This window comes from Vicugna pacos, chromosome 7 (assembly GCF_048564905.1).
Source record: "Vicugna pacos chromosome 7, VicPac4, whole genome shotgun sequence".
Lineage (NCBI taxonomy): Eukaryota > Metazoa > Chordata > Mammalia > Artiodactyla > Camelidae > Vicugna > Vicugna pacos.
Genome location: NC_132993.1, coordinates 36,961,047 through 37,105,225, shown reverse-complemented (window position 1 = coordinate 37,105,225; position 144,179 = coordinate 36,961,047). Strand labels below are relative to the sequence as shown.

Below are 144,179 nucleotides of genomic sequence, written 5' to 3'. Positions count from 1 at the left end.
TCCTAACCCAGAGGAGGCGGCAGGAAGATGGAAGGATTCCTTCTTTCAGCAGCTCTTTTTGGGCGCCTACTCTGTGCACACAGCGCTAAGGGCCAGGGTAATGGTGAGCGAAAGCGGCAGCGTTCCTGCCCGTCTGGAACTCTCTCCTGGAGGGGCATTTTCACAGAATCAGGTTGCATCTGTCTGTCAGTGACCACCTGACGACTGCCTCCACGAATGGGCGCTGCAGGTGGATACCAGGCATGCACAGGGAGGGGTGGGGCGGTAGGGCAGGCATTCTGAAGGGGCCGTTGTGTGCCCTGAGACCTAGAGGCAGAGTTAACCGTTGGGTGAGGAGGTGAAAGAGCTTAAGGGTAATCTTCTGGGCAAAAGAAATGCAGGAGGAAAGGCGCAGGGACAGGACAGAGGACTGAGCATGTGGAGGAAGAAAAAGACAAAAAGAGGCCACCATAGCTGGGGCTGCTCCAGGGGAGGGCAGAGGAGAGTGTGGCTACACGTGGCTGGAAAGGTAGGAACAGATCGAACCGTGTGCATCTAACTCAGATGGGAATAAATCAAACCAAACAGAAACAAACGGTTAGATACAGAGAACAGAGCTGTGTTACCAGAGGGAAGGAGCAGGGGAGGGTGACATGAGTGAAGGGGATCATTCAAATGTGAGAGATGGAAACTAAACTTTTGCTGGTGAGCACGTTGTAGTTTATACAGAAGTAGAAAAATAATGTACACATGAAGCTTGTATATTATAAACCAATGTTACCTCAATGAAAAATACATTTTAAAAAAACCCTCAAATGAATAAATAAAGGGGAAGATTCTGAGGATGGAGAAACATGGCCCGGTTGGCACTGAAACAGATGGCTCTGGCTGCAGTGAGAATATTGGATTACAAGGGATGCTTTGGCAGTAGCTGCATCCTAATTACTTCCCCCTTTCTCACTTTCCTTTCCGGTGGCAGTGGAGATTTAAATAAATGCATGCCTGATCCTCAGTTAAAAGCACCCCAACAATAAAGGACTGTGTGGCCTGGAGAAGAGCACACTGCCTTCAGTCAGGCAAGTGCAGGTTAGATTTTCCCTTCACCTCCAGTCAGCTGGTGGCACTGGACAAGTCACTCACCCTCTCTAAAACCCACTCTCCACCTAGTCTATAAAATGGGACAACAATGCCTACTTCACTGAGTTGGAGGAGAATTTAAAAAAACAAGTGTGCAAATTACCTGGCATTGGGCAGAACTCAGGACATACCAGCAGTTACTGGAAGGAATTGCAAGATGGTCAAGCTATTTGGAGGAAGATTTATAACCAAAAGTTATACTAGCAAAAGCACCAGGAATAGAGTACAATCTCTCCTATCAAAAAATATATAAATAGTACACCAGAAATTGACACAACATTGTAAACTGACTATAACTCAATAAAAAAATTTTTTTAAATATATATGCAATATTATACACAACATAAATACTACACTTTTATTAGATAGCTCCCTCATGAAGTCTTCCTAATACTAGTGTTGGAAAACAAGTCTATATTTCTTATGCAATTAAGTTATATACATATATACTAAAGTTCAAAAGTTTTCTCAATAAATTATATTGTACATGAATTGCATTTTCTCTGACCTTTTCCTATATGCATTTGCTTTCTGGAGAAACTGAATTCATTTGTCTATTCCCCAGACTAAACAACATTAGCTTCTCAAGAATAACTTTATTTGTCTGTTTCTCCAGAGCCTACTAGAAGCCTGACACTCAGTAATAGGTGCTCAGTAAATTGTCACAGGAGGGAAAAATAAAGAATTAATCAATTCAGTCTATGAGTCCGGCAACTATATTTCATGAAACAAAATCAGACACATTACCTGGTCTACACAATATGAGTGTCTTAGAACTTAGCATGGAATATTTGAAATCCAGACTGTCCTGGGAATTTCAGGATATATAATCAGCATATACCTCAAGTAGTTGCATCAGTTTTAAGGGAGCTTGAACAAGTCACTATAACAAGCTCCACTGTGAGCTTGTGTTCTACTTACGTGTCAGCATAAAAATTGTTCCAAGTCCTTTGTTCATAGTAGAAGGAATGATCTAGAAGATTTTAAAGGATGTCTGTTTAACCATTGACACAAGGACTCGGGATCTGCTTTTCTCTGATCCTGCTCACTATAATTAATTAGTTGCCCTGATTAGACCTCTTCTGTCACAAAAAAAAAAGCAAGTGGAACAACCATACATTTTGTTTGTAGAGCACAGCTGAGGCTAGCTCAACAGAGTGTCAATTCAAAAGAGGGAAATAAAATATGCAGCGAAGCGGAGAGTCAGGGAACAAAGAATCCAGTATGACAATTAACAGGAGAGCTAAACAAGCATTCAGAACACCATCAGGAAGGTAACAAGCCTCAAGTGTCTAGAAAAGAGAGAAACTGAAAGGAAAAGGAGCTGGAAGGACCAATTTAAATCCATGGAGAAATTTAGGACTTTGTTTTAAAGGAATATTTGTTAAAGTCAGGATTACTGAGGTATAATTTATAAACAGTAAAATTCACCCTCATAGTATATAGTTATGTGACTTTTAAACATCATATAGAGTTGTGTAGTTCCCATCACAATCAAGATAGAGAACAGTTTCATCATCTCAAAATTCCTTCTTGCCCCTTTATAATCAACCCTTCCCTCACACTGAGCTTCTAGAAACCACTGTTATGTGTTCTATCCCCCTAATTTTGCCTGCTTTAAAGGAATTTAATCACAGAATTTAAAATAGGAGAAAAAAAGGAAGTGAGATTTTTTCCCCTCCACCCACTCCATAGCATCATTCACTGAACTCATTTTTATTAAGGATCTATTATTTGCCGAAGATTTTACATACATCATCTTTCACTTTTACAATTTGTCCATGAAGGAAATTCTCCCCATTTCCCAGAGGGGAGGGGAGAGTCAAAGAGGTGCCAAACTGGTAAGGGGCAGAACAAATACTCAAAATCAAAGTTAACCAGAAGTGTCACCTTGGCTAAGCTCTGGGTTTAGGTTATAGCTGATTGGTACTTTTCTTCTTTGTACAGTTTTTATATTATCAAAGTTTTCAACAATTAGCTTATATTATTTTATAACCAGAAAAAAATACTTTTACAAATAAATATATGAATGCATCATACATATATGCATACCTACATACAAGGTCTGAGTCTCTTTGCTGAGCAAAGTGGGGAGAAGTAGGAAAAACAATTTAGAAGGGGACAAAGAAAAGGCTTGTCTTAGCAACAGGCACCCATGAGAAGCGAGAAACCAGAATCAAATTTACCTAAAGAACCAAAGCACAGCTTTGCTCAGTCTTTAGATTGCATCAGAGTCTGTAAACTTAAAAAGTTCTGTAGCACAAATGCCCTTCCAAAGTGCTGAAGATGAGCTCTGGAGGTCTGTAAAAACCCACTGAGACCACTCCATACCCAAAAGACAATCCTCCTAAGCAACTTCCTGCCTCATCTCCGCACGACCCGGTAGGAACAAGCTAAATATCATGGGTGGATGAGTGATAGTGGCCTTTCACCACTCCTGCAGAGACAGCAGAGTGAATAACAAGGCCAAGGCTAAAGGGAACATGGAGCACCTTTTATTGGGAGGGAGGGGAATTATATTTTAATATGACGATGTTGGGAGAATATTAACTATCACAGCACTGCAAAGGGACTCGAGAGCATCCTCTGGCCTTTAGGCAGAATCCAACTATTGCTTGTTCCAAAAATGTTTGAGGGGCCTTACAAAAATGTATAAAATGTAAGATTAAAAAAAAAACAGATTGGGTACTAGACTTAAGTACCCAAATGGAAAGACAATGAACTTTGACCCTTGCTTCACATAATACACAAATAATTAATTCAAGATGGATGACAGACCTAAAAGTGAAAGTGAAAACTCTAAAACTTCTTGAAAAAAAAGTGGGAGAATATCTTCACAACTTGAGATGAGCAAAGGTTTCTTAGACAGGATACAAAAAGAGATAACTGTTTTAAAATTGTAAAACTTTTGCTCATAAAAAGATAGTGTTAATGAAATACAAAAGAAATATATCAGCGACTATTATAAAATATTTGCAAAACATATATCTGACAAAGATAGTATCTAGAATACGTAAAGAACTCCTATACTTCAAAAATTTTAAAAAACAAACAATTAAATTTGGATTGACTTGAACAGACACTTCACCAAGGAAGATACAGTGCCTATAAACAGCTTAAAAAATACTAATGTCATTAATTATCAGGGGAATAAAATTAAAGTCACAGTGAGATACTACTATTTGCATGAATGGCTAAAATAAATACTAATACTTTTAAAGAGACTGAGAACACTAAATATTAGAACATAGAACAACCTGAACTCTCATACAGTGTTGATGATACAATCACTCTGGGAAAAGGACTGACAGTTTCTTATGAAACTAAACATGCACCTACCCTATGACCAAGCAATTCCACTCCTAGGCATGTAGCCAAAGAGTTACAAGAGCATTTTCACAAAGAGATTTGTACAAAAACATTCATAACAACCGTAATTGCTAAGCAAACTGAGGTATAGTCACACAATGGAATACTAATCAGCAGGGTAAAGAAACAAATTCTGATACATGTAATAGTGTGGATGAATCTTTAAAACATTATGCTGAGTGAAACAAGACTTATGTAAGCGTACATGCAGTGTGATGCCATTTGTATGATGTTCTAAAACAGGCAAAACTAGTTTATGGGGTGAATCAGGGCAGTAGTTGCCTCTGAGGTTGTGGAGGTGAAAGAAGAGACGTGGGGGGACTTGCTGGACTGACGGGGATGTTCTGTCTCTTGATGAGGATTTGTGTTACACAGATGTATGCATTTGTCAAAAATCATCAAATGGTATACTTGAGGTGTATGCACTGTGTTGTATGTAAATTTTACCCCACTAAAAACCAAAAAGAACTATAACCAAATATTGAACTTCAATGATATGCCTACTAAAATGTATAGAGGTAAAGTGTATAGACTCTTGCAATTTACTTTGAAATGTATCTAAAAATTAATTGAAAAGAGGGATGGATACCTGGACAGACATGTGATAAAGCAAGTACAGTAAAAGGTTAATTGTGGAATCTAGGTGGTGGGTATACAGGTGTTAACTACAAAATTTTTTCATCTTTTCTAGACATTAAAAACAATTATAATGAAATGTTGTAAAAAATAGGATCTAGGAGAAAAGAAAAATGAAGGCTAGGCAAAAAGGATGAAACTGAAGTTAGAACCTCATAAAGAAGTATAGATCTGTGTTCATTTCCTGAGAGCCAAAGCAAAAAGTAGGGAGGCGGGTGTGCAAGAGAGGAAGAGGAAGACGGGTAAGGGAAGGGGGAAAAGAAAGAGAGAGATCTTAGTTACATGTTTAGCAATGTCCATATGATTAAAAAGAAGTGTTCTAAGAAAGAAAGCACCACTTTTCCTGATACGGACAAGTTTTCATGAAGAGGGCACTGTGCAATGTGGTTATATTAGTTAGAATAAGGACTTGGAACAGAGACAACTTCTTAAACAAGCAAAAAATTCATTCCTTTCTCATAGGATAGTCTAAGGTAGTGCTCTGGAACTAGTATGGTGGCTTTGTCCAAGGGAAAGTAGATGACTGGAGCTCCAAAATTCTACAATGTAGAAAAATTCTGCAGGGGAAAAAATTGTATCCAAAGATAGAGAGATCCTTGAAAATCTCTAGGAAATGTCTTATCATTTACCTCATTGATCTACTCCAATGTACCTATCTTGCTAAAGCCATTCCTCTTGAATCATACGCTACGAACCACAAGGGAATGACAATACCAGCTTTCTTATACCATATTTCAGCAATTCTAAGATGCATAGTTTTTCCCACATTTTGACATCTTTGAAATTGGCATAGGTCTTACAATCAATGACATGTCATAAATGGAGGAATTTTTTCTTTCTTAATGGGGCACAAAATAATGGTGTTTCTTAAAATCAACTGCATGTTAGAGTTAATGAAACACAATTATCTAGTGCTTCATGGTTCATAGTATTTTCATCTTGTTTGAGCTTCACAACATCATATTTTGGTGAGATGGGCAGTTATTCCTATTCCATATATAGAAGTTGGGATTCAGGAAGTTTAAATGGCCTCTCTAAGGTCCTCAGCTAGACTATGATGAAGCCATAACACTAATCTAAGCTCTCTAAATGTGAAATGTCCTGTTTTCTCTCAGTATCACACAAAACAGTTAGAGAATGCAATCTCCATGGAAACAGGGATTTTGCTTAATTCACTACTGTAGCACCAGAGAATGGAACATTGCTTGGCACACAGCAGGTATTTAGTAAATATTTATTGAATGAATTAATATTACAGAAGGGAATGAGAGGTCAGAAGGGAAAAAGCCCTTGCATGGGCAGAAGTGGTCTGAGAAGTTTATACAGAGGGTGACAGTCCTGCCATTTTTCCTCTGCTTTGATGAACTCCTCATTAATCACCCAAATAGCACCTACTCCGTGATGCCTTCCACAGGTTAAGCTAGATATATTCACTCCCTAATGACTTGATGAGCAACCTAGTGTAGTGCAAAATGTATTGATTTTTGCATAAGAAGACCTGGGTTTAAATGCCTTCTGATCTAACCTATTAGCACAAAACTTTGGGAGAAATTACATGACTTTCCTGAGCTTCAGTTTTCTTACCTATAAAATTGGGAATAATAAAACCTACCACACTGCATCTCTGTGAAGCCTAAATGGGACCAGATACATGAATGCACCAGGCACATAGTAGGGGCTCCATAACATTAATTTCTTTCTCTTTCCTACACCATGCTCCACATGAACTTGGTAAACACTTCCACTTTTGCACTTCACATTTTTCTCCACGTGATTCTGGGTGTCTAAAAGAACCCCATTTGGTTGATATCCACCTCTCCAGAACTCAGAAAAGTGCTAGACACATGCTAAATGCCCTTAAGTATTCATTTAGAGTTCATTCATTCACTTACTTAATCCAGAAATATTTACTGTGTGCCTGTTACATGCCAGGCTCTTTTCTAGTTGTGGAGGATCCAAGAATGAATAAAACTAAAAAAATTCCCTGCCCCCATGGAGGTAGATGGACAACATGTGAATAAATTACGTATGGTGACAAGTGCTATGGAGAAAAATAAAGCAGAGGATGGGGATAGAAAGGGTGGGGGGCGGCCAGGGATGACTTGTAACATTAATATGAGTGTTCAAGAGAAGCCTTCCTCATGTGGTGACATTTGAGCAGAGACTTCACAGAAACGAGGGGAAGGCTATGCAGATATCTGGGTTAAATTTAAAGAGCAACATAAATGTTTATAGGAAACATAAATAGAAAAAAAGTAGACAGAACATTCCAGAATGTGGAACCATTTGACCAAAAACCTGATAGACTTAAGTAGAAGGCTTGCTTGAGCAATGTTAAGTGAACCAGTCCAACTGGAGTATCAGGACTTTGAATACTAGGAGAAGAATTTGTATTTTATCTCCTGGACAATGGTGAACCACTGGAGGCTTTGAAGCCAGAGGGTGTGACAGGATCCAAATAGCACTACAGGAAGCTTAATCTGGTAGAACAACCCAGGCAGGAAATATTAAAGGGAAAGGATAGCAGTTCCATCATCGTCTTCAATTTGACATCACAGTGAGTTTTCACAAAGGAACATGCTCAGCAAACAGCTGGAAACATAGGCCTGGAGGTGAGAGAGAGGTGAGGGCTTGAGATCTGAGGGCTGTAGCCCATCTGATCCCAACAGCTGATTGTAATCATCTTCCAAAAGTCGCAGACTCTGTGAGCAACAAACAGATCTTGTTAGAATTTTACTTCTGGCCTGAAAACGGGAAGAACATTCCTCTTTGGAATTTTCCAAACTTAGGCCAAGACTAGAGAATCAAAGTCAGCAGTAATGAGAAGGATATGCAGGACCTGACAGGGAGACACGCCAGAAAATTAAGTAGGAAAAAACCCCGAAAGGTGGGGCACAACATGCCTTGGGAAGCTCAGACTCTTGAGAAATCTGGAAGAACATATATCATGCCAGATGCTTCGGCCTCACGGGAGGGCTTTTGTTTAAAAGCGTGCTGTGAGAAATGATTTAGACACCCTTCAGAAAGCAACATGCCAGTGATTCATCCTGTCTGAAAAAACATACAGCCCCTCACATTTGACTTTTCAATCTCACACTGATTGGAAATAACAAAGGTGATCTCTTTGCCGTTTGGAATGATTTCTCATTTACCCCTCAACAAGCAGGAAGGTGGGGGCTGGGGGCTGTGAAACCCGAGGAGGACGGTTTGTAAACTTTGGGGAGAAAAGTTGCAGGAGGCAGCTGCAGCTTTATGTAAGATTCTTGAGTCTTACTGATGTGTTTGTGGCTGTGTGACAGGAGAATCTGCCACTGAGAAAAAAGAAAAGAAAACGTTACTGAAATAAACTTGGTTCTCATCCACATAAGCAAAGGGCTGCCATTTTGTCTGGAATCCTAATCAGGTGTCTTGTGTGCCTATAATTAGTCACTGGCTCCTGGGAAGGAAAGAGACTAAAGGGATGCAAAAGAGAGGGCCTCCTTTCCTTGAAATGTATTTTCTTAGACTGGGAATCTTTAAATATGTTGCTTACATAACCCTAAAAGAATTTTTTTTAACAATGTAGCTCATCACATATTTTAAGTTGTTGTCTAAAATTTTTCATCAGAGGTTAAGATGATAGATTGTAATTAGGATAAATATTTCATACCACTATTTGATAAAATAGGTTTTAAGTTCTCAAAGAATAAAACACCTCAAATCTTATAGAGCACATGTAAAAATTTATTAAACCAGTCTTCTCCGATGTTTCTCAAAAAAATCTGCTTGTCTTCCAAGATATTCTAGTTTAAGAGAATCAGCATCCCTGACTTATACTGTTCAGCTGTTCCAAATCCAGAGCTTCCCCACAAAGGCCAATTATTCTACTTCTAATGCCAAACTTCACTCATAACAGAAATATGAATAAGACAGGCAAAAAAGGAAGCCCCATGCACGTAAGGAAACTTGGCTAATAATAAACAAAGGTGTGTTCACCAAACCAATATTTCTTTCTTGGTTTTTACTTCTTTGTGCATCTACAAAAATAAGAACATTTTCCTACACAACCGAAATAGCACTGTCGCACCTAACAAAAATAGCTGGTCCATTTAAAAATTTCTTGCTTGTCCCTCAAACACCCTTTATGGGCTGGTTTAGTCAATTCAGGATACAACCCTGCGCCATTTATTGCATATGATTGTTGTTTTCCTGAAGTCTCTTTTAATCTAGAACGTGCATTCCACACAGGGGCGATGTCTCAAGAGAGTGAAAATTGGTTCTTGGGGGATGAAAAAATTTTACTCTTTTTTTTTTAAACAAAGCACAGCCATTCGTGTAGTGCATAACCACGTACACAACTTGCCTATAGTACTGGATTCTCATGGTGGGGGGACAATTAGGGAAAAAATGTCTAAAAAGGCTCTGGTGGGGCTGGAGGATGAGCACTCATGGAAAAAATATCGAGAAATGCTGGTCTAGAACTGTCTCTCTTTCATGATACCAGTGGATTGGTGAGGCCCCCAAATCACTGTTTCAGTGTATTCCCTTGTTTGATTCACAAATGAGGTTTTCAAAGCCCAGGGCAGTGCTCTGTTGTAAGATCTGGGATGAGTAAGGTGGCAGACATAGAAATGTGCTGCTCAGATATGGCCCCAAGAAGAGCCTTGCTGCCCATCTGGGAGGAATGTGGCTGGCTGAGATTCCTTCACTGCCCAGCGAAGGACACAGTCTCTCCTCTCTCAGGATGGCCTCAGCCAATGAGTTAGCAAGGCTGTTGAACAAGGGCCTGGCTATTTCCACCCAGCAGGAGAACGTCTAAGGGCCAGTCTGGGCTCTGGAGCCCCTCTCCCCCACTGATCTGGCAGGAATGTTGGGGGATCCGTATTACAGTCCAGTCCTGCTTTCTCCTTTTTCCTTTCATGGATGTTACTCCCCAGTAAAACATCTGCATTCCTAACTCTCAGCATCTTCTTCCTGGAGAACGAAACTGGCTGTTTCTTAGTAGGTCACATTTAGGAAAGAGGAAGGAAGCTGAAGATCTGGAAAATGACTCCCTTGAAACTGTAGCCTCAAATTCTTCACCTACTCCAGGGTAAGGAAGTAGTCAGGATCTGATATTATACAACTGAGGGAGCTGGTTACACGGCTTATGTGAGCTTTCTGCTTCTATGTCTGGTGCTGAAGCCTGAAATCTCTGAGAAAGCATTTGGGAAAGAAAGATGGCCATCAAGTGAGGGAGGCGAAGGCCTCCAAGCCACCAATTTTAATGAGGCAGTAGTCTGTAGGTGAAACTGGGGTCCTTCATCAGGGAGCTAAATGCATATCTGGTCCAGGAGTCAGAGAGGCCGGAGAAGTTGCCGCCGGGCTGCTCTTCCATCCTAACACAAGCCCTCGGGTCGGCGACAACGTGAATGAGCCACAGTAGCACCCGTGCCTGCACCAACCTTCCAAGTGCAAAACGGACCAGGCTGCTGGCCCACTCCTTCACTGTTGACTTCCCAGTTCACACAAAATGTCTCTCCAAGTTCACACCAATCTGGGGCTACCCAGGCAAGAGGATGCTGGGTGCCCTGGTTTCAGTTTAGCTGCATTTATATGCAAATCCAGTCAGTAGGGGTTTTCACACCCAGTTTAAGGACCAATTTAAGCAGCACCAAAGGGCCAGAGAGCCTTCCTGAAAGTTGTGCTCAGGAGTTTAGGATTATATTTCTAGCCTTGTTGTGTATCCTAAAAGTGAATGTGTTAAACCTAAAACTCTGTCAGCAAGGGAGGCTGTTAGTCCTTTCCCCCAGGACTTAGGCAGCAGAGTATGTGGAGGGGTGGGGGAAGCTTTCCGTCTCACAAGCCTGGGTTTGTAGGGTTGTTGGCTGTTAACCTCTCTGAATTTCAGTTTCTTCATCCATAAAAGGGGTTGATAATCCCTCCTCTGCAGGATTCTGCAGGATTATATTACAATAGCATACACGGAGCCCAAGTGCACAGTGCCCACATACAGTAAGTGCTTAATAAATGGCAGCTGTTACTTCAAGCGTGTCTTATAGCTTCCAGATTAATAAAAGCATGTTGAAATCTTAGATCTGCTTAATCTTTGGAGGATCACACAAGCCAAAGATGTCTTAAGCCAGGGTTAGAACTCACAGAACCATCAGTTTATGCCTCACAAAAACAGAGTTCTCCGTGTCCTTGAGTTTCAAGAGTAGGGGGAGAAAAACCAGATGGTCCCTATTGGTTAGCTTGCTATTGATGAATGCCATCAACTGCCGCAGGCGAAGGCAGCAGTCAGGAGGAATCTGTGCTCCATGTTGCTACTGCAGTTCAGTATTTCCTGGAGGCAGGGGCCTCCTTCACGCCTCAGAGAGCTGGAGTTGATGGGAGAATCGTGCAGGCAAATCAAGTTGTGAAGGATGGGAAAAGGTCATGCCTGCCCTCTCATAATTTGATTCTCTCCACCCCCTCTTCTCTTACACCAACATGTATCTTAAGGGCCACAAACATACTTCCTGGTCAGAATGCACTTGCTCCTGAATTTGTCAAGAATCTGGTTGCAAGAAACAGAAACCCAAGTCAAATGAGTTATAAAAAAACAAATAAACAAGTTAGTAAACAAAGATGAAAGAAAGAAAGAAGGAGGATGGAAGGAAGGAGTAAGATTATTGGTTCATGGTTTATTTGGTTCATGCAATAGGAAGACCAGGAGGAGCTGGACCTCCGAGAATTACAGGGACTTAGCAATGTAGTCAGATCTCTGTCCCTGTTTCTCTCTCTGTCTCTGTCTCTGTCTCTCTCCTCTTACTTCACGTTTACATTCTCTCCTACTACAGTTGGCCTTGTTCTACCGTGCTGTGGAGAAGTTGAGCATGGTTCAGTTACTGGTTATGTCTAGCGATACCAGCTTCCTTCTCCCAAAGTCTGTAATAAAGTCCCAGGGAAAGACCCTAACTGGCTTAGCTTGCTGTACAAATACATTTCTAGCCAATCACTGTGGCTCCGTAGATGGAAATTACGGTTGGCCACGTCTTGATCTCATGCTCACCCCTGTAGACTGAAGACTGGCTTGGCACCCCATTAAAACTACAAGAAGGGGTAGATCTTTTCTCCCAAATGAAACAATACTTTGTATCAGAAGAAGATCGGTGAGGAGATACAGAACAGATATAAATAACAGGTGTCATTACAGATCCTTTGTGTCTCAAGGTTTGGTTTAGTTTTCCACTAAATGTCTCTGAAAAGAGAGAAGACTTATACAATATGCAAAAGAAAAACTCTTTGTTGACAGAAAGAGGAGAAAATGTGCAGGAAAGAGCCGGGCAAATCAGGCTGTCATTAAAACTCTTCTGTCTTTTATCATCTCTTTGTGACTTCAGGTATTTAATCTCTGAGCGTATGCCTCTCATATTTTCTTCAGCCTCTAATCCCAGTATCTAAACCTCAGGGGATAAGAGTAACACCTACCTTACAGGACTTCTATGAGAATTATATGAGTCAATGCAAGTAAAATAAGTGGTATAATACCTGACACACAGAAAGCTATCTTTATAAATAAAAAATATAACTTGTGTATGTTTATGTAGCACCCATATCCCCATGACATACTAAGGGCCCTTGGTTGCAAATTCCTGCAACTGTCTTTTAAGATTCTGGCCTAGAGACACTCATTTGGAAGGTTACCCCCACCCTCTCATCAACTCAAGTCTCAACTGATAGGAGTTAGTGGATAAATACTATCTATTTCCTCAGCCCCCACCATGAGTTCCCCACCATGACTGCGCTCCAACTGATTCATCTGAGAACATGCCCCTTTTTTTGGCTTCTTTTCCTTCCTTGTCTTATTACTCCCACTCCTCTAACAGTGTTTTCTGGAATTGCCTCCTAAATAAATTACTTGCACTTGAATCCTTGCATCAGGATCTATTTAGGGGAATCTAAACTAGGATAATAAATTTACAAAGAAAGTTGGTGAAAGAAAATGCATCAGAATGTTCACCATTGTTCTATGACTGGCAAGACTGTAAATGATTTTCTTTTTTGTTATCTCTATCTAAAACATTTTTCACAAATACGAGAATGGACAGCAACGAATTGATTACTGAAACAGTCTAAAATTTTAAGCCTAGTTTTTAGTTTCTACAGAATCTGACCCCTTTTCCTTCTACTTACTTCTAATTCTACATAACTAATAAACGAGTCTTCTAACTTTTGTCCCCACTAAGTCCATTCCTCGTGCCATACCTTCACTTATACTTCACCCAACGCTTTAATTAATGAATACTTCCTATTAATCCTACCTCTTCCACAAGGCCTCCCTGATTCCCTCCAGCTCGCGATGCCATTTTGTGCCCATGTCTTCTGTGTATTATTTAATTAACATTACTAGTTCTTCCCATACCTTTCACCATTTTAAAGCGATGCATGTAAAATACTACTTTGCTAGGGGTCTCTCAACCCTCTAGAATATTTGGATCAGCAGTAGAACTATTTTCAGCACAAAAATGGTGTTACGCCAATTCAAGATAAAATACTCCCCCCCCCAATTATTTACGATAATATCTGAGTGCATCTGCTGTTTCAGCCTCTAACAAAGGGGCTGTTTTACAGGACAGCAGCAATGGGGGAAGAAAAGGAAAGAACAGAAGCTGGCTCTGATGCGCTCATTCTACCATCCATAAATGATCTTTTCATGAGGACACAGCCGATAAGGAGAGAAGGAAAGACAAAAAGCATTCTTGACTTAGGAATCGAATAGCAGCTCCCCCTCTGTGTCTGATTCCGTTGCTCAGAATGGCTTTCTTATGGCTGTGTCTCTTGTGAATTATGAGTCTCTTTCTCTTTCTCTTCCCCCCAGGCTTCATATTAAAGACAAGACGCAGCTGCCAGGGCCTCCAGAGATTTCCCAGCAGTCTACTATGGTGAAATAAAATACCATGTTATGCTGGAAAACTAGCCAGTCCTTTTTTCACATGGGCTGTGCTATCTCATGGCCTGGATAAAGGATCCCAGGCCCGGACACTTACTGCTTTTCTTGAGATTTGTGGCATGATCTTCTAGACAGTACTCAATCTTTTGCTGAAGTATTCTAGATTCCCAGCGTGCTATTTGTAAGTTATCTCCTAAAGAGACTATACATGTGTGTATTACATGTACACGCCACCTTCTTGAAATACTGTCCTTAAAGAGGGCATTTGGTTACCATTAGAGCAACTATTTTATTTCCAAAGAGAGAGAGGTTCTGTGGCCCTGATGCCACAGATGATTTGGGACTTTGACAGTCAGGCTTATGATCTTCCTTATTTGTATCTTTTGTGTCATTACTACCAGAAGGATTGCATTATATAAGTGGGCTGAGGTTTATACATAATGATTGGTTGAACTGCTTCTGATGTTGCAATCTCAGCTTTATCTGCCCAGAGAAAATAGATCCAGCAGAGAGAGAGGTCTGTAACTTCACATGGAGATTTGAAGTATGCTAGTGAAATGTTGGAGTCTACTAGTGAAATCAAATTGGAGATTATCTTTAGTTAAACAGTTAAAACCCTGTTAGAGACTGAGGCTGAAAGTCAACATGATGCCCCAGCTTTATTTCTCATATCCTAATTTCAATCTTTAAATAAGAGGGTAGGCTTCAAATCCTAGCAAAGGCTTGGGTAAGCCTATAGCAGAGGAGAAAGAAGAATGTGAGAAATGACTGAGTTCTTACTGATGACAGTAGCTCTCCAAGTGTTGACAGACAGCCCTCCATCCACATTCCTTTCTCCCTCTCCTGTTTCATCCTACTTACTAGTTTTCAAATAGGAAAAATGAAGAACCCCCTTCCTGTTGTTTTCAGAAGCCTTTAATAGACTAAAATCATCAGATGCTAAGTATTGAATTTCTTTCTGACCTCTTTGTAGTTGTACATGGGAGAATAAGATAAGGGTCCAATTTGTGATACGAATGTTAATTTTTATATGCACTTAGACAAACAGGTCCCTTTGGGAGTACACAAGTAAAACTTGAAAGTAGTTCCATTTACCAAGTGAGGGGAAAACGTGGAGTCTTAATTATTTTTCACTTTTTTTGTGTGATAGATATTCAATAAATGTAGTTGGGTTGAATTATTAAGTTGAAAACTTCCACGTCCATTTTTAAGAACATAATCTGCAACTAAATGCAATGAATATATAAACTATATGTTGAACTACTTCTTGGCTTTTCAGTTGTGAGGTTAAAATGCTTTCCAGGTATGACTTGTTAATTTTTTCAAGTTGTAGCAGTCCCTGCAGGAAGAGAGGTAACCATCACTATGGTTCCATTTTACAGATGTGAGAACTGAAGTATAAGGTGCGCAGCCCAGCATGAGTCAGTGAGTCACAGTCAGGATAGAATGATGTGAAACAGGGACAGAGGGGGCAGAAATGCAGCCCAGAATCTACTCTGGGGCTCCCTTTCTATCTCTCTCCCCCCGCCCCGACTATGTAACAACTAGGGAAGCCCTGGCATTGCATTCAGTGCAAAAGGACGAACTTCCTCCTGCCCATCAGAGGGGAAGAGCAAGGAGGCTCAGTTAGGGTGGGACCTCTTTTTAGTTCCCCACTGCACACCCATCTCCACCCCATACACCCCAGGGCCTACCTAACTCAGCCCTTGGCTTGGCCCTAGTGAACTCCAATCAGAAGGAGGAATGAATGAATGGATGCCTTGTGACTCCCCTTTAGGCATTTTAACCATAGAATCAATATTTCTTAAAATAAAAGTTGTACAATCAACTTCTTTAGAAGAGAAAAAAAAAAGCCCCCTAGCATCACTTATCTGCAATTGTCCCTGACAAAACAGAAATAAGAACTCTCCAGATTGACATGGGACCATATGCATTTGGCTCAAGTGATGCCCTTTCCTGATAAAACAAATACCTCAGTAAACAAATAAACATAAATACCATATATGAGGAAGGGCCTCAATGTGTTATGAAGTGAGAAAGTTATAAAACAGTCCATTCATAGGCTTTTAAATGCATTATCTCATTTGATCCTCACAAAAACCTTCTGAGGGGGGTTCTTTTTTGCTCTTTGTTATAGATAAGGAAAAATGAAACAGAGAAGTTAAGTAACTTGCTCAGAATCACATACCTTGAAAATGACGATTTAAAACCAAGTCTATTTGAATCCAGAGCCTGGCATCTTACCACCTCTCTCTGGTTCTTACTTGCACTCTGGCTTCTTGAATCCTCTCTTCCTTCTCTTCTTTCTCTTTTTTTCCCCAGTTTCTGTGTCTCTCTTTCTATCCTCTCTACATTTTTTTTTTCCTCTCTCTCTCTCCTACCACATATGTTTATCTATGCATAGCTTTCTTCACATTCTCCAAGGGGTCCACGATTTAGAAAAGTTTCATTGGCAGAGACCCTTGCCAGGACCAGATGCAAAGGCTGAGCAGGGTGTCTGCGACACCAGCCACCAGGCCATGGCCACAGGTCACCGCCCAGCTGCTGAGCACATCCCCGACTCACAGACTCTGCCTGAGCTGGGGCTGTCCATGCAGTTTGTCACTTGGATTTAAAAACAGCAATTATTAACTTTAGAAGCAGTGTTTAGAAATAGCTGCCAAATAGATTTTGTTGACTAGTTTGTATAAACGTGTGCTATCAATATAAGTAATTTGCATCAGAGATTTGCCTGGGTTTGTCTGTAGGAACACTCTCCATGTTCCAGAAACTGTGAAGATCAAAATATTATCCAAGCAGCAGTGGCATGTCTTCCTTTGATTCAACACATATATACGTATTTCTGTTAGCTAACATTTTCAGTAGTGACTCTGTACAAAACACATGCTAAGTGGTTAACATACATTATCTTATTTAAGCAAGGATTGCAGGGGTTAAACAACAGCCCAATTGTCTCTTAACTAGTGTCTTCATTGGCAGAGCCAGCTCTCCAGTACCAGTGTGCTTCATGTCAGGGCCTCATGTTTCACCCGTTTTACTCTCAGTGACAAGTGCTGCGCCATCCTTGCAGGAGACAGAGAAACAGCCCAGCTAGGAAATTGGAATTCAGTAGCAAAGATTTTTTAAATGTTCACAGATACAACAATAAAGGGCAGAATGCAACCTAATATTACCCTCTCAGTCCAACAGATAAGGAACAGCAATGATTTCTTTAAAAGAGAAACTCTTTCATTCGTGTGATACTTTTTTGGGAAAAAAAAAAAGTTTAGAGAAAGAGGAAACCACAGAGCATACTCTGAGACGGGCAGCCTTCCAAACATCACAATTAGTTCTGTGGAAAAAAAGAGCTAAGACTGAGGGGATAAAAGTCCAGAATGTCAATGACCAGGGTACGTTTAAAACTTGCTCTGTGCATCTGGAGATAAAAGAGTCAAAAGGGCCAAGGAAAGATTAGAGTTAACAACTCACAGGGCAGTCAACCCTTGATGCTGGAGGGGCAGCTACTGCTGCCGGAAGAGCATGATGCTGAGAATTCAGGAATTAACCACTAACACTGGAGGGCCCTTGAAGGCCGAGACCTTTCCTTGGTTTATTTTGTTTTGCTATAAATCATTTACTTACTACACTGTAGTTCATGTAGTTCACAGGATAGTACATGCTGTATTAATTTATTACCATTATCGGGTTGAGAGAGAAAGCAGAAAGTTTGTATACAGAAAAAAATATCGGCCAAATTGTCTTCTTTAGATACATGACTGCACGTAGGAAATCAATGCCAAGACTCATTTTTGAAGGGTTGCCTAAACTCCAACAGTTTTTTAAATGATTCTAAACACCCATCAAGTTGGCAATGGAGTGGTCTCCCCCACCAAAATTCTACTTTTCATAAACTATTCATTTTGACTTTAAAACATATTCAAAAGTTTTGAAAGAATGCAGAATTAGGGAGTTCAGTAGCTTGGTGACTCATAAGAACTTGACCCTCTTCAATACATGTTTATAAAAAAGTCTGTTTTTTCAATATGAGAACATTTATTCTGCTAATTCGTTTTCTGCTTGCAATCATCTCTTAGTTGGGATGCTTCATGGAATGGTAAAAAAATTTAAAAACTGTAATGCAACTATTTCTTAGAAAAAGAAGTTTGTGCTACATTTGCCCTTTAAGGGTTATCTGATTGCAATTATCTTTCTCCCAAAAATCTTGCTAGAGCTTGCAAGGATGTAACAGAAATTGGTATCGGGCAGTCAGGCAATGGCAAGTACCAGAGGGAAAAACAACAAGTCCTGACTTTGAAAAGTATTTACATACATTCCAGGGCATTCCAAACACATACAGAATCAACTTAGCAGGGAAAGGCATTCCATGCCCAAAACTGAATCTTTGAAACTGGGATCTGAGTGAAAGAAACACTTCATGTTACTGCTACACATAGAGAAACAGAGCAGAAACTGGGCCCAAATGAAGTGTTTCTGGAAGACTCGTGAGAGAAAAGGGCAAACATACACCAAGTAGATACTTCTCATAAGGACGTGCTTTGCAATTTGAGCATTTTTGAGCTTGCAATGGAATTTTAAAGTCATCCAGAAACAACAGATGTTTGAACCCAAATGATCCAACATCTTGATGCCAAAATTAGGGCTCCAAAGAGGAACGTTAGGGTTGTAACCTATGAAGAACTACTTCAGGAACTCTTCTCCATGGGAACAACTGAAAGAGATTTGTTCTGTGGCTTGCTGACCCGTCCTTTTATCTGTGCCCATTTATACTCAAAGTGATAAAAATTTGTGTCAAATGGAAATATTAATAACTAACATGGAAGTCTCTTTTCTATGTCTAACCTCAGTCTCCTTTCTCTCCCCGTTGAGCACTCTATCTCTAAATTGAATTATGAAACCAGGAGGAAGGCCCTTCTGAACATTATTTATCCCCAAATTTTCATATGAAAACCAATAACAGGTTATGGTTGAACCCACACAGCACAGAATTGTCTAGCTAATTTAGGAGTTGTAAGCAACAAGTCAAATATGTCAGGCAAGCTGACAAGAACTAACCAACTCCCACCAACAATAAATAATGAAACTCCACATTGCAAGGTAGTATTTTTTTCCAGATTAAATAGGTAACAGATAAATGCCAAATCTCTGCTTTTTCTTGGTGGAAAGGCTATGTCGAGGTTGTTGTGTAATTCTAAAACAGGGTAGTTATTTTTTCATTAGCTTGTCAGATCAGCTTTTCCCCTACCTCTGTCTCTTTGTTAAACAAACGAATGCAACTTAGATAGACATCAAATCACTGTATTCAATTTTCAAAGAAACTTTTTGTACATCTTATTTACCAAGTAAACTTCCCATCAAAATAGCAAGGTTTATTGGTTTCCAGAAGGATGTTAGCATAAAGATGTCTCTTATTTCAGCTGCGCAAATACTATAACAGTGCCTGTGAGGAGAAAGTGGCAGTATGGTCATGGCTCTAAATGGGAGCCAGGAGCTCAAACTGTAACTGCATTTTAAAAATAGCACAGCAGCTATGATTATAATTTAGCTCCACAGCATGTAAGCGTGGTATGAACAGGAAATGGGAGTACATCTTCTGAGCCTGATAAGATTCTCTAATGTAAAACATATGCTCTATTTCTTAGCTGGAGAGTTAGACCCAGCCAGAAAGAAGAAAAGCATATATGTTTGTCTTTAACCCAAAGATTAAACCTATCAACCTTGGACGATTTCTTTGAATTGCTGTTGAATTCTGTGATGCTGTAGAGAAACGTGCAGCATAGATTCAAATGTGAAAAAAATACCTTTATTAGAAAAATTAAAATCTAAAGTAACTTCCAGAGGAAAATTAATTAAGTGAGCTATGCATCTCAAGCCTGTGTTATCTCAGGGCAGCCTCCGCAGGACCCAGCCACTCCTTAGAGAAATCCGTGCAAATCAAGGGGACACTCCTGACAAAAGAATCTCCATTGTCTGTGAAAGGCCAAAGGTGAATTCACTATTGATCACGTATTTTAAGGACATTCTACAGTGTCAATAATTATTCATGATTCTACTTATAACAAATAGAAATGTGACAAAATGCCCTTGAGATTACTTTTATATTCTAGGAGGGGACTGATGGTTTAAACATATGTTTCCAGATTAGCATTGTAGAGAAAGTATAAGGCAGAGCAATGAGGCTCAGCAGTAAAGACATGACAGCACATTAAAGTACAGATGGACTTATCACATCACCCAATTTTATAGTCCACACTAGGGACACTGAAAAGGAGAGCTGATACCAGTGCCTGTCATCAAAATACAGATTTGATTTATTACCCTTTGATGCAAATTATAGTAAAGAAAACCTATAGCAGCCGAAAAAGAAACCAAAAAAAAAAAAAAAAAAAGAAAAGAAAAGAAAAGAAAGTAGTTTAGTTTCTAGGCTCTATTCCCTTATGATGAGAGGGCTAGGGAGACTTTTCTGATGATTCAGGATAAGAATAAATTTGCTCATTCAACGAAAACTTAACAGATGCATTCAGTGCAGGAGGCACCGTTGTAATTGCAGAGATTCAGCAGTGGGAAAGACAAACAAGCAGCTTACCTTCCAGCCGGAGAAGCCAGTCAATAAATACATAAACAAGAGACCTTCAAGGGTAATATGTGCTGTTAAGGGAATGAAGGGGTAATGTGGAGAGGAAAACAGAATAGGAGGGGACCATTTTAAATAGGATCGTCAAGCAAAGCCTTGCTTGAGCTGAGACCTGAATAATGAGAAGCCAGATGAGTGAATATACAGGAGAATATTCTAAGGCAGAGGCAAGAGCTAGTGCTGAAGGTCCTGAGGTCAGAACAAACTTGACTTCTTCAAGGAATAGAAACAAATTCAGTGAGATCGGCACATGGTGATTGATGGGAAGAGACAGTCTATCTTACATAAAAATTCCCATTGCTGAATGTGGAAGAAATGAGGAAAATAGAAATCAGAACACAGAGCACCACAGTAATATTTGGTGCAGGCAGGACTCATCAATGGATGCTAAAACCGGTGGACTAGAAACAGGATACTTTCATAATCTCAAAGTGTCTCCCCCATACATTTATTAATATTTTATAAATACAGAAGTAGTAACTTTACAGTGGAGAAACCTGGCAAATAGCACCTTAACCAAGTCATGGGAGTTAGCATCATTAGTAATAAGATACCAACATTGTGAACTGGATTATGATGCCCTGAGAAGAGCACATCACTTCTGTGAATTCTGGTCACAAATGCACAAACTCAGTTTAGTCATGAGAAAATAGAAAATTCCATAAAAGCCTACTAATATTCTTCAAAAGCGTCCAAGTCATGAAAGACAAGGAGAAACTGAGGGATGGTCGACATTGTTGGAGTCAAACAGAGCTGACAATTAAATGCAATGTGAGGTCCTGGATGGGATCGTGGAAAAGGACAACAGGAAAAACAAGGCAACCCAGATAAACTCTGTGGGTTACTTACTGTTACTCGTCATTATTAGATATTATGCCAGGCTTAATCTGCCCCACATTTCCTGATTCCTCACACTATTTTACAGGGGAGGAAATAGAGGCACAATGAGGCAATTAACTCAACATCACAGAACTAATGGTGACTGAACCAGGATGCATCCTTAGGCAGTTTGATGCAGATACGTGTTCTTCTCCTCTGTTCTTTCCTCCCTTCTGTACCCAAGACTGCTATCACCTGTATCCGTACTTACTGGATTCTTTAAAATTGATCCAGTTTATTTTTAAACTTTAAAACAATTAAACAAAATAATAAGTAATGTTATAAGGTCCTCAGGAGAGGGATTTTTGTTTTATCCACTGATGTACCACAAGTTCATTGAATAGTTCATTCAATAGTACATTGAAGGTACTCAATAAACATTTATTGAATGAATGAATTTAAAACTTTATATCATAGCTGTAAATGGAAAGTCAGCCTCATTTTCCAGAAATAAAAAGTAATCTTCAAAATGAACACAATGAAAATAATACAGTATTTTTAAATTCTGTTGCTCCCTGAATGCTCTGAACCTGGGGCCTAATATGTCTATATTTAAAAAGTAGGGGGCAGGGTATAGCTTAGTGGTAGAGTGCATGCCTAATATGCACAAGGTCCTGGGTTCAATCCCCAGGACTCCCAATAATAAATAAATAAATAAATAAATAAATAAATAAATAAATAAATAAATAAATAAATATCTCTCCCTCAAAAAAAAAAAAAAAGCTAAAAATTTAAAAATTAAAAAGTAATGCAAGAAAAAAAGGAACAAATAAAATCATGCAAACGTTAGAAGATATGAAAAAGGGTTACAGACTTTCTTCTTGATTTAATCAGGTTTCAATGAGAATGGCAAAGAGAATAGTTTTCTGAGTAAATTGATTTTAAAGTCACATCAGTTTGCCATCTAAAATCAGCACACGAATGACCTAAGTAAGGTGCCATTCCTTAGGGAAGATGACTCTGTTGTACAGGGACTAATCAAGTCAGGGCTCACGTAAGATTAGACGGCTTAGTCTCTTTTGATCCTCCTCATGCCTTAAATGTCATCTCTTCTCTTCTGTAATCTTCTACCTCCTCTTGCTCACCTCTCATCCTATCACTAATCCCTGACAGGAGTGTTTGTAGTTTCTGTAACACTCCTTAGTGCACACCTCTTTAATAGCACTTACAACATGAATTTGTCATTATTTTTTCCAAGTCTCCCTCACATAAGTTATAATTATATGGGGCACTAGGGAGTATGTCATAGCATATTTATGTCTAACAAGATGGTAGGCCCATAATAAACTGTTGAATTAAGAAAATTATAGAAGTTAGAGGGAGAGAAAAGAACTGTATGATTTTCTTCCATCCTTGAAAACGTGATTTTGTCCTCACCTGTGTTTGAAAAGCTTATTCTTGGTTCATTCATAAAATCTTCCCAAACACACATGAATGTCTTCCATGAAGATGAGAAGTAAATCCCAATCCTTTCCTTCAAAAAAAAAATCTCAGAATTAATTTGCCTCCTAGAGCAATTATAATATATCCCTCTTCCTTTGTAGAATGAATGCTAAAACCTGGATAGATGTCTCCGTTGGAAATGTTACTACCATATTTTTGTGGCTTACTGATAATGTGAGTAGTGCTAAGGTGACAAAGGAAACACACTACAGAACAATATTCTTACTAGAAGCCAGAAATGTAACCTTCCTCGGGCATCTCTTGAGATGGGTAATAGCAGTTTCTTTTGAGTATGTAGTAGAAACCAGCTCATTAACAACGATTGCATTTGAGAACAGAATTCAATATGTGAGTGCAAGACCTGACTAAGGGATGCATGGCAAGCATCCCTGAGATACTGAGCTGAAATAACCTCTACCTTATGAAATTATTATGTGGAAATCAATAGCTTTTATGTACATTAAAAAACACTTAAGAAATATAATGGAAGAAAATAATCTATTATAATAAGCAATAATATATATAAAATACATCATCCCCATTTATAATAAATGTTACTGAAACTTTAAAACCACACACAGATACCAGTTTTCTCCTATCAGACAGGCAAAAATCCAAACATTTTACAACACACGCTGTTGGCATTGCTGTCAGAAAACAGCCTCTCTTATATATGTGGTATAAACTGACAGAGTCCCTATGGAAGGCAATCTGGCAATAGTGTCAAAATTACAAATGTATTTATCCTTTAACCTGCCAGTGCCACTCCTGAGAGTTAATCGTTTATACCAGCAACATGTGACATGGCTGATGTGCACTGTTACCCACTGCAGCATTGTTTGTAATAGCAAATGATTGGAGGGGGGGAAGCAATCATGAAAAGACCTTTTGTACAAGATACATTTGTACAAAAATAAATTATATGAATCTCAACTGAGAGACATTTTATAAGATACTTCACTGTTGAGTTCAACAACGACCAAGGAAAGTCTAAGAAACTGTCATGGCCAAGAGGAGCCTAAGGAGGCACGATGAGTGAATGTAACATGAGCTCCTGGAACAGAAAACAGTAAAACTAAGGAAATCTGAAAATATAGGCTTACGTTAATCATGATGTATCAATACTAGTTCAATAATTGTAGCAAATATACTATGCTAAAGTAAAATGTTAACAATAGGGGAAAACAGGTATATGGGAATTCTTTGTACTATCTTCACAATTTTTGGTAAATATAAAACTATTCTTAAGGAATGAAACTTACTAACAAAAATAAATTATAGGATAGCCAAATGATGAGATAATTCTATGCAAATTTGAGAAAGGATGCTCCTTCTGAACTGATAAGGAAAGATCTGCAAGGTTGTAAAGTGAAAAGAGCAGCTGTATAAGCGCTTGTATTTGCCTACAGAGACCAAGCATCACACACAATCCAGTGGTTGTCTGTCAGGGGAGGAGTGGGAAGAACAGGGTGGGTGGAGGACAGGAGGGAAGAAGAAAAAACAAAATACACACACACACACATATTAACTATGTGAGTGAAATATCTATTTAACTAATTTTGTTAACTCCTGCCTATAGGACCCTCTATGAATAAGCAATGAGTTGGACCCCTGGGTAAAATGTGATTTTTGCTGAGAAATAATCGTCTTCCCCAAATGATGAATATTTCTACCCTCTGCATTTCTACAGATTAATTTTAAAAATAAGTACAAAATGGAAATCGAACTGATTTGAGCCTTTTAAGCTCACGTGAACCAAAACACCAAAATCGCTCTGATGAAAAGATTCTGCTACCCTGCCCTAGTCTCCTCAGTTTCTTTTTCTGTAAAGTGAGGGTAGGTCTAACTAAAATTTTGTTTTGAAAAATTCTTATTATTGATTGGAAGAGAGATAATTTATGGGTAGGACAAAAAGGAAGAGTGAAGAAAGAATGGCAGAACCATAAAAAACCATTTGAAATGAAGAGCAAGCTAACAAAAGCTTGTTATTTTCAAAAAAGATTAACAAAGTCAAGTTCTGTCCTACCTCTAGTGAGATATTCCTTCACTGAATATTTCACATGAGATATATTAGAGGGATGGAATAATTTGAAATTCAAAGCTTCTCATTTAGAAAAAAAAAAACTTAGTGATTTGAAAAGTAAGATTCATTTTACCTTTATTTCAAAGAGCTGTTAGAAACACAATTCAAGTGGAAAGGCAGTTAATTATATGAGCTTCACAATGACATTATCTTCAAATCAGAGCTGCTTCCTAACACTTGAGGAGGTGCAGGTCAAAAGTACATATGGAGTCAACATCCCATATAGCTAAATATTTTAAAGTTATAAGTCAAGCTAGTAAATTGTTAAGCAGAAAGTTAAATCCTCCTACTCTGACATCTTCATAATGACCTTAAAGATTAGGCTTGAATTTAGATTTCTCAGACAGCATTCCATACCAAAAAACAGCAGGAAGGAGGAGGAGAGCCTCCAGCCCATGGCCTCCCCGTCCTCGTGAGGACAGAGGTGGGGACGAAGCCAAGGAAGTCACTTGGACCCTGTGAGCTTGAGATTCCTTGGTCCAGGTTACTCCAAATATGGTCTTGTAGAGGACACACAGGTTCTGAGTAGATGTGTGACCTTGGCAACACAGACACCTCACTTTATGGGCAGGGATATGGCCAAAGGAGGGGATCCTGAGAAGCTTGGGACCCAGGGTCAGGGATCTTTCTCAGCCTGGTCTAAGGGTGACCCTGCTTCAGATACTTCTTAGTAACCAATCATTAGATGAGGGAATAGAGAGTAAAGCTTTCATTCTTCTGGGTCCTTTGGAATATCACTTTGAAAAGGAGGGTTTTATTATGATAATAGTTGACAAATAGAGAAAAAAATTAAAAGATGTAATGATATGTCATTGGGCATCAAGCAATGTTGGGATTTTTTGAAATTCAAGGTCATATAAAATAGAGCAGAACTGGTTGATTTTTAATGTTTAGTGCAGTTTGTACATGGTGTGCGATTCAAAAGGTAATCTCTAGAGAGGAGGAATGAGGGTAGGGAGAATGGAAACTTTTACCCTTCAGTTGGTACCGTTCTTAACTGTTGGATTTTTAATTTTTATAGTGTAGATACATTGCATTTACGTTAAAACAACAACAGCAAAAATAAAGATCTTTTCATTGTCCCTTAAGCAAATATAGAAGTTTGAATGTTGGATTTAATTATCAACTATACTTCTTTTGGTTCCCAGATGAAGCATTGCCAACACAACATATTAGGTAATGTGATAAATACAGAAACTCTATTTTTTCTTAATGGCAACATTCACATGTTAAGCAAGCTGTCAGTAGCAAACAGCTTTGCTTGAGTAGCCTGGTTTAGCAGATGTCTTTGTTAGGACTGTGACAATTATCACCATTATTTATTTCACTGAATATCAAGTGGTTCAGAGGGAAGCCAAGTCCTCATCAATAGTGCACGTGGTTAATTGCATCATGCGATCTCCTCACATGCCTTATTCTTTGCCACTTGCTTTTGAAATTATCGTAAAAAGACTATCTGACTGACTTAAAATTGAATGCAGTTCAAAATTAATATCAGCTGTTACAGAGAACTATGTAGACTATATGGGAAAAAGGCAATTATTTTTCCAACCACTTAACTTGCTGTTTAATAGTATTAAGTAACAGTTAACCGAGCACTGGTCTATACCAGATAATAAGTAAGCACTTCACATATATTATCTCTTTTCATTGTATCAGAAACTCCCTTGATAGTTGCATATATTCTTTCACCTGCATTGTGTCGTCCTTTTAACACGTTATTATTTGTTACACTAGACAATGACTTATTTTGATATGATGAATATTATAAATATCATGAAATTTTATCCATTGAATAATTCCAACTGTAGAGGTTCTATTATGAATGGAAAATTTATATTACAAAAAAGACCAAATTATTGAGGAAAACAACATGAAAATCTTGCTCCCTAAAATAAACTAAATTTTATTCTGAATTCTATAAATTAAGTCAAGGCAACTCTTGCTATAGAATTCAACAATTCAGTAAACAATAAAGCACCAATTCTGGGAGCACTTTATATTCATTAGGTTAGATACAGAAATAAATTAGTCTGTCTCCCTCTTGTAAGTGTATGGTCTAATGGAGAAAAACCGATGGATGACAAGACTGGTTGTGGTAAATTCTGTGTTCCAGATATCAACCAAGTACTTAACAATGTAAGGAGACTCTTGTTCTGACTCTGGTAATGGAGAGAGAGCATTTTGGAGGAGAATGATTTGAATTGGGCTTTGAAGACCAGGAAGACTTGCAAAAGCAGATACGGAAGGAAGGGCAAGTGACAGAGGCAGTAGTTTTAAAAAGGCAGCTGAGCACAGGGCCTATTTGGAAGGACTTGCCACAGGCCAGGATGCAAGAGTTGAGGGAGAGGTGATGGATTTGGACCAAGTCATGGAGGGCTTTGATCAAAAAAGGCAATGAGTAGGAAAGGAAAGTAATTAAGCACGAAGTAACATGCCAAGATCGGAACCTTTGGAAGAGGACTTCAGTGGTAGGATTCAGAAAAGCCAACATTTAAGATGTTAGTGAGGAAAGACAATTAGATGAGCCAAACAATGGAAAAGAGTGTGTTTTTAATGCAAAAGCACTTAACATGTGAATAGCAAAGTTGACTTGCTATTACTCCACTAAAAGGAGGAAAACCAGACTTAAGTAAGGAGACCACTGAGGAGGCTATGCAATGGTCCAGGCAAGAATTAATGAGTTTCTGAAGAAGGGTAGTGAACAGAGGAGACTGATTTAAAAGATAATGGTGGAAAGAGACCCTATTGGATTGATTAGCCAGGATCAAAAACTGCAGGAGTTTAATTTAGATCAGAGTTTAAGCTGTCTGTAATTCATCAGTGCAAGATGCTCAGCATAAAGTTAACAGAGTCTTCTTAGGGGAAGACAGATAAGGGCTAAAGGTACAGACCTTCACATTCTTATGAAGGGGATATCTGGATAGATCAAGCTATAAACTAGGATGAGATTACCAAGGGACTGTCAAGACTTAAAATAGAGACTGAACACTGAATCTTCAGAAAGTTTATATTTAAAAAGCTTGTTTTAAGGGGTGGGGAAGCATGGGGAGGGTTAGGAATCCCGGGAGAAAACTAAACAGAAGCAGTCCATGAGGCAGGAGAACCGAAAGAATGTAATGAGAGCTCCAGGGGACAGGAGAGTTCCAGTGAGAAGAGGGTGGTCAATGTTGTCAAATTCTACTAAAATGGAATTTGAGCAGAAGGTCTATGAGAAGGTTTCAGCTACAGGACTTTCCATAGGCTGATGGTGCTGCAGATCAAGAGAGAGAAGAAATCAATGTGGATGAAGAAGAAGAGAGACAGAAACATCATGAACATAAATTAGAATCAAAGGGAGGGTATTAAGGAGAGAAAGTTTCATAGGTATCAAGGGAGAGAAGCACAGAAAATGGAAGGGGAGAAAATGGAAGGGGATCAAAGTCAAGAAAGACCCAGAGAAGGAGGAGAGAAAAGGAGAGATGGAAACATGAGCCTTAGAAGGAAATCAGGAAAAGCCTTTAGAGACTGGAAGGAGACAAAGGGAATGGGTGATAATTTGGACAGAATGAAATGTATATAGTATTCACATCAGATGATCTCCAGCTTCCCGTAAAGTAGGTGACAAAATAGGGTGGAAGTAGGCACAGAAGTTTAAAAGGAGTGCAGAAGATTGGAATAGCTATGTGTATTTTAAGGGTGAATTGATGACAAGTAAGAAAATCCCCAGTGTTGTTGAGTTCCCAGACAAATTGGAAAAAAATACATTTTAGAGCACACAATCAAACTGGTTTGATCTACTTTCTCTAGAAATGGCTAGCCACCTAAAAGAGGGACAAGCATAAGCAGATGGTTGGCTTAACCAGGCTGGAGATCGGCAGGATGGACGGTTGTGACACAAGACAAGTGAGTTAAGTTATTAGGAGGCAGGTGCAAGCACAGTGGGCAGAGCTGTCCCTGAGGTTCCTAAGGCAGGTGACTTGTGACGTCCTGAGAGTCCAGGAAGGCTGGCCAATGGAAACAGAGAAAATGTGAAGAGTGGATCAGAAAAAGTGAGGTAACAGGAGAGACAGACAGATAGGGAGAGGTAACGGTCAGAGGAAACGTTTCAAGGTTGAGAATCAGTTGTGGAGACATTATGGATGGAGCTAAGGTGTGGCTACATTAAGGAAGATCTGAGGCAGAATGAGATGGAGTCACAGAATTCAAGGTAAAGGAATTAATAGGCCGTAGATTTAGAAATATTATGAACACAGATTTTGAATCCCAAAGACGAATACACTGGTTATAGGTGAGATTTTTTTATATGACTAAAAACACATTAATGTGGTATTAAAACACATGAGCAGTTAGAAAAATACTTAGAAGGAAGATATTTAACCTTGTTCACTCCACAAATACATCTTGAGCCATGTGCTTAACATGAAACTCTATTCAGTAAGCATGATATGGTAGATTCGTCTCAAGCAATGGTTTCATTAATATTAATATTTTACTAATCACTGTCAAAGAGTACAACTTAGCACCTGATGATGACTTTGCACTAAAAATAGATAATACAACAATGGAATACTACTCAGCCATAAAAAAGAATGAAATAATGCCATTTGCAACAACATGGATGGACCTGGAGATTGTCATTCTAAGTGAAGGAAGCCAGAAAGAGAAAGGAAAATACCATATGATATCACTTACATATTGAATTTTAAAAAATGACACAAATGACCTTATTTACAAAACAGAAACAGACTCACAGACATAAAAAACAAACTTGCTACCAGGGGAAGGGAGGGGCTGGAAGGATAAATTGAGAGTTCAGGATTTGCAGATACTAACTACTATATATAAAATAGATAGACAACAAAGTCCTACTGTGTAGCACAGGGAACTATATTCAATACCTTATAATAGCCTATAATAAAAAAGAATATGAAAAGGAATATATATATATGTATAACTGAGTCACTATGCTATATACCAGAAATTAACATAACATTGTAAACCAACTATACTTCAATTAAAAAAAAAAACCCAAAACAGAAAATACAAAGTGATTACTTAGAAGAAAGAAAAAAAAGTAAAAAGCTAAACCTTGTAACATCACCATACTTAAGTAAATAAACTGAACTTAAATAAAATATTTAAATGGTTGGACCAAGTAAACAATAGTGATTCCCAAGAAACTGCTCATATACAACATAAAATTGCTAATGACTCCCTAATGTTTTGCCTTAGAGTATAAATTTTTACATTCAGAGACTCTACAGTCAGTGAACCCAGACCTGCAGCCTCTCTTGCCTAGTCTCCCTCTGAATTGTCATAAAACTAGCTTGGTGGTGGCACGTCGGTAGCCATCAAACGCAGGAACCATAGTAAACTGGGCTCACTGGTCCTTTGTAGTCCAGATGGGGACACAGCCACAATTTTCTAAAGTTCTAAAAATAAATAAGTTGTTTTTTTAGAGACAAGTACAGTGACTCTATTATATACACTCATCAGGAGATGGTGCAGTTTGGGATGTTGTAATCATCCCACTCAAAGAGGAATTGTTAGCCAGATGCTGAAAAATATATGTAAATGGGCTCTGGGAATACACGTTATCGCTAACTCTTCCCAAAGAATGTTGACCTAGTCCTAAAGCATTTATTTACACGTTCTTCTCCAACAATCTTTAAAGTAAACTCAGGAGCCCTATTTTGCATCACGTAGGTTGGTCCAAGTAAAAACAAAATGTTAATACTTATTAAAGCTGTGTGACGGATAAGAAGATTTATTATACTCTTCTCTCTACTTTATATGTGTTTGAAATTTTCCATAATGAAAAATTTTATAAAAGGAAAAAAGGGAGATAAGTCCTTTTATTGTGCTTGTATAGCAATGAGACCTTTTTGTCCCTTTTCTCCTTCCTGCTGACCTAGACTGCAACCTGTGAGAAATGGCTTACTCAGTTCCCTTTTCTCCAGAACAAATTAGAATGTATTAACCTAAGATCTGGATGGTATAACATCATTATTATTTCACATATTCCTTCATGCTTCATAAAACTCTTCCATGTGCTGTCATTTTGTTTACTTCCATGGAACTTCTGTACTCACAGGCATTCTCCCAAATAGTCACCCTCCCCAAATCCATCCCGAAAGAAAACAGGCTTTAATCATTCATAAACCAATCTTGACTGGACATCCTGTCTTTGCCATTATTTTAACAGTATTTTACAGTCCCATGGCTAAATATCTTTGTAAGGAAAAAAATAACACCCAACAGAAAACTTTCATTTGCTCCATAAACATTTATTAAGCACCTACTGTCTGCAAAGTAGATGCTCCAGTCTTGGTTACACATCGTGTGGGAGCTTCTGCATGGAAGGAAGAATGAGTAAAGATTAGTGAGATGGCTCTTGCAGTGAGGGAAGAGGAGCTTTTTTAAAAATGCGTATCCCTAGGCTCTGCACACAGAGAGGTTTAGGTCCAGGAAGGGCTGAGAACCACTGGTCTAAATCACCAAGTCTGAGGGGGACCAGAGCAGACTCTAGGCTGACTGAAGCTGGCACTGCCATCCATGGAGTATAATTGGTGGGTGTAAGGCAGACAGGGTACATGTTTGAAGCTTCATCCTGATGCTGGAAAGGATAAGAAAATGGTGCGAGCCCAGAGAAAGAACTCAGCAGGATTTGGGCAATCAGTTAGTACTCAGAGCTGACTGGGCTTAAGTTCAAGGCTGGGCTTTGGTCCTGGTGGCATTCACATAAGGGACTCAGAAAGGATTGATTGTATATTAGGTCCTTTTTGTGTAGCAGGCACTGTACAAAGCTCTTTACTTACATAATGTCATTTCATCCTGATGACAGTCCAGTGAAACAGGTTGATTTGCCCAAGGTCAGATGGCCAGTAGGTGGATGAGTTGTATTTGAACCTCAGTCTATTCTGAATGCAAAGCCTGTACTCTTTGTCTCTCCACGGTATCTCCAGGGACCCAGACAAAGGCTTGTCAGGCTCACCCGTGGTGATAGCTAGGAAGGCCTTTGACTATAAAGGGCTTTGCTCACACGGGGGCATCAGGCAGCTGTTTCCACACTCCCCTCACTAGTGGGTAAAATGAACTCCCAGTGACTCCTGACTGACGAGGTTCTCATTTTTCCCAGATTATGTCCTAGGCAACATAGTGAATTTGGCAAATTTGTCTTCATGCTCCCAGCTTCCCCAATTTTTCTTTGGTCTTCACCTCCATTCACACTGAGTAATACACGTCTGATGACCGATGAAAAGATTGTGCTTTGGGGACCTCCTGCTTTTGAACAAAGAACCGGCCACTTAGAGGAATGACGCTGGCATCAGAGGCAGGAGCTAGGAATGACTTGGAAGATACGCTAAATTACCTGAAATCACCCTTGTAAGTAGGTGGTAGCACATTCAAATTGATCCCATTGCTATCTGAAGAGAAAGGAGAAAATTTCAGGGGGTGGGATGATTAAGAGTCCTGCTGCTCCAGAGATTCTCTTGAAGTACTTTTCATACCACTGTACCAGCCTATCTGTACAAAGTCCTCATTTTCACAGGGAACAATACATATGTGTGTGTTTCTCACAGAGACGGTAATCAGTGGGCATAACCCGTCAAAGCCTCTTTCTCTTGATAACTGTAGTTATAGACCCAGACGCTGCTTTATTAGTATTCCAAATACCAGTACTGCCCTCCCCTACAATAAACAGAGTAAACAAGAGCGGCTCTCCTGGTACTCCCCCCCCACCCCTCCCCAGTCATCATTAATCAGAGCCCAAGATCATAGAATTTTCCTCTGCTTCTCAAAATCACTTGTAAGTTCAAAAACATTCTGGCGAATATTTTTGATTAGTGCCTAAGAAATATGGATGAATGGATGGATGGATGGATGGATGGATGGATAGATAGATAGATAGATAAACAGCTAAATAGATACAGATTTAAAGGTGGTAGTTCATTTGCTGAAAGAATATATTTCTAGTTATGACCTGTAAATGTGATAAGGTAACATTAAGCTGGATGACAATTTTCTATATCCTGTACATACAACAGAAGAAAGTAGTGTCATAAGGCAACATGGTAAAGTAGACCAAAGACTTGACTTTGTTGCTTATTAACTGTGCAATTTTGTAAATTACTTGACTTTGCTGAGTCTTGCTTTCTCCTATGATAAAATCAAAGTGGTAAAACTTGCCTCGAGAAGTTTTTTGTGAGGATCAGCTGTTATATATATATATAATACCCAACAATGCCTGGGACATGGGGGCTTAAAAATACTTGTTGAATGAAGAGGTAGTAGATGCTCAATCTAGGTAGTTTTTATTGTGTGCTACAGTATTTGTCAGACTTTGTAGGCTTTTAACCTGTCTACCCCATGTTCTTCAGGAAATAACTTAAAAATTAATAGTTTCATATTTAGTTACAAAAGCAATCTGTTGCAAAAATTCAAATTATATAAGTGTACAAATAAAAAGTAAAAGGCCCTACTCCAAAGCCCATACCGTAGAGGTAACTACTGTTAAGAGTTTGATGTATATCCTTTCAGACCTTTTCTAGGCCTACACAAATGTATGATTTCTAAACATGACAGTGTTCTGTTACTTGAGTTTTTGATGTAACATCTTGGACACCTTTCCAGACCTAGTTTTCCATTTGCATGGTTAGACTGCAATTTATGATACAAATCTCCTATAAATGGACAACTAGGTTATTTACTATTTTTGCTATTTCAATCAGTGTTGCCATAAGCATCCTTATTTAAAATGTTTTGGTGTACATGCTATTATTATTATTATTTTCCTAGGATATATTACTTTCTAGAAGAGGAATAGCTAAGTCCTATTAACTAGATTCTGCCAACTTGCAGGAAGAGTTATGGGCTAAATTGTGTCCCTTCAAAATTCATTTTGAAACCCTAACCCCCAGTACCTCAGAATTTAAAGGGGGTGATTAGGTTAAAAGGAGGCTGTTAAGGTGGGCCCTAATCCAGTCTGACTGGTATCCTTATCAGAAGAAGAAATTTGGACAAAGTGACACCAGGGATGTGCCTGCACAGAGGAAAGACCATGTGAGGACACAGAAAGAAGGCCATCATCTACAAGGCCTCCGGAGAAACCAAACCCACGGACACCTTGACCTTGGACTTCCAGCCTCAGAACCTGTTTCTCAGAACATGAGAAAATCAATTTCTGCTGCTTAAACTGCCCAGACTGTGTTCTTGTGTCATGACAGCCTGAGCACACTAATACATAGGGGTTATTCTCAAGGCTTTGGTGGTCCTTCTGCTTCGAGCTGAGGTCCATATGTGCGAGCAGGCTCTTCAAGCTTCTTGTTCCCTACTTTCTTAATCCCATGCTCTCTCCATCCTTTCCTTTATTGTCCTCACCCTCTTTGCTCATTGCAGTTTATTTAATAAGGGGTGTTTATTATGCCTGTTGGGGAATTTCACAGATCTATGGATGCTTATAAACACTTTGTTTTTTGATGTCCCTCATTCTGGCATGGCATCAAGATGACAGGAAGAAGTTATTAAGATCTTTTCCCATTGAATTATCCTCCATTTTCATTATGTGAACTATGAAACACAGAAGAAAATCTTCTCCACATAATTTCTTCCACTGATTGATGGGGATAAATAGTTCACCTCTGTAGCTTATTTTAAGTTCATTAGACAACTCTTTAGTTGAAGATAATTAAATCATGACTATATCAAACTCGTGGCGAGGTAGCTTTCACACACCCCTTGAAACTGCATTTTAAGATACTCCCTCTCCCTGACCATCCCTTCCGCCTCAGCCTTCATTAGATCTGATTTGTGTGCTTCTGTGAGAAAGAGAGAGGGGGGGAACTTGAAATTACTCAGGATCTGCCTTCTGCTCTGCAGCCATCCTCAGTAACTTTGGCATATTTGACATTCTTTCAATTTCCTGAAGAAGAGTGACTCACCCAGAATTATACAGCCACAGTTGCTGGGATAATTGGTCTCAAGGTCTCCTAACATTTCTTTCTTCCTTCAGCAGTTCCTTTCACTTGTAACGTGAAAGATCGCTTTGCTGGAGACTGCTGCGTGTTGGAGACAAAAGGAAAGGAAGAGGGAGAGTACCTGCCAGTGATGGAGAGAAGAGTTTTACCTATGTGATCTCTTCCCTCTCTTCTGCTTCCTTTTCAGAGTCCACATTGGTTGCTTATGCACCACAGATCTGGGGAGCTTGTGCTCACTTTTCCCCAACAGGCTAGTATAGCTTCAGAAGCTAAGAGTCAGGCCTGCCTCTTGTCTAGAGCTGATCAGGAGGGAGAAAGAAGGGAGAGAGGCAGCAGGGCTGAAAGAAGAAAAGCAAAGGTGGACCTTTTTCTTTTCACCCAATCTTGCCGACAGCCAGGTCAGCTGGGCCTTTTCATTTGAATGTCAAGATGATGAGATGATGCCAAGAACAGACAAACACAGAATTCTCATGGTGATGCTGAAAAAAAAACCCCAGATAAATCTCTGTCATATGGAATCTGGCTGGGGTGGGGGCAGAATTATGTAGGAAGGTGTTTTTTGTTTTTGTTTTTATTTTTTTGCTTGTTTTTTTTCTCTGTGTGTTTGTATGTGTGTATAATGGAAGTTGAGGATAAAGTAAAGAGCAAATATGAAGATAATGTAACAATCTCTTCCTATTTGCAATACTCAAGTTGCATTTTTGGGGGGTTCTTTTCCGGTGTTGCTTTTTTTTACCCTATTTAGTTTCCTAAGACACATATGAACTCTAAAAGTATATGCAATTATTTCCAAAACATTTGGGGTGTTTACTATGTGCAAGGCTATTATGGTAGGTTTGCACAAGATGAAAAGATAGCTAAGCTTTAGTCTATTCTCAGGGTCTGCAGTCTCATAGAAAAAGTAATTCATGGTCATATAGTTGCTCACAGATTTGCAAAAACAGCTAAATTTTAGAGAAAACATTTTAATTGTCTAGTGCTCATTGACAGTGTCTAAATGTCACTGACATTCAGCTCAAATCAAAACATATTTTGAAATAATAAGCAATTAAATGAACACTTTTATCAGAAACAAGGACTTTAGAAGAGTTTGCTCACTGTGTGTCATAAAATGCAAAAGGAAAAGAGTTACACCCATGCTGTATGTGAACTATAGGGCTATAGAGCAATATAATATCATCTGCAGTACATCTGCTTCATTTAAATTCAAATTCTAACATTTATAGTTTCAGTAGTTGGTATCGTGGCCTTATTCATGACATGAAAAAAATACTTGAGCCAGTTCTTGAATTTGTTGGTAGCTGATATAGCTATAAGGTCTCTTCCAACTCCTAAGGTATTGGCCTTGGTTAAGACACAAATGTAGACTTTTGGAATAAGAACTCCAGGAGGAAATACCTATAGTTCAACACTAGTGTTTAATGTCGTGTTGCTACCATTTCAGATGCTAAAGATGGTCATCATTTTTGTTTCCGTTTATCTGTTTATAGTGATTGACTGGCCAAGTGTTATTATTTACTGCCAAATTTTTCAAAGCAAATCAAGGGGAAAAGAGTATCAACTAAAAGCTGTAAATAAATCTCAATCACAATTCCTTCTATGAAAAGGATCAGATCATAGGGAACAATCACAAACATGATCATTTGATCTTTTATTTTGTTATCAGATGCATAAGTATCACCCTAAAATAGGATCCGATCAGTTTTAAATGATTAAAGGTGAAGTACAAGAGTCTGTAAGTTATTGGGAGCCAGATAAAGGGAGTAATTTAGTTATTACTAAGCATGTGTCCTCTGCCAGCAAGTCCCCATTGTAATCCAGTGCTGTTGCTTCACATAAAGCAAGCACATTCGTCTGGCACAGGCATCTGCTTCCTCTCTGAATTTCCTGTTTTCCTGGATATGAACTCTCTGAGGTGCACCTTCAGGAACTAGTCACTCACTCAGAGGTCTGCTAGGAAAAGTGATATTGAGAGGATACGTTCCAACTGCTTAAAATGACAGCCTTGTTCCAGCATAACACATTCCAGCCACATCAACTTACATAAGTTCAATTCAATTCACTTGTACTAATGTCTTATATAGCAGGAGTCATTCAATCATTGCCAAAGTCAATATATTAAGTCTGGTTGTTGAAGGCAGCTAGTTTCCCATAAAACCATGTGTCCCTATTTCCTATTTCAGTCAGTTTATGATTCAGTGGTAGGAAATGCCAAAGGGAGTTGGCAACAACGGCATTTTCCACTTATAATAGATTTTTTTAAATGTACTTTTGGATTTTTCTCCAATATTGTGCTTAGTTATATTTCTACTGTGTAATCAGATTGTATAGCTCACAACAAGGTGATGATTGGCAAGAGAACCTCGAGGTAAATGGTTTCTTCCCTTCTCTCAGTCCCAGAGGCAGCTGTGCTGTCAATCTATTAAAAGGGACGTGGAGTCCTCAGAGGAAACTGGGACTCTCATCTGCATTAGAACTAAGTTTCCAGGAGAGCCCTGGAATTTGAAAATTCCTTGAGGCTCCAGTGATAACTTGAGATAAATCAGGCCTCCCAGGGCAGTCTGGATTCAGACATCCTACTTCAGTGCTGCTTTCTACCCTCCTCCCTCCTCCCTCCTCGGCTGGTGGGAAAAAGAAAAACTCCTCCTTCTAAGGTAAAGAATTTAAGAATGAGAGCTATTTGCTGTTTGTTTAAATTTTTGGTCTTCAAGTTGCATGGTTCTCTCCTTTTATTTTATTTTCTTGTTATTACTGCTATGTCTTTTGGCTTCTCTTCCTCTGTGGGGCAAAGTTTGATCTTTACAAAGGAAGAGGAAGTATGAGGCCTTATTTTTTCTAATTTCTGTTCATTAGTTGTATAACCTTGCATGTGTCACTTGACTTCCTGTGTCATGTAGATTCTTAATCTGTAAAAGGGCATGTCAATATCCATTCCCTTTAATTTATAAAATATTAACACTTATTTTAGATTATTTGATCTCAACAGAACTTTCCTCTAATGACTACGCAATTTAGTCATGAATTTAACACTAGAATGCACTCTTTATTTTCAAATATTTTAAATTTAAATGCAAAAACACTTAAACCATACTTACGTCGGTTCCCTGTGTCTCATTATACTTAAAAGAGATTTGGTGGGTAGTAGAATATTTCTCTTGAGGAATATCTTGAATTATGAGATTTCATATCCTAAATCTGACTTGAACATAATATACGCCCATATTCACTAATAAGATGACACTAAATTAGTTTCAGCTTTTGTGAATAAGTGATGTCTTTAATTTTCACAAGAAGAAAAGTTTTAGTTAATGGCTCTTTATTTTACACATCATTTCTCAATCCTCTTCCACTGTCCTTCAGAGGAGGAATAAAAAGCACTCAAGGGCTTTTTTAGATATTTGAACATTACTGTTAACAAAGAAATCTTTCAGATTGCCTAACCCATTTCATAAAATACAAATCTGAAATTTCAAGCACCACCCCTTCCATTCCAACCTGACTGTGTCCGCTAAGTTTTGGCAGTGTAGAAATCAGGACAGACTTGTTCTATAGGAAGTGCCATCTCACTTATACTGTCACTTTCTGAGTTGGACCTCAAGGAAAACCTTCATATAGTCTCATACCATTCACATATTCACATGTCCTTCTTCTTGCATTAAAGGTAGAAATACCTGAGAATTATAGTAACAAACAAACAAACAAAAAGAACAAACCCAAAACCAACCAACCAAACAAAAAATAACAAAAAAGTAAAACCCAGAACTTACCAGACCAAATGCCTAGCAATTGAGAATAGGATTTATGACAACAGAGGAACAGATTTCTTCATCTGAGATATTGTGTATTGGAAGAGCATGAGGTCTTTGAATCTTATCTCAGGCTCTCACATATTCTGAGGCCTTGGGTAAATCACTTCACTGAACATTGGTTTCCTCGTTTAAAAAATAAGGGTAATATCTGTTTCACAAAACTGTTACATGGATTAAATTTTAGTGATATGAAATGCTGGCTATAAAAATTCTTATCTTCAAGTCAACTATCAGATTATTATAGGTAGTCCTGGTTCTATTACCAAAGATAGAATGTTAGTCCATATTTATCATAGACAATTACCAAAACAACTGTATTTGTATAACATCCCATAGTTTACAAAGCATATTCACATAAGGAATACTTTCACTTAGGCAAATTCGGATAATAAGCCTGGGTATTTTTTTGCCTATTCAGATATTAATTCTGGGCATTTGGGAAGAAGCTTTAAGAATCATTAAGCAGTAGTGTGGCAGGCTTTTAACAAACTGACATTCATTAATTATTTAATATTTCCACAATGAATACACATAATATGGGCTAGTGCAGCAGTTCTCAAATTTTGGGGCTCAGGATCCCTTTAAAACATTTGTACAAATTATTGAGGATCCCAAAGAGTTTTGTTTATGTGGAATATATTTATTGATACTTACTGGATTAGAAATTAAAACTGAGAATGTTTTAAAAATATTATTTACTTATTCATTAAAAAATTTTAATCCACTACACATTAACATAAATAACATATTTTTATGAAAAATAACCATATGTTCCAAAACAACAACAAAAAATAGTTTGAAGAGTGCCATGCCATTGTTTTACTTTTTTGCAGATCCCTTTAATGTCTGGCTTAATATTAGACAGCTGGATTATTTATGTGTTTTTTGCATTCATTCTGATGTAATTATCATACTTCCTGTAGTCTCTGGTAAACTCCATTATATGCTTGTGAGAGACTGAGAATGAAAAAGTTAAAAACAAGAAAAAAAAAGGTCTTAGTGTTAGAATTAAAATAATTTTGACCTCTTGGATTCCCTCATATCTCAGAGGCTTCCCTCAAGGGTTCCTCATTCCACACTATGCTAGTGTCTAGGACCCAGTTGTGACTCAAGAAATATTTGCTGAATGAAATAATGAATACCATACCTTGTGCTAGGCATTGGAGGGTATACTAGTGAACAATACAAGAGTCCCTGGCCTTAAGGAGCTTAGATTCCAATGGAAGAGACAAATACTTACAAAATTGTGCTATTAGTACCACCATAGGAGTAAATATAAGATACTATGGTGGGTAAGTGGGTACCTTGCCCAATGTTGGGACAGCAAAGAAGGCTTTTAGAGAAAATGATGAGACTTAAAGGAGAAAGTCAGGTATGGAATGCAAGTATAAGAAGGAGAATGAAGTGTCTCAGACATAGGGAGAAGCAAGGCTTGCTAGAGTTTAAAAAGAGAGCAAGGCATTGTAGATTGACTAGAAATAAGAAAATGTATCATGTAAGTTTCCTGAGGGAAAATTAGAAGACTTTTAACAAGGGACTGACATGGTTAAAGTTTAGAAAGATCACTCAAGGTACAATGTGAGGAATGAAGTAGAATGGTGTAACAGGCAGAAAGACTACTGTAGAAAGTAAGTAGAGGCAGGAGATAATACTGGTTTAGCTGGAATAGTAGTGGTGGAGATGAGCGAAGTGGAGAGATTAGAGATGTATGAGAAGGGAAAACTGTCAGGACTTTCTGATAGCTGTAGGAGGTGAGAGAGAGGGAGGGGCTGAGTAAAATACCCACATTTCTGGCTTAGGCAGTTGGGTTGATGATGATACCATGTATAGATTGGGATCATAGAAGCACATGTGAAAATATAATGAAAGTGAAGAATTTAATTTGGTATATACTGTTTTGAGACATCTTGGAACATCAGGACATGTATTATGAAAGCAGCCAGGTATGTAGATTTGTAGTAAGAAGAAAGAACTGGACTAGAAATTTATATTTAGGAGTCATCAGCATAAATATGGTTACTGAAGCCATGAAGTCAACGAGATCACCAAAGGAGAGTATAAAAAGTGAGATAGGGGTAAACTAAGACACAACTCCGAGGTACAGGGACATTTAAATGACAGGCAGAAAATGGAAGGCCTAGAATGTAAAATAAGCCAGAGATCTAGGAGGAAAACGAGGAAAGTGTGGTTTCACAAATCAAGGGATGTAAATGCAGCAGGCTGTGGTCGCTAGTATGTTCATGAAAAAAAAATTTTAAACAGTTCACTGGGTTGAATGAAAAGGTTGTTAGTGACCTTTTGAGAATTTCAGTGGAGTGATAGGAACAGAACCCAGAAGCTTATTGAATGGATAATCCATTGCGTGAAGTTCTTGGGAAGGCAGGAGGAGACAGAATCCAAAGTGTAGGCCAAAGAGATGGAATACAGGGAACATGTGAAAATATGAGCCTCAGAGGGGGGACATCTGATCCATTATGATGTCTGAAAGGATGGGTGTAGATGCAGACAGGCTTATGAATGCGGAGGCAGGAAGTTGTTGAAGTTGCTCTATGACGGGTTCTATTTTTTTTGCTAAGAATAAGTGAGGGAGATGGTTTGAAAACAATGGAGAAAATCTTAAGTGTCTGTTGTGGAAAAGAGAGCTAACTAGGGAAATAAGCACTGCTTGGCAAAGTTTAAGACCCACTTGAGGCTGTACACTGTAAATATGTTGTAGAAACAATCCACATAGTCTATCCAGATTTCAGATCAGTTTTTTGGTTTTAAAAAACTGTTTCTTGAATCAGAAGGTTAAGGTCCAGACTGTATTTTATTTACAAATACAACACTGCAAGACAGTGCAGTAGATATAATGAAATAAATATAATAATTCTCTCTCACTAACTCCTTACGGAAGAAATTCCATAGGATGTCATCATCTCACTGCCAATAACCATCCATTTAATTTTCAGTGGAAAGTAGTGAAGCTATTACTGTGTGGTATGGAATCTTAGGACAGCATGAACAAACCTCAGGCAAAGAAGTTAATAATATTATTTATATTAAGAATTTATCCATTTTCTGCGAGCAAAATAACAAAATTCACCTCTTTCATATCCATTAAAAAAATCCCTCAAAGAAACATATCAATAGAGATGGGAGGCAGAGATTTTCTTCTTTAAAAACTATTAGATTTTATTAAATAATAGTATTCAGCATAATTTTATATTTTACAACAATCTGTATGTAGGTAACATTTATTAAGAATTTACTATGGACGGAGCACATTTAATTCTAACAAAAAGTCCATTAGATAAATATTATTCTCATTTATAGATGAGGAAACTGGATCACAGAAAGGTTAAGCAACTTGTTCTTGGGCATATGGCTGGTAAATGGGAGAGCTGGGGTTTGAACCCAGGCAGTTTGACTCCAGAGGCTACACGTTTAAATTTCCTGCTGTACTGCCTTCTTCAAAAAAGAAATTTAACAAAATTTCCCAAAGTAAAAACACTCATGTGAAGTTTCAGAAATTTAATACAATGTTTGGTTGAGCAGACAAGGTATAACACTTTATGAGCAATTCAGTACAAATAGAACTTAAACAGTACTAAGACACAAAAGCTATTTCTTTAGATAAAATTTCCTTCATTAAAAAAAATTACTTGGAAACATTTCAAGTATACAGAAGAGTATAGAAAATAATTACAATTTAACACCCATGTATCCCCCACCTTTAAAATTTTGCTACATTTCCTGCAAACTACTTTTGGTAGAAAATAAAACATAGATACAAGTGAACCCGGTTACATGCCCTTCTCTTCCTCTCTGGAAGTAACCCTAGTTTTTCTGAATTTGGTATCTATCATTTCCTTATATGATTTTCATAGTTTGATCTCACAGTTTCTTAATTTTAAACTTTTATTTATTTATGGTATACCATATACATCTTTCTGTGAGTTGCTTTTTTTTGGCTCAATATTTTGTAAATGAACTCTAAATTAATACTAGTAGCTTTAGTTCATTGATACCCATTTTTAGCATTCTGTGCAATAATGTAACTTATTTATCCATTCTCCTGTATGTGGACATTTAAATTGTTACACTAATATAAGCAATGCTACCATGAATATTCTTGTGCAGGCTCATGATAATTACGTATTTATACAATTCCATAATATGCAGCTTAACAGAAAAAATAGTATGTGTGCATGAACTATACAGAGAAGACGGCGATTAGTTTTCAAGAAAGGTACAAAAGACCGCGGGGTTGTTCTGAGCAGTGAGGCTACTTTCACTAGAAAGTATTTGGAGAACACTCCACTCACCGAGCAACATTCATGCCTAATTAATAGTACGAGACCACACATTTTAACCCTTCATTACTCTTTAACTGATACCTAACAGTTTTATGTATGTACATTCATTTCCCCAGTTAAGAGTGTGAGCGCCCCACGACCGAACCAGGCGCCCACAAGCTGAGCCAATACGAGTGTGACCGTGGAAAATCCGCAGTGGAAGCTGCAGTAGCCGATCTCTTGGCTGTGCCAGGCCACCAGTGACAGCGCGAGGGCAATGTCGGGGCAACCAGAGCCTAATCTCCCTTTCCACTCCGAAAGCCAAGGAAGCTGAGAAAACGGGGATGGATTGGGCATAGGCACCTGCCTCGAAGTGTCTCTTCACTTGCACTCACAATAACGCCAAGGCAGTAGCTAGGATCCCAGGCGGGTACGCGGCCCCCGCCCTGATCGTTACCTCCCGGTCTGGCCTCTTCCAGCGGCGCCTCTTGGCCTTACGCCAATTTCCAAGGAAGCGCTAAGGCCAACCGGGCGGCTCCCCCAGCTCCAAAATCTGACGTGAAATTGCGCGGGGCTGCACTGACGGCGGCCATCTTTCATTCGGGCAAAACCACACCCTCGCACCCCACCGGCCACTCCCTCTCAGCGTCCCCAGGCTTTTCACCCACAAACGTAAGGCGTTAACCTTAGAGGCAGTGTGGAAGAAACACGCACAGAGCGCTGACTATCCATGACCCCGTAAGTGCCAAATCCCGCCAATTTTAACAATGGCGGCTAAACCCGAACAGCAAAAGAGCGTTGACGCCAATGAAGTCATGCTCGAAAAACGAGCAAGTCCGCGGGGCAGCGAGGAAGTAATCTCGCGAGATCGAAGCAAGCCTCCGCTCGGCCCGGAAGCCTCGTCTGAGGGGGCGGGGGACGGAGGAGGGAGCAGGAGTCGGGCGAGAGCCAGTGGAGGAGTCCGCCTGCTGTCGCCTGCGTAAGCTGGGCAGCGACGCCGGGCGGCTACGCCGCGGAATCGGCGTAGGCGGCTTTGGAGAATTCGCGGGCTGCGCTGCGCCCAGGCTGGTCGCGGAGGGGGGAGGGGATGTCGGTCAGTGCGAGATCCGCTGCTGCTGAGGAGAGGAGCGTCAACAGCAGCACCATGGGTGAGTCTCAGCTTTGGGCCGTCGCCGCTCGGGTCGGCGGTTCGGGACGCAGCTGGGCTCTGCGGCCCCCTCACTGGGCGGGGGGAACGCCCTGAGACGAGGCGGGGGGCTACAGCAAAATGAGGTGCGGTGGCGGCGACGGCGGGCCCGGGGCGCGGCGACGGCGGGCCCGGGGGGAGGGGAGGCGGCGGCGGTGACAGTTTGAATTGAATGTGAGGGGAGCCGAGGCGGCGGCATTTCCTGTGCGGCGGCGAGCGGGCCTGGGGACCCGGGAGACGTGAGCCGCGGCCTCCGTCGCCGCGGCAGGAGCAGCTTGAGCGGGGTCGTATTTGCTTGGCCCGCCCGCTCGCTCCACGGCCCTGCTCCCTCCTGTTGGCGGCCGCAGCACCCGCGGCGGAGCTCCCCTCGTGGGGGAGTGGGCCTGGCCAGGAGGGTGGGGATGTGTGTGCGGGCCCGGGTGAGAGCGCTGTGTGGGCCGGCCCGGGAGGGCGGCAGCAGAGAGGGAGGAAGAAGGATGCACCAGGCTGAAGCTGCGGCGGCGGCGGCGGCGGCTGCAGCGGCTCCAGCAACCGCGTCGCCTCCTCGCTCCCCTTCTCCGCCTCTCGGGGCTTTCTTTCCCCAGGCGCGGCCCTGAAGGCAGGCGGATGGCGGGTGAAGCTTGAGTACGCAGAATAAGGAGCCTGATTTGGGCTTAATTTGTAGGAAAAAGGGAAAAGAGAACATTTCGGAAGGGCGCCCTCCCGAGGAGCGGAATGGGTGGGAAGGGTCGCTGGAAAAGGGAGGGAGTTGCAGACACAGACTGCTGATGTTTAAGGAAATTAATATTTGAAAATATTTCAGTATTTTCGTTTATTCTCTTAAGAAGCCCTTTCATTTCCTTTCCTCCTCCACGTATTGGAAAAAGAAAATGGCCATTTCATTCACATTTTCCACTCTTGAGTTCAATTTCATACTTTGTAGTAGGAAATAAGCAACTGAGATTTTTTTAAAAACACATTTCCATTTGCTGACTTACATTTGGAGAGTACACTGTTTCTAATCTGGGTTTTGTGGTGTAGGGTAAGAATTTGTTACGTCCAGGTGTTTGCTTAGATACTGAAACAGTTTATTCTTGCGACTTTATTGTTATAGTTCATCTTTAAGATTTCTTTTGGATTTGTTATTTTGATGAAATGGAAGAATATCTTCGTTAGTGCCCTTAATAATCTGAATGAACAAATAATCTAGATTTAAAAGCATTTTACTTGTTTTATGTATTTATGTACAAGTAGGTTATGAGTATAGTCAACAGCCCCCCTCCCCCCCTCCCCCGTTTATGAACAAGTTGAGGAGGAAACTTTTTAGGCATTAAGTGTATAGGTACGGATGCATTTTATGGAATCCTGGTAGACTAAAGGATGGTGCCTTAGCAGGATAGAAACAGTTACTAAGCTAGTTAATGTTGCTTGGACCCCTTATTCCTCCAAATAGCAAGGGAAGGATCAAGGCGGGGAGGGCCGGAAACAGCCTTTCATCCTACCCAGCTGTTCAGTGGGTGGGGCTAGAGGAGATTGGGTTGAGTGAAGCTATGAAATAAATGTGGAAGCTACATAGATGGTTTGTATGGTAGCATTGTGTCCTTCTGTGATGCGACAACATGATGGAGCCAGGTCTTCTCCATAACGTTATTAAAAATACCACATGCACTCTTAGGCTCCAGGAATTGAAGTTCATAGCTGAGAAATTTATTTTGTGTTTATGTGAAGATTGTAACAGAAAGACAATTATAATTGTGTAAGTTGAGAGTTTTTGGTTTCTGGTTTTGATTTGGAGATAAGGTTTATGGATTATGTTTCAAACGTTTGTTATAAAATCGATTCTTTGGATTTGTATGTTTTTCCATAGAAATAATCTTAAATAAGTACATGTCAGGACTTCTGAGCTGGTCTGAGACAAGGTAGGACTCCTAACAGATCTTAGAGCAATTGTAGAGGGTTAAAAACAACACACACACACACACACACACACACACACGCACGCACGCACGCAGGAAGAAGAGTTAGATTTCCAAGGTCTCAATAGTGGGGGGTAGTCAGATGACTAGATCAGTTGGAGTGAAGATAGTGGTACAGCAAGTTGGTTTCAGACTTTTTGTAATTTGATGGTGTACATACTCACTGTAGACTCTATTCTGGGATTTGCCAAAAGAGTATTGTTGGCTAATTAAATTACCAGCTGAGTACTTATTTCACATTTTGAGCTAATAAGCTATCTTCAACTTTTGATTAGAGGTTGAAATTTTTATTTTAACTTTCACATTTATGCATTTGACTAAATTTTGAGACAAAACTGATTTTTTGTATTTTTTTTTTCCTATACAAATTTTGGACTGTCAATGACATAAGATTTATTGTACAGTGTAAGTGATGTAAAAAAATGTGTTTTTGAGGAGTAGAATTTTAAGGTAGCATGATTATGGATTAGGCTTGCTAGATGAGAACATACTGTTAAATGTAGACTGTTGGTCTCTACAGTAGTGTTTTGCAGACTGCAGGTTGAGACCTATTAGTGGGCCTTGAAATCAGTTTTGTAGATTTCTACCAATGCTTTTTTTAGAAATAGGAAAGAAATGGAAAATATCAGTACATTGCACTTAATGTAACTTTTCTGGGGGTGAAGTTTATAAGTATTGTGTATTAGATTGGGATATAACTTTTTTTTTAATTAAGAATTGTCAGAAAGTTTGTAAAAAATACTTAAGGGATGTGCAGTATGGAGGGTCAAGTTGAAGGTCATTAAACTTTACGGTAGAGTTTGGAGGTCTTAGTGTGAGGAGAGAAGACTTTCAATGCTATTAACCATCTATGGCTTTTTCTTATTTTGAATTTATTTGTTCTGTACTCTATGTAGCTAATGTGTTAGAGAGATCTGGGGCCTATTCCTGCTTGACAGGAGGTCATCTCCCAAAGTTATATAGAAAAGAGGATGTGCCCCAAAAGAAGGTAGTATCATATTCAATGTCTCTGTACTCAGTCTTCAGGAGAAAAGAAAAATTATCTTGTCCTTTTACATCATCGGAGATCAAGAGAGCCAAATTCTGAGCATCAGCCTGGGGGAAAGGGGCCAAGGAGGCAGCTTGGTTTGCATTTAGCATGGAACGTCTTAGGCAGGACACACAAGTCCTTGTGATTTGTACCTGGTGCAGTCCAACTTTGCAGAGGTAGGGATTACATATAGGGATTTGAGTTCAAAGTATTAATGGTTAGAAATATAATGATTAAGAACAGGGGCTTTGGTGTCAGATGAGTTCATATCCTGACTTTGCCACTTACTAGATGTATCAGTCAGAATAGGTTAGGTTAGTGATTCGCAAACGGATTAAGGGCTTTTTTCTTTCTTTTTCTTTTCTTTTTTTAAATTTCCAATCCACTGTTGTCTGACACAACTGTAAAATAAAAATTACTGCAAAATTTTTAGTAATGAAGATGAAATTTAAAAGGCAAAATACAAGCCCCAATTTATTAAGATCCGATAGACATAAAATTATTCTGGTATAAAAATTTCCATTTCTGTGCTCTCCATTTCTGCACTTCTCTGCTGTAATCCAGTAAACGATCAGATTGGCTCACTAGTCCACAGACCACACTTTGAATACCACTGGTTTAGGCCATGCTTTAGTAACAAATAGCCCTAAAAATTTTAGTGGGGGTAGCTTAAAGATGAGATCTTACCTGTCATGTTAAAGTTTATGTGCTTTATTTTAGGCAAATGTTTTTTAACTTCAAAAAGTACTTTGAAAGCTGAGGAGAGTATATAAAGTATCTCCTGAGGTTGGGGAGTAAAGCCTGATCCTGCTTACATTATTTTGAAGTTTATCTTAAGTATTCATGTGACATATATTTTAAATATTCATGTGATACTTACATTTTATCTATATATTTGATTTATATACAATATAAAGATGACCCCCCTTCTTCCCCACCAATCCGGAAGTAAAAATTGACTCTCCTGGAGATGTAACATGTTAATTCTGTTTTGTTTACATTTGGGCTGCAACTGAATACTTTTTGGTAGCTTCATTTGAGAGCTGAGGCTCAAGTCAGAGATTCTCAGACTGGGCACTAGTGCATTTTGACTTTTTAGAATTCTTTGTTTGGGGGACTTTCTTGTGCATTGTACAATGTTTACCAGGATCTTTGGCCTCTACCCACTGGATGCCAGTAGCACTCCCCCTCCCCAGTGGTGACAGTGAAAAAAAAAATGCAGACTTTGCCAAATGTCATGTGGAGGGTGGGCAGAATCACCCTAGATTGAGACACAGCACTAGGTGATGGAGAACCATTGAAGTATTGCAGCAGATGGAAAAGAAAAAAGTCCTTCTAAACCAATCTAGTCCATAATTCTTCCTACTAGAACTCCTGCCACTTAATACTTAGTGTTTCTCAAACTTGGGATTCAGAATCACCTAGGTAGCTTTTGTGTGCTTGTGTAAGTTTATCATTTAAATCGTTACTTTTGGCAAAACATAATCAGTAATTACTGGACATGCAATGTTATGCTACGTCAGTATTTTCCAAAATATAACTGGTGAACCTCACGCGTGAGGGTCAACCAGAACCTCTTTTTAGAAATGCAGATTAACCAGTTCTCAATGACAGACCCAGTGATTCACAGTCACTAAAAGAGCCCCAGGAGCCTGCATTTCTAAGTGCTTTCCAAATTATTAAGTAACTTTATTGAGGTATAGCTTTCATACAATAAAATGCACAGATTTAAGTGTTTAGTTCAGTGAGTTTTGACAAATATGTACAACTTGTAACTTTTATTCCAAACAAGATACAAAACATTTCCGTCACCCCAGAGTTCCTTTTGTACAATCATCCCCCTAATGCTCCAGGTAACTACTGATCTGATTTCCAATATCTATAGATTAGTTTTTTAAAAACAGCTTTATTGAGATATAATTCATATACAGTTGACTCAGTTAAAATGGCTTTTCTGTGTAGCTTTTTAAAGTTTTTCCCCCCTTCATTGTGAAAGATTTGAAATGTGAGAAAATATGAAATTATAGTAAAGTAATCACCTTGGTAGTTTTAAAAGAATGTAAGTTCTAGTAGACTTTCAGAGTTTGATAAACTGTAGGCTTGGGATAGGCCCTGATTGTTTTTTGAAAAATCAAAACCATTTTTTTTCCAATTTTTACCTTTTTGGTAAAATATATTGTCCGCGGTGGCAATTTGAGATTTTTGTTTAACAAATAATTTGACTGCCAACAAGTATTAGACAGTAGAAATAAAGAAAGTGGTGGCCCATGGCCTTATGTTACATAATGTTTTCATTTCTGAAAATGCCTTTATTTAATTTATTTTTTGAAGTTTATATATTTGTTCAATAGGTAATATACTCACTTGGTTCAAAATTCTAAAGGTTAAAGGTATGTTATAAAATCTTTCTACTCCAATACCCAAGTCACCCAGTTTCCTACTCCTCAGGCAACCTGACAGTTTCTTATAAGTGATTTTTGCATATACAAACAAAAACCATATATCCCTCCTGCCCTCACCTATAGTAGCATCAGATTCACATTCTTCCTCACCTTATAATTTTTCCTACTTAGTATATCTTAGATTATTTCATACCAATACGTGAAGAGCATTCTTATTATTTTACATAGCTGCATAATTCCATAATATGGATAGGCTGTAATTTATTTAACATGTCCCCTTCTGATAGACATTTATTTCCATGACATGATAAATAACGTGGGACATTGGCCATTTCATATGTGTTAGCATCTCAGAACTTTTGAACTCTGACACAGATGTTATCAGGTAAAGTGCTAGTATTGATGTTAAGTCATTACCTTAGAACTTCAGCACTCAAATTCATTTATTTAATAGATACATGTCTTGTGCCTGCTATAGGCAGCACACTGGGGAAACTGAGTTGAATGCTGTGACAGTAGAATAGTCACAGTAATTAAGAGCTTAGGTTCTGGACTCAGACCTTGATTGACATCTCTAAAGCTTAACTGAACCTTAGTCAAATAACAGCTTTTCTCTTTCCTTCTCTGTAAAGTGGGGACATAAAGTTATTGAAGAATTAAGTAAGATAACATAGGGCAAGTCTTTAGCCTGGCATATAACCAACACTCAGATGTTAGCTTAAAAGAAAGTTATCAGATTATATGGCAATTTACTGTTTACTTTTCTGCCTCCATTGTAAATTTCTTAAATTCAAGGACTGTGTTTTGTTCACTTTTGTATTCCCAACCTGACATTTACTCAGTAATCCATTTGTGGTATGATTTAGGTATGTAGAATGTACAGTGGAAATACAGAGCGGGATATCTTTTCTAAGCTAGAAAAAGCAACTCTTCAAAGATGGGTAGGAGTGATTAGGCAGAGGAGGAGTAAGCATACTTACTCTAGGCTGAGAAATTATGGTAGTGTAAGATACGAGGCTAGAGAGATAGGTAGAGATCTGGTGTTGCTGTGCTGAGGATTTTAAAAAATCTTTATTGAAGGATTTTAAAAGAAGAAGAGTAGTAACTATGAGCATTGTGATAATTCCAGTAGGAATAGATAAAGCATCAAATGGGGCTATCAAATTTCAGGAGGCTAATTTAGCAGTCCTAGGACTAAAAGATAAAGGACAGAACTAGGGCAGTGGCAAAGGGCATGAAATGTAGGGGATGGTTGTGAGGGAAGTAGTATGTGAGGGGATGTAGGTAGTGAGTAATGAATCCATAATACCTGAGCTTTCTGGCTTGAGTGAGTGAGTAGGTGATGAGTAAATATCATTTCTTGAAATAGGTAATTTAAAACATGAAATTCAGAGGCCTGGAGGACAGATAAGTGGGCATGTCTGGTGGAATCTCAATACTAGGAGAGACATCTAGGATGGAAAATAAACATTTTAAGGTTTTTGTAAAGTTACTCATTTGTGCTTTGAATTTTTATGTTTAGTAATTGAATCTGCTATATTGAATGAAAGCTATACTTTACTTTGGTCAGTAAATTTGTTGGTATTATTTTTTTAAGACTTGGTGTTTTGGGTTTGGTGAGCATAGTTGAAAGAAATTAGAGTAAAGTGATTCATGTGACTTATGTGGCCTTCACAGTTAGACTGAGGTGACCAGTTTCTTGAGTAGTGCTGAAGTACTTAGTTATTAAAATTTTTTGCTGATCGATTTCACATCAGTAGCTATTTCAGACTAAGGGTCATGCTAGTGTTTCTTTACATGAATGATATTTTGTGTCCTTATATATTCATGTTGTTCGTTCAGATTGTAATCAGAGTTTTTTCTTTTTGAGGAAGATTTTGTTGTATATTGTCAATCAGTTTTAGAGAATACTGGAAATATTTGAAGTGACAGCATTATTTGTGTAAGAAGAGGCACAATCTTAATCTTAATTTTCTTTTAGTGCTTTCTGTTTATACTAATTATTAAAATAACGAGGGTACCACCTCATTTGTTACATGTAGCATTCTGGAGTCTATTCAAGGAAAATTTTTTCAGTAACCAAGATACCTTCAGACATCAACATTTTAAATCATTTTTAATTTTAAAAATTTTAGTAAGTATTCTTAGTTCCTTTTTAACCAGGAGGAAAAAAGCCATTAAATTATTTCAGTCACTGAAGTTCAGTTTGTTTTCTTGATTACATGTTTGTTTGTTTGTTTGTTTTAAGGTTGTAATTAGTGGTATATTAGTGGTTAGTGGTTCTTAACTTTGGTTAAGTATTGGAAACACTTCTAACGTTTAACACACTTGGAGGCTCATTAATTCATTTGGTGTGAAGTGGGGCTCAGAAATTTGTATTTTAAGTATTTTAGGTAATTCTGATGGACATTCAGGGTTGATAACCTCTGGTGTGAATTATGTGTTATGAGGTAATATATGCAAAAGTAGTCTGTACACTCATAAATTTTATACACAATCAAGGTATTACTTAATATTTAATAGTACTTTTTGGTGTATTAATTTATATACAGGTTATTTTAAGTATGTATATGGTGTTCTAATGTTGATATCCTAATTTGTCTGGCCATTTTATCATTTTTGAAACATTTTATGGTTTCAGTATTTCAGAATTATAAATAGTATTTTAAAGAGTGTCTTTAAACCTCTTCTGCTTTCCCCAGTTATTTTCTAGGGTATTTGTTAGTTTAGTACCTTAAACCTGTTGTTTTAATTTACATTTCCTATATTACTGGAGTGATAGTTGTTATGTATAAACTGATTAGCTTCCCTACTTTCAGTAGAGTGTACTGAACTTATTGAAATTACTATCAGGAATATTTGGTTTTGTGCTGTGACTGGAATGACTTATCTGACAAGTAGACCCACCAGAAATACTTGTTTGTGTTTGATCATTGTGCTGTGCTGTTAAAAAAAAATTACATAGATGTAGTTCCTCTTTTTTTTTTTCTTTTTTTGAAATTTTGGAATAATTTTAGACTTGAAAAGTTGCAACCCCTATCTTTTTGAAAGTTGAACATTTGATGAACCTGGAGCAAATGCAGAAATAATATCAAAACCATGCATATACAACATGGTATATGAGATAAATGCACCATCAACATTAATACCAGCCAGGAGTGAGGGAATAAGGGAAATGTTTTATGCTTGATGGAAACATTTTTATTTGAAACTGTATTGAAGGCTTTTGGGTAGGGATGGGAGAGTCCATTGCTTTTTAATTAAAGGATAGGTATTCTTGTTACTAGTGGATTCCATTTAACAAATTAAATCTAACCAGGGTGAACAAAAGACGTTCCTATTTGAGGAGTTTCTTCGTTGGTCTTACTGCCTTTTCTCACTGCATTTAATAAATCTTTATAAGATTATTGTACTAAAACACTATTTTCATAAAATAATTGGCCTATTGTAGACTTTTAAATATCTTTTTATTATTTATAGTATAGGTTTGTAAGGTTTTTGTTTAAAAGACTTATTTCCTGGGCCCTATCAGCAAGATTCTAATTCCCTACTTCCAGGCTAGGGCCCAGGTATGTGTATATCAAGCTCCCTAGATGCTTCTGATTACACCCAGGTTTGGAAGCCATTTAACAACAAGATAAAAGCCCAGAGGCCTTAATTATAGCTGTTGTCTATTGCACACCCACTATAACAACTGTCATTTATTTTACTTATTGTATGTGAAGTGCTCAATATTTCGACTATTTCATATATACCTTATAATAACCTCAAATATTTTATCCCAGTCTAAGGCTTTGACAGTTGATGTAGCTTACCCAACCAGCAGTTTGAGGTGCAGCAGCAAAACTACCACACATTTCTTTTTCCTTCACAATTTCACAGATAGAAGATTCCTTCTTACCATAAATCTTAGCAACCTCAGCATATGATTTTTTTTCCCTTATTAAATCGAAAACTTTCACCTTTTCATTTAAAGGAAGTACTTAGGGCTTCTCTTTGGCATTATCTTAATTGCCAGTATCACAACTTTTGTGCTTTGGGGCCATTATTAAGTAAAATTATGAAATAACGGTCACTTGAACACAGGCATTGCAGTACTGTCACAGGTGACCTGATCACTGAGAAGGCTAAGTGACTAAAGGGCAGGGTACACTGGACAGAGGGATGAATCACGTCCAGGGCTGGATGGAGCAGGACAACGCAGGAAGTTGCGAGATTTCATCATGCTACTCAGAACTGCATGCAATTTAAAACTTGTCAGTTACTTATTTTTGGAATTTTCCATTTAATATTTTCGTACCTCAGTTGATAAGTGGGTAACTGAAAGTTTGGAAAGCAAAATTTCAGATAAGAGGGAACTACTGTCCTGCCCTATGATTCTCTTTTATGCTCTTTCATTAAAAACTTAGGCAGTCATTTTAGCACCTCCTTGGTTGGCTCTTCCCTTCTGTTGAGATCAGATCATGTTCTGTGTTCTTGCCTCTGCTTTTACTGTTCTTACCTACCTTGAAGTTGTATCCATCTATTAAGGAAGGTCCCGCTCAAAACTTATTCTGGCAAACTTTTCCCAACTGAGACTGATCATCCTCCTCTTACCTTGAACTCCTTTGAGACTATTCTTTTCATAGGTAACAGCACTATCAGTTTTTTTTTTTATGTATTATGAGTTAATTATTATTCATGCTTAATACTACAAATGTTTGTAGTTGGGTAGTGTTGCAGTATTGCGATGGGTGACATGCCTTTTTGAGCCTTCCATTGATCTCTATACCTTTATTATATATAGTACTGATCTTGAGTAGAATATTGTTTTTATAATGAAATGTAAGTTGAAGACCTTGGGTATGGATAAATTAGAGTTTGCCATTTTGAGGTATCAAGTTACTTTGGTTGCTTCACTATCTCAACAAGGCAGGCTTTTCATATCTTTTGTTGTAGAGTAAACTTATAAACATATAGAAGCATTTATCAAAATTTATTAATAATTTAAATAGTAACATAGTTTAGTTTGCAATAGTTTTAAAAAGTATTTTCTGGTATTTGCTAGGGCTGCCATAACAATACTGTAGGTAAGGTGGCTTAAACAACAGACATTCTGTTTTCTCACAGTTCTGGAGACTGGAAGTCCAAGATCAAGGTGCCAGCAGGTTTGGGTTCTCGTAAGATGCCTTCCTGGCTTGCACGTGGCTGCCTTCTTACTGTGTCCTCACAGTGCCTTTCCTCTGTGCCCTCATGGAGGGAGAAAGATATCTTTAGGGTCTCTTCCTTTTCTTGTAATAATACCAGTTCCATGTGATGGGCCCCACTCTTACAACCTTAAAGGCCCTTTCTCCAAGTATAGTTACATTAGGGTGAAGGCTTCCTCATAAAAATTGGGGTGTATATAATTTGGTCCATAGCAAGAGTTGAATTTCTATTTTCCTATGTGGTGGTGTAATGTAGGCAAGCTATAGAAAAAAAAAATTTAAAAACAGGTAACAACAAATACTTCATTTCTACTTACACTTCTTTTTATTAAGCAAGTAATGCTAAGATGAATATCTTTTATGAGTTGTGGAATTCAGTATTGTGATAAGAAGTGGCTTTGATGTCTTCAAGAAGCTAGTTTGAGAGATATGTAGTGGAAATAATTTGAATTCTTTGACAGAACTGCTGTGTTGTGTACAGAGTGCATATATGTCATGAGTGTACAAGGCACAGTAGTAGCTGATTAAAATGGACTAAATCCTTTAAAAATTGTATGTTCTTGATACTGCTTTTCTTATTCTTCTATTTTCACAAGATCTCAGGATTGGAAGATGTATTAAGTTATTTAATCTAATTATGCAAATAGTATTCTAATTTTCCTTGCAGCATACCTGTCAAATGACTGTCTAGTACTGTAGCCATGAGCATATATGGCTATTGAGCACTTGAAGTGTTGCTAGTCTGAACTGAGATTTGGTGTAAGGATAAAATACACAGAGGATTTTGCAAATACTGTGAAAAAAATAATATAAAATCTCTAACTCATTTTTATGTTAATTGCATGCTGAAACAATGTCTTGAGTATATTGAATTAAAATATATTATTACAATTAATTTTACTTGTCTCTTTTTGCTTTTTTAAATGTGGCATCTAGAAAATTTGAAATTACATGAGTGGCTTGTGTTATATTTCTAAAGAACAGAGCTGATCTAGCCTGTTAGAAGCTCACTGCCTTCTGAGGTAGCATATTTTGTCTTTGAATATCTGTCACTGTTAATTTTTTTCTTCCTATTTTTATATGTATCTGTCTTTGATATTTGTATTCATAAGTTCTCATTTACTTCTTAGGACCAAAAAGATAAGTCTGATTTCTCTTTTTAATATTATTATTCAATAGTTTGAATACAGCTCTCTCCCTGAATCTTTTGTAGAGCCTTTAGGTTTTCCATTTCCTTTAAACATTTATATGACAAGGGGTTATATCCCTCCAACCATTGTTACTCCCCTCTGGACTTTCTTCATTTGGTATATATCCAATACCAGGAACTGAAATGAGTATCTTGTGATCTTAAAATTACAGATCAGAATAAATCTATCTTTTGTGTCCCTCTGCATACTATATAAGTCTGTTGATGAGGCCTAAAGTTAAATTGCCTGTTAGGGTTACTTTATTTTCTTACTGACTTATGGAGCATAGTGTCAACTAAGATGGCTCCACCTCTTCCCCTTGTTCTAACTATTGTTTTATCTTGCTTCTTCAACACTTTTTTTTTAAGTAGAGGAACTTGTTGATTAAGTGCGTGAAATGTGTCCTTACCACCTCCTCCTTATTTTTGCAGTCCCATTTTGTAGTTCTGCTCTTACCTGAAACTATCTTTCAGATTCTGATTTGGGGGTGAGGAAAAAGGACGTGGTTTGGATCCACATATTTCCATAGTAAATTTAATTTGGATTCTGAATGTATTGTACAAAGTATTTGTTACCTTTTTCAACTTTTATCATGTCACATTTAAAGTGTATCTTTAAATGATGTTGGAAATCTTATGTGCTTATTTGCCATCTGTATGTCTTCGGTGGTCAGTTGAAATCTTTGGTCCCTTTTTAAGTTGGGTTTTTTGTCTAATTGAGTTGTGTATTTTAGATACTAGTTCTTTGTTGAACTATGCAAGTAACTTATGTCTCATCATACTTTTATCTACTTTCTGTCAATAATTTGTCTGTCACAATTATTATTATGCTGTTGCCTTAATAGTGATTTTCTGTTTCCATTATGCTACATTTTTTTAATGGGAATTCTTTTGTAAGGAAGAGCTGTTCTATCTCATGTATTCATTCATTCAATTATTAATTTTAGACACATGAATATTAATTTTATCATTGTTTATTGCTCAAATTGTCATGAATTTGACCATTAGGAGCTCTTTGAAGTTAGCTCCTATTCTTATTTCAACATGCCCCATCATTTTTTGGGAACACTTCCTTACTTTCTGGTTCATCTTTTATTTTTCTTCCCTAAGCCCTGGCCCTAGAATTGATCATTTCTCCAAGGAGTCCAGGTTCCTTTTATTTCAGAATAGTACTTAGAAACCAAGATCTCGGCACTAGAAGTGCTCATTGCTCTTGGAGTGTCTTTGCTTCTAGGTGTTTTGAACGGATAGCTTTAAGAAATATTTTTGTGTACATACACACATCTGAATTTCTTTATGTATCTGCATGTGTTATGAGTATGTATATACATGTATATTAAAAAACCATGAATTCATACTGATACATCAGTTCCAATCCACTAACACAAGGTTTAGTCTAACCTTTCTCTTTTCCTTATTTGTAATTTCTTTCTCCAACAGTGTAAAACCTGGCCCTCATCTACAGTTTATTTACTTATTTGTTCAATTCTGGTATACATGTAAGTGTAGTTTCAGAATTGCTATTGTAAATACACTTTACTAGAGTGTAGTATTGTGTATACTTTCTTTTGTCTTTACTTTTATACTATACAGTCAGCATACTGTTTTCCACAGCTATGTATGTTTTCTTTTTACCCACCTTGTTCATTGGCTTTATGTTACTCATTTGAAATAGTTAATTTTGTTACTGTTTCTAGTCTATTTTGAGGTTTTCTCACATCCTGGATGATTTCAGTTATTTTTTTCATTGAGGTATGTGAAACAGTACTGTGGTGTTTGTAGTCAACTCTGTAAAGCAGTATGTCCAGAAATGTACCCCCTACCTCTTGTCTCTTTTACTTGGTTCTCATTTTCCTCTTCTACCATATGACCACCCATCCATGTGAGTAACCAGTCTTAATAGTTTCTGGTTAGTTTTTAGTTTCTTCCTATCTTTCTGCACAAGTGAGAAGATACATGTAGGAAAGGAGATATAAAAATTACATATGAAAGGTATTATAGGGCACTACATATTCGGTAACAGCTTTATCAAGATATAATTCACATACCTTAAAATTTGCACCTTTAAAGTGAACAATTCTGTCATTTTTAGTATATTCACACAGTTGTGCAACCATCATCACTATCTAATTTGAGAACATTTGCATCAGCCCCAAAAGAAACCCTGTACTTAATTAGCAATTACTCCATTCCCTTCTCTTCCCAGATCTTGGCAACCAAATCTACTTTTCATGTCTATAGATTTTCCTATTCTGGGCATTTCAAGTAAATGAAATCATACAATATTTATTTTTTTGCAACTAGCTTCTTATGCTTAGCATGATGTTTTCAACGTTCATCTGTATGGTAGCATGCGCCAATACTCATACCTTTTTATTACTGAGTGATATTTCATTGTATAGGTAATACCACATTTTGTTTATCCATTCATCAGCTGATAGACATTTGGGTTATCTGCTTTCTGGCTATTCTGAATAATGCTGCCAAGAACATTTAAGTACAAATTTTTATGTTGGACTTATGCTTCCAGTGCTCTTGGATATATACTTCGGAATAGAATTGCTGGATTATAGGGTAACTATATATTTAACTTTTCGAAGAACTACCAGATGGTTTGCCAAAGCAACTTTAGCATTTTCAATTCCCATCAGCAACATCTGAGGGTTTCAGTTTCTCTACATCTATGTCCATACTTGTTATTGTCTGTCTGTTTTTAACAATTCTAGTAGGAGTGAGGTGGTATCATTGTGGTTTTGATTTGCATTTCTCTAATGGCTAATGACGTTAAGTTTCTTTCTGTGTACTTATTGGCGACTTGTATATCTGTTTTTGGGGAAATGTCTATTAAAGTGCTTTGCCCAATTTTTAATTAGGTTATTTGTCTTTTTATTTATTGCCCTGGGGATTGCTCAGTTAATATCTTAACTTATAACATTGTAATTTGGGTTATTACCAACTTAGTTTTGATAGAATATAGTAATTTTTTGCTCCTGTTTACTTTCATTTTCTTTTACTTCCTTTGTGCTCTTAGTGTCATACAAACTACTTCATTCTACCTTATAAACCCAACAACACAACGTGATAATTATAGCTTCATGAAGTTCTCCTTTAAGTCAGGTAGAAGAAAAGAGTGGCAAATAAAAATTATATTTGTATTATCTTTTTAATTTACTTATGTAGTATTTCTTGTAGGGCATATCTGATTGTGAGGAATTCTCTCAGTTTTTGCTTATCAGAGAATGTCTTAAATTTGCCTTCATTTTTTGAAAGATGCCTTTGGTAGGTATTGAAGCCTTGGTTGACAATCTTTTTGATTTATATGTTGAATATATCATCCATCTGCTTCTGGCCTCTGTGGTTTCTGATGGAATGTCAGTCATTATTCTTACTAAGAGTCCTCTGTATATTATGGTCATTTGAGTCTCTCTTGCTGCTTTCCTGATTCCTGGTCTCTGGTTTTTGTTTTTGTTTTTGTTTTTTTTTTGACAGTTTGTGATGTGTCTGGATATGGATCTCTTTGCTTTTTTCCTGTTTGTTGTTGCTGAGCTTTTGATTTATAAACTAATGTTTTTCTTCAGACTTGGGATGTTTCCTGCCATTGTTTCTTCAAACTTACTTTTGCCTCTTCCTCCCTTTCTCTCCCTGTCTCTTTCCCTCTCTTCCTCCCACCCTCCCTCCTTCCTTTCTTCCTTTCTTCCACTGCTTCAGGGACTCCTATCATGTATGTGTTTGTATGCTTGGTTTTGTTCCACAGTATCTGGCTTTGTTCATTTTTTTCTTTATTCCTTTTTGTTTCTGTTCCTTAGACTGGTAAATGTTATTTGATCTATCTTCAAATTTGCTGATTCTTTCTTCTGCTAGCTCAGATTTGTTTTTGAGCCTCTCTGGTGAAGTTTCATTTCAGTTATCATACTTTTCAACTTGAGAGTTTTTATTTGGTTCTTTTTGATAATTTCTACCTCTTTTGTGACCTTTTATATTTGGTGAATGTAGTTCTTATACTTTAGTTTTTTAGACATGATTTCCTTTAGTCCTTTGAACATGTTTAAAATAGTAGATTTAAAGTCTTTGCTTAATGTCTGAGTTTTTTCAGAGTTAGTTTCTATTGACTGCTTTTTTTTCCCCTGAATATGGGTTATACTTTCTTGTTTTGGGGGTTTGTTTTTGTTTGTTTGTTTGTTTTTTGGCATGTCTCATAAGTTTTTTTTGAAAACTGGACATTTTAAACAGTACAACATGGCATCTCTGGTCAGATTCTCTCCTGTGCCCCCCGGAGGTTTATTATTGCTGTTTGTTGTTTGTTTGCTTAGTGACTTTTTGGGAACTAATTCTGTAAAGTCTGTTTTCTTTATCATGTGTTATTACTGAAGTCTGGTTATTTTAGTGCTTATTTGTAGGATCTTCCAGGGAACCATCAAATGATGTTCTTTGTGAATGGGGCTTTGAAGGAGTCCACTCTGCCTCTTCCAGTTGTTGACATGGTGTTGGTTTTTGCCATGATTGCATGCTGTTGATTGTCAAAGTTACTGTAGAGCTGGCGAGGGGAAGATAGGATAGGTAAGTTAAAATGCAACAAGAGCTGCTGTTTTTATTAGATTCAGCCCTTTTTCTCGAATAAGCACTCTTTGGATTGCTGCAAATCTTGTTAATTTGTGGAGTTTGGAAGTAGTTGATTTTAACAAATTTTCCAGTTTTCTCATTACTTTTAATAAAGGAGAGAATTTTCTGAGGTCTTTACTTAGCTAATTTCTTTAATGTCACTGAAGTCTATTTCTTTTTAATTGTTTTCCAATGTATACATAAGAGAATGTTTAAAGGTGAATACTACTGTACTGTCTAATCATAGTTTTCCATTCAGTGTATTGTCATCTGTTATGTCTATTCTAAAACTTCACTTCTGATGGCTGCATATTTTAATGTATGGGAGTGCCATAATAAATTATTTGTTTCACCTGTTTTTGAAACTTTGGTTCTTATAATTTTTCACTATCATTAACAGTGCTTTGTTGAGTGTTCTTTTCTATATCTTATATTGTCCCGAGATTATAAATTCATGGAGGTGGAATTTGCTGGGTCTGAGAGCATGAAAACTTGAGCTTTTGGTCTACAAAGCCAAATTGATATTCAGGGAAGTGGTTTTAGTTTATGTTCCACAAGTCATGTACAAGAGTGCCTATTTTCTCACATCCTAACCCACTACTAAGTGCTACTATTTATTTAATTTTGTGTTCTCCAGTAGATCTTTTGGCAGTGATGAAAATGTCCTGTATCTATGAAATGTTCTATTTCTATATCTAGTATGGTAGCCACTAACCACATGTGGCTCCAGAGCACTTAAAATGTCGCTAGTCCTAAGTAAGGTATGCTGCATTTCAAAGATTATTGCAGAGGAAAAGAATGTAGAATAATGAATAATGTAAAATGAGTCATAATAATTTTTATATTGATTGCATGTTAAAATGATAATATTGTATATGCATTGGGTTAAATAAGACATTAAAGTTAATTTCACCTTTTTACTGTTACTTCCTTAATGTGTCTACTGGGATATTTATAGTTACTTATGTCATTCACCCTACATCTCTATCAGACAGTGCTTGTCTAGACTCTAGACCATCCTACCTTTAAAAAAGCCCTGCTTTTTAAAGCTTATGCTATTTAATAATAGTATTTTCTCACTGTTCTTAGATTTGTCAGTTACTGCATTCCTGGTTTCTCCTTATTTGTTGAAGATGGCACCAAACACTTAGTTTTTCTTTCTGCTCCAAGCTCTGTTATCATTCTGGGTCATTTTTAGTGCCCATGTGTAAAACTTGTTTAGTAATTTAGCTTCACAGTGTCTGGACTGTGGTTGAACCATCATTTTAATGGCCCCATATGGTCATCATCTGGAACTTCTGTTCCACCTCTAAAGTCTTAATTGTATGGTTCATTCTATCCACAACTTCACATTCTTTTAGCTGTTTCACCTCCTTACTTCCTACCTTTGATCCTTGACCCTCTCTGCATTTTTGTTCGCTGAATCACTTCAACCATACTTGTCAGCTCCTTTGACCACTAATTTTATGCACCTTTTCTGTGAAATAACAGCTTCAGATGAATCCTACAGCCTATTGGCCTACATTCAAGTTATGAGTTGCTACTGGAGTAAAAGATCCTATGGCTTCAGAGATACAGTCACACAGATTTGAGGTTTTGAGCCTAAACTAGTAAACAGAATTGCTTGGCTGCATGCTGTGTATTCCTTTCTAGCCTCTCTCTTTGTTCTTGTGGTTGCTGATTCAGATCCTTACCTCTAAAATTTCTCTAGTCCATCCCACCTCAGTTGGGATTAGCAGGTGATTTTCTCCCTGGTGTTTAGAGAAAATCCTGTCCTCCACTCCACAGAATGTTATCTGTATTCTAGTTTACCTTCCTTTCATCAGCCATTTGTCCAGGTAATCTTTTCTGTTAGTATGTATGTATGTGTGTATGTATTTATTTATTTTTTATTTTCATAAATAATTTATTAATTTTATTTCACTTACAACTGTTTATATATCTCAGTTATCCATTAACCAAATTACAAAACAATGAAATTTCAAAATGCTTCTGATTTAAGGAATTTCAACTCAGCATTGTTTCCATAGCCAAGTGGACTTTATGGTCCTATATAAGAGAAAGGATGTCATAAATATTGACAACCTTCTTGAATATATAAATTCTGCAGGCACAATTTATTCAGCTTAAAGTGATGCCAAAATAGGGGCTTCTTTGGCTAGAGAATTGTAAGATCAAAATTCTCTTCTCCCCCTAGGTTTTTTTCCGTCTTGTATAACTCTTGGCCCATTCCCTCCATTGCGGCTTAACTGATGAATTAGTAATAATTACGACTATAGTGAGCATTTGTACCACAGATAACAGCTAATAACAGATTCCAAGATAAGGACATCAGGCCAAAAAGGCTGAAAGATTAACAGGAATCAGGCAAATAATGGGCATGATGGAGGGCTAAATCCAGATAAGGATTCAAATGATGAAACTGAACATCTGAAATCAGGTAAGCAGTACTGAGGGAGGGTATATCAGTACCAGGCAGATAAGCATGTCTTTGAAACTTGGAATGACGGACAAAGGCTCATCAGACCAAAGAGGATGCCCAGAGGCCTCAACACAAAGAACAAAATTAGCAATATGGAATCCAAGAACTGTCTAGAAACCTGGAAAACACCCCTCACACATGCTGTTGGTTCTATAGAACATATTCAGAATCTGGCCACTATTTACCACATTCACCCTGATCCCATCTTTAATCATTTCTTGCATGGATTTTTAACCTTATTCCCTACAGTGTAATCTCAGCATACAAGCTAGAATGCAAGTCAGCTCGAGTCACTCCTCTGCTCAAAACTCTGCATTGGCATCCGATCTCACTTAGAATAAAATCCAAAGTCCTCGTGGCAGCAATAAGGCCCTATGTGATTGTTCCCCTTCAACATTGGCTCTCTGAACTATCTACTGCTTCATGGTCCTCTGATTACTTCATTCCAGTTTGTATCTAGCATGCTCCCATACTATGCTTTTCTTTAGCTGTTCCTTCTGCTTGCAGTACTTTTTTTTACATCAGATAAATTTTAACTCTCTCATCTCTTTAGTGTTTGCTTAAAATTTACCTTCTTAACAAGGCCTATTTAACACTGAAAACTTCTCTTCTCCGAAACAGGCTCCTAATGATACCTTTTCTAATTTCAGTTATGTCCATAGCACTTACCTTGTAATACTCATTACAGCTGGCTAATTAATCTTGTTTACTGTTAATTTTCTCTCTCTCTTCACCAGAATGCAAGTACAATAATGGCAGGAATCTTTGTTCTTATTAACTGATACATTCCAAGCACCTAGAATATGGTCTAGCACAGAAAAGCTCAGTAATTATTTGTTCAGTAAATAAAGGAAACTGCAAGCATAAAATGATTTTTTGCATAAAATTGTCATTTATTAGCTCAAACTTTTAACAAGGTTTTGTAATTATTCATCATGAAAAACTCTTTCCTCTAATCTATTATGGTGGTAGTATCCTAGATCAAGAGAGTCCCTCTAGCTTCTGAATCTACTCCTCCTTGAGCTTGTTTTACTGTGTCATACTCTTTCTTTAATTGGAAGTCCTTATTATAAACATTTGTAATGGTGACAGCTAACATTTGTCTAGCAATTTATAGCTTTTAATACATTTTTATGCACAAGAATTCATTTGATTCAATAAACAGAAATTCTATTGCCAAAAGATTTGAGTTAACAAAAATAATAATAATAACAAACAAAATATATTTGAATTACGTCTTTAGAGAGTATAAATGTAAACGGTTGTTCATTAATTCATGGTTATTTAGAGAATGTGATGTGGTTCCAGTTGCCCACACTTAACATATGCTTCTATTTATATTTTTTGTGAAATATTTGTAGGATTAAGTGACCAGGGCAAATAATAGCATAATGTAAGTAGTTTAATATTCTTTGCTCAACTGAAAATAAGTAATGCTCAGTCTTAGCAGTAAAATTACTAATCCTAAATGCTACCTTTTTACCTTTGATTAAATATCAGGTGCATGTGATTGTACATATTCCTAAGTCACTGAAATATTTCATTACAAATGCATATCTAATTAAATTTCCATCTTAGAAAGGATACACTGAATAAGAGCTATCACTGATACGGTATATAGATCATAAAGGAAATAGGAATTACTAAATGAACCTTTGATAAAAAGTAAATTCCTCCCCTCCGGGGAAATATAAACTGTTAGCATTTAAACTTGCAACTCTCCTTTTTTTTTAATTCTTCAAACCCTCCCTTAACCCCTTGTTGTCCTCTGGCTTCTACCTTATTGCTCTTCTATTCACAGATAAGCATTCAGAAAGAATTGTTTACACATCTTTATATTAACCACGCCAGAGTATTTGGTACAGTTGATCACTTCTTGAAAGAGACCACTATAATTGACCTTCTTGAACTGCTTCTAAGAACTACTTTCCTCAGTCTTCCTAGGTTTGTGTAGATGATGGTGGTGAGATGTTGGCGTTGGTGCTGATCAGCTTCCTACTTTGTATACTATATTTGGACTCAAACTCATGGCTGCTGTACCATTTAAATGTTGATGACATAAAATGTTAATATCTGCCTAACCTAGACATTCTAGAACTTCTAACTTAACGGTTATGTTATATATGTAGCTGTCTACTAGACATTTATCTCCCTAAAGCCCATTTAAGCAGCTTAAACTCAGATGATTTTTGCTTCTAGTGATTGATACCACCATTAATCCAGTTGCTCAGCCTAAATTCAGAAATGTGAGTCTTACTACTCTCCCCACAAGTTACAGAGACTCATTAACATCTAACCCAGCACTGTCTGTTAGAAATGAATGCAAGCCATGTATGTAATTTAAGCTTTTCTAGTAGCCCCATTTAAAAAGTAAAATGGGTGAAATTAATTTAGGTATCATATTTTGTATAACCTAATATCTATATACATAAAATTTTATTTCAACGTGTAATCAATATAAAGATTAAGACATTTTTTCATTTTTTTTCCATACTAAGTCTTCAAAATCTGGTTTGTATTTTACACTTAGAGTACATCTCAGTTCAGACTAGCTAAATTTCAGATGTTCAGTAGTCAGATGTAGCTAGTGGCTACCTTAATGGATAGTAAAATTCTAACTTAGATTTCTCTTCATTCCCACTACTTCTATTTTGATTCGGGTCCTAATTTCTTCCCTGGGCTACTGCAACAGATATTGGGGTTGCTACCATTATCTCCTCCAGTTCATCCTCAATATTCTTGTTAGTGGCACTTTTCTAAAATATGACTGTGAGTCGGCATGTGAATTGATGTAACTGTGCATTCTTCTGCTTCAGATCCTTTAATGCTCTCCATAACTTTTTAAGATGAAGTCTAATCTAAGTTCTTTAGTGTGGCCTACAAAGTCCTTTATGATCTGCCTTTTGCTTAACTTTCCTGCTTGTAGCTCCTGGACCCTGATAATGAGTTGTATTGAACTATTTGTAGTTACCATAAAGAGCCACGGTCTCCTCTTGCTTTTGTGTCTTTGCAGTTATCGATTAGCCTGCCCGAGACCCATATTCTCCAGCACATACCAACATTTTCTCATCAGACTAAGGCCTGCAAGTCCTTCAAGATCTAAAGGATCTGATCTCAGGATAGGACAAAGCATCCTTACTTTTTCTCATAGCTGTCTTTCTGTGCTTGCCTCCATTATATTATTTATCACTGTGTTACTATAATTATCTTCTAACTTACTTGACCTCAGATTCTTAGTTTCATAAGCAGGGACTTTTTTTTTTATCTTTTATATCTAATCACTAATACATAAATTGTAAGGTTCCAGTAACTACGTTAAATGGATGAGAGTGATCAGCAGTTCTGTAAGTAGAGCTCTGAATTTCAAGTTGAGAGTAAAGAAAAAAAATTAAAGTTTAAGTTGTCTCATTCTTACATGTTTTCATAGAATTAAATATTAAAATCTTTAAAACAGATTAACCAAGAATCCAGAATAACATTAAGAAAGTAAAAGTTGGTTCCATTCGTACACAACTGTTCATCTCAGTAAAAAGGGAGGAGCTGGGGGCATGCAAACTAAGATATGACCTTTAGAGGAAATTGAGGAAGGGGCAGCAAAGCCAACATTTAGAACAAGCCTATGTGATCTTGTAGCATCTTAGTGTCCTTGTTATATTAAATCTAAAATCTAGGTGTTTATATGCCACTTATGTTTAAAATGTTTGAATAGTGAGATCCTTTAACTTTCCCCTTGAATTATGTAAGAGATGGTAGCTTTTGACTATAAACAGGCACTAGACAGTTATGTCTATGTGTATGATGTAAGGCTTTTAGAAATAATAAGTAGACAAATTTATGTTAATATTTTTTCCTTTTGTAGTGAGTAGTCTTTTGTATTTAGAGTTTAATAAACTTTATGAGAAAGAAATTTAATTATTTTTGTTAGTGTGTAAACAGTATACAATTCATCTATGTTTTAAAATCCAAAGAGGTTCAGTTGAACTTGAAGTTATTTAGGAAAGACCAGATGTTACCTTTGAAATTTTAAGTTACTGATGTAAACCTTGGATCTTTGTAGCCTAATTTTTATTTTTATTTTTGATTGCAGTTATTAAGGAGAAAAATAGAATTCTGGTCATATTTAGGTAATTTGAGGCTGAACATCTCATTTTGTAAAGGTGGGGAGAGTTGACAGTTTACAGTAGATCCTACCAACAGTATGTTTTAATTTTCCTCTGATTCTGACTTTTGTCAATCTATTGCAACTTGGTGTTGTTGTTGTTACTGAAAAGTATGTTTAGCAGTTTTCAAAATAAGTTGCTGCTTTTTTCTTTTGGAAAATTTGTTAAAGCAAATATTAATATTCCAAACATTTAAAATAATTGGATTCAAATGGCAAGAAAATATAAACAAATATCAAGGATTCCAATAATCTATCAGTTGAAACCCCTTTGAAGCATCTTGTTCTTTGAATATAACTGATTTCTAGAAGTAAGTTTAGGGAAGTTAGACACTGAAATTACTGCATATTGTATTTAAGTCGATTTTTTCTGCAGGTAGTGAAACAGCAAGCAATGGAATTGTTGTAGCTTGATCTTTTTAAATATAAATTTTGACATAGAGATTTGGCATATCTTTTAGATAGTAACTAAAAGATTTTGTAAATATATGCTTTTAGAAAAAATGATTCGATAACTGTTTCTTGTGTTCTTATGTTTGAAATCAAGTAATACTCTTAAAAGACTACTAAAATTATTTTCTTAGAAGCTGGGTGAATATACTTTTATCTACATTCACATGCTTTTAAGTGTCACAGTTTTAATACTCATCTATAAATAATTTTCTTTATCCAGAGATTATGTTTCATGCTGGCACTGTGAACATTTTATTTGTGCAGAAAAAGAATCAGTGGGTGGTTAAGTCTTCTGAATTACAGACTGTGGTTGATTTTAGAATTTTGGGTAAGGAAAGATTCTTATGAAATGTGGAAAGTTTGTATGGTTTAGTCAACAATGTTACGTTATTAGTGTGTTCCCTAATTCTGTCTTTTGTGTTTAGACAGTTTCTTCCTCAGAAGAAATTTTGATGCTACATTTATCAATTTTTAATAACTCCTGTATATCAGCACTTTGTTAGAAATGTAGAGATGAATATGACATGATTCTCTCCCCCTGGGAAATCAGTCATATGGGGAAACTGGCAAGTAACATACTTTAATTTAAAATAATTTAAAATGTGAAATTATTTAAAATGTTACAATAGTTATGTACAAAGAATTATTTACTCTCAGCCTCACTCTTCTTCCTCACTATGTTACTAAGACTGATTTTGTCTAAAGTTACCAGTAACCTTATTTACAAATTATGTGTTCACATCTCTGGTATTTCATTTGGCTTTTCAGTATTTTCGGTATCATTTAACGCAGTTGAGTGACCTTGAGTCAGTCCTCGTTTTCCTTCCTCCTCACTGTCTGATGTTTCTCACTTTTTCTCTGCCTAACATCTCTGTGTTGGAGTGCTGCAGGATGCTGTCTAAACCTCCTTTTATCTATAAGCTCTTTTTGGGAATCCAGTCCTCTCCCAATAACTGTCTATATGCTTATGTTTCCTGAGTCTGTATTTTCAGCACCAACCAACCCTGGCATTTCTGAATTCATATATTTAACTGCCTACTGGTCATTTCTTCTTGAATATGTAATAGATACCCCAACTTAACATGTTCAAAGCTGTTTTTGATTTTGGTGATTTTGGCTCTCACTGCCCAATTTCTTCCTCCCCTTTTTTGTCTATTTCCCTAGAGTTGTTCAAACCAAGTACTTAGAAGTTATCTTTGGTCTCTTTTTCTTTACCAGTCACATCTAATCTACCAGCAATGTCCTGGCAATCCTTCCTTCAAAGTGTATCCTGAATCCTTCTCTCTCCTTGCATCCATACCACCCAAATTTAGTATATCCTTTCTTTCTTGGACTATTGCAGTTAAGCTCCTTACTAGTTTTCTTATTTCCACTTCTCTTAGCCGTGAGAGCTATCTTTAAAACACAAATCAGGTCAGGTCACTTGCCTAGGTAAAACCCTCCAGTGGCTTCCCATCATGCCTAAAATAACATCCACATTTCTTGTGATGGCTGGATCCCACATGATCTGGCCCCTGCCTGCCTCCCTGACCTCGTTTTCTATCACTTATCCCCTGGTCACCTACCTCACTTTATTGTAGTTGATGTACCTTCTTTTTCCTCAAAGTGCCAAGTTCACCCCCACTTTAGGGCCCACTGCTTGCCCTGGAATGCTTTCCCCCCTATTCTTTATTCAATCCCCTAATTGTACTGTGTGCCTAAGACTGTCCTAGGAGTTGAGGATAAAGCAATGAATAAGACATGGGTAGATTCAGACATTTTTTTAAACCTTTTGCCTTGTGGGTTCCTTGAATTTGTAACCTAAAATATTTTCTCTGAAACTTCTTCACCTCTCCCAGATGCCTTCCTCTTTTTGATGCCACAATTTATATAATTCATTTAATCTATAGCTTGATGGAGTTTACATTCTTCTAGGAGGCAGAGTCAGGTGGATATTGCAATAAACAAAATTTGTAAAATGTATGTTGAAGTGCAAAAGACAAAAACATAAAACAGCAAAGTGCTGAGATTAGGAGTGGGGTTGTAATTTTAGATAAGGTGGTCAGGGCAGTCCTCTCTGTGAAGGTGACACTTGAATAATCATCATCATGTATTCTAGGTTGTAATATAATTCATGTGAACAAAACTCACAGATTTGTTTAGTATAGAATAAAGATGTACCCTTTTCACAGACATTTTTGTCCAGGGATAGTCTGTTTTCTTCTCTATGCTCTGTTAGTTACCTTTCAGTTTTCACAGCTCACATTTACTTTCATCTTTCCATTTGTTACTGCCTGCCGTCTTTAGCTTTCTTCCCTTTCCTTTATCCACAAGTCTGCATTTCTTCCAGTTCTGAACTTTAATTACTTGAAATACAGCACTGTATAAAGATTTTAGCTAAAACATTTGTATTTATTTGATCTGGGCTGTCTTAATCTATGACTGACAAAGCAAAATTGTATAAAATTTACATTTTTTCTTCTTAGAATTTAAATTTGATCCCTTATACCTTCTTGAAGCTTCATACTTTACAGCTTTCCACCATTTCTTATAAGACTTCAGGTGCAGAGTATAGTAATTGTCCTTTATAAAAAGATAGATCTTTGGTTCTGTATTTCATCAGGCGAGCTGATGAAATGGATTAGAAATACCTGACATGAGTAGAAAAATGTTTGCCTTCAATTTATTTGTAATTTACCTCTAATTTGTTGAGTTACATGTAAGTAACTTTAATTTTTTTCCCCTCTATTTTTTGCTGTGTTCCAATGGATTTTCCTCTCCTGTTCGGGCTGAATGTGCCATGTATGATTCTTGGAATTCCTTGTTTACTGTTCTTCTGTGGATCTGTTCTGTTGGAATCTGGAACACTGGAATGATGGAAATGTGTTCTTTACAAAGTAGCTGTGAGTATACTACATAATTTATACAGAGACTTTTTTCAGTCTAAGTTAACTTAAATTTCAGTTACAGTTGGATGAAGTATGAAACAAGGAAGCTTTAAATATAATACATAAAATTTTATCTCTACACATAGGCTTTCAAGTATTTGATTTTAAAACCTTATATTCTGATCAGTATTCTAATTAGTATGTTTAAAATTAGCTTTTTAGTTTAATTGGCTTACTTATCTTCTCAACATTTTGTTTTAAAAATTAGTTTATATGGATTTTTAAAAAGGATAAAAGGTATGGATGAAATACTTCGTTACATATGTAGAACTAGTGAGGAATGCAGATTGTTGTTCTTTGTTAAATCCAAATGTATTGAATTAATACTTTAATCTTGTATGAGTTTTTTTGGATGAGAATTAAATGTGGCAAAAACCTTTAAGAGAAACGTGCATCTCTTAGGAACATTTTGCTGTTATATTTTAATGATGAATAAGACCTACCTCTAAGTAAAATTAATCAGTAAGACTCTACTCATTCAGATGGTCTGAACTATGGACAGTTTTTCTCACCAATGGGTAAGTTGAAAATCAGACTTACTACACCCATTTTAGAAGTAGGTTTCTTTGAATTACTCATGAAACTATGTTGAAGTCATCAAGAATTAAAAGCCATACAGAAAACTGAATTAAAACTTACTTTCAAACCTGTCCCTGATTATGGAGGCAGCAGGATCATGTGAAAACTTTGAAGTGACATAATTAGAACTGGTATAATAGCTTGAAAGATATTGTTTACTGATTGACATTGATCATGAGAGCTTTTAAGAGTTTATGAAAAATTTTGAATTTAACATTTTGATTTTATTTCATGAATTAGAAGACAAATTTCAAGAAACTCATGCTTGTAGTAATTAGTATGAGCCAAGGGGATATTTAAAAAGAGTTCTTAATATAATTTTAAGGGATTTGAATTTTTTATTGTGAAAAATCTTTTTTTCTTTTTTTTTTTTTGGTTGATTGGTGAGAATGTTATTATTACTAACTCACTATAGATTAAAATCTTTGCTCTGAGGCAGGTTTCTTTAATTTTTATTTTACTCCCTTGGGTTTTTATTCTTGACTATTATACTGTTGGTCAATCATGCTAAATTCATTTTGTCCATTGCTGCAAGTAACTAATGCTTTCATTAGTAACACTATAAAATCAGTTTGATTTGCCATGTGAATAACAGTTTGAGTTTTCTAAAATAAATTAATGAAGGGAATTTGAAAGTGTGACAGAAGCATTTTGTGGAAACATAAATAACTGGACCCTTTTTTGCTTTTCTCAGCAACAGAAGAACCTTGAAGGCTATGTGGGATTTGCAAATCTCCCAAATCAAGTATACAGAAAATCAGTGAAGAGAGGGTTTGAATTCACACTTATGGTTGTGGGTAAGATATGATTTCTCACTAAAACTGGGTTTTGACTTTAAGTTTTAAACTATTAATGAGCTGCTCAGAATGATTTGCGAACAGTAGCCCAAGTAACTGCAGAGATCATGTGTTATATGTTTTCTTTTGTTGTGCAAATACATTTAAAAATTTAACTTGGTGGCATGATGGGATTTAAGTACTTTCTTGTCTCTCTTTTTTTTTTTTTTTTTTTTGTAGATGGCACAGTTTTGGAAACTAAGTAAAAGTTAAGAAGTAGTTGGGGGGTGGTGGTGAAAGAGCGTACAAGAACTTCTCTTCAGTTGATAATGCTATGAAAGGAGAGAGCATCTGGTGGTTACTTATTACTCCAGGATAATTTTATTCTCTGGCTCATATAGTGCAGTAGAGTCATACCACATGAGTGTTGAACTTAAACATATATTCTCCGAATTTGAAAAAGAGGGATGATGTAGAGGATCATAATCATGCAAATGACTACCCTGGGAATTCATTCATTGAGTATAAGCCCTGGAATGAATAAAATATGACTCTCCTTGTTCTTTAATTCAGTCTCATTTTTCTCATGGGTGTGTTGTATCCTATGAACACCTTCCCCTGCCTATAGTCCATTTTAAGAGATTGTCAAGGGGTATTTTGACTGTAGGTTGATAACATCATCATTATATGTGAAAAAATACTATACCATATATAAAATTAGTAATCTTAAATGGCAGTTTTGGTCTTAATTGGCTTTATAGTATTTTCACCTCACTGAAACTCCTAAGTTTGATGCAATTTTGTTGTATTTCTTTATTTGTCTTAGGAAGGTGAAAGGCAGAATAGGATTGACTATTCTTGACAAAGAAAATTGAGTTGATGCTGACTGGGCCTTTATGTAGTGCACATTAAATTTTACTAATTACATTCAACTCCTGGTATGTTTATTTTGGTGTTGAATTAGATTAATTGAATTAGGTATGAAATACTCCATTGAAGGGAAGAATATTTTATCAACCGAGGAGAATATTTTACCTGAGGGTCAGTTTGTGGCTGTTTGGAAACATCTGCGTTATAATAATTTGCATAGTTAAAACTTGGAGGTTCAAAGTCTGCAAACTTGATACTTGGTAGAGTTGGCTAACTTGTTTTTCTCTGGTCGAGTAAGAAGCATAGTACACCTAGCTTACAAATTGCTGCTGTAGAGCAAAGATGGGTCTAGACAGATGGATAAAATGTGCATAGCATACATACCTCTTCTTCCATAGGTTTGTAATCATGATCATTATATATGAAGAAATACATCTTACCTTTATGTATGTAATGTTAGTGTTCTTAAATAACAAACTGTAGACAAATATGAGATTATTTTTTAATTTGTAAGAAAACTTCCTAGGTCCATTAGAACCATAGCAATTTCTCCCCCAAATTTGACATTAAAATTTACTTTAAAGAATAATTTTAAAATGTATCCTAATGGAATAAAATATCTGTGAATCAAGGCCAGATATTTGGTTTAAAATTTCTGTGACAGTTTTCCAGGTGAAAAATATTTAATAATTAGCTGATTTTGATTTTTAGAGAATGTATGCAGTTTCTGAATGTATCTCATTTATTAGTTTTTCTGGCCAGAGCTTTTGTCAACTACAGCTTTTGTTTTTTCTCTTCCTTGATAAGACTTCAACTGAGGATGAAGGAGAATGGGTGTTAATATTGTTACTCTGTTTTCCCCATTATACCTTGAACATTACTGTTTAATTAGCTATCTTTGTATAGACTTGTTGAGTACAGGGTCTAAATCTTTTCACCTACATAGTTGCAATGTATAACACATAGTTACCTTTTAGTAAGTGTCTAATACATTGTGTGTTTTCTAGACTTAAGGCCAAATCTGACAGCGTTGTTTATAAATTATAGAAAGCTAAAACTAACCTTGGCTTTAATATTCTTAACTTAGAGACTACAAGCTATTCCTTATGAGGTAAGTTGTTATTTTTGGGATTTATGCTTAGAACAGTTTTGGCTCTTATGATAGATCTTGGTTTGAGATTTATACATTGATACAAACTGAGTATCTGTATTTAACAGTTTGATTTCTTTATCTCTTTGTCCTTTGTTGGAAAACCTTTATCCAGTAACCTTGCCTCATAAGCAATATTTATTGAGTATTTACTTGAGTGGCTTTTTATATAAAAGAGTTATGATGCGTATTCCAATATTTTCTCCCTTACAGGAGCTTATAATTTATATGACAACATAAAGTATACATAAAAAGATAAGTAACATTTTCAGGAAGTAAATATGTGTTAGTAGAGTCCATACAGAAATTGAGCCATAGACATTTAAAGGTATGGGAGATCTTGTCCCTGGTTGGAGATTATTAGTGCCATATTTGAGGAGGAGGTATTGGGGCAGTTTTTTTGTTTTGTTTTGTTTTTAGTTGAAGTATAGTCAATTTACAATGTGTTAATTTCTGGTGTCCAGCATAGTGATCCATTTATACATACATATATATATATATATATATATATATATATATATATATATATATTCCTTTTCATTATATGCCATTATAAGGTATTGAGTATAGTTCACTGTGCTATACCCTATGACCTTGCTGTTTTATCTATTTTATGTATAATAATTAGTATCTACAAATCCCAAGCCCCCAGTTTATCCCTCCTCACCTCCTTTCCCCTATTGGTAGCCATAAGTTTGTTTTCTATGTCTGTGAGTCTGTCTCTGTTTTGTAAATAAGTTCATTTGTGTCTTTTTTTTTTAATATTCCACACACAAATGATATCATATGGTATTTTTCTTTCTCTTTCTGTCTCACTTCACTTAGTATGTTAATATCTAGGTCCATCCATATTGCTGCAAATAGCATTATTTTATTCTTTTTTATGGCTGAGTAGTATTCGTGTGTATGTCTGTGCGTGCATATATATATATATACATATATATACCACAAAAATGCTCAGTATTGCTGACTATCAGAGAAATGCAAATCAAAGCTACAATGAGGTATCACCTCATATAGGTCAGAATGGCCATCGTTGATAAGTCCACAAACCATAAATGCTGGAGAGGGTTTGAAGAAAAGGGAATCTTCCTACAGTGTTGGTGGGAATGTAGTTTGTTGCAACCATTATGGAAAACAGTATGGAGATTCCTTAAAAAAACTGAAAATAGACTTACCCTGTGATCCAGAAATCTTGGGTATATATCTGGAGGAAACTAATTCGAAAAGATACACGCACCCCTGTGTTCATAGCAGCAATATTTACAATAGCCAAGACATGGAAGCAACCTAAGTGTCCATCGACAGATGACTGGATAAAGAAGCTGTGGTAGGGCAGATTTTTGAAGACTATAATTGGGAAAGACATTAAGTGGGCAGTCCAGTGGGAAAACAATAGCCAGGACCTACATAACTTATTATGTGCCAGGCAGTATTTCAGGTACATAAAGTACTCATACTTTATGTATGTAACTCATACAGTCCTTAACAACAACCCTATGATGTACGTATTATTATTATCTCCATTTTAGAGTTGAAGAAACTGAGGCATGCAGACTGTTTCACAGTCTGGTGTGTTCTTAAGCACTATGCAGAAGCCCATTTGGGAGTACTGGATGTAGTGCAGGGTTCAGTAGAGTGCATCCATTATGCCTTGAACTTGTATGATTTCAACTAGATAGTCTGTTTTCCCTAAAAAATTAAACAGACAGAGGAACAGACAGAGACAGAGAGAAAGAGGAAATGAATGAGAATTAGAGATCTTAAATTGTGCAGGCAATTTTATCCTGTCATTCCACTGGAATGAGTGACTGGCTTAGGGTGAGCATGAAGTGAGAGAGGTTAATTTTCTATTCCTCCAGTCATTTTCAGCTTCCACGTACTTTCATATGTGAGCATCTTACCTTGCTGAGTTAGTCTAGGTACGCTAATATGAACTAGTTACTTCTTATGTGCTCAAAGAAACAGGTATCTGTTTTAGTGCAGGAAGAAAAACAGGTTGTCAGTTTATATGTAATTGTGTTTATAGATGATTCAGAGAGCAGTTTCAAGATTAATTTGCACTGCACATTGACTTTACTATCTGACCCCTAAGATGTAACTTTATAATAGTGCAAGCTTAGATTATGAAGATCTTGATTGCCCTCAGATGAAGAGTTGGAATTCTTGATTTTGAATCTTTGTTTAAAAATTTAGTTTAAAACCCAATGTCAGGCATATCAAATAATGAAGACACTTAGGTCTCTAATTCAGCAAAGTGTCAAACTCATTTGAGCTTGAAACTTTATTGTCCTTTGTATGCTTCTTAATTACACTTGCCTGTGCTCTGAGAATAAAATGTTAATTGTAAGATCCTGATTTTACTCAAATCTTTCAAGGAGGTAGAACTCAGGAATATATAGATTGCTTTATCTAACCAGAAAATATTTTGAAGAGCAAATGATATTAAATCTGTCATTTTGAATTATTTGAAAATAAAATTCATAGTTTGATTATTTTTATAATCTTAAGCTTTGCAAAAATTTTGTAGCAGAGGTTTTCTTTGTTGTCGTAGTGTATTTGACCTATATCATTGACATTTCTTTCTTTCTTTTCTTTTTTTTTTTTGATGGTGAAAAGAAGCTTAGAACATGCTAGTTTAGCCATTTTAGGGATTCAACGTTTGTCATAATGTGTTTTTTGTATATGACTTACTAGTAAAAGTTCAGGAGGTTTTTAGTCAGTGACACATTGACCGTAGTAGATAGCTTCCCCCCACCTTCTTGTTGGTGTTTGAATTGATGTAATAACATCCAGAGTTATTTTAAAAAATTGAAAAGTAATACTGGCACATTTTGTATCGAGGCTGTTCAGGCGCATTTTGTATCAAGGGCATTTAGTAGTGTTATGCTTAATTCTGAAGTTAAGATATGTTGGACACTTGAAATGCTTTGAGTGATATTTTAAAATTCTTCCTTGAGCTCTGTATTTTTACTTTACTTTCAGTAATAAAAGTAATTTAGCCAATGATTTGCCCAACATTGTGAATATAGAAAACCCTCTGAGTTATGCACTTCAAAACTGATGAAATTTATGTTATGTGAATTTTATTTCAAAGAAATAATTTAACCAAAGCAGAGAAAGTTTAAGGAAAAAAATCACATACCTACTATTTAAATTTTTGTTTTCCTTCTAGGTTTTTTTATCTGCATTTTTTAAGTGCTTTTGTAATGAAGTTAATGTGTTTTATTGTAGAAATTAGGAAAAGCAGAAAAGCAAAATGAAAATAATTTGTGACTGAATATATCTTAGTTTTTGTAATTTATTTCTCCACCAGTGAACATTAAGTTTTACAAATAACATGGTGATGAAGATCTTCAAACACACAGGGTTTGTGTATGTGTATTGAGAGCAAAGGGCAGTATCGTTATTTATTTGTTTATGGTCTCTGCAGTAAGATTACTGTAGCAAAGTGTTCCAACATTTTGTGGCTCTTGACACATATTGGCAAATTGTTTTCTTAAGAGTTTTTGTGTTACTGAATATTTTTTAAAAGAATATTTTTTGCCTGAATTTGAGGAGATTTATGGTATATTTGAAGGTGAGGCTATTCAATTTTATGGATGCTGTAACTGTTTTAGATGTTTGAGGGAAGAATGTAGAGATAAATGTAGACACTAAGGGAATAGCAGAAGAAGACAAAAGTATACAAGTTAACTGCACTGTGAATCATTAATGTGATAAGTGATGTAAGAAATGTATAAACCAAATGCTATTGGAGTTTAGAGAAATAATACTTTATAGATAAAAAGCATACTACTGTCAAATCATATACTATGAACTCATGGAGAAATGGTGAATGGTTTTTTCAGTGATGAATGTATTAATGTTTTACACACTTAATTCTTTACCTGATGTAATTTCATTTCCTTAATCATAAAGCAGTGCAATTCAGACAAACACAAAATAGTTTTATAGACTGGGAGTCTTTTAATTTTGTAATAGGGGCAATGCCTGGATTGACATATAATAAGAAATGTAATCTGGATGATATCCCAGTTTCATTTAGTAGGCTTAAGGAAAAAAAGACATTCATTGTGATTTTTAAAATATGTATAGCTTAATCCTCAAATTATAATTCTTAATCTATTTTTGCTTTTCATTCATATTCTGTCTTTGAAAATAGACCATTTATAGTACTCTCAAGTTTAAAAACAAAGCCACCCTTTTAATTAAGATAAACTTCATAGTATGTGGGCTAAATTAAGGAAGAGAGGTGAGAATGCTGATATTTTTTGCCATACAGAAATTGTGTTCTTAATACTGAATATACTCACAATTCATTGGATAGGTGGACTGAAATAAAAGTTGGGGGACATTTGTTGATTTTAATTAGCTAGATTTAGATACAAACATGAGAAAGTTACATGGTCTAGAATGACTGGGCACTGTATGCAAAGAAAGTGTTCAGGACTTTAAAAACGTAATGAAGGGAACTCTTGTCAAAGCAACCTCTTTACAGATGAAAATAGAATTCTCACAGAAGATTGTTTTTGTGTGGTTTTCCTCTTGATGTGGCAGACTACTATTTCTTGATTCTTAAGGGGAAATTTCTAAGTCTTCTTTAATCTAGGGCATGGAGATCAAATACTGTTGTTGGTCAGATTGGTCCGTCCCTTTCCTAGGTAGCCATATCACATGTCTCTGAAATACAGTTTTAAATATGAAGTGGTCTTATTGTCTCTTCTAGCTATTACTGCAGACAGTCCAGCACCACAGGAGGTCAGAATTTCCCCTTTATACTCTTAGTCCACCTTTCTTTCCAAAGCTTTTGTAGTTTGAGTGTGTATATGTGTGTGTTAGGAACCAGGTTTACTCTGTCCCAAAGCAGGACGTTTTCTGTCAGTACTTTTTTTGGTACCCAGTAGGTGGATTTTGTTGGCAAGAGTTTTAAGTCAGTATACATACTTGTTTCATCAATGAAATACAGAATCTCAGAATTATTTTAAAGGTTGGGAAGGTATAACCTGCCTCCCATCTTTCAAAGGTAGTTAAAATAGTTGACGTTAATTTTACCCCAATTTTATTTCTGAAAAACAGGAACACATTTTAAGTATTTTTCAAGTCCCTTTGACATATTTTACGATATAGGAGTAATAATTTTAAGCAGTGACTAAGCTGCTTAAGACCATGGGCCAGATTTTTTTGGGGAAAAGGGGGCACTAAATGGGTTCACTGACTAAAGTTCCTGAAATACAATTGAGATTTTTATCATATATTTATGTTCTGGAAGGAGATTGCATATTTAGATTATCAAAGGGGTTATTATTCACCTAAAAATTGAGAACTATAGTTACAAAGTATTTTAGGTAATTGGAAATATGTGGCATTGATTTATCGTGATTTTTGTGCTGAAATATGTTTTAATCAATTTTGTAACAATTCTAAACACGAAAGTCAACAAGTGCAATACACAGCTTTTTTATTGAAGTATAGTTGCTGTACAATATTATGTAAGTTACAAGTGTACAGTATAGTGATTCACAATTTTTAACTTAATATGTTTACTTATTTGATCAGTTCCCTTGTATATAACTAGTCTTCTGCCGTATCCCTCTAACTCTTCTCTCCCCATCTCTGGTGGAGTATCCTTGCTCACCCTTCTGAAGTGCTATGCCCCGCCATACCAGGCCACTCTTCTTACACAGATGCCCTCCTCATCCTCTTTGGGTTCAGGCCTTCTCCTAGGCCTCTTTGGAAGCCATCCTTATTTTGCAGGCTCTTGAGACCCTGCTCTGGACCACTGTGACCCTCCCTCTAGCATGTTCACCTGTCTTTCTCAGCCCCACATAGTGATTTTTGTACTGAATTTTTTCAGGAAGTAAAGTGGAAGAAAAAGCTGAAATAATTTTGAAGGCTTTAAAAACTAGTATTTAACTGTATTATAGAATTAACTGGCATATGAATAGAAGAAATAATTTTTTATTATGTTAAAAAATTTGATAAAGTTGTAATTTGGGGCTGCCATAGAAAAAAATGACTAAATGGAGATAAAACTTTGGAAAAATTTAGCTTGGAAATGAAAGTTATTTACAGCTGTGTTTAGTGTTGTAGAGGTACCATTTGTTACATTTACATATGTTTTGACAAACTAACTTTGGAAAACTTTTGGATGGTCTCCAAACTTACTAATAATTGATACAAATAGGTTAATATTTAGGAGGAAGAAGAAGACTTTAGATTTGGGGGCTCTGTCTTACACTGCCTAGAACTCTCAGGTAAGCATTTAATAAACATAAAATGTGCATTTCAAAGAATCAGATGTGAGCATGATTCTTAACTAACTCAAGTTTTTATGATAGGAGACTATAAATTGTTTACTATGTTACAGACGGTAATAATTACAGTAATAGCATAATAGATTTCCATAGCATTCCTGTCATGGTCCTGAGAATAGATTTTAATTGAAGGGTCAGCAATTCAGCTGATATACACTGACTAAGCTGATGATACAGAAATGGAAGTGACCACTTCAACTTTTAAAGGAATTTCCAGGGAAACACACACTACTAATTACAATTTAATTTAATAAATGCTTTAGTAGTATATGTTTATGTTTGGTATGCTGTGTAAAGAGTTAGGAAAACTATTATTTGGACTTAATGGGGAAAACATCTTACTGCCTGATAGGATAGATTAGAGTCCTGAAGCCAGTAGCTCATATTGTGCTTAAATTTCAAATGTTTTATTTATTTTGGAAATTTTACAAAATAGCTATTTATACTTATGTTTGTTATTTATGTTTTTTAGCATACTGTGAAAATCAGCTTCTACATTTAAACTGACTTAAATCTGCCTTATAATACTAAGTACAATACCTGCTAAAGTAAAAAGAGTATTGTACTTAACCTAGCTTTAAACTCAAATTTTTGCCACAGATAAGCCTTCTAACCTTGGACAGATCACTTTGAATCTATATCTTCATCACAATAAACATTTTCCCGGTCTTTCTACACCACGCATTGCCCTGAAATTTAAAACTAACCGAGATAGCCACATCCCCTAAGAACCTGATATGTGAAACAAGGGTAGATTGGAGACACTTGGACCATAATACTGTCTTCTGTGTGTAACTAGCTATACTTCACAGAGGGCTTGAGATAACTGTGTATATGAATGCGCTTTGTACACGTACTCTGTGTGTGTGTGTGTGTATGTATATATATATATATATATAAAATGTGCCTAGTAAATCAATAACTAAATAAAATGTTAATATTAAGCATATATTTATTAGTGTATTTTTACGACTTAAGTTTTAAGATCTGAATACTAAATACCAAGGATGAAGAGAAGATAAAGATCAGGGATGGTTGAGAATGATATGGCAGCTAACAGGTTAAATACTTGATTAATCTTTACTTTGAACTGCTTTGGTTGAACTCCTTTGATTATAAACATTCAAGGCACACATATTGTGCCCTTACTTTACAATTCAGTTTAGATTGCTGGGTAAAAACTCTTTTCTGGTGAGCTTGAGATTTAGCTAATTTGAAAGATGGTTAAGAATTTGTTCTTTTCTTTTCCCCATTGTAAATAAGATTTAGCTGGGTAGCTTGCATTCTCATTAACAAAATTGATTTTTGTACTTGCTGTTATGTACATTTCAATAAAGACATGAAGTTTTAAGTATTTTGCTGAAGTTACTTATGTGACATCATGAGTCTTAAGAGTACACTTGCTTTTAGTTCCTACGATGTTAAATCCTGTCTCTTGCAAACCTTCTGAGTATCTTATTTTCCCTTGAGTGTGTTAGGTACTTAATGCCAGTGATATAAAGAGTCTTTGGGATTCTTTTTATCAAAGATTGACAGTAAGACTTTAATTTTGAGTCTCAAAATTAAATTTTTTATATACATTGATGTTTGCTGTTGTTGTTGGATCATGTTTTAATAAATCAGATTTAATACCATTCAACACTTAACAGTAGTATTTCTTGGTTCAGGCCATTATTATAGATAATTTTAGCCTAAAGAAGAAATTTCATAAAATTTTAATCATCTGAAAGGCCAAATAATCAAAGGAATTAAATGAACTAAGTTTTGATTGTACTAGGACTGTATTTCTCTGACCCTTTCAGTGAAAATCATCTGGGCTGCCTAATCAGGATGTTCATTCCTAGGAATGTTTCAACAAGAGCTGCCCTTACTCTCTATTCTAAAGTTTAAAGAGTACTGCTCCAAGCATACATTAACGTTCAGGGAAGGGAATCAAATTGTATATTTCTTTGAAATGTAGTTGTGTTTTTTGATATAACAAAGATATTAAAATATTCTTCCTGTAGAAACTGTTACTTGTTACAAAATAGTTCTTCATTAGAAATCGTAATAGAGGAGTGGATGGAATTTTTTAAAAAGAGAAAAGGTCTCCATTGTTAATTGTGGTGTATTTTCTCTCTCTTCTACATAGTTGTAATACCATATTTTTATATACTTTCTTTACCTAATGCTATGGCAGACATTTTCTGATGTCAAATGAGTTTCTAAAAACTAATTTTCAGCGGCTGGTTAATATTATTTTTATGAGTACTACACTCAACCTGTTTTTGTTGTGAACTCTGTGAGCCCTGAAAGGTTCCCTTCCTTTCCCCTCTACTACTTTACTGTTAAAAAATATTATTGCAGTGTTTTTCCCTGTGTGTTTGATTCCCTGAAATAGCTGACATGCTAAAGATGTGAACTGAAAATGTTATACCAATTTATAGTTACCACAGATGTGCAACTGCTCTTGTTTGTCTCATCCTTGCAAATATTGAGTAGAAATCTTTTTAAAATGCTAAATAAAGCAAAGTGACGTTGCTAATTTAGCATTGGACAAAGGCTTCTCATTTTAATTTGCATGCCTTTGATAATTGATTTGAAAATTTTTTGTCTAGCTTTTTATTAAGCATAGTTACACCATTAACAGTTTCTTTTTTTTTATTATGAATGTTATAGCCATGCATACTCATATATTTGCATATATATATAAAGAAATACTGATGAGACAGATTCACATAGTCACCAGTGTGATTCACACAAGGCACTGCTGGTCCTTAAGGTATAAATTTTGGTATGTGAATAGCTTTATGGAACTTGAAAGAATTTATGAGTCATTCTAGTTCAGATGATTGAACTGCGCACTTGCAAAGCCGTTCCTTAGCACCACTTTGTAGAATGAAAAATCAACTCCTTGCTGCTGCTTTTCTATCCACTGGATATTCATGTAAAATAACTTCTTTGCTATGCTCTTATCTCCTTCCTTACATCTCTCTCCTTTTACTTACCCTCTAGTGTGGCCATTGGCCTTAAGCTGCCCTCTAGTTTCATAGAGCCCTCCACTCTGATATTTTGACAAAATACTTACTTTTATGATTCACAGATTTAAAAACTAGCTCTGTTTCTCTCCAAATTAAACTTCTTAGTTTCCTTAGTGAATACTGGACACAACTAGAAATTAGAGGAAAAGTCTGATCCCCCTCCCCATATGAAAGACTGATAGTATTAATAAGAATACTTGATTTTTGAAAGAGAATATTTAATGAATTAGAATTTCAGGCAATGATGTGAAGAATTTAGAAGAACATGGGGGAGAGAGAACTCATAGACATTTCTATCTGTCCATTTCAGCTGTTTCTCAGTTTAGCAGAAGAACATACAGAAACTTGATAGTCAGCCTAGGAAAGGCTGCAGACCCTAGCCTAAGTAAGGCTGTACATTTTGAGCACAAAATTGTGATAATCCAATTTTGGAATAATTAATCATGAAAAATTTTCCAACTAGGCATTTAGATTTTTCTGATAACATGAGGATAAATTTTAAAAAGGGTAGTTATCCACTTGAACTGGGCTATATAAAGGGTAATTTTATCCTAAGAAATATCATAAACATCCTCCTTAAGGCCTCCCAGCTTTAGATGCATAGCAAGTGCAAACTTTTTGGCTTGGTGAATGAGTTAATTATTGAGTGGCTGTTTGGAATGTTTGCTACTAGCTACACAGCAGAATTATTACTTAGCTCCTAGTGCTGGTGATCAATCGCTGTAATTAGAATAAGTAAACATTGTTTAGATAATTGCAGAGCCAGGACATAGGGAACCTGTTTAGCTTGCATTTTAGGGTTAGCATGGACACAGTTCTGTATGTCAAAGGAAGCTCTAATAGATTATGAGGAAATGAAATAGTCTTATAGCAAATCCCAGATGTATAGACTACCTTGGTAATAATTTGTATCTAATATAATCTAGAATGTTCTTGATAGAGTAAATCTTCAGAGATAAGCACATTAAAAAGCAAAGACTAACTCCCTCCCTTGATTACATATTTTTATTTACCTCATTTTATAGCCAGATGTAAAAAAAGAATAAATCTTTACTTTTTAAAAATTTCCCTAATTGTTATTATATTTTATATTACAGAAGTCAAATATTTATTCCATCATTTTCTTTTATTATCGTTTTTCAACAGAGGGACTGGAAATTGAACCCAGGACCTTTTCATGCTAAGCATGTGCTCTACCACTGAGCTATACCCTACCCCCCAATAAATCTTTACTTTTAAATTTCCCATTCATCACTTCTCACCATTTTCTCTCCTTAATACAAAACTGCTTTTATTAAAGGTCAGTAAAAGGCCTTCTTGTTGTCCCTTAGTCACTTTCCCTTTAACCTCCCATTTGGTATTGTTGACCACTTTTTCCTTGCAGTTCTTTCTCTCTCTCTCTCTCTCTCTCTTTTTTTTTTTTTTTTTTTGATGTGTTTGTGTGTGTGATACTTCCTCCTGGTTTATCTGGTTGTTTAGGGTCCTTTCCACAGGCCATCTTTAAATGTTGGTGTAATCTGGCATTTTGCCCACTGTTGTCTTAAGCTTACTAGAGTTTCTTAGTTTCATCTGCCTTTCAAATCATTTTGGGAAGCATGTTCCAAATATATCTGGAAATACTTGCCTAAATTCTGGGCTTTAGGTCCTAGGTAGGGTATATTTATCTATTTTGTCATTCCTTAAATGACACTAATGTGCATTCTTTTTAAGAACTCTAGCTTGACACTGTCTCATCTCTACCTCAGTTGAAATTAACATCTGCATCTTCCTAATATGTAACACTTGAGTATTTTTTTAAAGTGTCAAATACTGTGCTGATAAATTTTATTAAAAGCTAATAAAATTAGCACTATGCTCGTAAAATAAGTATCTTATTGAGATCACATATTGTGGCTGATTTAGGATTTGAATTTGAATAAAACTGCTTTCAAATCTCAGGAAAAGTGAGAGTAGGAAGGTGAGGAACAAAACAGGAGCACAGTGTGGTCCATAGCCCCTCTCAAGCACTGGACTTTCCTCTTGCCTAAACTCCAGCATAGTTATCCAATGGGAGAGTCCAATGGGGAATATGAAGAGACTTCATTTAGAAGCAGATTTTACATGAGGAGCAGAATCAAGTGCTGAGAGTTAGAATACCACTGTTCTGGTTCTTGCTTTGTTGCTTAACCATTTGTGCTCTTGGCATCAGTCAGCTACTTTCTCTTTGGTTTAGTTTTCTAGTGTTAGAAATTGGTTTGATTTGTATCTCTAAGGACTATTCCAGTTCTAATGTTCTGAGACTTTACATAATTTAGCAAGATGGTGTTGAACACATTATATGTGTTTATTACATAGTTTGTGTAATGAAATGGATTTTTCCAAGCCACTGATGATGAAACTGAAGAGGAGCATCTCTAGTTGTAATTTATGTGCAATATGCAAATGAAAAATCAAGGTTTAAGCTGCCTGTGAATTTTCTACTTAACTAATATAATATCATTATTTATATTAGTTGCTGTAACTGTATATGATTAAGGAAAATAATTTACCAAAGAATTATACTGTATAATGTCTTAAAGTATGTTTTATGTGTTGAATGTTAATAAATATTTTAGGGGTTGGGGGAAATGATCTAAAGCTGCAAAATTGAGGAGTTGCTGGGTGAAACAAAGATAAGCAGTTTCTTTAGTTGTAGGACTTCTTAGAGCCCTGATCTTGGGTTTATGCCCAAGGATCTAAAGGAACTTGACTTTAACTAATTATTGATGTGTGACTTTCTTCAAAGCCTTATGAACAAACATTCATAAATGTTTCATTCTTAGGCTTGAAGTGTAGTATTCTTGAATGATGGTGGCATGGCTTTAATGGGCTAGACTTCAGAGATAAAGAGGACATGGGTTATTTTAACCTGATAATGTTAAACTACAGGTATAGTATTAGACTCTAGTTAGTTACTCTTATTCCATAATTTTTATAACGTATTTGGCATCGTAAATTGTAAGTATTTCAGTGTTCTGTCTTAACAAGGGCAGAAAAATTTAATTTCAGTTAATTCCCCTTAAAGTTCAGTAAAATAAGGGAATGATAATGAATTTGTTGCAGACCATATATAGTGCATTTCAAAGTCAAATACATGTGAAATAGTCATTAATTTGGATCACTTAAGAGATCTTAAAGTATTAATTATAAAGAAATATAAAATGCTACAGCTAGGTATTCTGTTTATATTTTATTAAATAATTTTGTTTCCTTAAGCTAGGATGTATATAATTCTGAATTTTGTTATTCTTAAATGTTTCCTAAATAATAATAAATAATTTGATTGAAGTTGTTTCCATAGATTCTTTGTTTAAGTAGAGTTTGAGCTGGTGGGACTAATTATAGCTCTCTATTATTTTGCATTAGCAACACTATTGCTTTCCCTTTAGCAGAGCCAATGAGGAAGAATTGATTGTAGTTATAAGTTACCTTGAGAGACTTAGGACAAGGCTGTCTTATGATTAGGATGTCTGACATTTTAGTATATAAGTAAATGTTACTCTACTACAGATAAGTAGGAATTAATAATTTAGTGTCCAAACTCAGGCATAACTTCATTGCATCCAACATTTCTTTTTATGTATTTTGAGGCTAGTACCCTTTAGAATCTTCATATTGCCATCGTTACTCTCCTAGTCTATTCTCAAATGTCTCACATGTTTATTTCCCCTAAAAAAGAAAAGTTTATAAGAATAAACATTTTTATTTTCTAAAAGATGTAAATTCTAAAGACATGTAGTAAAGTGAAGTTCCTCTTTCTCCTTCATTCAGTCCCATTCCCTTTTCATAGTGACAAGCATTATTAAGTTGTTAGAAGTTTCCTGCCATTCCCAGATAGATTTCTTTTTTAATGTAAATGCTACCATGCTATAAATACTGTTCTGTGAATGTTTTTTCTGTATCATTTAATATTTTTACTTATATTCATGTCAGTACATGAAGTTAACTCATTCTTCAGAGTATGTGTTTATCATGATTTATACAGTCTGCTATTAATGAACAATTAATGCTTAATTTCATTAAATTTTTAGGCATACATATAAATGCTTGTATAATGTACATTTCTAAAAGTGAAATTGCTGGGCTGGGTCAAAAGGCATATGCATTTAAGTTGTGATAGACTACCAAATTGTTCCTCAGAAAAGCCACACCAGTTTATAGTTTCAAGAGCCGCTCTGAGGGTTGATCTATTTTCTTTAGGCTTATTTAGGCACAAGTTTCTCTCTGAACACCACTTTAGTTATCTCTTAAGTTTTCATAGGTTGTATTCATTTTGTTTGTATTTGAGTTTTTCAGATAAGGCAAATTGAGGGGAGATGCTATTTTATATCTCCATGGGCAGATGGGTTATGTTATTTTGTTATTAATTTCACTGCATTGTAGTCAGAGAATATGATCTGTAGATTTCTGTGTTTTTCATTAGTGATTGATTTTCTTTGTAGCCAAATATATGATCCGATTATGTAAGGGCTCCATAGGTATTTGAAAAATGTTTTCCTCTGGGTAGGAGTTCTGGCATTTATTTTTGAAAATCAAACTTACTGATTATTTAGATCATTTCTAATTTTTAGTCACTTGGTTACTCAGTATTCGAGAGACCTCTTAGCCTTTTGCTGTGTATGTTCTCTTAGCTCCTCATTGTTTCTGTAAGTTCCATGAGAATTGGAGTTCTGTCTTTTTTGCCCCTTTAATTCCTGTACATAGTAGGTGATTAATAAATATTTGCTGAATTATATTTCATGCAAAGTAGCATGTCGTATTTCATCTTGCTCCTTGGGGATATTTTGTATTTGGAATGTGGTATTGTTTTCAGTTTTCAATATGATCTTAACCTTATTTATCAGGATAAGTAAAAGAAAAATTATTAGAGGAAATTCTTATTAGTCAAAATGTTCATGGATTTCTTCTCTACATGAGACCCAGCTTGTGAATTATTGATTGTGAAAACACAGCTCTGGTTCCCTTTTTGTCACCAATGAGAGTGTCCCTTCCTTTCTTTAAGAAGTTGTAGGGATTTGTTGTAGGGTTTAAGGCCTCCATGCCTCACACTTGGTCTCTTGTTCAGTGTTGGATTCTCTCCTGTGTTCCCTTTAGATTCTCAGTCCTTACTTGGCCACCTCACCTTCCTGCTGCTTTCTCTGGATCTCCCATTCAGCATTTAACACATTCCCTTGTACTGGATTCTTAACTGCCTAATATAGTCCTTCTACTTCTTTACCCTCAATGAAACTGGGCCCATTTCTCCTACAGCTTATAACTTTCTTAAAGGGGAGCTTTGTTCTCTTCACCTCATGTGCCAAGGCAAGAGGGAGATGGTCTTGGTTACCTTGCTTATTGTTAAAACCTCCTGTTCCACTGGGGCCCTGCAGACTAGGAAAAATAGACATCATTTTAGTTCATAGTAACTTACTCTAAAAATTAAATATCAAATTCTAAACTTTAAGAAAAATTAATTAAGATATATTTTCTTTGATATGGCTCCTCTAATTGAGTTTGGATTTGAGGGAGGAAGTGTTTTGAGCTTCCTGTTTTCCTGATTCCAGGATACAATCTATGAAACATATAATCAGATTTGATTGGGGGGAGGTAAGAAATAGTACAGTAAATGAACATTTTGATAATAAGAGACATTTGTTTTTAGAATTGTTGATGGGGGAGAGGAAAATGTGTATCTCAAAATTAAGGAAATTGGGCAGTTCTTCTAAGAAAACATTTTACTTTAGATAAGAAATCTAAATAGCTTAGAAGTGACTACAAACATAAATGCGAGATGAGAACTAGAGACACCTATTACATGTGAACAATGTTGAACTGGACTCTAAAATTGTCTTTTCCTTGGCCAAATGATACCCTGTAATATTTGTAGTGTTTACTTTGATGAAGATACACCCAGTTAGCATAGTCATCACTTACATTGTAAATTACTCTAGAAGAATATAACATACAGAACAAACTGTTCAAATAGAAAACTTATTTACCTTTTAATTGCAAGTTAGCTGTCTTTCTAGACTTACACTAGTAATTTACTTTGGCATTTTATTAACCTCCATAACTGTTAATAAAGTTTCTTGAAATGTTTGTCTTGATTTTAAGCAAGAGTATTTATCTTTTGTTGGTATAACCTACCTTCAGGGATACCACATACAAACTGAATCTTAAAGCTTTGATGCATAATTTCACTGTGAGTTGTCTAGGAACGGATGGAAAATAATTTATTTAACTACCTCCTGAGATGTCAAAAATCAGCCATAGCTAAGTTTTAATTCAGGGTGTAGAAGCTACTACTTCATATAGTCAATGTTAAGAGTTTAGATAAAGATAGAGGGAAAAAATTCACTGTGGGAGAAAAAAATCATAAATGAAATACAGTTAGATATTTTCTGATTTTTAATGAGTATTAAAAAAGCAGAAGCTCTTTACAGGTTTTATAATAGCATGAAGTACATGTTATTTAGAATTAAGGGAGCAATCTTGATGATTGTTCCCTAAAGGATAATTGCTGAAAAAACCAAAATGAAACAAAACAAAACAGTCTTGTCCTTAAATAGGAAAAACATGAGTCTAAGCTTTCGAGAGTCAGATATATGCTAACTTTATTATGTATTTTCGTTAATATATTTTATTTACTAGCTTTATAGTAACTTGTTTAAATTCCTGTGAGCAACTGTTGCAGGGTTAAAGGAAAGCCTGTAAACATACTGTATCACACTTTTTCCTCTATGATAGTAAAGGAGGAAATAAACTTATTGGTATAAAATCAGCTATGACAATATAATTCCTAAATATGAAATTTATGCCTCCCTCCTTTTTAAATTTAGCTGAGGAAATTGATCAAATTCCTTTCCAAGGTAATTATGCCAATAAAGATCAAAGTAGGAAGTAAGCAGCCTAAAATAGAAATGCTAACAATTCTAGGAGCTTAAAAGATGGTTTCAGTTTGTAATTTATAAAACAGTTTCAAAGTTTGACTTTTCTTTTAGTGTGTGCTCAAAAGGTTATTTTGTAGGTATGATGAAAAAGGCTGCTTCTAAGGAAATATATTGTAAACTGAATAGAGGGAAATTTACTTGTTTCCTATACATTCAGAGAAAAAGCACACCCTTTTTTCTCTATGGGAAGATCAGAAGGATCATATTATTCTTACGCTTTCCTAGGCTTTCACAGTTTTGCATTCCTATGTACTTGACCAAGAGTGGTCTATTGTTGCCAGAATTCTCAGAGCCCTGCGTTTGAGAATGCTATTTCCTCTTCATGTTTATCTTAAATTTGTTCACTGTGTTTTTCCTCTTTTCTCTTTCTAAAGCAACTCCCACATCCCCATTTATCTCTTTAAAATTTTTTTCTTTGTAATTTTTCCTTCTGTGTTCATAATTTAAATTCAGCTCACCTAATGGGTCTCATACATTATCATGCAATTCTATGTGAATTTTGTGTATGAGATTCTCATATATACATTTTTCTTCAGTGTTAATTGCTGCAACTTTTTGGAGAAAATATCTGACAGTGTTTATCAAAGTTGAAAATACACATATTCTCTGAATCCAAGATCTCATTTCTGGGAGTTTATGTAACAAATGGAAATAACAATATACAAAGATATACACAAGATAACAGTACATAAAGAGAGAGAGAGAGATCTTTTTATTAAAGCATGATTTATAGGTGCAAAAGATTTGGAACATCTTGCATGTGCATTAATAAGGAAAAGATGATTAAATTATGCCTATAATGTGGAATACTGGACACCTATTAAGAATAAGTTTTTATTTGAAAGGCTGTCCATGATGTGTTCATTTCTTAAAAAAGATAAAATGCATGGGATGAGTCAGTTTTTCCTGTTTGCTTGTATTTGATCCATTCATATGCATGCTATTTATATTTGTGAAAGAGAAAGTTTGGGAAGATATACACCAAATTGGTAAGTGAGGTTATTTTGAGAATTGAAGGAATTAATTTGGAAGATATTCAAGGAGAAAATTACTTTTACTTTTTATTGTTGAATTACAGAAGCATCTATAGCTTTTAAAAGTTAATAGTTGAATTCTAAAATAGATTAGAAAGAATATATATACACATGCATATTACTTTTAAAATTGAAAAAAATTCAACATAGATGTAGAGCTTCTATTATCAATTCATGGCAGTCCTCCAGTCCCCCATACCTCCAGTTTTTGTATGTGTGGTAAAATGTACATGACACGCTATTTACCATTTTAACCACTTTTAAGTGTACAATTCAGTGCCATTAAGTATTTTCACATTGTTGTGCAACTGTCACCACTGTCTAGCTCCAGAAATTTTTATTAGCCCACACTGGAATTTTGTACCTGTTAAACAGTAACTCTCCACTAGCCAGTCCCTGGTAGCAGTTCTACTTTGTCTCTTAGAATTTGTTCTTGTTAACTTCATATAAGTGTAATCATACAATATTTATCCTTTTGTGTCTGGCAAATTTCACTTAGTATAGTGTGTTCAAAGTTCACCCTTGCTATATGTCAGAATTTCATTTCTTTTTAAGGCTGAAAATATGCCATTGTATTTTTATAACCTACTTTGTTTATTCATTCATCTGTCAGTTGATATTTGAGTTTTTTCCACCTTTTGATTATTGTGAATAATGCTACTACGAACATGTGGTGTACAGTCATTCAGTCCCCTACTTTCAGTTCTTTTGGGTATAAACCAGAAAGAGGTAGAATTATGGAGCCATATGGTTTTCCTATATTTAAATTTTTGAGGACTGTCATACCATTTTTTAGAGTGACTGTGCCATTTAACATTTCTACCAGCAATGCACAAGGCCTTCACTTCATCCACCCTCACCAACACTTGTTTTTTATTTTTTGGGTAATATCCATCTTAATGGTTGTAAAGTAGTAAGTACCATTGTGGTTTTGATTTGCATTTCCCTAGTGACTAGTTATGTTGAGCATATTTTAAAGTGCTATTAGTATATTGTCCTTGGAGAAATGTCTGGTCAAGTCCATTTTTAAATTGGATTGTTTGGCTTTTTGTTTTTGAGTTGTAGTACCTTATATATTGTGAATATTTATCCATTATCACATTTATGATTTGCAGATACTTCCTTTTATTCTGTGGGTTGTCTTTTCATTCTGTTAATAGTGTTCTTTGATGACGCACAAGGTTTTTAATTTTGATGAAGTCCAATTTATTTATTTTTCTTTTAATGCCTATATTTTGATTCAAGAAATGGTTCAAGAAATAATTGCCAAATCCAGTGTCATTAAGCTTTCCCCCATGTGTTCTTCTTAGAGTTTATAGTTTTAGCTTTGATCCAGTTTGAATTAATTTTTATCATGGTGTATTGTATGGATCCAACTTCATTTTTTTGCATGTGGATATTCTCTTTTTCCAGCATCTCTTGCTGCAAAGACTGTCATTTCCCTATTGAATGGTTTTGACACCCTTGTCAAAAATCATTTGACTATGCAAGAGTTTATTTCTGGACTCTTTTTTTTCTATTTCATTGTTTTATTTGTCTGTCTTTATGCCACACCACACTATTTTGATTACTATAGCTTTTTAGTAAGTTTTGAAGCCAAGAAGTGAGCCTTCTAACTTTGTTTTCGTTTTCCAAGACTATTTTGACTATGTGGGGTCCCTTAAGATTCTATTTGATCTTTAAGATGAGTTTTTCTATTTCTGAAGAAAAAAGTCATTGGGATTTTAGTACGAATTGAGTTGAATGTGTTGATTATTTTAAGTTGTGTTGTCATTATAGTAGTATTAAATCTTCCACTCCATGAACATGAGATATCTTTTCATTAGATCTTTAATTTCTTTCAGTGATGGTTTGTAGTTTTCAGTGTACAAGTCTTAAGCCTCTTTGGTTAGGTTTATAACTAAGTACTTAACTTTTCATGCTGTTGTAAATGGACTTACTTTCTCAATTTCTGTTTGGGATTGTTCATTACTGTGCAGAAACACACACATGTGTATTGATTTTGTATCCTGCAACTTCCCTGAATCCATTTATTACCTCTAACTCTGTGTGTGTGTGTGTGTGTGTGTGTGTGTGTGTAGGCTCTTTAGGATTTTCTACATATAAGATCATACCATCTGTTAACAGGATAATTTTATTTCTTCCTTTCCAATTTGAATGCCTAATATTTCTTTTTCTTGCCTAATTTCTCTGACTACTTATTGTGTAGAAGAGGTGAAAGCTGACATTCTTGTCTTGTTCCTGATCACAGGGGAAAAGCCTTCAGTCTTTCACAATTGACTATGATGTTAGCTGTGGAGTTTTCATACATGGTCATTATTATAGTGAGATAGTTCCCTTCTATCTGTAATTTGTGGAGTTTTTTTTTTAATCATGATAGGATGTTGAATTTTGTCGTATGCTTTTTCTGCATCATTTGAGATGATCATATGTTTTTCCCCCTTCATTCTGTTGATGTGGTGTATTACATTGATTGATTTTTGTATGTTGAACCATCATTTATTCCAGGAATAAATCTTGCCTGGTCATGGTATATAATCCTTGTAGTGTTTTCTATTGAATTATGTTTGCCAATACTTTGTTGAGGATATTTACATTAATATTCATCAGGGATTTTAAACTGTAAGTTTCTTTTCTTGTAGTGTCTGTCTTGCTTTGCTATCAGGATAATGCTGGCTTAGGATGAGTTTCTGTTTCCTCCTTTCAATTTCTTGAAAGAGCTTGGAGAAGATTGGTTTTAATTCTGATTTTAATGTTTGTAATGCCATCTAGTCTAGGGCTTTTTTGAGGTAGGGGGATGATTACTGATTTAATCTCTTTACTAGTTATAGGTCTGTTCGGGTTCTCTATTCCTTTATGATTCAGTCTTATTAGGTTGTCTGTTTCTGGGAATTTGTCCATTTTATATGCATTACCCAATTTATTGGCATAGTTATTAATAGTACTCTCTCTCGCTCTCTTTTTTTTTTTATTTGAGTAGAGGTAGATATATTTGGGGAGATATGTACTTCATAGACAGCGTGCAAGCTGTTTTAGAAGGCAGGAGAAAGGCCACAAGGTCTGCAGTTGGGTGTTTAAAGTAAAAGTAGTTACTCCATAGGCAGAATGTGGTCCATCTCATCAGAAGGGAGAGTGGCCAGTAGTACAGTCTTATACTTCTTTTCGTTTCTGTAAAAGCAGCAGTAATACTCACAATTTTATTTCTGATTTTAGTAATTTGAATCTTTTATTCTCAGTCTAGCATTTCCTTTCTTTTTCTGAATTTGAGTTTAGTTTGTTCTGTTTTTTAAATTCCTTAAGTTGTAAAGTTAGATCGTTGATTTCAGATCTCCATTTTTATGTGTATGTTTACAGTTATAAATTCTCCTCTAAGCAGTGATTTTTCTGTATCTCATACGTTTTGGTATGTTGTGTTTTCATTTTCCTTTGTTTCATGGTATTTTCTAACTTACCTTGTGATTTCTTATTTGACCTATTAGTTGTTTGAGTGTCTTGTTTAGTATCCTCATATATTAATTTTTCTGTTTTCTTTCAGTTATTGATTTCTAGTCTCATTCCCTTGTAAAAGGAAAAAAACCCTTTGATTTCAATCTTTTATCTTATATCTGGTTCTTCTGTCCATTTTAAAAAGTAGAATATTGAACTCTTATTATTATTGTAAAATTGTCAATTTTTCCCTTCAAAATTCTGTCAGTGTTTGCTTTATATATTTTGGAACTCTGAAGTGTGGTGTATATATGCTTATTCTTCTAATGTCTGCTTCATGAACTGACCCTTTTATTGATATATAATGTCCTTCTTTATCTTATAACAAACAATTTTTTACTTAAGTATGTTTTGTCTGATCTGGCCATAGCCACCTCATCTGTTTTGGTTACTGCTTACTTGGAATACCTTTTTTCTCCTTTTACTTTCAACTTGTATGTGTCCTTAGATTTAAAGTCCTTAGATCTAACAGATAGCATATAATTGGATTGTATTTTTTAGCCATTTTGGCAGTCCATGCCTTTGATTAGGGAGTTTGATCCTTGTACATGTAATTATTGATAACTGAGAACTTAGTTTTGTCATATTGTTGTTTTCTGTGTGTCTTACAGCTTTTAAGTATATCATTCCCTGCTTTACTGTCTTCTTTTGTGTTTAGCTGATGTTTTATAACATCACTTTTTGATTTCCTTTCTAATTTCCTTATATATTCTATAGATACTTTCTTTGTGGTTATCATAGAAATTGTATATAAATTCTAAGTTATAAATAATTTTATTTGAACTTGTACCAGTTTAACTTTGGGGGGTGTAATTAGGTTTCCTTATTATTTTTAATTAAAAAGAAATTTGTTTTAACAGAGGTACTGGGAATTGAACCCGTGCATGCTAAGCATGTGCTCTACCCCTGAGCTATAATATACCCTCTCCCCCAATTTAACTTTAATTACATATACAAACTACTTCTATACAGCCCTCCATAAACTTTTTTAAAACATTTTTTTATTCAGTTATAGTCATTTTACAATGTTGTGTCAAATTCCAGTGTAGAGCACAATTTTTCAGTTATACATGAACATACATATATTCATTGTCACTTTTTTTTTCGCAGTGAGCTACCACAAAGATCTTGTATATATTTCCCTGTGCTATACAGTATAATCTTTTTTTATCTATTCTACATTTTGAAATCCCAGTCTGTCTCTTTCCACCCTCCACCCCTTTGGCAACCACAAGTTTGTATTCTATGTCTATGAGTGTTTCTATTTTGTATTTATGTTTTGTTTTGTTTTTTTAGATTCCCCATATGAGTGATCTCATATGGTATTTTTCTTTCTCTTTCTGGCTTACTTCACTTAGAATGACATTCTCCAGGAACATCCATGTTGCTGCAAATGGCATTATGTTGTTGGTTTTTATGGCTGAATAGTATTCCATTGTATAAATATACCACATCTTCTTTATTCAGTCATCCGTTGATGGACATTTAGGCTGTTTCCATGTCTTGGCTATTGTAAATAGTGCTGTTATGAACATTGGGGTGCAGGTGTCTTTTTGAAGTAGGGTTTCTCCTGGATATATCCCCAGGAGAAGGATTACTGGGTCATACGGTAAGTCTATTCCTCGTCTTTTGAGGGAGCTCCATACTGTTTTCCATAGTGGCTGTACCAAACTGCATTCCCACCAGCAGTGGAGGAGGGTTCCCCTTTCTCCACAGCCTCTCCAGCATTTGTCATTTCTGGACTTTTGAATGACGGCCATTCTGACTGGTGTGAGGTGATACCTCATTGTAGTTTTGATTTGCATTTCTCTGATAATTAGTGATATTGAGCATTTTTTCATGTGCGTATTGATCACTTGTATGTCTTCCTTGGAGAATTGCTTGTTTAGGTCTTTTGCCCATTTTTGGATTGGGTTGTTTGGTTGTTTCTTATTAAGTCGTATGAGCTGCTTGTATATTCTGGAGATCAAGCTTTTGTCGGTTTCATTTGCAAAAATTCTCTCCCATTCCGTAGGTTGTCTTTTTGTTTTACTTATGGTTTCCTTTGCTGTGCAGAAGCTTAGTAAGTTTCATTAGGTCCCATTTGTTTATTCTTGCTTTTATTTCTATTGCTTGGGTAGACTGCCCTAGGAGAACATTTTTGAGATGTATGTCAGATAATGTTTTGCCTCTGTTTTCCTCTAGGAGGTTTATTGTATCTTGTCTTGTGTTTAAGTCTTTGATCCATTTTGAGTTTATTTTTGTGTAAGGTGTAAGGGAGTGTTCTAGCTTCATTGATTTACATGCTGCTGTCCAGTTTTCCCAACACCATTTGCTGAAGAGACTGTCTTTATTCCATTGTATTTTCTTGCCTCCTTTGTCGAAGATGAGTTGACCAAAAGTTTGTGGGTTCATTTCTGGGCTCTCTGTTGTGTTCCATTGGTCTATATGTCTGTTTTTGTACCAATACCATGCTGTTTTGATGACTGTAGCTCTATAGTATTGTCTGAAGTCTGGGAGAGTTATTCCTCCAGCCTCTTTCTTTTTCTTCAGTAATGCTTTGGCAATTCTAGGTCTTTTGTGGTTCCATATAAATTTTATTATAATTTGTTCTAGTTTTGTTAAATATGTCCTGGGTAATTTGATAGGGACTTCATTAAATCTGTAGATTGTCTTGGGCAGTATGACCATTTTAACAATATTAATTCTTCCAATCCAAGAGCATGGAATATCTTTCCATTTTTTAAAGTCTTCTTTAATTTCCTTAATCAATGTTTTATAGTTTTCCATGTGTAAGTCTTTCACCTCCTTGGTTAGATTTACTCCTAGGTATTTTATTACTTTGGGTGCTATTTTAAAGGTGGTTGTTTCTTTACTTTCTTTTTCTGTTGATTCATTCCATACACTTTTTTGTTATTCACAGATTGTATTTTTAAACATTGTATATTCATTAACATACACTTACAAGTTTTTATTCATTCATCTTTTATGTCTTATAGAAAATATAAAGTGGAATTAGAAACCACAATTACAATAATACCAGTTTTTATATTTTTCCATGTATTTACTTTTTTGGGGATCTTTATATCTTTATATGGCTTTGAGTTATTGTCTAGGGTTCTTTCATTTCAGTTGAAGGAATCCCTTTAGCATTCCTTGTAGGGGATGTGTAGTGGTAATGAATTCCCTCAATTTTTGTTATCTGGAAATATCTTAATTTCTATCTCAGCTTTTAAGCACAATTTTGCCAGATAAAATTCTCATTTGACTGTTGTATCATCACATTGCCTTGTGGCCTCAATTTCTCCTGAGAAATCAGTTGCTAATCTTATTGATGATTCCTTCTATGTGGTAGGTTATTTATCTCTTGATGCTTTCAAGATTCTTTTTGTCTTTGGTTTTCATTGGTTTGATCATGATGTATCTCAGTATGGGTCATTGTGGGTTTATCCTACTAGAAGTTCTGTGAGATTCTTGGATTTGTAGATTGATGTGTTTCATCAGATTTGGAAAATATTTGTCATTTTTTTCCTTCAAACAATCTATTTGACCCTTTCTCTTTTTCCTTCTGAAACCGCCATAGTATATATAATGGTTCAGTCGGTGTTCCATGGGTCTTTAGGCTGTGTTTACTTTTCTTTATTCTTTTTTCTCCTTAGACTCAATAATTTTAATAGTCCTGTCTTCATGTTTGCTGATTCTTTTTTCAACATGCTCAATTCTGCTGTTGAACCTCTCGTGAATTTTTCCAATTATTGTATTTTTCAGATCCAGAATTTGGGTTTTGTTTGTTTGTTTGTTTTGCTTGTTTGTTTTGTTACACAATTTCTGTTTCTTTTTTAGGTTCTAATTTTGTTCTTATATTGTTTTCCTGATTTCCATCAATTATTTGTCCATTTTTTTCTTCAGCTCTTTGGAGATATTTAACACAGCTATTTTAAAGTCCTCATCTAGTGAGTTCACTATCTGTACTGCTTCAGGGATGGTTTCTGGGAATTTGTTTTGTTCTTTTCTGTGGGCTATGTTTTCTTGTTTCTTTGCATGCCTTGTGATTTTTTTGTTGTTACTGAAAAATGTATATTTGAGAAAAGTCACCCTTCCCCATCTTTGCAGACTTGGTCATATGTTAAGGGCAGATTTCTGATGCATGCTCTGAACCTAGAGATCCAGCCTAAAGTGAAAGTTTAATGCTTTCTCAGGACTTTTCTGAGCATGCATATTGCCTGGTCTTGCATGTAGCTTTCTCAGTTCCCCTTGTATGCATGACTTCTTTTGACTGTCTTAATTCTCCAGGGAGTTTCACCCCAGCTTCTCCTCAAGGCCTTAGGTAGTCTGTTGTATTTATCCACCCATAATCTTTTATTCCAGGCATTTACAGGTTTGTAGTCCTCCTCCACTTTTACCAGTGATGCCAGTGCTTCTCCCACCTGAAATCCCAGTTAGGTGAGACTAGTCCTTCAAGTTACAGTCCCAGAGGGGTTGGAATCTTTTAAGTCAAGTCTGCTCTACTCCTTCCGGTTTGAGGGAAGGATTGGGAACTGGGCTGCCACCTCCTTGAGACCCAGACATAGCATAGAGAAAGTAATGCAAGAGCAAATAAAAATGCTTGAAATTCTTACTGTTTTTCTCATGGTATTCTGATTGGATATTTGCTTGGTTGCTGGAGGCCTTTGACTTTTTTTCCAGCGCTCCTGTAGGCTTAATTCAGCAAATATCTAGATGTCTTGATATTTTTGTGAGGGCTTGAATCTTCCTATTCTGCTGTTATGTTGACAGCACTCAAGAATAGTTTTTAAATTATGGAAATAATGCAAATTTAGTGAAGGAAATTTAGGACACACAGAAATGTAGAAGGCTAAGAAAAAAAAAATCTCACCTACAGTTTTTCTTTATAGCAGCTATTAGCATTTTGATGTGTTACCTTTCAGGATTCTTTTTTTTTTTTTCCTTTCCTTCCTCTCTCCTTTAATTTTGTCCTACTTCCTTTTATTCCCCCACCCCTCACTGCTAAAAATAAATCAATAAACTTAAATGTATAAAATAAGATCTAAACACACTTTTAGTCAGTACAGTGCTAATATTTGAATACAGTGTACTTTTACATTCAACATCCAAAACATTTTTATAAGTACCCCAATTTTTCATTTAAGCTTCTAATGGAAGTGTTATAAATATTTCTGATTTTCCCCAATTGCTTTGATTTATTTTAATTTTTCCTCTTTTATTTAAGGCTTAAGGGTTTAGAAAGAAGCTATAACGTATTTTCCTGTGACTTAGAAATTTCTGGAATTTTTACATCTAGAAAAGGTGGCATCACCTCATTCAAAGGGAGTAAGCCCAGACCATCTAGAATGACTTTTACCTTTGTTGAGAGCCAGTATAGAAAGAACTCAGCCTAGACTTAGAAATAGTAAGGTTAATATTGTGATAACAGTTATTTAGGCTAATGATGGCTATTAAACTAACTGAACTATTAACAGTATGTATATTCTTTAACCTAGTGCCATATTAATTGTAATTATATGATTTTAATGTATTTTAACTTTGTATTATGTGTATACTGAAGCTGTTTATGTTTTGGTAAAAATTAGTTGTTTATTTGTTATGGTGTACTAGACTTGACATGGAGGGTCAGAGAAGAGTATGTGAATCTTAATGGAAATTGTGTCCTACCTCCGTCCTTTCCCACCTCCTACTTCAAGCAGAAACACTTCTATAAAAAGTAATTACCTAGAAATTTTTTGAAGTCTGGTTTATAGAGAGATACCTTTTATACTTAAGCTGATTATTACCTGGGTGAATAACTTGGAAGTATTTTTTTGTGGTTCTCTTTTCTACTAAGATGCATTGTGATTTTCTTTTTATCATCAGATTGCTACTTCTATAGCTGCATGTTTTTTTGGTCACTGATTAATTGTAATAAACACTTAACCTCTTCTACATTTTTTTTCACTGAAGCAGCAATATATAATCTGACTGGGATGTTTCCTTCATGACTAACTTTGGTCTCTAGGAATAAATACATTACTGTTAAAAATGGTGACTGTTGTATCAGATACATTACTTTTAAAGAACACAGACTGTAGAATTGTAAAGCTAAAAAGAATTCTTGGAAGCAAGAGTCTAATTTTAATTTGATAAGAAAATGAGGGCAAAGAATCTGTTCTAATATGGAGTCTTTATAGTATATTTTCTAATGTCAGTTCCTTATCCCACCAAGAAGTACTTGCATAAAGTAAGTTTGATTATAGCATTGGTTGAATATTTAAGGTTGATAAGGTGGCTGAGTTTAACAGATTTTCTCCCCCTACTTCTTTTAGGTGAATCTGGACTGGGAAAGTCAACATTAATCAACTCACTATTCCTCACAGATTTATATTCTCCAGAGTATCCAGGTCCTTCCCATAGAATAAAAAAGACTGTACAGGTAAGTATATTGTTAATTAATGATAAAGTGGAGTTATGTTAATAAATACAAACATGTTCTGTAACTTGTGTTACACCTCCATAGAGGCAGGTTTCAAATTTGACCTCAGGCAATGTAAAGTGGTAAACATGGTTGTTGATAGACAGGTGGGAGGGGTTGATTCAGAGAGAAGTGCAGGTAATTAGAGGAATTTTCTTGATAGGAACCTTCTAAATTTGTCTTGAGGACCCTCCTAGAGATTATATTGTGATGTAGTAAATAATACTTCTAGAGTTACATTGCAGTATGGTAGCTACTTGCCATTTGTGGCTTCTTAAGTTTGAATAAATTAAAAATCAGTAAAATTAAAAATTCGGTTTCTCACTTGCACCAGTCACATTTCAAGTGCTCAGTAGCCATATATGGCAAGTAGCTACCATTTGGGGCAGTGTAGATATATTTCTACCATTGCAGAAAGTTCTGTTGGACAGCATAGAGAAAACGTGATTCATGTGAAAGTCATTAGTTAAATACAGTGTTCTGTATTAGTGAGTGGCATGAAAGCACATGATAGTTGAATGACGATAGCAAGGTGTTAAGGCTTCCACGCTATGAGTGGTCTAATTTAGTACTTTTCAGTCTTTAATGTGCATTCAGATCACTTGGGGAGCTTGTTAAATGTAGTCCTTGTTCTGGTAGGTCTGAGATGGGTTGAAGTTCAGTGTTTCTAACAAAATCCAAGGTGATGATATTGCTAATGCATAGACCCCACTTCATAGAGCAGAGTGCTAGACTCTAGTTCTGTGCTGTCCAGTACAGTAGCTGGTAGCCACGTGTGCCTGTTGAGCTCTTAAAATGTGGGTAGTCCAAATTGAGATGTTAAGCAACTATAAAATACATCCCAGATTTTGAAGACTTAGTATGTAAAACAAGAAAGTTAAGTATCTCAATAAGTTTTTATACTGATTACATTTTGCAATAATGATAATTGGTTATATTGGGTTTAATAAACTACATTAATTTCATGTGTTATTACTTTCTGAAGTAGCTACTTAAATTTTTAAAATTATTTATGGGGCTCACATTACATTTTTGGGGGTAGCACTCCTTTAAACTATTGCCTGAAAAAATTGGTGAATTGATACAGTAATACATAATACATAAGCAGAAGAGGAATGGAGTGGACAGTTCTGGCAGGAGCATGTCTTGCTGAGGCAGTATGCTTGAGCTAGATTTGAAGGTTGGTAGTGATTATCTCAGTGCGCAAGATGGAAGGACAGTCTGGGAATTTGGGCAGAAACTCATATACATCAAACTGCAAGATACTGCTTAGTAATTAGGTCACTAAGAAGTCTGTGAAGTGAATATTTTATTTCTCCTTTTTAAAGTTTTTCTGTTTTAGGAATTTTTAAAATATCCTTCATGGAGCTTGAGATTTCAAATTGCCTGCAAAAATGTGTTCTGAAAACTTGATACTATACTACATTACTCATTTATTTTATGATATATTTTAACCCTAAGCAAGAAGATAAGCTTTTAACTTTCTTAATTTACGTATTTTAAATCTGAGATTAGTAAACTAGGTATGTAGAAATGTTTAAGGAACCCCACAGTGTAGATGCCTAAGTTCAGAAATATTTAGTATAAAATATCTGTTAAATATTAATGATCACGTACCATTAAGTTCATGAGACCTTCCCAGGCCACCCTGTAAACTCCTTCTAATTCCTATCCCAGGCCCCAAATGTGTAAGCTCTATAATGGTAGGGACTTCATTTTATTCACTGCTACAAGCTAAGTTTCTAGAACTGCATTTGTTGTACATTAGCATCCAGTATTTGTTGAATGATTGAATAAACAATTTTTAAAAATTTGTGAAACTTAGTGTTTAGTTGGAATATTTCACACTTTGAGGATCTTTGAAAACTTCAAACGTTTTATTTATCTTTTCAATTGGTCTGTGAAGTTTTATAAATCACTAAAATAGATTAAGTAGAAGAATTTTAAATTTGACACTCTGAAATTTTAAATTTGATGATGATCTCTTTTGAAGTTTTGTTGACTGTCTTTATTTTGTCTTGAGCAGAAGTTTTTAAATTTATTTTAAATTGCTGTGTAGATGGGGCACAAGTTTAAGCATAAACTGTGATGAGTTTTTCTATATGTATTCATATATCCAGGTAACCACCACCCAGATTAAGATATAGTATGTTTCTAGGCCTCTGGAAAGCTTGCTGGTGCCTTCTCTCACTCAGTATTACACCTACCCCCAAATATAAATGCCTTTCTGACTTATATCTCCATAGATTAATTTTGTCTGTTCTTGAACTTTATAAAGATACATTCTTGTGTCTGATTTCTTTCACTGAAGATTGATTAAATGTGTCTTTTATATTCATTAATTGTTCAGATTTCATTGAACTGCTTTGACTATCTTAATATTTCCTGTTTTCCTTCTTGATTTGGAGGAGTTTCTTATCTGTATAATAGTCCCTTACATTTCAGTCTTTGCAGGTAATTTCTTCCAGACTAGCATCTATTAAAGGTGATGGGAGAGGGTCTCAGTTTGTCGGAATCCTATTTACATGGGGCTGTCTCCAAAATAATCCTTTCCAAACTCACTTTATCTTCCTTTAAGATTACACTTTAAAAGTGTCCTCTTCTACTTTAAATATCTTCCCAGCTCTCTTTTTTTGAAAACAAAGGACTAATTAGGATTAAGGGTATCTCTAGTAAGATTTTTAAGAGAAAAGCCTGTGTACCACTGTTAAACTCCCCCTTTTACCAAAAGTGAGACCTTTAACATCTGAGAACTGGATTGATCCTGATTAGCATCCCAGAGAAGTCCCCTTTCCTGACTGTACAATGGAGGTATTCCTTGATACACTGGCAATAAGATGAAGAGCATCTGAACTCTTTTCTCCACCCACCCAGGAGAGAACATGACATGTTCCTCATCATTCAATGTAGTTAGAGAATAAAATGTAATTTTCTTTTACAGTTGACTGGCTCTTCACCAAGCTTAGTAATCTAGTAGATGATCTGCTCTTGGAAGTTCTTAAATTCTGTCAGTGGAGAATGATCAGAAGTATTACATCTCAGCCCAGACATGTTAGATCAGGAAAAACATGGAGTCCTGAGTTTCAAAAGGCAAATGTCTGCAGTTTCCCTGACCTGAAGGCTTTCTAGAACACTTCCAACTATTAAAAAAAAGAGAGAGAGAGAAAAAAAATCCTGTCATGTGGCCAAATAGGGAGTAAACTTTTAATAAAGACCACAGTCTCATAATCTCTCTCCTGAGCATTATTTATTTGAAAGAGACTTGTATCTAAAGAAGAAATTCTTTTACATTCACGGTCTTGGAAGGAAGGAGAAGCTGTCTACCCTGAACAGAGAAATGATTCTCAGTTTCCAGTGTATCAGAGGTTCTGATTTGAGTGAACTTTTCAGTAATAGGTTGAAGTCTTCTGAGATTAATTCCCAATCTCCTGTCTTGGGCCTCAGGACCCTGAGCTGCGTAGCTCCAAATGTGAGCTGACATTCTAGTCCTGTAGTTCTTCATACCAGTGCAGTGGTTCTCGAAGTTCAGCATGCATCACAATCACTTAGAAGCCTTATTCAAACGGATTGTTGAATCCCCCTCCCCAGAGTTTACTGTTTAGTAGGTTTGAGGCAAGGCCCAAAGAATTTGTATTTCTAGTAAGTTCCCAAACTATGCAGCTGCCAGTCTGGGTATTACACTTTGAGGACCACGTCTCTGGTACTTCTGGCCTGCTGCAAACTGGTTTCATCCTATCTCTGTGGGAAGAAGGTAAGAGAGGGAAAGGGAACTGTTTTTCTTTAGTTCTTTCAGAATATTTCATATTGAATGAAATAACACCATGTTACTTTCATTTTCATTCATACGTATGTTTTCCCAGTTTCTTTTGTGAAATGGCAATGTTAGATTTTTTTTTCCAAGGTTTTAATTGGCAACCTTATGTTGGTCCCCTTTAAAACTTTTCCTTGGTCTGTGAAGTCCTATAAATCACTATTTTAGATTAAATGGACACAAAAATTTTGGAGGTGAAAGCAGTGAATTCTGTTCCTAGGATAACATGTTATGACTTCTTGAGACATTTTTAGAGTCCAGTTAGGAAACTCTCCTATTGATGTTGGGCCAGTGTTGATAGTTTTTTGAATCAGTCATACACAGAACAGATATTTGAGTGCTTGTCTTCTACCAGGTTTGGGGGCTACAGTGAAGATGGACACAAAGTTCTCAAGGATGTGACAATCAAGTGAAGGATATAGCAAACAATTATGATTTAGTGAGAAAGATGCTCGCATAGGGTGCTATAGAGGTCACCTTGGCAAGGTATATTTTAGTGAAGCAATAGGAATAGAGGGCAAGATGGCAGTGGATTGAGAAGTGACTTGTGAGGCAGAGAAGATGGGGATAGCTAATAAGGAAAGGATGGGAGTGAATACCTAGAGGTTGAGTATAGGGGACAGAGAGTGGTTTGGTTTTTATTTCCAAAAAAGACTTGAGAATGTTTATGTCCTAAGGGGAGTCAGTCCGTAAGAGATAAGAGATTGAAGATAAAGGGGAAATAGTCAAAATACTTGTCAAGATGACTCTAAAATGGAAAGTGGTCAGATCCCCCAGCATAGATTGAGAAATTAGCCTTAGACAGAAAAGGGATCTATTCCACTGAACAGGAGTGAAGACTCAGTGTTGCTTCAGACAAATTAGGGATGCTCTCGTCTTCAAGTAGAGATCAAGTACTTTGCTGAGCATGGTGGCAGAGATGGTAGGACAGAGCCTGGAAAGAGCCATACCAAGAAATGGGAGAGGCATGAGACGAAGGAGCAAATAAGAGGATTAACAAATAGCAGGGAAATTCCTGTTAAGATTGAAGTTCATGAATTTTATGGAATGGTATCTGAGCTGGAAAGGAAAATAAAGGATTTTAAAGGAAAATGAAAGGAACAAGGGACTTAAGAGCTCAGTGTAAGGAGATAGGGGAATGAGGTGCAGTGGTTCAGAGAGTAGAAGGCAGAATTAGAATCTTTGGATCAACTTTCTTCTCAATAAACTAGTTTAGGGTCTTGATGAGAAGGAAGTAGTCCATAAGCACAAGTATCCTGTTGACCATTGCCTCTTTTAGTTTCTTGTTGAACATAATGAAGTATTTAAGATGATGTTCGTCCTTTGAGCCATTAAATGATCCAAATAGATACAGTTTGTGTTTGAGTTTAAGTGGAATACCTCAGGCTGTTCAAGTCTCTACTGTTCGAGTCTGTGCAGAGCTTTGTCTGTAATGCCACCTCCTAAGCAAGTATAGGTAGAAGTAAGCTCTTGGCAGAAAATTTTAACTCTCCTTTCAGTTTTAATATGGTTAATTAACATGTTTTATTTACCTTAAGAAATGACTCAAACATTATGTTAGAAATATTTAATGTATTTAATAGTCTTTCAAAAATGGAAGAAATAAAGCTGTGTAAACGTTGAAGGTTTTTTTTTTTTCCTTCGGATTGATAAACTGAACAATATTAGAAAAAAAGCATGCCTTGAGTTTCTGGAATCTAGGAATCCAAAAGAAGATTTAATGAATTAATTATACATAGATAATACAATAGGCTTTATTTAGTTTAATTTTTCGGAGAGAAACACGGTTGAAATTACCCTTGATTCATTCCTTCAGTATAATGTGTTTAATCTTAGAGAACTCTAAGCGATGCCATAAAATATTCTGATGTGACCTGCTTAAGTAAAGTGCATGGGAAAGTAGCCATTTGGAATAGATTTCTTAAGAAACGTTTGAAATTCTTGGACTTGAACTAATTTGTTTTCCATGGATCCCATGAGGATACTTGCAAAACCAGATGATAGGATACAGTTGGATCCTGTGAATGGCACTAGTTTACAGTTGTGTTTTCTGGATCTCTTCCATATGTTGCTATCTTCTTTGTATTTGACCATGTATGGATACACAGAATTTCATAGGCCAGAGAAGAAAAGAAGCTTTGTAAACAGGCTCATTAAAGTATGTAAAAATACAGATCTTCATTTTTCTTGTCACTTCAATAAACAAGTTGTTGAACTAATTTTTTAAAAATAAGGAAGCAAAGATCTTAAAATTTAAACTGTTATATTGTGTGATTAGTATACAAGCTATTACTGAAGGTAGAAATAGGCTTTAGTAATAAGGGAACCAGAAATGGTTTGGAGTAAAATCAGGAGATGAATCATATAGAACAATTGTATTTTTACATCAGTTCTAATATACAATACTGTGTCATTTAAAAGAATTATTAGGTGAAGCAGTGATGTGATTACTTTGGGTATTTCTGTTTCAATAATAGTTACTATGAATGAATGACCTATTTTCATGAAGGAGGTGGGGTGGATTAAAGATATTTTGAGATGTTAGATTTGAACAGATTGTCCTCCTCTTTTCTTTTTTTTAATTGAGATACAATTGACATATAACCTGATTGTCCTTTTTGACTATAGAGGACTGCCAGATATATAAAATGTACACTTCCTAAGCCACATGAAGTAATATCACTTGTTTTCTTTTTAGTTTTGATAACCTACACTGATGAGTCTGATTACTTCTACAGTTATTTTGCCCCTTTCATATTTATTAGAGTAACCTGATATCAGACAAACTATATTATCTTAGCTCTGTATGAGAAACAGTGTTCTCCCAATGTGTGTCCTTCATTAATATTGAAGGTGACCAGAATATTTTAGAACCCTTATTTATTGATGTTTACTTTTTTAATCTACAGAGAAATTAATACTAATATTTAATGTTCAGATTGCCAAGTGTATATGTTTGGTAGATAAATAAATATACTTATATTTGGGATGTTTAAAATTTTCACTGTTAGCTTACACTAGGATCAAAGCAGTCTGAAGACCATTGGTCTGAAAGATGAGAGCTTTACCGCTTATTTGTCTAGAGGATTGGAAGCCTATTCATGGACATGCATGTCCAAATCTCAGTATTTTCAGTTTCAGCAAGTTTCTTTTTTGATGATATTCTTTTAATAAAACAATTTCTGATTACTCTCCACTTATACTGTCACTAAGTCACATGCAGCTATTTAAATTTGAGTTAATTTAAATGAAATAAAATGAAACATTTAGCTCCTCACTTGGTCTAGTCACATGTCAAGGGCTAAGTAGGCACATGGGCAAGCAGCTACCGTATTAGATAGTGGCAATATAGAACATTTCCATCATCTCAGAAAGTTCTGTTGGACAGTGCTGCTACACACCTACTTGCTTAGCAGTCTTAGTGTCAACTCCTCAGTCTCTTCATCCATCAGCTAGAGTCTGTAAGAAAATGCCAATGGGAAATGGAAAGACAAAATCGTTTCTATAATCTGTAAAGGTGTACCAGATGTTTTCTACCTAGACATTAGTTACTTTTCCTTTCCAAACTCTGTTAATCAGCATAAAGAATTGAAGTTGCTTTTCATGTGGTTACATTTCTCCCTTAAATCTAGTTTATACCATCTTATGGCACATAACACTCAAAGTTTGAGTAATATTTGCCTCTTAAGTTAGCCTGTCAGCATGACTGGAACCTCTTAGTCTTAATAAACACTTGCTGTAAATTGAATGAAAGCCTGTCTTTTTCTGGGAGAATGATTCCCCTTTTCTGTTTGAATCAGTGTTTGCTTTACCTAGCAGCAGCATATGCCCATGAATGATTTTTTACGTTCTGAAACAAGAGATTGGGGTTCGATTGTTGGAGGAACTGTTATCGTTTACATCCAATGCCTTTTCCCAAAGAAAAAACACTTTTACAAATTCTGAACAGAACTGAAGATTTTAATCTGAGTTAGTAGGATTTTACCCTACCAGAACACATGTTTTTTCAGTGCCTGGACCTTTGCTGATTGCTTTGGCCTGAATATACAATAACACATTTGAAAAGAGAATTGGATCTTAGCCATAACATAAACACAAGTGTAAATAATTATAGCCATGCTGAGAAAGATTTGGGAATGATAATAAGTTCACTTGAGTAATTGGTTTGGACCAAACTAGATGGAGACAGTCCAGGAAAACATTTACTGTAAATGGTAGATTAGATGTACTTGTCTGATTAATTATATACTATGAATTACTTAATCATTCAAGCACATTGTTTAAGCACATTTGTATTACTAGATGTGCATTTAGGTTATATAAGTATTATATGGCTTTAGTGATTATTTCTATTTTATCATTCCTGTTTTCCTTCTTTATATCAACTGTGAGCCATAAACTCACTATTTACATATGTGCTTTTCTTTCAAGTAACCAAGACTTCTAAAGTCCACAGTAATTGATTCTAAAGAAAGTGTGGGGGTGGGTAGGTTTAGTTTGCAAAAAGCCTCCCAGTGGTTTTGATTAACACTTGTCTCCCTGCCTCTTACCTTATAGGAAAATACAGGTATAATGTATGGTATTAATATCTGCACCAATGACTCTTACAGGTGGAACAATCCAAAGTTTTAATCAAGGAAGGTGGTGTTCAGTTGCTGCTCACAATAGTTGATACTCCAGGATTTGGAGATGCAGTGGATAATAGTAATTGGTAAGAAGGATTTTTCATTACTGTTTTCCATTGCATTTGGGAATAGTGGTGGTTGGACTTTTAAACATTTTAAATCCTTAACATTTTAAAACTTCTCATCTTGGCAAAGATCACTCACTTTAAGTAATATGTCTTGGGTTCATATATCATCTTTGCCACTTACTTGTCAGTGCTGCTTAACTTTGCCCTGAGTTCCTTTTCTGTAAAATGGAGATAACGCCTACCATTGAATTATTTTGAAGACAAATTCTAGAAAAACATAGATAGAAGAATTCTCATTATTATAAGAAATTTAAAACTTTTCATTCTCTACTATAATTTTATCAATTTGTAGACATTATTTTCTGTCACATCGTAATTTAAACCTGATTTTAGACCTTGTTTTCCCACAAGTCATAAGTGAAGAAAACATCCATGCGTGACTTTCTAGTTGGAAATAATACCTTAGTAGGTTATAAACAATATTTTAATTTTTCTTTGAGTTCCACATTGGTTTTGAAATAAATTTTTGTCAACTTTTAAAACACCTAAATAAGTTCATCATGAGGTTTCTGTATTGTTTAATCTTTTCGTTTGAAATGTAACACTCTTTGGATATAATTTTTCATATTTTCAAGTGTCTCAGCATCATATACTTATCAATGCAAATAATATGATAAAACTTAGTTTTGTTTTGACTTTAAGCAGTTTCCTTTCATTTGGAAAGTTTAGAAATAATGAATCAAGATTTTATTCAACATTATGTATTTTTTTGAATCAGTATATGTGGAATAATTTAAAATGTCTTCCATTAGTTACATTGGTTTTGCTTATTTAAAATTTTCAATTATTCCTCTTTAACAGAGTCATCAGTGGTATATTTATATGCAGAATCACAACTTAATTATTTATCTGTCTGCATCCTATAGCTGGCAGCCTGTTATCGACTACATCGATAGTAAGTTTGAGGACTACCTAAATGCAGAATCTCGAGTGAACAGACGCCAGATGCCTGATAACAGAGTGCAGTGTTGTTTATACTTCATTGCTCCTTCAGGACATGGGTCAGTACCTTGTTGCTTCTGATAACCATTTTTTTGTTGTTGTTTTATTATTACTCAACTTTGGGTGCTTATTTTAGTAATCCCTATGTGTTTGGAGTACATTTAACTATACCAGTTGTAAAGTTCCAAATTCCATTTAAAAATGGCTGATTCAAAAATCTTTTCAAGTCCTAGGTAAGTTAACAATGATTTTACTTCTTAGTTTCTCATACGTAAGACTTTACCTGCTTCATGGAAAAGAATTTTTTTTTCTGTCGTGGTTTGATGTCTCAGTGTGGCTAATTTAGCTTTCATTTTAAATACCAGTCTGCCACTAATTGAACAAATAAGGAGAAACAGCCATAGCAATTAGCGTAGGCATATTCTATGAAACTCCAAAGATTTTTTTTTTTAATTTAATGGAAGTTGAGTTGATTTACAGTGTTGTGTTGGTTTCTGGTATACTGGAGAAAACTCTAATTCAAAAAGATATATGCACTTCAGTGTCCAGATGTGTTATTTACTATAGATCTGGTAGAGAATGTTGCAACAAAGCTTAAATACCAAGGTTCTCATGTGCCATGTCTTTCTTCAGTAAATCTACTTGTCTTCTGTTTCAGCTTAACTATCACAGTCACAGTGTTTATCCTGGGTGTCATATCCTGAGTACTAATCTTAATAGGAGTTAAAATTAAGATCTAGGTATCTAGACATTGATCTGATCTGATTGTTCTGTTTGTTATTACGACCAGCCTGTACTCCTTTTTTTGTTGTTTGTACTTCTTTGTCATTTAAGTAGATATATGTGTCATTGGCAGCTGCAGATGTTTGTAGTTACTCTTCTTAAATCTTTGGCTAAATGACTCAGCATAACTGAGGCACCTTATGGTTGTAACTCTAACCATCTCCACCGAAAGGACTGTTTTATACATCAGACTAAATAGTATTAAGTCATCTAACACCCAAATTACAGTAGTTTCTTCAAAAGAGTACCTTTCTCTTCTGTTTTATGCTTTTTTCATCACTTTTTTCTTAAATAGACTAGTGCCCATTTTCAGTATCTCACCTTAATTTATGTAGTTTTACCATTTTTGCACTGTTGGATTGTAGTGGTGCAAATGTTTTTTCTTTTATTTCTAATATTCCTCTATAATATTCTCAGAAGTTTACATATGTAAAGCACAAAATTGACTCATCTACTTAAAAGAGTCAAAAAAAAAAATCTCAAAAATACCACACTGTATAGCCTTTTGTGAGTACTTGTTAGCTTCTTCCTGAATTTTATACATTTTTTAGCATTCTAGTTTAACTTGTTAGGGCTTTTTCTGGAAGCCAACAGAGTAAAATCTTAACCTGCAGTTAAGTCAATAAAAATTTGTCAGTTTAGATCCAGTTTTATTATTTTAGATCATTTGGGCTCTCTCCAAGTTTTAGTAATTCTCATAAGATCACATTTTTCTTATCCCCTGAGGGAAGATATATTTCTTAAAATTGCATGGGAAATACAGTTTTTTTTAAGAAAAAATTTTGATAGTATGTGTACTTGCTTTGGGCCATTTATAATTTGTCACAAGGGATGAGAATTCAAAATTTTAATTTCTTACATATAAAAGTGTGCTTTTGAGTAGTTTCTCAGCTTAACTATTTTTAGAAATGGAACAAAATTTTTGCCTATTGATATGTGCTACTATGGATTAAGTAAAAGAATATGACACTGAATATTCTATAGAGAGTTCCAGATTCCCTGCTCACTGTAGACTGAAATTCCAGGCAGCATAATAGATGGATTAGGACCTTTCTATCTTATCTGGGTACTCCTCTGGATTCCCCTTTTAGAGCCCCTTTTTGGAGTAATTATAAATTGGTACAACAGTATATTTTCAGTGCCCGCCACCCCACCCCACTAAGTATTGTCACTGAACATAGGGTTAATTTATGATTTCAGCTGTTGGTGCTTTGTTTTCCTTGTTCAGTGGTTGGTAACAAACTTGGACCGTGAATTTTAAAATGATGCTTTTACAAACCTTTTAAATACTGATTGCTGCATTGAAAAAACAATGTCATTCTGAGAAGAAGGTTTTTTTTCCTTAGGGAAAAAAAATACATATATGTATCATATTATATTAAATATTTGTTATTTGCCCTGTAGTCATTATATTTATTTTGCTGTAGGCTTTGAGGTTGAATAGTCTTTTCCCTCTAATGTGGGTTTATCTTCTAGAAATTCTATAAAGGACTTTCCATTGTTTAAAAGGAACATTTAAAAACTAAATTTGTTGGAAAAGATGACCTGAAATAAAACTAAATGGACTGAGGAAAAATTTCAACCAGAATGTAATCTACATGTAAACTAAATATTTTCCACTGTTGATATTTTGTAAGCTTCTGAAATTTGTATTCTAATTTAAAAAGGCAAAAGGTTTTTTATCAGGGCTTTTATAAAGCTATATCTAAAGTTTAATTTTTTTTAACTGATTTACATCTTCTTCATGCAAGTATTTGGTTTTATATTTGAGAAGGTGACTTTTCCAATTTCCTTGTCATTGTTATTTTCAAGTGTCTTTCTCCTTAAAAGTTGAAATAATATAATAAATATTCTGCAAATGTTGTTTTATTTTTAAGTTTGATTTTAATATTTTATGTTAAATGCTCTTAAGATTAAACTCTTAGATTAACTAAATTCTTTTCTGTCACCAATTTAATGAGGTGGTAGTGATAGTAATTTAATTTTAAATTTGTCATGAGTATAATCTGGAAAGTGAACCCTAAAAATTTACAAATCTGAGATTGATTGACAGGGTCATAGCTTTTATATTTAGTGTTATATGTAATGATTGATGAAAACCAGCAAAACTTAAATTTTTTTCAAAAATGGATAGGTTTTTTTCAGTTAGCACTAATGAGGTAAGGGTGCTATTTGCAGATAAGTATAGTGTTATTCCAGCCACACTCTCTTTTCTATAGTGTTTCCTGTTGTCTGAATGCCAATATCAAAATCTGAAGGATTTAAGATGATGAGAATTAGAATAGGAGGTAGCTATCTTATTTCTCCATACCTGCCTCCCCCGCTCCTTAGCCTTTCTTTCTGCCAGTCAGCATCACTACCATAAAGAGGTATGGTGTTATTTGTTACTAGAAAGGAATACCTCATTAGTCTCTGCGCCCCCAGTACCCTCAACATTGTATGTATTAAACTGTAGTACTCTAAGAGAACCCTAACAAGGGCTTTCTCTTTATTTTAAGGTGTTAGTCTGTAAAATTTATAATGAAATTAGATCTTTATTCTGATTTTGATCGTGTTTTATAAAAGTTAAGGAATACCACATTTCTATACAAAATATTCCTGTTATCTTCACTTATTTTTGTAGAATATTAATTTTTAGTCTACAGTGTACTATAGATGTGAGGAATATCTTTGGTTTTTATTTAAAGTTATTCAGAGATGGAAGGAAAATCACAGCAGCTTACTTTTTTAGTCAACAGATACTTGGGCATCTTCTCAAGTGTTGACATTGTACTCGGTATTGGAGATACAGATGAATGAATGAGACAAAGCCCTTGCTCTTAAATATCTTCTAGTGAGAAGATGGGAAAAACAAATACACAAGTAGGCAGTTACTATATGGCAAACTAAGTATTATGATCTCTTAGAAAGACACCTAGTCTTAAGGTAGAGAAGGATTCAGAGGAAATGAAAATTGTAAGCCGGGTTCTAAAGGACGAATAGGAATTAGGCAAGTCAAGTAGAAAGGGGATGAGAATGGTGTGTGTTCCTGGGAGAGGCAGCAGGCTATGACCAGAGGTCAAAGTACAGTGCTTTCAAGGAACTGTGAGTTCAAAAAGGCTGGCAAGTTAGATGTAGGATGTGGCAGAAGTGCTAAAGTATGCTAAGAGATGAGGACAGATGGAGAGGCTATGTCTTCACAGGACTTGTGGGCCACATTAGGTAAGGAATCTGGCCTTTAGTAAGATTTTCAGTAAGAGAATGACTTGATCATATTTGGATTTTAGAAAGACCATTCTGACTGCAGTGTGCGTGGTTTGGAGGGAAACCAGATACATTCTTGTAATTATCCATACCAAAAGTCTTGGGGCCCTGGACCAAAGTCATGGAAATGAAGATAAATGTATAAATATATTTATTTTCAGCAGGTCTTGGTTAATCTTTGGAATTGAAAATTAGAGGCAGGAGGAATCCTGGGTTTCAGCCTTGAGCAAGTAGGTGGATTGTAGTACCTTTCACTGAGGTAGAAAACGCAGAAAGGGATGGAAAACTTGGGGGTTCATATGAGCATTTGATTTTGAAGTTCCAAAATGGAATGTCCAAGTAGTATTTCCACTGGATGAATACAAGCCTGGAACGAAAGAGTGAGACCTGGCCTGGGTATAAAGACTTGGGAGTCATTGATCCATAGAGGATAATAGAAGTCACTGTAGTTAATGATAAGCATACAGAGTGCAGTGAGAAGAGAAGAGGACCTCCTAGAGAATTCTGAGGAACATACCTCTTAAGAGACTAGCTTACAAAAAGGATCCTGAAATGTACCTGAAGTGAACAGCTTGTGTGAGAGAATAATGTCAAATGCTACATGATGGGCAAATTAAAAAATAATAGTTAACTCCTCAGTATTTATGAATTAGCTGCTACCAATTGTATTAGCAGCATGCAAGTATTTGGTGACCTTCTTGAAAGTATAGTGACAAAGTGGAGGCAGCAGTTAGAGTGTAAAAGGTAAAAAGGATAATGAAGAAGATTCTCTTATGAGCCCCTTCTCTGAGAAATATAGTTGGTAGCAAGAAGTGAAAAAGAACTACCATTTTTCATTTAAAAACAAAGATTTTCCAAATTTTGAGTAAGAAGAATAGAGACTATTGTAGGAAAGTCCATTAGGAGCCTTTCTGGTTTTTCTAATTCTTCTTTAGGGCCAAAACCCTATGACCAGGGTGTTCAAGGGCATAAGTCAAAGCCTTCTTAGCCACTCCAATGCTTCTTGAAGTCCTGTTCTTCCTAACTGTTGCTGGCCCAATACATCTTCAGAGAGTGTTTCTGATGAGTAAGTAAAGTAGTTCCCATGTATTTAATTTAGCATTGGGAATGTGAAGAATCTATTCTCCCAAATTGATCAATCCAGTCATATTAAATGTTGTGTATTTCAGACTTAAACCATTGGATATTGAGTTTATGAAGCGTTTGCATGAAAAAGTGAATATCATTCCACTTATTGCCAAAGCAGACACACTCACACCGGAGGAGTGCCAACAGTTTAAAAAACAGGTAAGCAGAATGAGCTTGAACTGTTGTTTCTAATATCATTCATGTAATTTGTAGATTTTTGTATTTTCAGTATAATGTGTTACAGTGTATTTCTTTTGCTACTTTACAATATGGTTGTTTATACTATGTTAAAAATAACTCTTGAAAATAATCTTCTGCTTTAGGTTTCTCCTCAGAGTCATAGTGCCCTTATCCTTTGTAAAGCACATCATTTTTACTGTATTTGTTATTTCTATCAGGAGTATATATTTCTCTTTTTATTTTACACTTACTCCCTATTTTATTTTGTAATGTGCTGTTTCTAAGCTCAAATACTAATCGTATAATACCTTTCTCCTCTTGTATCTTGATTTGTATGTATCTTTTTTTTTTTTTAATTGAGGTACTGGGGATAGAACCCAGGACCTCGTACATGCTAAGCATGTGCTCTACCACTTAGCTATTACCTGCCCTTCCCCCTACCCCCATTTGTATGTCTCTTGATTTGGAATTGTACTAAGAATATGAACTAAGAGATAAAAAAGATGAATAAGCAATGATCTCTACTTCCAGATCAGTCACATTGTAGTGGTTGTACAAGTTTTTTTTTTATGCTTAAAAAAAAAGATTTTTAACCAGGGGTGTTTATCCCCCAGGAGTCATCTAGAGAACTTTCTCACAATAAGTTATTGGACCATTTCTCTGCCAATTGGTTCTGTAGATTAAGATGGGGCTTTAGTTTTTGTTATTTTGAAGATGCTTACTCAAGCCAATTTAATATACAGCCTCTGACTAAGAACCTCTGCTCTTGAGCTAGCTAGCTATTGTTCTTTTTTAATTCTAGTCATATATTTGACACTTCATCATTTATTCTTACGTTTTTTTCCATATAGACACATAACCCTATTGTAAAAGACATGTGGTCCCGTTTTTCTCAGTGACAATTTTACTTCTGTCTGGTTTAGTAACCATGTAGCACATTTTGTTTAGGGACCTTTTATGGCTGCTGGGGACCCTTGAAGTGAATGTTTTGTTGAAAATACCAGTACAGTCAGTGAGCTAGTTACAGGTATATCATACAAGTATAGCCATCAGTTTGTTATGAGTTTGATTAGGGTATGTAATCAACATTATTTGGATGTCTGTATTCTGTTTAGAATTTGGAGTGATTTTGGACAAGATAATTTAATTTAATTAGGTTTATTTATTTATTTGGGGGCTGGTGGTACTGGGGATTGAACCCACGACCTTGTGAATGCTAAGCATGCGCTCTACTGCTTAAGCTATATCCTCCCCACATGAGAGTTTAATTTAAATGAAGTCATTTCTGATGTTATTAATAAGCTGTCTTTTCTTCTGCATTCTCCTTATTAATTATTATTATTAACTCCTTAATTTATTATTATTACCTTCTTAATTTCCAGGGCATGTTTTCTTCCTGTGTGCTTGCCTGATCTTGTATCTGTTGCTCTTTAATTTGTGTATATGCACATGTACATGCAAGGATATTTTCTGATCAGTGTGCACATTTTTCTTCTGGAGCCAATGCTATACTTAGATTTACTTACCTTTGCTAAATTCTACTGAAAATTTTAGGTGAGTTTAAGCTCTGTTGATTCAGCTGAATAAAATAGTTGGTGAGAGTTTATCTAGAAAAAGTATCTCAGTCATTGTAAATAAATGACCTAAAGCCATTAGAATAGAAATCAACTAGAGAAAGTCCTTTCTAGAATCTTACATCATTTTTAGAACTCTTTTGGTGTTACAACCAAATGACTTTAACACTTCTGAAATAATTGTATTTTGAGAATGGTATTTATGTGTCAACTTTACAGTTAAAAACAAAAAAGACCAGCATTGTACTTTGGTTTTAGATTACAGTTTTGCATTATTGAAAAACAGTAAAGGACCTGGAGCTAAGGACTTAGGAATTTAAGAAGGGTATAATAAAAATAAAGCTAATGTATTGAAATTATGTGTGGTGCTTTTGCTAACTTCCTCTTTCATTTTAGATAATGAAAGAAATCCAAGAACATAAAATTAAAATATATGAATTTCCAGAGACAGATGATGAAGAAGAAAATAAGCTTGTTAAAAAGATAAAGGTAAGTTCATTCTCATATATATATACTAAAATGTTTTAGGGCCTTAAAAACACTGTAATATCTGCTGGAAAGACCAAAAATGTCAGTGTTTTTAAATAGTTGACTCACAGAATAAATAGGGAGATTATTCAGTGTTGAATTCAACTTTGTGATTAACCTTGTCGATTAGCTGTTATGTATAATAAAGCATTTTATGGAATAGAGAGATAAAATAATTCTTGTCTTCATGTGGTTTTTGATTAACTGATTTCATATTTTATAATTTTCCCACTTAAAAAAACAGGTAATGCGAGAAAAAAGGGGGATAATGAGAAGGGAGAGAATTTGTTATTAAGCACTATTATGCTTAATCTTTGTTTTAAGAGCCAAAAATATGTTTTCTTTTGTCCTTTTATAAGGATCAACCAAAAATCCATACCAACATAATTTTCTGTATTTTTAATTTATAGTGGTTTCCTAAGTACACTGGACCTTAAAATGATGTATTGATTAATGGCGCTATGTAAGCAGATAACTATCTTGGAATAATAAAATATTTGGACCTGATTAATGAAAAATTTCTGAGATTTTATAAAAATAAAAGTCGTATGTTTTGTATATCCTTATATATTTCTGGGAGCTACAAGAATTTGAAACACTACTCTGAGTTAGTCTGGATGATTACAAATGCAGTCCCCCAGATCTAGAGTTGCAAAGGTAGAGTTTAGCATGCGTAATATTCTCTACTTCCAGGGCTGTTAGGGTTGGTTTGTGATCAGGTAGGAAGGCTAGTAAAAGTCTCATTTTTTCCCTCTAACTGCCAATATATTTTTTACCCTTGAAAAATTTTCCAGTATGGGACAGCTTCTTTTTGGAATGATTTTGTAACAAATAATTTGATTGGTATATGCCTTAATATTTAAGAATATTTTCAGTGAAAACATAATTTTATTAATTGTTTATGTTGTTTACATAATTCCATGTAAATAACAGTTTACCAAATAGTAATTGAATGGCCTATGAAAGTAAATGCAGAAACTATCAGGGTAATTTTTTTTCTTGTATGTTGAGTAATGTAACTCCTTTATTCTTGAATTTGAGAGGTATACATAATAATAAAATACAGAGATGTATTTGAATAAGAACATTTTGTTTTATACGTATTTATATGTATTTGAACAAGAACACTTTGTTTTATAGGACCGTTTACCTCTTGCTGTGGTAGGTAGTAATACTATCATTGAAGTTAATGGCAAAAGGGTCAGAGGAAGGCAGTATCCTTGGGGTGTTGCTGAAGGTAAGGTTTTCTTCAGTGAATGGCTTTCTGTAAGATCTCACAAATGTGATTTAAAAAAATTTGTGTTCATAGTAAGTAGTATAATATGCATACTACATTGATATAGTCTAGATTTTCAAAGATAGTTGTGAATTCAGTTTCATTGAGTCTTGTTTCCTCATAAGTACATTCAGATTCATCAGACCTTGTGTCTACTAAGCCAGGCAAATATGTGTTAAATCCTAACATTTTAGAACTTTAGAAGTCACTTGTCCATACCCGCCCTCCCACCTCTGCCCTACCATTAGGTCTATTCCTGTTTTCGTGTTTGAAAAAACACTTATAATGAATGGGTTCTTTACTGGGGCTCAAAGATTGCTTCCAAAGTATCTAATAACCTTCTGAAATTGAAAACAATTTTGGAAAAAAGGCCTATCATTTTTATCTGAGTCTCAGATAGGTCCAGGACGTCACAAATAATTGAGAACGACTGTCAGAAACCCAATTAAAACAGTGTTTTTAAACAGTTGACTTACAGAATAAATAGTTTCCTTTTTTCAGGACAAAAATCACCTTTTTTGGCATCATATCTTTAGAGTAAAAAATTTCATTATTAATAGATCCTCTACTAATTTTTTTAAGGAGTTTTAAACAACAATAAAATCTTAGTTATAGCATCAAACCACAGATGTTTCCCCAAAGTTGTTTATTACACTAGTTTAACCTGGTATTTAATCTTCTGTGTTGTAGTAACTTGGAACCAAGATTGAGTCATAATTGTTCTATTTTTTGGTATTGCTTTGAAAAATTATGTAATTTTTAGGATATTTTCCAAGCTACCACTCTTATCAGTGACTTTCCCCACCAGTGACACTATACTCATTTCCAACTCTCTGTCATCCCCATGTAACCTTTAGTTGCTGAGCTGAGGCTTTAAAATTTGTTCAAGCTCTAGAAATACATGTGGAAGAAATTGCTTTGTATCCATAGTTTTAGGTACCCCCCCACCCTTGGCTCAGAGTATAACTGTTAGTGATACATTTTTAAAAATAAAGAACCTTAATATTCTTGGCTCATCATTTCATTTTGGTTACCTTAAGGAGGTTTTTTTAAGTGTTCCCTGCCCCCTCCCGCCCCCAACACTAAACTATGCTGTAGTATTAAATCTTAATGAAAAATTGATCTAAACTATTTTTCATATTCTCTCGTTATTGTTATACCCAATTATCTTTAAAGGGACTGGATTTAGTGGAAATAATATATGTGGTCTTTTTTTTTATAGTTGAAAATGGTGAACATTGTGATTTTACAATTCTAAGAAATATGTTGATAAGGTAAGTAAGCAGTTATGAAAATAATAAATTTTTTCTTTCTCTAAATAAGATTAGAGTGAGACAGATTTATTTTTTTGCCTTCTATAAATTTAGCTAATTTAAATTAGTATCTTCATTCTAGCAGTAAAGTGACCACTGCATAGAGACAACTTGGATTATTTTGCTAAGGTGTTAATGTTGTGAGCAAAAATACAAAATAGGCTTTGTGGCTAGGGATATATAGGAAAGTCATTTATCATTATACCTTGTGTTGAGGTTTAACACTGAAGGAGTTATGGAAAGTGGGAAGGAAAAGGCTTTTGCTCTTCTTTAATGTGAAAACTGTGGAAAGGAAGGCTGAGTTTTGGGTCAAAAGCTGAACTTTGAATATTTAAAAGTTCCCAGCCTAGTAACTGGTAAATGGATCATTTTTGTTACTCGAACCATGTGAACAAAACCAGTCTTCCTCCCAGGTGGGAAAACATTACTCATAAATTCCTTCCTCATGCCATTTCATACCCTTTTGTTACTTATCTCGCATCTTGCTTGCTTTTCCAGACCCTCGCTACATACTGGTCTCTTCAACCTCCAGTTCTGGATGGTTGTCTTAAGTTGATGTCTATTCCTTTTCATACTCCTGTCTACTTTCCCAATACACAGGAATCTTTTTAGCTAAGTAGAAGTAATAACAAGTATATTGATAATTGGAAGTCATGAAACAACACAGGATCATTCTTAAAAGTGAGGGGGCAAATTAAAGTGAGTCTTCCTACCTCAAGAAATACAAGAGATGAAAGTAGAATTTGAAATCAAAGAGATTGCCATGTAATTGGTTTTTCTCAAAGGAGCTCATGACCAAATGTTTTGGTAGAAAGTAGATGACAGGGTTGATTCAGCCATTGGGGTTACCAAGCCTCACACAGTGAAAGAAAAGTAAATGCATGTGAAAGGATAATAATCATCGGTCTTGGTTTTGAGAATACAACACTTCAGATTCTATTACAAACTCTTTCCTTTCTCTTACCTTTTTAAGATGTGACTTCAGAAGAACTAATAATCTCTTATGACATTATATATGTAAGGAATGTTTCACAGATACTAATTGCCAGTGCATTCCCTCTGATTTTATTCATTTCCTCAATTTTAAATCTTCTATGCTACTTGCCCAGTGCTTGACACAGTGATATTCTATGACTTTGTCTTATGTATTTTAAAAATATGCAATCAATAATTGTCTGTATGCCTAAAACACTGTTGAAAGGAAGGCTAGTTACTGCATCACAAGCTAGAATTTGAACATTGGGAAGTGCGAACGAAGCCTGGCATGTAATGAGTGGGACTCACTAGTATAGAAGCATTACAAGTAAATGCAGGAAGATTTAGTCCAGGAGAACAACAGGACAATCATACATGTATGAAAATATTTTTTAAAAATCTAAAATTATGTAATATATAAGTAGGTATGCACTATGATGAGGCTACTTAGATGTATTAAATTCAGAGTAAGTGGTATGTTATGGAGTGGATCAGATAGGAAAGGATTCATGGAAATGGATGCCTTATGATGGATTAGGATAAATGGATAAATACAGTCATTAAATGTTTATTTGTGGGATTGAGACTGATCCTATTTAACGTTTTTTGTTTGTTTTTTAAAAAGTATTTAACTGAAATATAGTGGATTTACAATGTGTTAGTTTCTGGTGTACAGCAGAGTGGTTCACTTATATGTATATATACATTGCTTTTCATATTCTTTCTCATTAGAAGTTACTACAAGATATTGAATATAGTTCCCTGTGCTATACAGTAGTTCTTGTTGCTTATCTATTTTATATATAGTAGTTAGTATCTATAAATCTCAAAACTCCTTCCCTATCTTCTTCCCTCTCACCCCCAGAACCATAAGTTTGTTTTCTGTGTCTGTGAGTCTATCTCTGTTTTGTAAGTAAATTCATATGTGTTCTCCCCACCACACACATATAAGTGATACCATATGGTGTTTTTCATTTTCTTTCTGGTTTACTTATTATGATGATCTCCAGATCCATCCATGTTGCTGCAAATGGCATTATTTCATTCTTTTTTAATGACTGAGTAGTATTCCAATGTATGTATATACCACAACTTCTTCATCCAGTCATCTGTCAGTGGACATTTAGGTTGCTTCCATGTCTTGTCTATTGTCAGTAGTGCTGCTATGAACATTGGGGTGCATGTATCTCTTTTCTTGTGGTTTGATGACTAGAGAAGTTCCTTTAACATTTGTTGTAAAGCTGGTTTGGTGGTGCTGAATTCTTTTAGCTTTTGTTTATGTGTGAAACTTTTGATTTCTCCATCAAATCTGAATGAGAGCCTTGCTAGCTAAAGTATTCTTGGTGGTAAGTTTTTCCCTTTCATCAATTTAAATATATCATGCCACTCCCTTTTGGCCTATAGAGTTTCCACTGAAAAACTAGCTGATAACCTTAATGGGAGTTCCCTTGTATGTTATTTGTTGGTTTTCTCTTGCTGATTTTAATATTTTCTCCTTATCCTTAATTTTTGTCAATTTGATTACTATATGCCTCTGTGTGTTCCTCTTTGGGTTGATCCTGTGTGGAACTCTCTGCTTCCTGAACTTGGGTGACAGTTTCCATTCCCAAGTTAGGGAAGTTTTCAGTTATTACCTCTTCAAATATTTTCTCAGGTCCTTTCTCTCTCTCTCCACTTTCTGAGGCCCCTGTAAGGCAAAAATTGGTGTGCTTCATGTTGTCACAGAGTTCTCTTAAACGATCCTCATTTCTTTTCATTCTATTTTCTTTTTTCTGTTCTGCAGTAGTGACTTCCACTAATCTATCTTCTGGCTCACTAATCCATTTTTCTGCCTCATTTGGTCTATTCCTGGTTCCTTGTGGTATATTATTCATTTCAGTAATTGTATTCTTCAACTCTGTTTCAGTATTCCCTATATTTTCTAACTCTTCGCTAAAAACTTCCCCCTGTGCATCTATACTCCTTCTGAGTTCTCTGAACATCTTCACCATCCAACCTCTTTCTCGGCTAGATTGCCTATCTCTTTATCACTTATTTCTTCTTCTGGAATTTTATCTTGTGCCTTGCTTGGCATGGAAGATACTCCTCTGCCTCCTCATATTGTCTGTCTTTCTACTTATATTTTTAGGTAGGTTAGTTATGTTTCTCAACCTTGGAGAAGTGGCCCTCTGTGGGGGATGTCCTGTGCATCCCAGAAGTACACTCCTCTCTTGTCACCCAAGGGCCAGGATCCAGCCGGTCCTAGAGTAGAGTCTGGCCAGCTTTTGTGGATTCCTTCCACAAGCTTTGGGATTGTTAATTTTCTTATTTCTGGTATCTGCCTCCTGGTGGTTGAGGCTGGACTTAGAGGCTTATGTGGGTTTCCTGGCTGGAGGAGTCAGGTTCCTGCTCACTGCTGAGTGGAGCTTGGTCCTGGACCTCTGGTGGATAGGGCAGTGTGTAGAGGCATTTGTGGCTCAGGAAGTCTGCTGATGGGTGGGGCTGTATTCCCACCCAGTATGTTGTTTGGCCTGAGGCATCCCAACACTTAAGCCTGTAGGGGCTAGGTCTTAGTGCTAATGACCCAGGCAAGATGTCAGCCTCCAGGAAAGCTCATGTAGATGAATGTCCACCACCAGCTTTTATGTCCCCAGGGTGAGCCACAGCTGCCCCCTATCTCCCCTGGAGACCTTCCAAAACCAGCAGGTGGGTCTGGCCCAGGTTCCTATGAAATCACTGCCTCTGCCCTTGGACCCAGCATGAGCAAGATTATGTGTGCACTTTCCAAGAGAGTGAAGTCTCTGTTTCCGCCAGTCCTGTCAGGCTCCTGGGGTTTAGCTCTGTTGGCCTTCAAAACCAGATGTTCTGGGGTCTCCTCCTAAGGTCAAAACCCTGAGCTAGGGAGCCTCATATGAGGCTCAGAACTCTCACTCTTGTGGGGGCCTCTGTGACTTAATTATTCTTCAGCTTCTATGTTGCCCACCCAGGGGTTTTGGGACCTGATTATATCGCAAGCACACCCTTTCTAGCCTCCTGCTGTGGTTCCCTCTTTATGTTTCCAGTTGAAGAAGATCTTTTATGCTAGGTTCCAGTCTTTTTTTTTTTTTTTTTGATGGTGGTTTTAATAGTCAGTTGTAGTCATAAGGAGGGACAAGCTCGTGGTCCTACTACAAATTGCTCTCTTGACCAGAAAAAATCCTATGTAACATTTTTAACAATGAGTATGATGGAGATACTGGCTTCAACTCCTTGAGGTAGATGGTTAAGCAATTTTGCTTAATAAAAAATTCATTCATTTGTTAAATGTGCTGTAACACACTTGTTTTTCTTTCCTAAGGCATAAATGTTCACTTACGCTAGATGTTCACTTTGCTTAACACAATTTTTCATTTATAGTTTTTGCAGTGAAATATGTAAAACATTCTTGAAAAGTATTACTCATTGAAAATGATAACTTCCGGAATATTTTACCTTATTGCCTTTCCTTTTAAATTTGGAGTAGAGGTGAGAAAGATGTATATTTAATGTCTCATTAAATATTGTCTTTAAGATAAAGGCACTCAGTGGATATTTAATAAATACTTGAAATAAATATCAATACCAATATTCCAGATGTCAATTCCAAGTAATTGAAATCATGTAGATTAAAGTTAAGAATAGAGGTTGCTCCTAGTAAAGACTCAAGTTCAAAGCAGTGTCATTTTACTGATTAAGAGAACTGGCTGTGGCAGACAAACCAAGGAGTGGAGAGAAGGAAAACTTGGTAAAAATAGTTTCAGGATGTAGCAACGGACAGTGCAGAAATCAAGTAGAGAAGGAATACAGAAGGAGAGAAGAGAGTGCTGTCTTGTCAACAATGGGAGTGGAAAAGATGGATAAACTCCCAAAACTGTGGAGAAAACTGTATTACTAATTATCTAATTAAGAGTGGAGTAATGGGTTGAAACTTATAAAGTAAAGCATATTTAATTAAGTGGAAACACAGACTTTTGTATCTGGGAAAAAACCAGAACCAGGTGTTATTTTAGTGAAAGGGAAGAATCTTTCATTATCTAAAGTGTAAGAAGACATTAACAAAAATAGCTTAACAACTAGTTATTTGTTTTCCACATCTTATATTTCAGCTGCTAAGTACTTTACCTCTGATCCATTAATGATTTTTCAGTGATACAATGATGAGATAATATATATTTAAAATTACAAAAAGATTGTTTTATATTGGCAGTTTTTTTTGATTATTCTCTACTTAGAGAAATTGATAACAGTAATTTATTCAAGAAAATCAACAGTGTTTATCATATCTTAGCTTCAAATCAATTTTTAAAGGCCTGTTATGTGCTATCTGTGGCAAGAGTACAAAAGGTGATGGCATGTTTCTTGTAAAATGGGGTGTTTACAATTAGTTGAAGAGGTTATATTGTGTCTCCTATAACATACACTGGTACCAAAAAACTGAGTGACAGCCAAAGAGAAAATTGTCAAGACTGAGACAAGAGTTCCTAAAGCAGTAGAACTTAGAAGTTTCAGAGTCAGTGATAGGTTAACCTGAGCTGTTCTGTCCCAACTATTAGATGAGCTACGAGTAAGGAACTGCCTGACTTGACTGAAGTAGAGAGGGATGGAGCTTTAGGTGTAACTCTAATGGCCATAGATTGGATATTATTCATCAAGGGGCAGAGTATAAAGGGAGATGAATCTTGTGGAAAACCCAGACTCAGAAATAGGAGGAATAAACCATCAGAGAACTGCATGGAAATGTCTGATAGTAGGAGATGAACCAGAGTAATTGAACATCACATTCTATTCACAAAGGCAAAAGTAATAGTAAGTTTTCTGGGTATCAGAAATAAAAACAGAGTAACACTTTTATGGTTGTCTCCTAGAAGGGAGTTTTGGTAAGGTGGTAGAGATGAAAAGTGAGCGATGGCAAGTGCAGGAATGGATGATGAGAAAAGAGAAAATGAAGTGATACAGAGTCCTGCCATACCATATATATCCAGAACACCGCATTGCTAAAGAATACCACAGGGCAGCTCAGGGAGTCTCTTAGCATCTTGAATCTTTAAGGGATGATGAAATTGTCTCATACATTGTATAGTTATTTCCTATGTATTGATTTTGTATATGATAGAAGTGCAATGAGCAGACATTCATTTAGCCAAAATACCACATTTACTGGACAATTTGAATAAACAGAAGATTACTCAAAATTAAAATCTCCCAGTTTAAATCCAACTTGATATGTGATATAAAGTATCCCCTTGCATTACATGAGTAAAAACTCAAATATTAATGATATTGCTAAAAGAAAAGCAATTTCTTTTAGGTTTTATGAACTTCAGTAGGAGCTAATCTACTTTCCCTACTTCAGTAAAAATATACACCATAAAGGTAAATACTCTTTTGTAGAAATGTCATTCTTCAGTAACTGCTTGAGGGGCTTTATGGCTCCTGTGCTTTCATTTGGAACCTAAATTTCCTTTGGTGTCAAGTTAGCACATTGTATCTTGCTCTACCTTGAGTGTGAATGAAGACAGTTGAATGCCATCATCCTTAAGAACAGTCTTCTGCTTGTTTTAAGTCTGAAATTTTTGTTTTGGTGAAATTTTAAATTTACACCAAAGCTTTTGTAATAGTTGCAAACTCTTGATGTGTTATTTATTTTTGACAGAACACACATGCAGGACTTGAAAGATGTCACTAATAATGTGCACTATGAGAACTACAGGAGCAGAAAACTGGCAGCTGTGACTTATAATGGAGTTGATAATAACAAGAATAAAGGGCAGCTTACGAAGTAAGTATACGTCGTTTCCTCCAGAAGAGGTATTATTTATGTAGTAAATAATTGTATTGTTTCATTTTCATCAAATTCCTCTTGGCTACTGAATAGAAAATTGGGATACTGTTCTTTATGCACAACAGCAGAAATTTATACTGTTAAGCTTTTGTTTGTTGGAGGAAGTGTAGTTTTATTACCTTGTTCCATAGGTGAAAGAGCCATGCATTCTCTTCTGGTCATTTGCCATCATCTTAATAATCTGTATACCACACATTTAACAGATCCCCAATTAGAAATCAAACAGCTCCTTTAGCAAAATTTTTTTTAAAGGAAGAGAACAGTTACTACCAAGTAACCCTTAACTCACTTTACTCTTGAGATAAACGTCCCATAGTCTCTTTAAAGGGACTAAACACAGAGCTTCTACCTTTTATTATGTCTTTTTAAAATAAACCATTTTGATAGCCGAGTGTTTACTAACAGGTTTATATAGAAATAAGGGACAGGACCAAACAAAAGGAGTAGTTAGATTAATGTAGTCTTGGTTACCTCCTCTATTCCTGTTGTACATTTTCAGGGAGTAGATTAGCTGGAGTTTGGATTTCTCCTGTTTGTTATTAGTGGTGTGAGTGACTACTGAATATATAGCTTCACCCAGCCAAGCTCATATCCTCAAGCTGTGGTGGTCTTATGGTGGTGTAGGGAAAAGAGATGTGTGAGGAGGCTGGTGAGTTAGCTGTTACAGACTTGGTAACCGTGTCTGTGCCCTGTTTTTCCTTAATTTGGGGCTGTTGAAGATCATAAGTATTATGAAGATAATTTTTTGCAATGTATGTACATTTTTAGCCAGGTGTTAACCCACTGTTAGAGGATAATCTTGAAAGATCATCTGTATAATAAATTATGACAAAGGCAAGTTCTCAAAGTAGTAGTACTGTGTTTTATAGTGGTCAACATTCCTTATAATGGAAAAGAAAATCATTCCTTTTTTCTTCTTCAGTTACGTCTCCACAGTGGCCCTAATTCAGTAAGGAAGTACCAAAAGCATTAACAATTATTGGCAAAGTCCCAAACAGTTCTCTTTTAAAACTGATCATAAACCTAACTGTATGTTTATTTTCTTCCATATTTTCCTAATGATGTTTGGATCATAGCCCCAATCTCTTTCTTAATTTTGAGTTTCTTCTTATGCTGTTAGCATGCTTATTTGAGGAACTTTATTGAACAATCTCTAGATTTTCTGGTTTCAGAGATCTCCTGAGAGTAATTCTTAAAAAGGTAAATTTCTAGGCTCAATCATTAGCAAGAGATTCTGATTCAGTAGATGTGGGATGAGTCTAAAGGTCTGTGGTTTTAATGAGCACCTAGATGGTTTTGATATAGGTGATTAGTAATGCATGTTTTGCAAAACACTGACTTATGGGAATTTACTACTGCTGTTTTAAAAATTGATTTGGTTTTTTATATTTAAAAGACAATATTTTATTTGAGGCAAGACTCAGTGCATGAGAAAAAGGCAAGAATTTTTAATTTCTTTTTAGCAAAATTTTTATTAGACAACTTTAGCACAAAAATATAAGGATCCGTCTAAGTAAATATTGTTCATAAAATTTGAATCCATTTTAAGCATTTCACTAGCTTATGAATTTTTTAACTGTTTGAAAAAAAAATACACAATTAAGGCCACTGGTAGTTTTATAATATGTTAAAGGAAAATGTGCTATCAGTTTGATTTTTTTCTTTTAAACGTTTATTCATGTGTTAGAAATAAATTTTTTTCCGTAATTCAAATATAAGGCTTTTAAAATAGTGCCATTGGGATATTTTTGCAGTTGGATGAAGGTAAGGTAATTCAGAGAAAAATAGTAAACCTTTTAGTGTTGTTAAAAATGCTTCTGCATATACAGAATTCTAGTGTGGATTACTTGAGTTAAACTATAACCCAAGTGAAAACATAAAAAGTACAATTCTATTGGAAATGTATTTCTTAATGAGATTAATCATGTCTAAACTTTGCCTGTGAAAATAATAATAAAATTTGTACTGCTAAAAGTCATATTGCTCCAGGAGTTAGTATTTTATTTTATATTAAGTAAATAGAAAAGTAAATATTTTTAAAGATTGTACCAACTGGGGAATGGCTATAATTGGAACAGATATTGGTATATGATTTGTTAAATTAGATTTTTACTACTTTATTGAATGACACATACTGAATCTGAAAGAAGTCAGTTGGAAGTCTTACACTTTTAATACTGAATTGAAAATATTAGCAATTTCAGAAAACATTTCTGTTGAATTTTTGAAAAAAAAATCAGTACCAGCAATTTATGGTACTTTAACTGATGTAAGGTGTTTTTCTTTATAGCTTAGGACCCATCCACAGACAACTAAAAAGAATGACTAATAGTTAAATATTAATGACTAATATTAAATATTTAAAAAGAATGACAAATGTGAGTTTAGGCTTCTTCTGATGTTCTATTTGTATTACTTTCATGGGACTCTTCCCTCCATGGTAATGTATCCTTTGATAATGGTGACAGGGAGAGATTGAGGTTTCAGGGATCTTGAGTGGGAAAGGTAGAGTCATTAAACAAAAATTGCCAGTTCTCCAGCCATCTCCCTTTATTATATATCTGAACCTGGAGTGTTATGACATGGATCCAGGTACCACGTTTCTATCACCTAATACCACATCATGCCCTTAATAGAAACATGTTCGATACTGGGAGATACACTCTTTAAGTTTTTGTTACAGTACTTTGATTTATCACTGAAAGAGACTCCTGTTTTGTCACCTGGAGGTTTTCAAACTTTAGATAAGGGATGGGTACGAGGGAGTAGGTCTTTTTTTCCGTAATGTGATAGGTGGGTTGTCTGTAACTTGGAAATTTTCAGGCAGATCACTTGAGGCAAAACTTTGTATGGAAATTGAGGATCTGGAAATTGATTTTCTTAAAACTGCACAAGCTAAAGTAACTCTCTTCATATAAATAGAGACTTCATTTTGAAGACCGCTGAACTTTGGCCCTTTAAAAAAAATGTCATTTTATCACTTTCTTTATTGCTTATGGTCTCTAAACAGCATCTGCAGGCAATTTGAAAAAGAAATAGGCTAGGGGAGAGTATAGCTCAGTGGTAGAATCCCCAGTACTTCCATTTAAAAATAAGAAGAAGAAGAAGAAGAAATAAAATTGATGATAAGGTCATTTATTCATCTGCTGATTGCTGATGGACTTGTTTTTTCATTGCTCTTATACAATATCTATACATATACATGTGTATATACATCTATTTAAAATTTATAATTACATTAACTTTTATCTGGCAGTGTACACTCTGAAAAGTGCTAAATAATCACACTTGGTTTAGATTATAAGTTAATTTTTTAATGTTAAGTATTGAGCAATAGATTAGTCTCTCTTATATATAATTTCTGGAGACAGTTTGGACAGACTGTAGAGTGTACTAAACTATGGGTTAAAAATAAAAATAACTGGTTTATATGATTGAAAACGTGCTTTTCTGTCATGTGGTCTTAGAACTTAAAACAAGATTTAGACATCACATTGTATACCTTAAACTTAGACAATATTGTATGTCAATTATATGTTAATAAAGCTAGGGAAAAAAACAAGATTTAGATTATATGGTTAAAATCTTAAAAATCACTGAGCTTGTCTCATCAAATGCTAATTTGTTTCAAGTCTGGAGTCTGAAACAGTGAGCACTATTCTTTGTTCAGCTATTACCTGTGTTGGGCAAAGAAGATATCAAGTCATCTGTTTACCTCAGGAAGAGTGAATCTTGCCCACCTCTATCTGGAGGTTGGAGGTGTTAGAAGTAACAGAAAGTGAGGTCAACTTCTGAATTAAAAAGGATTCACAAGGGGTTGTAAAGGAATGGGGAGAAGAATTAACCATATCCAGACTGTAGATATCTTAAAAGAAAGTGATCCCCAGTAAGGGAGTTTTACAAATTGAAGGTTCGTGGCAGCCCTGCGTTAAGCTAGTCTGTCTATGCCGTTTTTCCACCAGCATTTGCTTCCTTCATGTCTCTCTGTTACATCTTGGTGATTCTTGGAATGTTTCACACTTTTTTATTATTATTTGTTATGTTGATCTGTAATCAGTGATCTTTATTCCTGCTACGACTTACTGAAGGCTCAAATGATGGTTCCCAATTTTTAGTGATAAAGTATTTTTTGATTGATGTATGCATTTTTTAGACATAATACTATTGCACATCTAATAGACTACAGTACAGTGTAAACATAACTTTTACATACACTAGGAAGCCAAAAAAATCTATGTGACTCAGTTTATTTCTGTATTTACTTCCCTTTATTGAGGTAGCCTAGAATCAAACCTGCACTATCTCTGAGGTATGCCTGAACTTAAAATCACATTTGATTGGTGACTCTTCTGAATAGTTTTCTATCATTGACACCTGTTATGACAGTTAATATCTTGCTCCAAGTTGGTGTACACACTATTGCCTCTTTCCTATATGTTAATTTATTATTGTTTTCTATAACCTTCATCTGTAGCCTTGGGAAAACTATGTAGATAACTGAATTCTTAGAAATGACTGAAAATACAGGTTTCCAAAGGCTAATCCTCAGAATGCTTGGTATATGACAGTTTCATTGATCTGAAATTTTCCAAAGTTTTTCAAGAAATAAATTTATTCAGTTATATCTTTTACTCTTTGTTCATACGTCCTTTCATGAAAATATGATGATAGTATTGTTATATTTATATTTGGTTTTAAATTTTAACACTCTCACTTTGTAAAATAAAATGTTAGTAACTATTGTTTTCCAAAATGTTTGGATATTTCTGTTGCTCTTTGAAGTCCTTTATTTAAATGAAATTCCTTTGGAAAATTTTGTATGAAAATTGCTACATGTCTGTATACATAGTGACCTATCAAGACCACACATAATTTAAATGAAATGTGGTTGTCTTTCCATTGCACTCAAAATGTGGGTCATGTAACACAACCACAATAGAACCTTACTACGACAGCCTTAAGTGTGATCCTTGCTGTGATTTATTACTGGTTACATGGAAAGAATAAGTCATCTGGTGGCTTTTAGGAACTATAGCCTCTTAAAGAGATCCCTAGAAGGAACTAAGTTATATCTTTGGAGACTTAATGTTATATTCAGGTTATATTGCAGTCTTCTTAAAGAAAATCTGTTACCAGATCTTTTCATTTCTTTGAGTTGCTTTAAATTTTTCTGACAAGTGTAAGTTTATAAGTTTAGCATAGCTATATGTGTGAAGAAGAGTTTCCATTAAAAAGCAAGCAGGCAATGATATAATTTAAGTGGTTTTTCCAGACATCTAATAAAAAAAGTTTCATTTGAAAGAAAAAAATATGACAACAAAAAGTGATCCTTTTCCCTGTATTTTCCACATTATGAATACAATTTTGTGTTAGTTTTCTAAATGCCGCTTTAATAAAGATGACCAAAAGTGGGTGCTAATTTATTTAAAAATTCAATTTGAAAGATTGTTTTGACTGGTGAGAGGCTTCAAAAAATTCATTTTAGATATGTGTGACCATTTTCTTATAATACTGGGATATCACTTCATTTGGTCAGGAGTAAAGTATTTTTACAAGGCTGAAAAACAATGTGAAATATTGCAAATTTCTCTGAAAGTACACATATTTAAATAGCTTTAGAAATTTGAGCAGGCTGTCAGACGATAACTTTACAACATTTATTTTCATAATGATTTGGTGTAGGGATTGCTGACGGAATTTTGGAAAAGAAATTAACTAACTTTAACAAATTTTGCCGTAAACTTTTGTTTTGGGGCACATATCTTTATTGTGAAATCTGTGAATTTGCCTTTAATTGCTGCTTTTAGTATGGTTTACTTTGAGTGTGCTAAGTCTCTGTATTTTTTGTTCTTTTAGATATGACACAGTTGAAGGCATGTAAGTGGTTAATTTGTTTTTCCAAAGACATAAGCAATTTTAGTATGTAAAAATTTTCAATATTTAAATTTTGAATTTAAAAGCAAATTTCAGAACATCATAGCATGTTCCTCTATAGGCTTCTACTTTCCCCCAAGAGTTATTTAAATAATAATCTAGATCATAGGGTTTACTCTTGGTAAGGTAGTTAACCTTTTCATGTGCAGATTATACTATGAATTCTTTACATTCACATGAATTGCCTTCTTCCCCTCAAGGGTGAAATTAAATGAGCATTTTATAGATAGGTTTTATAAGTTATATAGTAACATAATAATATAGGTTATGTAAGAATTATGTATTTAACTGTAAAATCACAGTTCTGCCTAAATTCTAATTTATTTTTTAAGTTCTAGTTTTCATTTATAATTTATTTAACATAGTTACAATGTATTTATTTAATATATTTTCAAATCCCAACAATATTGTTGGATAATCTGAATTGCTTAAACATGTATATTCAGTTACTTAAGACTGCCAATTCAAAAATCATTATTAGGGTTTTTTTTTTCCCCTCTAGAGCCTAACGATGTTTTGGGGGCTGGTAGAAGTGCGTTTTATAGAAATCAGGCAAAAGCTTTGAACCCTCTCACTGGAAAAATACTACATGAACACACAACACACCACACCACACACACACACACACACACACATACACACACACACACACATTTGGTATGTCCTTTCAGGGCATTCATTGACACTGCCCAAGAGATCTGAGGCCCCTATATTAAAAACACCTGCCATAACGATGAAAAATGTATTAATATGTAGGGCCTTTTTGGCTTTTAATGAAATAATGATATTTATACTTAAAAATTTATTTTCAGTTGACCTCACTTTTCTAATGTAGGTTGTTCTTCTAAATTAATGTTTGGTTTAGTTTCATTTTCAGAACTTCTGATTAATTGTTTAATTGTTAAAACATACTGCAGGTTTGTTAAGTTTTCTTTTGGTAAAGGAATATCCTTTAGTTAAATAACATTTTATTCTAACTTAGATTAATTGCAAAAATGAATAATCTTTATCACAATAGTCACATCATTGTCCTTCCTTTTTTGCTAAGAAAAATCAGTAGCCAGTGTTCTGTCCTGTTGCTCATTTAATATTTTCCATCTTGCTCTCTTGTCCTCCTGCTTGGTAGGGAAGTTAGAAATATTCAGCCTTGTTAGGAGAGATGTCACCATAATCAGAGTGTGTCAAATCAGGATTAAAGTGACTAGCTTTGAAGTTATGGGTGAAATACAACGCCTCATTTTGTTTTTAAGCCCTGATTTAACTTACTGCTTTATTGAGACAAAATTCACCAATTTAAAATGTACAATTAAATGGTCAAGGCCTGTTTTTGTGGAGGCAAAATAAACACATTTTATCAACCAAGTCAGAAAAAGGGCCTGCGTCTTTTAAGTTGTTCCAGTATATTGAATAGTTTTCAGAGATCCTTAAAGCCACAGAGCCCACTTTTCTTTCCTCCCTGGGGCTGTAGTAGGTTACTGATACTTTGGCATTCTCTTGTGTCTATGAATATATTAGCCTTAACATAAAGCTCATTTGTAATACTTTTCATCATGAAAATTTTGGACAAAATTGTGCAGAGATTTGAGCCTGTGGACTTTAATGTTAGTGGAGTGAACTACTTTTATTTATGCTTGTGTGTATTTTCTGGCATTTCAGAAATGTCAGGATATTTATTTTCTTCTGATTCATTCTCTCTCTCTCTCTCTCTCTTTCTCATCTATGTATGTGTTATCACGGACCGTCTTTGAAAATCAAGACTGAAATATTTGAGTTAGGTGGAATGAATTTTTCAAGAGCATTGACATCACATTAAGTGAACTAGAAATACTCTGCTTGCCTAAATGAAGAGTGTTCTAAGTATCGCCTGATAGTTTTTTCCAGCGTATCAATTTGGTTAACCAAAATAGGTTTGAATTATTGTTAATTGTGTGATTGTGATGTCAGTAGTTGTCTAAAAGAATAGATTATAACACTTGGAAAATTGCAGAGCTAAAAATATTTTACATATGTTAACTTCAATAACTCAGTAACTTTTCACATAAATTTTTGTTTAAAGTACAAAATTAAGTAGTTTTCTTCTCGTTTTCCATTCTGTAAATGTATTTAGGGAATGTTCCCTTTCCAGTTTCCTTCTACAGTTTATTTTATGTGTTATCTTTGATTTGATATGCATTAGATTTAGAGAAGCATCCCACTAATAGTCACCTTTGGTAGGTCTGTTTTTGTATTTACAGAAATTTCCAAGTTTAGATATGAAACTTCATGGGAGGAGATTCTAGATTATAAATATTTATAAATTTTAAAAGTTTCTAAAGAGTTTATAACATGTTTATGCATAAAATTTCAAGTCTGTGTTCCGTGTCATTTAACGTGGTATCAGAATAATTGAAAAATTATTTTGAGACGTATTTTCAAAAACCAGAAGGCAAAGAATTTAGTAATGGCATCCAGCATCTCTGTTTTCATCACTGTTTCAGAGTTTCATAGTATACTTTTTTTTTAAGATGTTTAATGATTATCATTAACGTTCATAACAGGAGCCCTCTCGCACAAATGGAAGAAGAAAGAAGGGAGCATGTAGCTAAGATGAAGAAGATGGAGATGGAGATGGAGCAGGTGTTTGAGATGAAGGTCAAAGAAAAAGTTCAAAAACTGAAGGACTCTGAAGCTGAGGTAATCAACCTAATATTTCTGCCTTTTATTGACATGATATTCCTTTTTAAAATAATATCTTTAATAAAGTTCATAGATAATAAAACCTTTCTATAGATATTTTTAAAATTTAATATAATACGCTAATGTAATAAAATGGAGATGTAAAAGCAAACATGTTTATAATAAGATAGTATATGTTTTAATATGTGTTGGATACAAGTATATTTGGTAGGAAGACATAAGATACTTACAATGAATTGTTAGCTATAATAGGCAAGTTATAAGAAATGAAATTATAAGCCATTCCATACAGTCAGTATAAGAAAAGTATAGATCAGAGTTTTGGGTGGATATAAGAATTAAAACTAGTGTTAGAATAATAATAGAAGGCCAGATTTATTTGCATATGAATGAAGAAGAAAGAAAGGTAAACTAAGGACATGCCAGAATAAATTACAAGCAAAGAGGAGAAATTGAAGGAGTGTGTTTTTTTTTGTAAATGAGTTGGGCCTTATTTGTAATATTGTGTCAAAGAAATTCCCACTGTTAAAAAAAATCAGGTAAGATAGTGACAAAGCAGTCCAGTAAGCTGATCAGCTACCCTGGAATCCCTGTAGATGCTGAGGCATATATTTAATTTCTGTTAATTAAAAAGATCTTGAAGACATATCCTTCAGTAAGTGACAAGAAAAAAAAAGATGAGGGAAAAAATCCACTAACATAGAAATTATAGACTAAGTAGTTGACTTGATGTCTGAGAACAGTGGAAGAAACTATTTCACTGCCAAAAATACTAATGTGTTTGATTATTTGGCACTATCATACAACTACCAGTTGTTTTGTAAATGTAATAATATATAGACTTTTCTAAGTAGTATTGCCTTTCCAAAATCTGAAAAATTCTGAATTGTGAAACACATCTAACCCCAAGGGCTTCTAGGAAGTGAGGGATTGTAACCTATGCTTTTAACTCTACATGCAGTTAACACAAAAGATACATGTACGTGGCAGAAATGTTCAGGTAAAGAATGAGGAATGCTGTGACCTACTGCCCAGCTTTAAAAATAAGACATCGTCAGTTTATTTGAGGCCCCTATGTACCTCTCCCCTTTTGTATCCCTCTCTTTCCTTCTCAGAGGTAACTATTCTGAATTCTGTGTATATGATACCTTTGCATTTTTTTTAATAACTAAAGGTATTCCCAGTTCCTATTTTCTGATATCTTCTTAGTAACTTGTTGCTATCATCAGGAAGATGTTACCTCAAATTTGACTCATGTTTGCTTAAATATATCTTGGATGGTGTTGTTTTGTAGGAACAGCATGAAATATTTGGAACAGGAATGAATGTGAAGTCACTTTTTGTGGGATTACAAAGTAATTAGGAAAACACATTTTATGCACAATTATATTATAATCCAAATTCAAGATGCTAACTCAGTGATGTAATATAATCTTTAATAGAACATAATTCCTGGACATCTGAAGATTTTTAACAGCTCTTAGTTATTCAGTGTAGTTAAGATTTAATCTGGTTTTTTTTTTGAGGGGGAGGGTTCTTTTTCTTTTTCCTTTTTTATTTTTTGCTGTGATTGTTTTCCTCAGAAATTGATTGACTAGTGCCTAGATGAAATTATCTGATAAAACATTAGATGAGCTCTTTGTTTCTGCAGTTACTTTGCATGAGTGTTTCCACCTCTAAGCCAGCATTCTTTGCATCACTAATTCTCAACATAGGAGGAACCAGTTGCTTTAGAATCACTGGAGCTTGTTGAAAATGTGGATTTCTAGACCTAAGACTCAGAGATTCTAATTCAGTATGTCTGGGTTAAGGTCCAGGATTCTGTGTTTTTGCCAAGCATTCAGGTGATTTGTATGAAGACTGACACTTGAGAGCCACTGCTTTGTAAGAATCAGTGGACCTTACTGTGATCTTATAACTCTTAGGTCCTTACCTATCTGCTTTCTTTCTGCTTATCTCAGCTTTCTGAATTTGGAATTAGGAGATAGATTCAAATCCTGGTTCTGCCACTTTCTAGCTAATGATCTTGGACAAGTGACTTAAACTCTGCAACTGTTTGCTCATCTGTAATTGTGGGAGCAGTGGTGTCTTCCCTTCCCAACTTCCTACATTTATGATAATGGGTGATGAGTAAGGAAAAATGAGGTAAGATAGAGTGTGCCCGTTATAAAGTGCTACACGACTGTAGCTTATTGCACTCTTTTTTTCCCTATTACCCGAGATTATTCTCTTGGGTCACTGGCCTTTTGGGTGGTAAGTCCTACAGGAAGAGATGGTGCTTTCCAGGTAGTACTCTGAATTTATAACTAAGAATTCAGTGCTCATGCTGTTAACATTAGGATACCTGGGTGGAATGTACTTCTGCTCCTGATTTCTCAGTTTTATTTTATATATTGTGTTATGATTTAGCTCCAACGGCGCCATGAGCAAATGAAAAAGAATTTGGAAGCACAGCACAAAGAATTAGAGGAAAAACGTCGTCAGTTTGAAGATGAGAAAGCAAACTGGGAAGCCCAACAACGTATCTTAGAACAGCAGAACTCTTCAAGGTAACTAATATCAAATTCCCAAGAAATGTATGTATTAATATTTTAAAGAATTATTTTCCTATTTATTTAAAAAACACTAACATTTTAAAAGACATCACCCATTAACACACATTCCTGAGCACAAATCATTTTCCTCGATGAATATTTTATATATGAATGCAATCTATCTACTATAACAGTATTTTTTTCACTATGAACATTTTCCATGACTTAACAATCTTCACAATTATAATTTAGTAGCTTCATAACATTCTCTTCAGTTGATTCACCACAATCAGTTGCTTACCTCTTTCTGCCAGTTGTTGGACATAATGGTTGTGTTTAACTTTCGGCAAGCATAGAGAACACTGCTACAAAGGTCTTTTATATGTGTTTAATACGTTGAATAATTTCATTAAGGTAAAATTTTAGATATTTAATTCCTAATATAGCTAATCATTAGTTGCTCTTGATTTATACAGCAATCAGTAACATTTGTACTTTGGGTTTCTTCTTTTTCTAATTCGTCCCACTTAAAACTGAAAAGTTGTACCCCTGTAAAGATTTTACAGTTTAGCCTCACTGCTACACATATTCAAGATTAGACATTTGTTCTGTAACACTGTCCTTCTATTCACTTTCTTCCCAAGGAAGAGGAAAATATATCTGTAAAAGCAAAGCAGTTCAGTGAAAGCAAATGGCAATAGGAGAAAAGGATATCTTAGTTGATGTCCGTTGATCATTTTTGATTTGATTTCATTTAGGAAAAGTTGTTCTTATGTATTAAAAATGGGTTTTTACCATATTTTTTACTATTTGTCCTAGAATATTTGACTGTCCAAGAAAATAGTATAGACTAGCATTGTCCTTATTGTTCACTTCTAAATCTTCTAATTTTTAAATGTAAAAGTAGTGTTTGAAAATCCAACACAGTTGTAGTTGGGTTAGCTATTACTACCATATGTTTTCTATAATATTTATGAAGTGATCACTCATTTTGATTATTTTCCTTTAATCATTTAGGACCTTGGAAAAGAACAAGAAGAAAGGGAAGATCTTTTAAACCCTCTATTGACCACCAGTTACGTATTAGTTGCCAATATGCCAGCTTGGACATCAGTGTTTGTTGGATCCGTTTGACCAATTTGCACCAGTTTTATCCTTAATGATGGATTTAACAGCATGACAAACATTATTTTTTTTCTGTTCTTGATGGAGATTAAGATGCCTTGAATTGTCTAGGGTGTTGTGTACTTAGAAACTAACAGCTCTAAGTACCTTTCCTACATTTTCTTTTCTTTTTTTATTAAACAGATGTCTTCAATTTAATGCAAGAAAACTTTACTGTTGTACAATCATGTTCTGGTGGTTTGATTGTTTACAAGATATTCCAAAATAAAAGGACTCTGGAAGGTTTTCATTGAGGATAAATTGCCATAATATGATGCAAGCTATGCTTCTTTATGATAATTATAATACAAAGGTTCCATTCAATGCAGCATATACAATAATGTAATTTAGTCTAACACAGTTGACCCTATTTTTTGACACTTCCATTGTTTAAAAATACACATGGAAAAAAAAAACCTATATGCTTACAATGCACCTAGAGCTTTTTTATAACAACCTTTTTTTGTTTGTTTTGGATTCTTTAAATATATATTATTCTCATTTAGTGCCCTCTTTAGCCAGAATCTCATTACTGCTTCATTTTTGTAATAACATTTAATTTAGGTATTTTCCATATATTGGCCCTGCTAAAATAGAATATAGCATCTTTCATATGGTAGGAACCAACAAGGAAACTTTCCTTTAATTCCCTTTTTACACTTTATGGTAAGTAGCAGGGGGGAAAATGCATTTATAGATCATTTCTAGGCAAAATTGTGAAGCTAACGACCAACCTGTTTCTACCTATGTGCAGTCTCTTTATTTTACTAGAGATGGGAATCATGGCCTCTTGAAAAGAAAAAAAGTCACCATTCTGCATTTAGCTGTATTCATATATTGCATTTCTGTATTTTTTTGTTTGTATTGTAAAAAAAAATTCACATAATAAACAATGTTGTGATGTAATACAGTGTGGGGTCTTAAATATTCTGCAGTTGAAATATAAGACTAGAATATGTTTGGGAAGAAGCTTTTCAACTTGAACTTGCCTCCTCCATGATTGTAACTCTTTCTCTTGCATGTTTGTTTCATTTAGAATTCATTGTGCTGATTTTCTAATTTATAGGATGTAGTATCTCTGTAATCCTTACTATCTCCTATTAACATATTATTTCTCTAACAATGAATTTAACTCCCTTGGTGAACTCTTTTAAGTCCTTGGAGAAGTTTTTAACTAGAAAGAAAGTAGTATTATTTCTTTTCACTAAGGTCAGTGATGTAGATTTTAACATAATGCTTTATGGTATTTTAAGTATAGTTAATTCAACCGAGTTTGTTACATTGAAAAGTTTCACTGTATCTGTTACTTTTTAAAATTAATGCAGAAGGAAGGAATTGATAATTCTGATTAGCCAATATTTTTGTTTACATAGAGGCTGAAGGATTTAAATAAATCAGTATGCTTGAAAGATCCTTGTTGCTTTTCAAAGATACATAAAGTATAAAACATTAGGAAAATTATTCATTTTATAGAATATTGACTTTATATAAAAGTTCACCTGGGGGTGCTGCTTTTAAAGCAGATCTCATGAGGCATTAGAAACATGATTTAAGAATATTGCAGTAGGGGAAGATACAGCTCAAGTGGTAGAATGCATGCTTAGCATGCACAAGGTCCTAGGTTCAATCCTCAGTATCTCCACTTAAAAGAATGAAAAATTAAACCTAATTACCCCCTACCAAAAAAAAAAAACTAAAAAAAATACATATATATATACACACACACACACACACACACACTTTTTTTTTTCTTTTAAAGAATACTGCAGTAAACATTTATCCTTACTTGATGGCTGTCACTAGTTAAAGATTGTCTTGGAAAAGTTTTGTTAATCTAAAAATGCTTTGTGCTGTTGGAGGATATAATAAGGTGCTAATGGCTTTTTTAAAAATTGACTTTTATTCCAAGACCAGGATTAGATATTCAGGAATAATTGTAAGTAAACATGCAATGGCTTTTGGTCTGTTTTGGTTCTCGTGTTAAGAGAGATTGTGTTAACATCCCTAATTAGAAAGGTTTGGTTTTAGGAAGAACAACCTACTGAATTTGGAGAATGCAAAATGAGAACGTTTATGTTGACCACCTGTCTAACTGGTAAGTACTGCTGCTTCTAGCAGCAGGTTCTCACGGGAGCCATTTAAACATTCTGTGCATTGTGATAACTTTGTAGAGTCATTTTTATTCTTCATAGTGAAAACTTGCAGAGGTGTTTATCCATGCCATGCCTAAGGTTTTATCTGAATCTGATATAGTACCTGAACAGCTTGGCTGGGTCTTTTGATGGTTAGCTCCAGGCTTTTTGGGCAAGCATATCAAGGGCTTTTTAACTATATGGCCTGGCCTGTGGATTTTTGAGAACTGCTACATGGCTATTCACAATACATATGACATTCAGGAAGGCATAAGGAAAGGCCAGCTTGTAAACAGCAAAACGGGCAATACCTGGTCTCCATTGTCAGAGGCATTATATAACTGAAGTAACTTAACTAATCACTATTCTATCTTTCTAAGTGAAATTGACCCAAGTAAACACAAGTGAGCATCTTGGGCACCATGTGGCAGAGCTTTACTGCCACCTAGTGGAAATTAGATCCAATTGTTTTTTTTAATCAAGTTCACCAGAAACTGGGGAAATTGATAATAAATTGGACAAACGGCTTATCTCTATGTAGCTCAGGTTGTAATTTTGAAAGCTGAGGAAATACAGACTCCTCCTTCTCAGACTCATTAGCTTAGTGTCACACTACCACCTACACATCCTGACTCCTTGCCCCTTTCATATCTTTTATCCTCTTAGAGATAAGACCTAGGAATGTGGAGGTCAGGGTATAGAGGTGAGAAAAAAGATCTTGTTTTCTTATTAAAATATTTTTGAGCATGTATCCATAATTATAATTTATAATAAATTATATACATGTAATACTAGGTTAATGTGAACATTATGAAACAAAATTTTAAAGATTTAAAAAAAAAGAAATTTGGCACTCTTCCCAAACCCCAATGAATTATCTAACACACTTCACTTTGGAAGCCATCAATTTAGTATGGTGATAGGTAGTATGTAGATCATTATTGTTCAGTTATTGTTGAATCCTCAAGAAACTCCTAGTGAATACTGCTGTGGCATCCTGCTTGATGTAAAGGGATGCCATTCCAGTAAATTGAAATCCTTTCTAGTAAATAGCTTGCAAATGAAAATAAAAGTCTACGTACTTCGTTCAGTATGTTTACCCTACCCTTTTTGTAATATAACCATTCATGTACTAAACACATACTGTGTTTCAGACAGTCAGCTGAATAGTGTATGTGCATTATTTTCATTTAATCTTTAATAGATACCAGTGTCTTTCTTTTACAGATGTGGAAACAGCTTTGTATATGATTAGTGACTTATCCAGTAGACAGATGGTAACTGGCAGAGCTGGAGTTCAACCCAGTCTTGGCAACATGAGGGTCTATGTGCTTCAGTCTTATGCTGTAGGACTCTGGTGTGTGCTAGAAAACACTGGACACACTAATCATCTAGGTTCAAATCCCATCTCTCTATAAATTAGGTAGTTACTTTTCCTTTCTGAATATTTGTTTCTTCAGCCATAAAATAGGACCCATATCTCCCTTACTGGTTCAGAGTGCAGATTACATTGTGATTGCACATGTGAAGGTGTCTGGACCTTGAGAAGGGTTATCCTTGAATTTAAAAAAAAAAAAGTTTATTTAACTAGAACAAAAACAGTTCACACACATACATAACCATATATACACACCCCGCCCTGCCCTGCCCCTTGAATGTTGATGAATGTGGTGTGCCAGGGCCATGACACACCAAGAGTATTTATTGCTTTTGTCCAGTTTTAGGTGATGATTCATTTTCAGCAACTTTGCATGGTGCCATGATTGGTCTCCAGACCTGCTTCACTGTAAACAGAACTTATTGGAATTACTAAATGAAGTATGTATGTTTCAACAATAGGGTACACCATGGAAATGAGGTAATTTTTGTGAAGAGCAGAGTTTTTACAGTACTATTAATGGGAGTTATAAAATATGTCCTTCTTTGTAAGTAATGCTGAGATGGCTTATCAGTATTTAATCTCTGATGAAAACGTTGCTGCTTTTCAAGTAAACTTGTTTCCCGTGATTTGGGATTAATCCATACAGTGTTCAAAGTTTAGTGTCAGCCATTTTCAACAGAAAATAGGGACTGACGATTTCCTGTGTTCTTTAGAAGACTTTCAAAG

General features: G+C 35.5%; 1 protein-coding gene across 3 annotated transcripts; it reads left to right on the top strand.

Moving 5' to 3' along the window:
* Positions 1-44,020: 44,020 nt before the first annotated feature.
* SEPTIN7 (septin 7) lies at positions 44,021-140,846 on the top strand. 3 transcript variants are annotated; one of them, XM_072964682.1, is made up of 14 exons: positions 70,494-70,618; positions 71,937-72,039; positions 101,142-101,248; positions 109,709-109,809; positions 110,718-110,852; positions 115,989-116,106; positions 118,098-118,190; positions 119,370-119,466; positions 120,728-120,779; positions 127,444-127,569; positions 133,489-133,509; positions 136,104-136,239; positions 138,652-138,791; positions 139,794-140,846. In XM_072964682.1, the coding sequence occupies exons 2-14, from the start codon at positions 72,030-72,032 to the stop codon at positions 139,831-139,833; spliced, it is 1,176 nt and encodes a 391-aa protein (XP_072820783.1). In that variant the 5' UTR covers positions 70,494-70,618; positions 71,937-72,029; the 3' UTR covers positions 139,834-140,846. The 3 variants fall into 3 exon arrangements, with proteins under 3 accessions (XP_031530174.1, XP_072820783.1, XP_072820782.1); XM_031674314.2 differs by lacking the exons at positions 70,494-70,618; positions 133,489-133,509 and adding an exon at positions 44,021-44,243; XM_072964681.1 differs by lacking the exons at positions 70,494-70,618; positions 133,489-133,509 and adding an exon at positions 71,163-71,181.
* The last annotated feature ends 3,333 nt before the right edge of the window (positions 140,847-144,179 follow it).

Bases quoted from the DNA above. Each gene is read 5' to 3' on its own strand.
- SEPTIN7 (XM_072964682.1), top strand. The intron at 101,249-109,708 runs GTAAGTATATTG...TGACTCTTACAG, and splicing joins GAATAAAAAAGACTGTACAG to GTGGAACAATCCAAAGTTTT. The intron at 136,240-138,651 runs GTAATCAACCTA...GTTATGATTTAG, and splicing joins TGAAGGACTCTGAAGCTGAG to CTCCAACGGCGCCATGAGCA.